Raw genomic sequence first — 119156 nt, 5'->3', positions numbered from 1 at the left:
CGAAAGTGACCTACTCAGAAAGTGATCAACTCAGAAAGTGATATACTCAGAAAGTGACGTACTCCGAAAGTGACGTTTTCAGAAAGTGACGAACTCCAAAAGTGACCTACTCAGAAAGTGACATACTCAGAAAGTGACTCCGCCCGAACCGAGAAATCTGAGTTTGAAATCAGACGGTCCCCGCCTAGTACGGGCTGGATAATAATGGTTTTACTTTTAACATTCACCCTAAAGACCCCTAAACTAACACAAAATGTCGCTACTTACGTTGAAAAAAGGTATTCTCAAATCTATCTTTCGACTAAAAAGCTTTTAGGATGACAAGTGAGATGACAAAATGACGAATTCATATTAACTTTTAAATTAATATTATTTCTGACTAATATTCCATTGAATAATCTTGCGGCCCATGAAAATTTTAACTAACATTTAAGAAATGTAGACGAAAATTTTTATTCCGCACGTGAAAGTAAGACCTACGACTTAGTGTCGTCAAAGTTATCTAATATCATTATGGCTGGCGTAAAATTTAACAAAGGTATGTTGTGTTATTTTACTTTTATTTTCTGTCACTCCAATTAAATTTGACAACCCGGCCGTCACGCGGTAGCTATTTTACGATAAATAAGTCGAATGAAAGAGATTCTGATGACTATCTTACGATAAATAAGTCGAGTGATTGCAACCGCGTTGCTATCTTACGATAAATAAGTCGAATGAAAGCGATTCTGATGACTATCTTTCAACTATTTGGCTATTCAATGACACTCTTACGATATTCTTTCAACTAAAAAGCTGAAAGAAGTGCGCCCAAATCGCGTCGAGAGAACGTCGTCGGATCCTTCTTTCGACCATTTACACAGCTATCTCTCGACCAAATAGTTGAAAGAGAAACGTAATGGTGCCTTTCTTACGACATAATTTGCTAGTTGGGATCCTTTCTATACCATCTATAGTCCGGCGGACTGATAGTCAGTGGGCCCCTTTAAAAGCGCTTGAGATCTGTGTGAACTACAATATGTTCCTATTACTGGCAATAATTCAGACGCGAACACTTCATCGTAATATAATTACTGTAATTAGAACTGTATCATATTAAACATAACACGTGTCGTGTGCGCGGAAATTATTATACAGGGAATCGGAACCATCAAACTGGTGTAACTTTAGTAGTTACATAGCTACTACGACACGGTATAAAAAATTATATTAAGTTTAACATTTACCTATTATTAAACATTTATTACTGATATTATAAATTTAAAACAATAATGAATAGTCTATTTGCGACATTACACGACAAAGTCTATTACGACAAATTCATAATATTTATATTATATTCTCACATCAGCACATAAATATAAAATTGCTTCTTTCAAAACTTCTAATCATTTCAATATAGATATTTAAAAACTAACATTGTTTTTTTAATTCTAAAATGTCTGAGATTAATTTCCCTCGAGTTTTATTTTATTCCAGAAGCAGTATTCGATTATTTTATTGACGTCTAATATTATGGCGCAAAACTGTGAAAGTTGACGACGTCGACAGCAAACAGTCAAATTTTTTATTCGAAATGCATTTAAATATAACGTTGAAGGCCTGTTGAAGGGAACATCAGTAACATTACCAATAAATGGATATCACTAACTTTGGTATATCATGCATGTGCTGTCAAAACACAACGTCGAATACGGTTCGTGAACTAACTTACATAGCGAAAATGTAGAAATTAGCCGAGTTTAATGTTTCACGTTCAGAGGCCCAGGAGAGGCATCCGGTGAAACGGGCCTGGCCACGGCAGAGGAACTTTGCCTCGCTTATCATATTCACCGTATGTGCATTTCAAAACTTGTTCAAATGTGCACTTTAATGCGTGGCCACGAGGTATATTATCGTTGGTGAATTTAAGAGCACGTAGGGTGGTCATGTTTAGCGCGTCAGCTTTGTTGCATGCATGCAAATATCTCGCTAAATTTATTTTTTACTACTTTCATTGTAAGGTACAGTCCACGTATTGTTTTACAAAAGTTAAAAGTTTAGTTTTTCCCTCATTGAATGATGATGAACGAAAAGAGAGACATCGGAGCCGCTAGATGTAGGTTATAAAATATCGGGTCTCTATTGATTCCCATAAAGTTTTGAGTTGTATTGTTTGTCTGCATTTTCATTAGTCATAATTTGGTTTTTCTCAGAAACGCGTAACTTTTCAGGATTGCCATAAAATAAACCTAACCTATCTATAGGATAACCTTACGAAAATCCGAAAAAGTTAACGGTTTCAGAATTATAATATGACTAATGATAATCTGACAATCATACATTATGACCTTCAATAATTATGTCAAACAAAGGGACCCCTAAAATATCACATTCCCTGCCATGCGAATGCAATAGTGATAACGTGAAACAAATGAGTTACAATGGTTTACTGTCAACAACATGTTAAATGAGCACATTATGACTGCCACGGGCGCAATGAGAACATACAGCTTCCACCCGAACTCTAAAGGCCGGCGTCCACTAGGCTCGCCGAGGCGGATCGCAATAATTTGCCTTCTATACATTTACTATGAAACTGCGTCTATTGTCGAAGAGCCGCGGCGCGTCGAATCGAATTTACCATTCATAAGTAAATGTATAGAAGGCGAATTATTGCGATTCAATTCGATTCGCCTCAACGAGTCTAGTGGACGCCTTAACTCTTCCCGTGTTGTTATCATAGCGTTACCGTTGCAGCTGACTGTACCTTAATAGAAGTAAAATAAGCACAGTGTGACTACCGCGTAATGAGAACAAACAGCCTCCGCCCGGACTCTAACTGATCATTCCTGTGCCATGATCATAGCGTTATTGTTGCGGATGACTGTACCTTAACGGGCAAACGTATGTTAAATGAACACAGTGTGACTACCGCGTAAAGTGAACATCCAGCCTCCGTCCGAACTCTAACTTTAATCATCACCGTGTAATGGTCATAGCAAAGTTGCAGCTGACTGTACTTTAACTGGCAGACATGTTAAATGAGCACAGTGTGATGTGACTACCGCGTAATGTGAACATCCAGCCTCCGCCCGAACTCTAACTTTGATCATTACCGTGTCGTGGTCATAGCGTTATTGTTGCAGCAGTGCAGCTGACTGTACCTTAACGGGCAGACGTATGTTAAATGAGCACAGTGTGACTAACACAGGCGCGTAATGGGAACATATTATAAAGATAACTGGAGAAGATTACTGCTCTCTAAAAATTTTTTTTCCGGGGCTAGCTGCTGTTCCGTCTACCTTTATTACATGCGTTATTCGACTCTATTTCTAACAGCTTACAACGCCGTGACATAGCCACAACATATTTAATGCCATCGACCCGCCAGGCGAGTTCTCTATCCGTAGGCGCTGCATACGGTTTTCCCTGTTATCGGCTACGGTAATAGCGCGTAACTCGCGCTGGCAGCGTGGCAGTGAATGTGTTAAGGAAATATAATAAAGCTGCAGCCTGCATTCGATTTCATTATTCAGCTCATTTTGGCCATATTTTAGTATTCTTCTTCTTCTTTGTCGTAACCTCATGGCTGAGGGACGTGGCAAGTGTGGACACTCTTCACCAGTGCTCTCCAGGCCGCTCTGTCTTGGGCCCAGTGCATGCTAGCCTGCAGTGTGGCATTTGTCACTGATGTTATTCTGTCCGCCCAACGCGTGGCCATACGTCCATCCCTACGCTTCCTTGCCATGCGGCCAGTAATTATGAGCCTTTCCAGGCTATCTGGCCTTGTCCTGCTCAGATGATCGAAGAAACCAAGTACACGTTGGGAGCAAACAGTGTAAAGCCTCGTTGTAATGTTAAGTTCGTCGAGAATAGACGCATTTGTACGGCGTTCAGTCCATGAAATCCGGAGCATTCTTCGCCAGCACCACATCTCGAACGCATCTATCCTGCGACGGGTATCGGTTTTGATGGTCCAGGTTTCGGACTTTCGGATTTTAGTATTGCCTACTAGGAAAGTACGAGTAGTATAGGTAAGAATTTAATTATACTTTTGTTGTTTTTTGGGTTCTGTACCAAAAGGGTAAAAACGGGACCCTATTACTAGACTTCACTGTCCGTCTGTCTGTCACCAGGCTGTATCTCATGAACCGTGATAGCTAAACAGTTGAAATTTTCACAGATGATGTATTTCTGTTGCCACTATAAAATATATATTTAAGTGGGGCTCTTATTCGTGCCCGAGTCTGACTCGCACTTGGCCGGTTTTTTTTTTTCATTGTTATTACCACATTTTTACATAAAATAAAAGTAATGTCCCTTACCGACCCGACGCGACGTGTTAAATTAGCATAGTTTGACCGCAGCGAGCGAGCCAGTAATGAGAACTTACCGCCTCTACGGTTCCGAATACAAACTTCAACTGCGCTAAATTACAATAACATTAATACATAACGTTATTTCAGAAACGACAGGCTAATGTTTGCAAGTGGTGGTTACTGGATACATTTGCCTAAATAATTTATTCTAGAAACTACTTATAGATTATACGTAGAGTCATAGATACCATTATCGTTACATTAGGTAGGTACGTATAGTTTCTAAAACAATTATATATTTAAACAAATGCCTACTACTATTTCTCTGATCATAATCGCTTTTTTTAGGCTACTGATATTTTAGCAGTCAGCAGCGGCATAGTTATTTAGCGAGTTCTGAATTATGCAGTGAAAGACAAATTATCTTAAACAAGTGTGTAAAGCTAAGTACCTAAAGTGCTTTTAGTGCGGCATTTTTTTTCCCAGTCCTGGATACCACCACCCCACGGTAAAAGTTTTTACCTACGTACCTACTTAGTTTCCAAAGTAAAGCAGTCATTTTCAATGATTAATTGTATAAATAGATTAAGACCATATTAATTTGTATGTCACAGTGCGACGAGGTAAATAAATGAACAATTAATTAGGTATGAAAAAGAAAGCCGATCTTTACAAACATCTTGTTTATAGGCGAGCTACCAGCAAAGCAAATTCTTTATAGTATAAATCTCATTGCAGCTAAAACATTCCATCAAATAAAGTGCATTTTATAGGCAATGCACTGCAGTTGACGATAAAATGCATGATCAGCGAAAGCTCGGGTCTGACAAACGTTTACTGTGATGGCCACTCTCGGTCGCTTCTTTTATGACAACCAATTTTATTGTAAAGTAATCGTATAGTCGTTGTAGAAGAAACTTTCCAGATATATAAAAGGTGATCAAGCATCAATTTTACTCACTACGTTAAGCCTTTACGCCTTTACATTCAAATTTGGTAATTAACATAGAGGTACAATAATAAAAATAGGAAATAGCTCCTCCCCCATTTGACCGAACGAGATGCTCTTATGGAACTTTCAATAAGAGTAGCAGAGAAAGCGCTATTATTGTTTGTCCTTGTCATAGCCTCACTTTCCTTTCTGCCTACTTCTAAAAAGTCTAGACGTGTTTTGTTGCCCACCGTTTTTATGGTGGCTAACAATGAACCCGACCAAATTACGTAGGTTGTTTTTGGTATGTTAAAAACGTGGCTTTAATTTTATCGCATTGCGTATGTTATGTCCCTCAGGGGCGCACGCGTATAAATAGCACATCTATGTAATGCTAGGTCTATGGTAATTAAAGTTTCTGGTCTTGCTACGTAAAACATTTACTTATTCCTGCAAGTAACGATATCCAAGATGCGCAAATGATAAAATTTTGAATTAAGCAAAAACGTCCGCATATACCACATTGGTTACAAATACCTTAAGGAAAAGTGAAAATGTCACGGTCTCGGGCGAGACTCGAAGGCCTTCCTAATGCGTATATGAGGAATATGGTGGAAATATTCATTTTCATCGGGTAAGTCTCGGTAGCTCAGTTGGCAGAGCGATGGGTTGGTTTCCCAGAGTTGTGAGTTCGAGTTTCTCCCAAAACAGTGAGTTTTCCACTTTTCCTTTATTTCTAAGCATTGTAGTAAATTATGATTTACCTATTAGTAGGTACATACTTACAGTGTGAAAAAAATGTTTGGGCCCTGGAGGGAAAGTGCCTTAAAACCTTAAGTTAGCTTAAAGGGCTTTTCTTTTACTATTTTATTCCTTTATTTTTAAAATAGAAAAAAACTGCCTTCAAGGATTTTTTTATTCGCTTGTCTCGCCCGGGAATCGAACCGACTAAAAATAAACACGTTATTTTATTCTATTAGTCGATACAGTTAATGTTAATGATAACATTTCTCCAAGAAACATTAGGTCTTACACTGGTCTGTCGTTCAAAATATCCGTAAAATCGAATATTTAGACCTTAAGAATATTAATTTTTAACAAACAAGCAGAAACGTCTGCGATCGATTTAAAAGTGGAAAAATTACTGCCTTGGGTGAGACTTGAACTCACGGCCTCTGGATAGATACTCCAGCGCTCTGCCAACTGAGCCACCAAGACCTCATCCATAGTCAGCAAATCTTCCCACTATATGGGTCTAGGGGACCCTAGCGACATCTACCGTAAGAGCGTTACACTTCTTAAACGGCCACCGGAGTTCCAAGTCATATTGGAAATTCACCAGTTACGATGTGCTACCCATTCTAAATTAATTTTTAACAAACAAGCAGAAACGTCTGCGATCGATGCTATTAAGCTTAGAATAAATTTAAAAGTGGAAAAATTACTGCCTTGGGTGCAGTAATTTTTCCACTTTTAAATTTATTCTAAGCTTAAGAATATTTTTAGTCAAGCGAAATTGGAACAAAAATGAAAAATCTTTGAATGCAGTTTTGTTTTATTTTAAAATGTCTCCTTTCAGTAAAATGAGCTAATTATATTCTTTGGTTTTAAGGCACTTTCTCTCCAGGGCCCATAATTTTTTTCTACTCTGTATACCTTCATATTGTATTGTAATACGAGCAGCCCGAGCAGGTCTTTCGTATCTTTGTCCAAATTAAGTACATACCTACCCACAATTTGATAAAATAAAAATAATTATAAGTAGGTATAAGTCCCAATTTATTGTTATTATGTCAACATTGCGCTTTTCCAAACGTTTTATAAGTTAAAGCATTATAATTAAAAGCCGGCTAACACGAGTCACGTCTCTAGCCTAGTTTATTTAAGACGCCTGTTTTTCGCGAAAATGTCTCCATAAAGACTTTCATGTATGCGCATATTAAATAAATGACGGCATATTCGCGCCTCCACAAAATCTGGGTGACGACATGAGAAATTTATGTTGTTAATATGGGGCGAACATGCCGTAATTGTTGGAAGTTATGTGATCACGGTAACGAACGGATTTTAGGTAGGTATAGTACCTAACCACCCCTATAATGGGATGGTACAGCTACAGACAAATCCTGTAATAGTACATTTCGATGCTAGTGCGGAAAGTATGTCATTACTTCACGAGTACCGAGATCGCTTACGGCTCATGGCAAGACTCCTGATACAAGTGACATTTCCGCACGTGTATCGAACGACGTTTTTTAATACAGTTGCGAAAAAATAATCAAAACAACAAGTAAGGAATAAAAACAATATCGAATGTTGCCGGCAACATAATGTAAGAATACGAAAATTATACATATTTCATATTTTATTACTTACCTCTTCATCATTATAACACGTTTATTTTTTATATTTTTTTATATTGAAAAACCGTTCTTAATAAGTTGTCTGAATGGAACGGAATAGCTGTGGAAGGTAGAGGTAGGAATAGCTGCCTGTCACCACCCCAACTAATACTATTAAAACTACTCTTATGCTAAACACCTCTTAAGAATTTACCCCTAGAATTTGGCCATGTGATCGTCTAGTCTAGCATTAGAACCCCTCTAAGTGAACCGCGGAACCCTAGATTCTTTAATGAGTAACAACTATATTTTGGACCCAGATTTTAAGGAATAAATATTTATGGTACTGAAGATATATTTTATTATGACACTAAGGAATATTTTAACAGTTACAAGGGTAGAAATAGTAGATTGAGTCACAAGGGAGCAAAATGACGCATTTACGGTGAGGCCGCACATCGAATCCAGAACGAAGCAAATGATTCCATAATTGAAAGCTGAGTGTAGCGAAGCATTCTAAAATAGAACCCCGAGCAGTGATGAAATTAATATTACAATTTAGTTAATTTATCTGTGTAATGTAAATGCTGTTAAAGGCTTACTACATATGACGTTATTTAGGTAATTGCAGCATACATGGTTAGTATGAGATTGAAAATGTAGTTGGTAAAATGAGTTTAAAAATGTTTTTGGTGAAGTCCCGCTACGCCTATTAAGCTTTCGGGATAACATACGAAGCAGCACTCCCAGGATAAGCCCATTTACACCCTAACTTTTTAGGGAAAGTTATAATTATACTATCACCTTCTAAACGATGTGTGAGTTCACACGTACTGCTTCGCATGCTCGATGCGGGTCAGAAAGCCTTATCCCAATCCAAAACATCAATCGGGTCACCTATCCTAACATTGTAGCCAGACGGGCTAAGACCAACGCTTCGCAACCTAAGCATTCCTAGAAGATCTGATGAAAGAAGCGCCAAGAATCATCAGTCAATCAAAATTACTTCTTTTTTTATGTTCAAAAGCTAGGGATACTAATCCCTTTTCCCAATTCCCAGAACTGAAAGTATAGACTCTTTCTAGCCTTTCTGATGCACAAACGAAGTGCTACGGTTATTTACTATATTTTTATGAGACAGAAATATCAAGTCGAGCATTATTCCACTCATGACTCCTCCCATTGGACTGCTCTTGCCTGCCAAGGGATCCCTAAAACAAACCATTCTTCTATTCCAGAACGGTATGTATACCTAAACCCAGCTTGATATTTTAGGAATTTATTTTGTATATACCTTGGAAACCAGAATGAAATATTCAGTACCTCGCTCCTACATCAAAACACTAGAAATTTTAGCAAAATAAAACAAATAGTATAAGATTTTATATACAACAATACCTTTTTACGCAGATACATTATAAAATAGGAACATCTAGGCAATTAAACCCTTTGCCTATTACACATACGCTTTTCAGGATAATGAAGAAAAATATATATATCAACCATATATCAGATTTTTAGATCAAGCATTAAAAGAGACCCTAACTCCTAACAAATGGTGAGTGTGAAGCTACCCTACTCCTAATACAATGGCCTATTCTAGTGTAATCAAAGCACAGATCATACTTACCATAGACCTAGTACTTTGAAAAACACGCAAGTGATTTCCCTAATTAGAGAGCTAATCGTTCAACCGGCCAAGTTGATATAACAAAGCTAATCGGCCTGTGTTTTTAATCCCCTCCAAGGCGGGTTGCACAGAGGCAGGGACAGCACTTGGATAGATTAGGTCCCTATTATGTCTATAAATGGCACATATAAATATATTTAAAATACAAGATCTCCAAATACTGTAGGTTTCAAACGAGCAGAGTTTACACTCAATGGCACGCACGTGATGCCCTCGCTTTAGTCTAACAGTTGGGCATTGGAGACCAGGGAGGGAGAGATATATCGCTTTCTATGTTGGTAAAGAGAAAGCGCCAAGTACACCCTCATCTTGGTAAAAAGGAAAGACCTCCTTCCATTTGCTGTTTGTCACCGTTTTGGATAGCAAGTGAAAGGCTAGACTACTGTCTGTCTAGACACTGATCTGGCTTTAAATCATATGAAAAACAAGTAGGAGTTATTTGATATTATTTTCAAACAAATAGTTTTTATTACTTTATAAATTATGTCATATAGACATTATATTTTACATTTAAAACAAACAATCATAACGCAAATATTTAATCAAAACAATTTAATTAGATTATTATTTTATGAAGGCATAAAATGATAATGAAATACTCAGCTCGGATGCATTAAGTCCAAACGATATGAGTTCATAGACCCCATTCGTCCGAAAAATAACACATCTTCTAAACTTAGCCTTGTTGAAGACGTTTGTCCTCAGTAAAACCAAATAATAGATATTGTGGGCAGAGCTTTCACTAGACGTTAAACCTTCATTACAAAACTCCTGTTAAAATTAATAGCAGAAGTGGAAACACACTGCTCGATAGTATCAAAGTTTATCCATTACGAAAACAAACATAGTTTCCGCAAAGCCAAACAAAGACACAATTTCCAAAGGCTAACTTCATTAGGTCAAAGACTAAGTCTTGTCCCAAATAAAGCCAAACACTTAGAAAAATGAACAGAGATTTTCCACCCACCAGTAATTTTTTCAAACACTATTAAACCAGAGTCAATTGCCGGTCCGAAGCACAAAGTAAAACTGAATTCTGATCCTTGCCTACTCCCTTTTATATGATTTCGTCCTGACATAATATTTAAAAAGTCTTAAAACAAAGTACTTCCGTATAGCCATTATGTTTTGCAATTAAAGTTTATTTTTCTGTGCCGAAATTCATCCCTAAGTCGGACAACTAACTCGGACAAAAACACCTGCGCTTCATCATTAACTCGGACACGGTTCTAAGAAAATTTGTCCGAGTTACAAATTCTCAGAATTTTAAGATTGCAAATTTTTCATAAAATAGTCTGTACTTCCTTTAGTTAAGTCTCATTTTTGTTTGATAACATAAGTCGGACAACATGCACCTGCGTGGACATTTGATTTCTCAAAACAAAAAGTCGTAACAACGTGTCTTTCGTGTAATTATCCTGGTCTTATTCCTCGTACATAAGATTTGTTTTTGATTGACCACCTTAATCAGAGCCATCTATGATACCTCTCACGCAACCACTTGAACGTTAAACAGCTCGTTGATAATGTTTCGACGATCAATACTTTTATACGTACGTCGTAATGCACTGAATTTCTCACGCGGCCCACAGATGGCGTTGTTTTCAAAAGTTGATGTTATTTTCTAAGTTTTTGTCTAATAGTTTTTTTATTGTTTTTACTTTAATACAATTGTATTTATATTGTAATGTTTTGTCCAAACCCTAGAAAGAGAGAAAATCAAATAAATCGACATAAAACCATATGAATATTATAAAAAAAAAACTAATTTTATTTTGAATCTAAGGCTTCTTACTATTTATATTTATGGATAGAGCATATGGCTAGTCACAACTCACCCCCAAAATGGATTCAAGTTTTGTAATGGCTCACAATGTGTGCTATGGAAACTTTAATCTATTTTTCTAGACTTGTCGGTGCTTTTCCCCCCCTGTTTAAACGTGTAGTGTGTTTTCCATTACTAAGTGACTGTAAATGACTCAGCTTTGAAACAAGTTCATCAGAATTCTGTCAATGAACCATGATAACTCTTTCCCCAGAATCCTCGCTCCGCTATGAGATACCAGGTTGTGAGTCTGATAAGTTCTAATAACTCATCCTTGCCAGTTCATTCCGGCATCGTCGGGTATTCCTTCCCCCTGTGAGCCGCACACTTCCGTAGAAGAGCATCTAATGAAACAGCAAGAACTCCCCACACGAAACGAAGAGACCTTTAATTCTTATAAGTACGAAGCTTTCAAATTCCATTGCCAAAATTCGAACCAATTTTCACTGCCTTATCACCCTCAGTCACGCTTTCTTGGCGCATGTTTCGTACTTGAATAAAATATACCGACTTAAGTTTGTTTGGGTGTTTTTTTTTTTTATATAAAACAAACTTAAGTTTGACACAAATAAATACCCCATCATGGTATGATAAAAACCTTTTCGTCTAAACTAAAGCATTGCTTAACCAAAATAAATAACATTAAAATTATTTGCTCAATAATATACCTCACTTTCATGAAAACATAATTGTACTTCTTTAACCTCTTGAAAAGAGCCTCGCCCTTTCTAGACGCTCACGGCCCATCAAAATATGTCGAATGTCGGATATATCCCATCCAAGCCAAGGTGTGTAGAGTTTCGTATTGGGCTTATTACCATGTGTAGTTCTGGCTACAAAAATCTACCCTTTAAATGGGTCTAGTCCAATAGACTTTAACCTACTGATAAGATTTTTCCAGCCAGATGTCCCATTTTCCCCCCCGTTTTGTTCCCATTGCAAATACCGACAATTCTAGTTTGATCACACTCAAGCCCTTGTCTATCCGTATTAATCCATTTTTTTCCAATAAAGGTTCATTCGTCCACTTTTCATTCATCATCTCATAATCATACATCCCTCACATAAATCATCACAGGCTCATAACTAAATATAAACACTCAATCACACACACACAATCATTCCTCCTCAGTTACGCTTTCACACGATTTTTACAGACAGCCAAGGCTCCGTTATGTAATCAAAATGAAATAATAGAAATTAAAGTCACAATTACATATTCAGTAGAAAAAAAAATCACCTATCTTGTCCTATCCCAATAAATAACCCATTATTTCTAGCCCTAAATGAAACAAAATCTATTGGCATTCATCCCGAGTATACCCTTTAATCATTTTAATTTTATTTCTTATTTATTCATCATTATCTGTAAATATTTTGACTAAATAATTAATATAATCAATTGACTCATACGAAAGAAAGAAAAATGCACCAATTTAGCCCCCTTTTTTTTTTATCTACTAGGCTTTGTGTTTATTCTAAAATGAACGCTACATTATCAAAACGCAACAATAACAACCCACTACACAGCGAATCAACGTTGGAACTGTACAGAACTGTTGCAGAGAAAAATGACCCACCTTGCATTCCCACAAACGGATGTTGCTAACTGTACATATAAATAATGAAATATATAATCCTGAGTCGCACTCAACTTATTCCACAGTCAAAAACTGTTTTTTTTTTAATTGTTTTTTAAATAAAATAAAAAATAATTTTGTAATCCACACAATATAACGCAAATACCTACACATATACCTATGTACAAATTATTCCGGAATTTCTTGTAAATGCGTTACCTACCGAATTTCAATCAGAAAAATTTGATTATAAAAAAAGAAAGCATGTGATTATAAAATTATTCGAACGCTTCAGAGATCTAAACACCAATTTAGTATTATATTTTATATAATGTGAACAAGTGATAATATATTTTTTATACTAAACACTACCTGGAAATTTTTTTGGACATCAAAAATTGTACTTGCGTGTTATAGGCAAACGTAAAGAGATAAATACAAATACGTGAGTACGTTCTGAACTATACACCTATAAACAAAAGTCACCACAGTTGCTAATCATCTGTCGATGTAGGTAAATGAATAAAGTTAAGAAAGTAAAGCTCTCCGATTTTGATAACTCTGATCGCAATATGTGCATGGGATCTCTAAGAACTTGTTACAAATATGGTTTATGAAAAGTACTGTCGCTACTCCCGAAGGCGCTATATCCACATAAATCCAGCACTAAAGTATGCTTTTAATTCATGGGCCGAATAATCGCTAAAACCAAGTTGGTAATAAATGAAATCCACTGTATATAAATAATTTCATACATATAAATGGTTTATTCCGCAATTCTTTAAAAACAAAGGATGCAAAAGAAGAAAAGAATACATACTAAGTTTTCCAAAGTTCCATGTGTGATGTGAATTTGCCCAAATCACCTTCAGTGCGTACCTAAAAGATTCTTCTCTCTCCGTCCTTGGCTCGTGCAATCACCTGTTTATCTTGACTTTAAACATACTTGCAAAGAGGTTTCCTTGATTGTTTTATTAATCATCCATAGTAGTTATGATGTTGTGAGTGCCAACGATTATCTAAAGAACACCTTGCTCTCTCCTTCTCCATTTAAATCTTGAGCCTTTATTGAAGCAACTGCACATCATTCGTCGTGTTTACTGTCGCGCAGGGAAAACGTGATTGCAGCATTGATCCTATCACGCAGTCTGATCTGATGGGTGTCATTCTGGTAAGGTTTCTTCTTCCTGTGTTCTTGAATATCTCCTGATTGCCTGGTTCAAGTCCAGCAGCTGCGTGAACGCCTTAATCAGCTGTAGCACTAGCACGTCTTTGTGTCACTTTCGGCAATTCCACAGATTCCAATGTTGTTGATGAATAAAGCCTCTGCCATGATTTTGAAAGTCGAGTAAAATTAATTGTAAAATTCACCGATTTTTATCACTCGCGCACAACAATAATCACAAATTATACTCATCTTAACATAATTTGAATCAAATACCACTACACTTTCTTCACTTTTCCACTAAAACAATCATTTATCCGTAAATTCACTTTGTTTATTTTGCAAATTAAATATCAATCTGAACTGTCAAAATTGAAACCGAATAAACTTACCGCCAGGTTTTTTTTTTTTTTTTTTTTATTATTATTAATGGCATCGCGCTCCTGGCGCATTCAGCCAAACGAGTAAAACGGGGAAACGGAATTAAAGGATTACATTATAATACCGCCATGTTATTGCCAAAACCCAAGACTATTAACGACATCTATATTACATGATCAAAATATCAGAAAGAAATAATTTTATTGAAATGATTTTTAATTGGTCATATATTTTTTCTAAAGATCAATCTAATCAGTCTTTTATGAAGAAATAATTAGCAATCGATTCATTAATTACTTTTAATACTGTATGAAAACGACAGTGTAAACTCGCCTTTTTGCATAGACAATATATTTTTCTAGAGGTGCGCAAGCGCCCGTGAGTATAATGTGACGAAATCAAAAACATGCACACTAACATCCTCTCCAACACACCGAACACAACCCACGCAATTTGGTCGGGTACAGTTTGTTTGTCTATGAATGTAATGTGACTTAGTTAAGTAAGTTTCCAATAGATGGCGTAGCAAAATAAATTATTATTTAGGCCTTTAAATTGCACATCATATTATTTTAATGACAAAGATGCAATTATACAATGGGAAAATTTAAATAATCAATTTAATAGTTTAAAAGCCACAAGCTATTCTAGACTGAATTGAAACGTTTAACACCTGCCTCTGCTTAACTTGATTTGTCTATGGCAACCTTCGCTACTGTCAATTGTTTAAATACCTATTTATTTTCTTCTTGAAACGACATTCATTTTTTCTTATTTGTGATTTATTATCAACGTTTTACCTATCCTAGTTACCGGCGTTATACTGTTAAAATACCTAAACATTCGACAACCGCTGAAACAAAACTGAAGACGCCATTTTTGTAATGGAAGTCGTTGCGTCTCTTTACTATGTGATGTTGTTTCGTGAGTGATTACTGATTAGCGACAACAATTGTCCAGATGGACCTAATTGGAAAACCAGAATGCAAAGCAAAGATTGCCTCCGAGAGGGCTCTTATGATTTTCGCAATATAACCTATCATAAAATCTGTAGAAAACAAAATGATGTGGGAACTCAGAAATATTATATGGCCAATGTTCCCTCTTTTCTCGTCAACTTATGGATGAATCTAGCTTTTCACTACGACCCAGTGTACGATCAGTCTATAAAGAATGTTTAACAGGCCTACATATCGTTATTGTGCATGAACTGAGTTTTAAACTTAGAAAGTTTATTGCACAAGCAAGGTAAGGTTCTATTAATATATTTCTTTGTTAGATAAAAATGTTTTTTAGAAGATGAAACCTACTTTAGCACAAAATAATTGATCACAAATTGAACTATCTATCATGAAATCTACTGTCTAATGATTCTTGTCCCTTACTGACTTGCACTAAGGTTTCTTGTTAAATAATAAGTACCTACTGTGCCCGGTTGTTAAAATTCTATATATAATGCTCCCCTCTACTGTTGTATGTTTCAAAACAGAAAACAATCAAAGTTAAGATGAGTATTTAAAACATTTTTTTGTTTGTTTTTAGTTGTCTATCTAATATAATAGAAATAAAGAAAATTAGCTTACAACCTGATCTTTTTTTTTTTTACAGCAAGCCAACAACTCTGCTGATATGATCCCCGGGTACCCGATGAGCATAAACTGTTTACCGGAACTAAATAAATTGGCTCTATATTATGAAGATACTAGTGTATTTTGAAGAAACATTCAACACTCATTGGACCATTTGTTGTCTTGAAAAGAAATAATAATAAATAAATAAATAAAGTAAGTACAACCCCATACTACTAGTTGACAGTTACCCCTAGGTTTGGCCATACTATGTTTAAAAATTAATTGTTTTCAAAGACTGACACTTATTTCAAAACCCTAAGGAATAAGTGGAGAGGTTCCCTAGAAAGAACATTCCTAGCTTTATACATATTATTTTAATTCTATTCACTAACCTAGTTTTAATCCTGTTAATCTGAATCTAACCTATTTGTGTCCTAATTAATAGAAATTTGCCCCGTAAAGCAAAAATATCCTAAATTTCCTTTTTCTTAATTGTGAAGACCCTAAATACTTATAGTAAATATTAAATACTTTAAATGAAGCTTATAAATAGGTTTTCTTAAATATACCCTATTAGCTAACTCTTTTCTTTCTGTTTCCAGCATTTCCTGGAGAACTGACATTCCTCTGCAGCGTCAACATACCCGCCTTCACTGTACATCTACTGACTATTCCCACTTAAGACAGGTATTTTATCTTACTATATAAATACAAAACTTATTTTATGCTTAAAAACTTATGGCTTACATCTGACACAAATATTTCAAAAAACCTAAACTGAGAGTTCCCGATGGATGAGTGAAAAGATGAAAATGTCTTTAGACTTACATATCCTCCCTATTCTAATTCTGTTTACTAACTAAACTTAATCTCTAGCTTATTCGTGATCTAAACTTATGGAAATACAACCTGTAAGACAAAGGTTCTCAAACTTCTCTAAAGTTTGAAGAATAGTTTTGTTCTAGATGAAACTTAATATTTCCTGTGGATGTGTTTAATATTTACCTAGGTTAAAATAGTATTCAAAATGATGCTGCACCCCCTCAAATGGATGATTTAAATGTAACCGATAATGAGTCTCTTTCTTTTTGTTTCAGATACTCCAATGAATATTGTCTATATAAAAAAAATTAAGTTTTATTGTTAATGAATGTAGGTACACAAATGATGTTTGTTTTATTTTTTTAATCCACAAAACCCTCCTTTTTTCTCCATTTCGTCCCTATATTTTACCAACAATTCCTTCATACCACCCTACTTAAATAGCAATAAAATAAAATAAATCGATAGCTTAATTAGTTCTCGAGATATTTAGCAATGTGACAGACAGACTGACAGAGTCGCACCACAAAGGCTTCCTTTGCACCCCCCTGGTACGGAACCCTAAAAAAATCGCATTTGTAAAAATCATCTACCAAGTTAACGAGATAAACTCAACCCATTCACAGAACATACGCAATGATTGCGCTATCCCTGCTACTCCTATCAAAAGACGCAAGACCACCCCGCTCGGTCATCTCCCCTCTCCCTCTAAGTCTCATATCTAGTTATACTAAATTCATACTACCAACGTAACGAGATAAACGCATAAATTTTTGATGTCTTGCTATAATAAAACGAACCTAACTTGTCAATCTTGCGCCTATATTTTTCAAATCAGCCGCCTTCCTCTACTGACAAAGTCGCCGTGTCAGAGTATATCTGTGATATGTACCAATGGTACCATCCATCCGCAAAACGTTTTCTTTCAAAACAAAACATGGACGTTCGCATAAAATGTGAACTGGCGATATGTGATTCCAAGTCAAATAAAACAAATGTTTGGAATGTAACTAATTTCAAAGAACAAGTTAGTATTATACTTTAGCCCTTAAATATTGTTTTGTTCCAGTAATGCCGCATGAACAATCTTGTGAAAATTATGTACGTTGTGTCGAATCTTTCAATGAAAATTCTTATTTACAGATTGAAATATCACTCACATGAATCTACAAAAGGATTTTGCCGCGAATTATGGATTAAATACAACAATAATTATTGGAAAATGCAGTGTTAGAGGTTAAAATGATCATAAAGCAGAAAATCAAGAAAAAAACGCCCGTATTTAAATGTCTGTCTCTAGTATAATTATGAAGAAAGGCTGCTTTTTATACTGGATACAACAAGAAAGATTGCTTTATATGTTGCAGGCCTAACGTCAGGTACCTTAAAGTCTAATTCTACTCGATCATATTGAATATGTACTGTACATTCATAAAATACTGATGGCCATGAAAGTGAAATACCAATAAGTCACCTAACGACAAGGAACCCAATGTGAATGTCTCCCCTGTACCCCTAGCTAATTTCATCTTAACTGCTGTAACCTGCACACTACTAGCTTTCTATTTGTCAAATGTAGTGTCACATTTGCGTTGTTATTAATAGAAAAGTTAGACTTCACCCCCATTCCTTTAGACTACTTGTAATTTTGAAGTGTTTTATACCCCACTGCTCATCATCATCAGTTTAATACACTTCGGTTTTGTGGCTAATGTAATAAGGTTCACCCCCCATTATCTAAACTGAAGTACTCTTACATGACATTGTTATAAGCTATCCTGTCTCATCTCATCTTAAGTGTTAACCTACTAGTAAATTTCCTATTTAATAAGGCAATGTTATTTAACTAATGTGTCTATTTTTATTTCTCAGATACAAGATACACTAGCAGTTACAAAAATGAAGGTTGCTCCTAAAAATTCCTAACATGACTAAGTGATGAAAGAATATAAAAGATGAAAAATGGGTACCTTCCAGGCAGCAGTATCTCTAAGAACATTACCCTGAACCAAGACTGAAAGCTGAAGCAATGTATTTAAAGCCTTAGTTATTAAATAATGAACTCAAAATTTGTCTTTTTATCTCCAAAAGGTCAGTTATTTTCTTTTAAAAGTCCAAAATATAGTGTACACACTCCGTTTCACGCCAACAAAATGTAGCCGACGGCTACTTTTTAGATCCCTTGGTCACGGAACCAAAATGTCACCACCCCAACTAATACTATTAAAACTACTCTTATGCTAAACACCTCTTAAGAATTTACCCCTAGAATTTGGCCATGTGATCGTCTAGTCTAGCATTAGAACCCCTCTAAGTGAACCGCGGAACCCTAGATTCTTTAATGAGTAACAACTATATTTTGGACCCAGATTTTAAGGAATAAATATTTATGGTACTGAAGATATATTTTATTATGACACTAAGGAATATTTTAACAGTTACAAGGGTAGAAATAGTAGATTGAGTCACAAGGGAGCAAAATGACGCATTTACGGTGAGGCCGCACATCGAATCCAGAACGAAGCAAATGATTCCATAATTGAAAGCTGAGTGTAGCGAAGCATTCTAAAATAGAACCCCGAGCAGTGATGAAATTAATATTACAATTTAGTTAATTTATCTGTGTAATGTAAATGCTGTTAAAGGCTTACTACATATGACGTTATTTAGGTAATTGCAGCATACATGGTTAGTATGAGATTGAAAATGTAGTTGGTAAAATGAGTTTAAAAATGTTTTTGGTGAAGTCCCGCTACGCCTATTAAGCTTTCGGGATAACATACGAAGCAGCACTCCCAGGATAAGCCCATTTACACCCTAACTTTTTAGGGAAAGTTATAATTATACTATCACCTTCTAAACGATGTGTGAGTTCACACGTACTGCTTCGCATGCTCGATGCGGGTCAGAAAGCCTTATCCCAATCCAAAACATCAATCGGGTCACCTATCCTAACATTGTAGCCAGACGGGCTAAGACCAACGCTTCGCAACCTAAGCATTCCTAGAAGATCTGATGAAAGAAGCGCCAAGAATCATCAGTCAATCAAAATTACTTCTTTTTTTATGTTCAAAAGCTAGGGATACTAATCCCTTTTCCCAATTCCCAGAACTGAAAGTATACTCTTTCTAGCCTTTCTGATGCACAAACGAAGTGCTACGGTTATTTACTATATTTTTATGAGACAGAAATATCAAGTCGAGCATTATTCCACTCATGACTCCTCCCATTGGACTGCTCTTGCCTGCCAAGGGATCCCTAAAACAAACCATTCTTCTATTCCAGAACGGTATGTATACCTAAACCCAGCTTGATATTTTAGGAATTTATTTTGTATATACCTTGGAAACCAGAATGAAATATTCAGTACCTCGCTCCTACATCAAAACACTAGAAATTTTAGCAAAATAAAACAAATAGTATAAGATTTTATATACAACAATACCTTTTTACGCAGATACATTATAAAATAGGAACATCTAGGCAATTAAACCCTTTGCCTACTACACATACGCTTTTCAGGATAATGAAGAAAAATATATATATCAACCATATATCAGATTTTTAGATCAAGCATTAAAAGAGACCCTAACTCCTAACAAATGGTGAGTGTGAAGCTACCCTACTCCTAATACAATGGCCTATTCTAGTGTAATCAAAGCACAGATCATACTTACCATAGACCTAGTACTTTGAAAAACACGCAAGTGATTTCCCTAATTAGAGAGCTAATCGTTCAACCGGCCAAGTTGATATAACAAAGCTAATCGGCCTGTGTTTTTAATCCCCTCCAAGGCGGGTTGCACAGAGGCAGGGACAGCACTTGGATAGATTAGGTCCCTATTATGTCTATAAATGGCACATATAAATATATTTAAAATACAAGATCTCCAAATACTGTAGGTTTCAAACGAGCAGAGTTTACACTCAATGGCACGCACGTGATGCCCTCGCTTTAGTCTAACAGTTGGGCATTGGAGACCAGGGAGGGAGAGATATATCGCTTTCTATGTTGGTAAAGAGAAAGCGCCAAGTACACCCTCATCTTGGTAAAAAGGAAAGACCTCCTTCCATTTGCTGTTTGTCACCGTTTTGGATAGCAAGTGAAAGGCTAGACTACTGTCTGTCTAGACACTGATCTGGCTTTAAATCATATGAAAAACAAGTAGGAGTTATTTGATATTATTTTCAAACAAATAGTTTTTATTACTTTATAAATTATGTCATATAGACATTATATTTTACATTTAAAACAAACAATCATAACGCAAATATTTAATCAAAACAATTTAATTAGATTATTATTTTATGAAGGCATAAAATGATAATGAAATACTCAGCTCGGATGCATTAAGTCCAAACGATATGAGTTCATAGACCCCATTCGTCCGAAAAATAACACATCTTCTAAACTTAGCCTTGTTGAAGACGTTTGTCCTCAGTAAAACCAAATAATAGATATTGTGGGCAGAGCTTTCACTAGACGTTAAACCTTCATTACAAAACTCCTGTTAAAATTAATAGCAGAAGTGGAAACACACTGCTCGATAGTATCAAAGTTTATCCATTACGAAAACAAACATAGTTTCCGCAAAGCCAAACAAAGACACAATTTCCAAAGGCTAACTTCATTAGGTCAAAGACTAAGTCTTGTCCCAAATAAAGCCAAACACTTAGAAAAATGAACAGAGATTTTCCACCCACCAGTAATTTTTTCAAACACTATTAAACCAGAGTCAATTGCCGGTCCGAAGCACAAAGTAAAACTGAATTCTGATCCTTGCCTACTCCCTTTTATATGATTTCGTCCTGACATAATATTTAAAAAGTCTTAAAACAAAGTACTTCCGTATAGCCATTATGTTTTGCAATTAAAGTTTATTTTTCTGTGCCGAAATTCATCCCTAAGTCGGACAACTAACTCGGACAAAAACACCTGCGCTTCATCATTAACTCGGACACGGTTCTAAGAAAATTTGTCCGAGTTACAAATTCTCAGAATTGAAAGATTGCAAATTTTTCATAAAATAGTCTGTACTTCCTTTAGTTAAGTCTCATTTTTGTTTGATAACATAAGTCGGACAACATGCACCTGCGTGGACATTTGATTTCTCAAAACAAAAAGTCGTAACAACGTGTCTTTCGTGTAATTATCCTGGTCTTATTCCTCGTACATAAGATTTGTTTTTGATTGACCACCTTAATCAGAGCCATCTATGATACCTCTCACGCAACCACTTGAACGTTAAACAGCTCGTTGATAATGTTTCGACGATCAATACTTTTATACGTACGTCGTAATGCACTGAATTTCTCACGCGGCCCACAGATGGCGTTGTTTTCAAAAGTTGATGTTATTTTCTAAGTTTTTGTCTAATAGTTTTTTTATTGTTTTTACTTTAATACAATTGTATTTATATTGTAATGTTTTGTCCAAACCCTAGAAAGAGAGAAAATCAAATAAATCGACATAAAACCATATGAATATTATAAAAAAAAAACTAATTTTATTTTGAATCTAAGGCTTCTTACTATTTATATTTATGGATAGAGCATATGGCTAGTCACATGCCGAAACGCCTGTCAAAGAAGAGGTTTTTTCTATGCGCTCGCGTTCGCTGATTAGCGAACTAGGCTCCACACTCGCGTTCGCGGCTTCGCGCCGTGATTCTCGCATGAGTGTGGAGGGCCCTTAATGGTCGTACCTCACCATCGCACCGCACCAAGGTCATTGTGCGACGCACCCATATTTAAGTAAGAGCTTTCTCGCTCTTACTTATGGATGCATCGCACAATGACCTTGGTGCGGCGCGTCGGTGTGTTATGCCTTAAACAAAACAGTTCCACAGATAAAATATAAATATCACGCAATTTTCGAACAGTTTAAACGTAGTGTTGCTAACCCGCAATTTTTCAAATTTGCCGCCTTTTTCTACTGACAAGATTCGCTTGACCAAGTATATTTATCATCAGATTTTAAATGCTGGCAAGATTGTGCCATAAACAAGAGCCATAGAGATGCTTAAGTTTTATTTTTCATCATAGATCTAGTATATTTCTATAGATGCGGCCTACCGCGTGCGCCCGTAAGGGATAGACATAGATGACGTCATAAACGTGGGGATACCATATTGATAAAAATTACCCCAATATTTGGTGTCGGTAACAAATAAAAAATACAAAATTTTCTCTTATGCACCCAGAAGTAAGAGCGCGAAAGCGATATTTCTTTCTCGCTCTTACTTATGGGTGCGTCACACATGCAACGCTTTTTAAGCTCTCGTGCGAATGGGGCCTAAATGTTCCATGATTGGTGCCGTTACTATATATATGTTTTTATTCAGGGTGGATTTTTTAAATGGGACACTGAGCGCACGTACCTTTCAGATCCTGTGCAGCGGCAACAAGAAAATGGTCTTAGAAAACCTTCCCTAACTTTTTAATTAAGGATCTTGGAAATAGTCAGCAACAGCCGATATTAACAAAAAAACCGGCCAAGAGCATTTCTTGGAGCAAGACCTTTTTATATCGATTACGAGTGAAAAGATTTTTTCATGCCCTTTTTGTACGCTAATCATTTAACAATTGGGTACAGGTGGGAAAAAAATCCCACTTGTATGGTAACATCGTGGTGCGTAAAGCTGGGAATAACCTGAAATCTGTTAATCTGTTCAAAGTTAATCTGAAAAAGCTTTGGCTTTCCCACGAACTGTGATTTGGTTGAGTGCTAATATATATATTTTATTTATATGTTATATATATATATATTTATTTATTTATTTAGTACTATATATTTATATATGCTAGTACATATTTATTTTATTGCATAATGCTATTGATGTATTTTAGTTATTCGTAGACGTTAATATTGTAGTTTTCCTTTTTAAATATTATTGTACGTTCTGTAAGTTTGTCTATCTATCTAATTCGAATTTTCCACTCATTTACTCTAAGGTTAGCTGGAAGAAATCCCTTATAGGGATAAGCTCGCCTTTGTACCTAAATTTATATGAATTTCATGTTAACAATTTTTGTTTTGTACAATAAAGTGATTTACTACTACTACTACTAAATCTGGTGTAAGTATTAACGTAATAAGGCGTGATTGACGTGGAAAAAAAGCATTGGCATATCAACAATATCATGCTTCAATTTCTGGCTTTTCTAGTGCCCTGACCTAGGCTGGTCTTGACTATAAGTCGTTGTGACTTATCCCCCCTTAGATATACTTAAAGATTGAGCTCAACGTTTTCGGCGTAACCTTCAAGACGAACTTAAACTCCACTGTCTCTGAATGTCTATGAAGCTGATACATTATGTATGCCTGTATATCAATGCAGCAAAATACTACGATATGCGCATACATTTAGAGTATCGTGAGATGCCGCATTACCCTCTGCGGGTAACGACGCGCGAAGAGTGGCGTCTAATAGCCCAGTTCGAGGTTGAATTCTGCCTAGGGGTTATTTTGGTTCCTTGGAGATTAGCCACCTTATACCTACTTGTGCAGTATATTTTAAAAGCAAAAATGTAAGACGAAACACAACATAAGGGTTCTTCAAAAATGTATGCAGGTGTTTTTAAAAGGTTGCCATTTCAGCAAAGTATCGAGAGTGACATAGTAAATAGGGTACTTAGGGTAGACTGGGTAGGCACGGTTGAAACAGTTCGAATATTTACTAAACTATCTATAGGCACAGATTAATAAATAGTTACTACGTAACAGATACATCATTCCCATACTAAAGCGAAAATACCTACGCTATAATAGCCTACAAAATCTTAATAATAATACCTGCTGCTCAGGACGAGAAGAAATGTACCATAAGTACGCGCACAAAGAGTCGAGACTGCCTTGCTCGCCGTGAGAGTCACGTGCCAACGCGTCATCGTAAAGAATGCGCTAGGGTTGTACTGTTACTTATGTTATTATTGTAATAAAACGAATGTTGCGAATCGACCATATTTTTTATTAGTCAATCAAATATAAAAACAACCTGACTCAAAAAACTCCTTAATTTACGATTTACCTACTTATGTTCAAAGAAATAAATGGTGAAAAAATTCATAAAGATAGATTTAAAACACTACTCACCTTTCTTCGTCTCTCGGAAATGAAAAGACGACAAATTTTCCTTTGTTTTTTGACTTTTACACCCATCTACTGCACAATAATTACGTGGTTTCGGCATTTCGAAGCGTAGGCGCGGGAAACATGCGATGCGAGCGCTCAGGCGGGCGTTCGGCGGCCCTCTGTCGGTTGTATCATCGACGATACGCCGAGCGGTAGGCATATAGCGCGTGGCCTTGAGCGAGTGAAGGAGGCCTGCTATAGGAGAGTGCAGGTTTTAAGGTGAAAAAGAAGCGGTGCGTAACCACAAACATGATTCTCGATGATGCTGCCAATTTTCTGCGATGGAAAGCCACATATAACCACTACGTTCATGCTGCGCCCTCCAGTACAATACAAGCGTACATACACTTAATATTAGAAGGGCTAGGTAGTTTTTTTTTACATTTAATCATAATAAAGGTGTATAATTTTTGAATACTTATTGCATGAATTAATTGGTTAAAAAAAGATTGGTTTGAGACTGTCGCCTGTCGGATAAACTGAGGTAACTACCCTGTGGTCAGCACCCCACCATTGTTAGGCACCTTCGACTAAGGCAATACCTAGTACTGACTTATATGAAGACCGCGTGACTGTAACCGCATGATGCTTTTCGGTGCCAATCATGAAGTAGTTTACTCTATCTAAAGCAGTTTCGTTTTAGCTTGTCTAATAATTTAAACATTTTACCACCTGAGAGATTAATTTATGTTTGCCAAGGCGCGGCCAAAACTCATCAACGAGCAATCTAAAGCTAATCCATCACAAAATACCTACTGCTTAAAAACTTCGACGCAAACACTCGAATTGCGACTCGAGGAGAAGTTGACAAAATGTATTTTAGCAAGCGCGTTAAATTTGGGATTTATTGCAAAACTTGGAGTTTGTATAAATTGAGCATTTTCTCTGCGTCAGTGGATGTATCGGATAAATTATAATTGATATTATATGTACGTGCAAATATTGTTGGTTGATACATAGGTAACGAGCAGTTTAATGAAAAATTAAAATGAAAAATTGTTTTTTCGGTTTCACAGCATCAGCAATTACACATAAATTCTTTTAAGAGTAAAATAATAATATACTTGTGCCCCGCCCTTCGGTAACTGATATGTACTCAAGTGGATTTATAAACCTCATTTTATTAGAAAAAAAAACTTCCGCTCTGTAGGCCGAGCACATGATTGGCGCGACAGTATCTCGCCGCGAGATAGACTACCCGTCTTTTACTAACTGTATGAATTAAAGAAGGACGGGTAGTCTATGTCGCGGCGAGATACTCTCGCGCTAATCATGTGCTAGCCCGGCTGTAACTTCTATAATATCTTTTTTTTTATAGATGCCAACCATGTGTATCATTATATCTCGCATCAAACGGGTCAGGCCACCTGCCCTGCCTCCCACTCAAGTTGCGCGAGTTAGCATCTTCCATCTCTTTCGCACAATACTAATAAGAAAAACCTAATCGCGCGAACGATTGTGCTAAGGATAAGTACTTGTTAAAAAAAGATACGTACTAGACTTAGCGAGAACAGTAGAAATTATTGTACTATTACTGATATTATAAACTAGCTTTTGCCCGCGACTTCGTCTGCGTGGAATCAGTAACAGCAGCTAGAGTAAGTTTAGCGCCTGGATAAAGTGTAATAGCAATCATTCAATTTGAGCATAAGCTTAATTGCTTGACATCAATTATCAGGCAATTCATTAAATGTAATCTCTCAATTTCACCCCCTATTCACTCTCTTTAGGGATGATTTCTGACATAAAAAACTATCTCTATGGCAAATTTCAACTAAATCGGTTCAGCGGTTTCAGGGGTTTAAGCGTAAAGAGGTAACACACAGACAGACACACTTTCGCATATATAATATTAGTATGGAAGTATGGATTATAAATCCTATAATCTGTATACATGTAATGTTTAATTCATTCAAAGAGGATATAATAGGACAGAGCGGTACTGTCATAGTAAATTTTGTAGCCGCAGTGAATTCACTGCCATCTATCCACGCACGATTAAAACTAAAAATATCAAAAAATGTATTTATATATAGATAAACGATTTTTTTTATTTGCATTAATTATTTTTATATTATTTTGACCTCTTGTTCTTTCACTGATATGCGTTAAAATTGTTTAATAACAAACGAAACCGTCAACGCCATCTATGCGAGAGTAGGCCAAAAGTAGTGGCGCCATCTGATCGAGAATCAACTTTTCTTGATTTTCGAGGCACGTTTTTTCCTTAGACTGTATCAATCTATTACGAAGTTATATCTACAGTACCGCCGGCCAATAATATATCACCATGTTTTTAGGGTATAACTTTTTTTAAATATTTGTGAGTGACTTCCACCTCACTTCTTTAGGTAGTCTAGTAGTATTACTACAAAGTAATACCCCGCCCGTACAAACCGGGCGATGAGAAAAATTGGTCCATGTAATGGTTTTTTCATAGGTTTTTTTTAAATGTATTGTTAACTTCATTTTTTTACTAGAGGTTTTTTAGTAATATGCTGAGTATCCTATTGTAATTCACAGTATTTCATTGCAATATTCATCATATATTTGTATAAAATGACTAGTAAAATATGCAATCTACAAACTAACCTATATTGTTTACTCTATACAAGCTCATACAAAAGCACTCAAAGGTGATATACATATTAATGGCCGGTACTGTATGTTTGATACATGTATTTGAATGTTAACCTTAAGATAAACAATACATAGTCGGCTTTAAATCATGCCGCCCTATCGTATGATGCTTATTGCTCATTATCATTAGTCTCATTACATAATTATGTTGTTAAACTTTTAGAATAAATAAGGTAAACAATCAAATGTATGAAAACTGTCAATCACAAACTAGTGTTATCTACATGTTATCTATGGATAAAGGTAATTAAAACGAACACATTCATAATTTTCAATTTATTGTATAGATATACACATTCGCATATAAAATTGTCTAGTAAGACTATCTAATAAATTAGACCTAAGCAATTTCATACATAGTACTATCTGGTGGATTTGTAAATATAGATAAATATAACGTACCCTCAAATGTACACAATATCTATTCAATATCGTAACACCTTAATTGTATGAAAGAGTTCACAAACTATATGAATGTTAGAATCAACAATAAAATGTATACATAATTCATATTTAAAAATTGCAAAATTCATTAATTAATGACATGAAATCAGTACTTACCATTACTTATTGTACAGTTGAGAATGGTCTTCGGGAATTTTAAAAGGAAATTCATTATATGCAGTCTAAAATAAGTTTCAGAATAATAAGTCAGAGTGCAAATAAATTCGTAAGTATTTTAAAAGACTTGTTGTAAATAACTTCATAATTTTATTGTTGAGAAATCAAATTTCATAGGTACACTTAATAACACGTAAGTCTGTTCTCATCATACAAATTGAAAATAACAGACATAATAAAACACATACCTTTGTATGGACAGATCAAAGGTAAGTTTAAAAATGGCCAGATTCAATAACGTAGGCAGGCGGGTCATACACAGTTCTTTTCCACAGTTTAAGAACGTTATTGATACAAATGACTGCAATTTTCGAAAACAAAAAAAAATTCGGGTACAGGACGAACAAATGTAGCAGTAACACCAAATATAGTTATTTCAGTTATTTGAGACAAAAGTGCTGAAAGCAAAAATTATTAAGTGACAGTGATTGAAACCACGAACGGAGAGTATTTATGTTGACAAGGTTTGTGTTACAAAGTGTTCCACAATGCATTAGACTTTTGCACTCTCAGCGCCACTTGCACCATCCCAATAACCCGGGGTTAAGCGGTTAAACCCACCCAGTGTCAAATTGTACTGGTAACCATGGTAAATCCATATTTAACCGGTAAACCCCGGGTTAGTGGGATGGTGCAAGTGGCGCTTATTATCAAAGAAACAAAAAAATACACCATTTTCAGGAATTTCAGAAACAAAGTAATGCTCAATTATTCCAGATGTCCTGAATGTTGACATAGACCTGACGACACAATTCCACAATACAATAGACGTATAAAACTAATAGTGCGACATAAAATAGTAGAAATTAAATAAAATGGAACTAAAACACTTCCATACCAAATTGTTGCCATGTGTAAGCATTTTACGTCAAAAATGTCACAGTTACGTAGGAAGTGGCGCCCCTAATAATTTTCTACACTTGCTGGCAAAACATATCGTAGAATGTATTATGGATGCAAAGACCTCACGGAATCTTAAGACATATCAGCAGATTGCAAAAGCTTATTTATTGGTCACTCGCTTGAGATTGGCAGTGCCTGTTACACAATTGATTATTTTATATATCAGTAGCAAAAAGGCAATGTGCAAAAGGACTTATGTCCATGAAATAATATTTCAAACATTACTTTTATATTTTTGCCAACTGTACTGAATTGCTACCGACATCGAAACGGAATATCTATAAGCACAACAAATATTGAGGATGTGGGTTATATAAATCTAAATTATTGCTTTTATTCCTGTTATATCGTGGTAAATTCACATGGAAGTACAATGGAAATAGGAAATTTATACATCAAAAAACTTGACTGGAACTATAGCTACGGCAGTCTCACAGAATCAAACCGGGTCAATAAATATAACGTATATTATGCATGATAAGTATCATTAGACAATTCCTTACGTCACATTAGGGAGTCAACACACTTTTCGACGACGAATCAGATTTGTCGGATGTTTTATAAACGCAATTGAAGCCGTTCGGATTTAATGCAGTGCACTTTACCCACGCAGCTTTATGTATTACGGAATAAAACAGCAATATTTTTATTTTATTTAATTAAACAGTTTACTGTTTCCCCACTACTTGCGTAAAAATTTACGAGCGACTTGCGACCAACCATTTTCTAATATGTATGTTTCAAAACTTTCAAACGTATTATCTAAAGATGTACATAATCTAGATCCCTTGTAAATAAAAAGTTGTATACAATAATCGTCGATTTATTTCACACTGCCAGCGAGGTTTACTAAAAGTAGAAGCCCTCGCCCGTAAAGAAAACATGCTCATCGGCGCTGGTGCGACGGCTCATCAAAACACATCAGTTTGGTGGGCTGTGTCAAGTCGACGATTGTGGTGACTCCCTTAGCGGAAGCTCATGGGCTATTTTACTTCTTTCCGATTTCAAGGGGCATAATCGCGTTTATCGCAATTACAAAGACAAGGTAGAGCATTTTCTTTTTCAATAAGGATGCATACTTTATGTTGTCTTCATAACACAATTCATGCAATCGTCATAGGACTGCAGGAAACCAAGATTGAAAGGTGCCAAGTTTGATATTATGAGCATATATAATTTCAAAAGATGTTAGTTATGTGACCTACTTGGGAGTTTGCTTGTCTACCTGTGAACAAAAAAAAAAGAGGTAATGAGGTCAAATTTTTAGGGGTAATGACATGGCTAGAAGTAATGAGTTAAGTAATTAAAAAATATTGCAAGGTTCTGAGGAACGGATTGCATTAAAAGATTTGAAAAAATGTTATCTATTCTGTAATGGATTTTTTGCATTGAACCTCTTCTTTTTTTATCGGCTCTGTAGTTTTGAAGACATGGTGGAAAATATAACCTACATATAATAAAAGCTTTTGAAGTCATAACATTCATAATCTTTCTTTTTTTTAAAGCAAAAGCTCTAGTTAGGTCAAAACAAAAATATACTTAGAACAAGCGTGAGATGCTTTTCTAAATCAGTGGACCATTAGGGCTAATATTACTTGACTTAAATGCAGGCCAATACCTAGGTAGGATGCCTAGGGCCTACATGCTCCACATAAAGGGTGTTTTTTTTAACCTTATCTGTCAGACCCATAGTAAAATTATATGTAAGACCCATAGTACCATGTGGAGGACGAAACGGGTTGAAAAACACGCTATATGTTTATACTTTGTTTATACTATGTAAAATAGAGGGAGATGATTAGTGGGATGGTGTTACCTCTTCTTGGGCCCCTCGTCCTTGGCCTTCTTGTCGGCCTCGCGCTTCTTGGCGGCCTCCTCGCGCTGCTGGCGGATGATGGCGAGGCGCGCCAGGTCGGCGCGCGCCTGCTCGGTCTTGCCCTCCGCGTGCGCCTTCTGGTACGCCGCCGCCGCGCGCGCGCGCTCGATCTCCTCGCGCTCGCGTCTGTGTAGTGTACACACATACACACGTTCATTATGTTAACTGATAATGGAAACCCTAGTCGTGGACGATAAAGTACGGTTTGACCTTTTACCGTAAGGCGGGAACAAAAAAAACCGACGGGCCGCTTTCCCACCCGCGTTCCTCAGAACGAGATTTGACTGTCGCTAACGTTTAAGCCTTACGAGTCACCTCCGAACCTGTCGCACTTTAATGTATTAAGTTTTTAAATCATCATCATCATCATTTAAGCTTTGGCGGAAAAATGTTTCCTTGGACTCCCATCATCATATTGCACACACAATTTCATACAAAATATATGCAAAATAAAAAATGAGAGCTTTTTCATATTTCAAAATAAATAAGAAAATTGACAATTATTTAGAACTGTTTTCATTTTATAGATAGACACGTAATTATAGCATAAAATTCAGCATCCCTATCCACAGAAGACACTTTTGTTAGAATCAAGTTCCCCAAACAATGATCTTTAAACAATAAAAAAAAAATCATCATACTCACCTAGACAACTGAGGTTTCTCTCCTTCTCCTAATGAGGTATTCAAGTTGGCCAATTTCTTGTTCTTCTTTACCACTCTATTGGGATTTTCTACTTCAATTAAACCGGAGACTCCCTTTGCTTTTGTTGGATGCTGAAAAAACACAATTGAAGGGATGAATTTTCATGAAAAATGTATGTTTGCCAAAATAAGTCCTATTATGTCTATCATACATTTAGCTAATTTAAGTGTCCTGTCTCTTTTAATCTCATCAAGTTTACATTTCTAGAACATATAGGGCTACTAAGGGAGAGTATCGATTCAATCACTACTACTTGCACCATTAAGCCCCACTTGCACCATCCCACTAACCCAGGGTTACCTGGTTAAACCTGGAGTTACCATGGTTACCAGGAAAAATTGACACTGGGTTAACGGTTTAAGGGGTCATCCATTAATTACATCACACGTTTAGGGGGGGGTCCAGAAATGTGACATGTTGTGACAAGGGGAGTCACAAACTTTGTGACGTCACTAACTTATTTAAATTATTTTATTTACTATACAGTTAAATAGCAAGTTTTTGTAACGGTAATCGTTTTTAAGTGTTTAATTTTATTTCCTAATCTGTGTTGGGTTATAATATAAAATCACTAATATTTCTTTTGTAAAAAATATTTTCATAAAATATTTATAATACTTAATTTGATTTGCCGATTTTATTGAAAAAATGTGACGTCACACCAGTGGGGGAGGGGTTTGACAAATGTGACCATGTGTGACAAGGAGGGGGGGAGGGGTCAAAAAACCTCGAAATTTGTGTGACGTAATTAATGGATGAACCCTAACTGGTTAACCCCGGGTCAGTGGGATGGTGCAAGTGGCACTAAGATGAACAAACCCAAAATCAGCTAAATATGTGTGGATGCTAGATGTGATCGACGACAATTTATTTTCTGATCAAATTGGTCAATTTGATCCGCCCATCTGGACTGGCCTTAAAGGACAAAAAACGAAAGACTTCGCCTTTTATACACAGCAGATATTATTCTAGCACAAGGTGTAACAATATTAAAGAGACTTACATCTTCATCTGAGTCACTTTCGTCACTGCTGCCTGAGCCAGATTTGTTATCTGCCGATTCTTCCTCGCTGCTCTCGTCATCTCCACCATGCTCCTTTCTCCACCTGTAATTCAAAACGAGACATGTTAAAATGACTATCAATGTTCTCCTTATTGATTTCCAATTGATGCTTGATTATATGGGAAATTGGCATCATTTATATAGATAAATTTAAAAAAAATCCTATGAGATGCTATAACCAGTCCACTAACAGTAGTTAGTTAAAGGAGTACCTTTGGAAACCAACGGCCACGGCCACCGAAACGGTGTAAATATTTTAACAGATATTAGACAATAAATTCCAGAAAGCACACTATCATAGGTACATAAGGTAAAGTATCTTCATACTATTTTGTACATTTCTGCACATGTATACAAAATGCCTCCATTCATACAAAATATGTTTTCGCAATGATGATGAAATTCTATGCAAATTACTCAGATATCAATTTCTCATTGTTTAGCATCTTTATGCGTTATACATGCGGCATTTGAAAGGATTGAACTGCAGGCTGTAAGCATCATCAGTATTTTGCAATTTTATGCGAGGTAATATAGGTTATAATAGCTTGTTTATTGAGTTATAACAGAAGAACGCTAGCTATTTTGGCATTAACGCGAAGTACTGCCACTGAACTAAGACGCAGAATATACTTGCTTTTGTTTCAACTCCTCCTGCTTTCGTTGTTCTTCCAACTCCTCGGGGCTCGTGAACTTGCGGTTGCGGCCCTTATGATTGGTGTATTTACCTGGAAAACAAAAAATATATGACGTGAAAACAACAAGAAAGCACATTTTCTAGTAACATTGGATCGACATTGAAAAAACACAGGAACTTATTAAGCATACTTACCACGTGGCATGTTGATTTAACACCAAACTACTTAAGATAATTAATATTAAAACAATAATATTAGGTCGTTGAGTGTGCTAGAAGATTTTAGTCAGCAAATTTTATTTCGTACAAATTTAGAGTTGACGTTCTTGCCGGAATTGAAGCACAGATAAGCCAAAATATTAAATTGAAAACGTCAACAGCTTAACATAGACAATCAAACATGGCTAAGTAAAAATGAATATGCCAACATTACAGACAACAACCAAAAAAAACTTACATTATTGAACCCTTTAAAATCTATAATTATATTTAAAGAAAATTATTATGTAAAGAAAATTTGCATTACATTATTATAATTTCCATTATTATAATTTCATTAGCGTTTTATTATGATAAAATAATATGCTGTTATGTAAATAAGTTTAGTCCTATAGTTTGTCAAAGGACTGTCTTATTTCAAACATAGACAGAGAATCATACTATCTTTATCTTACACTAGTACTAGCACCAGAAAGAAAAGGATGAGCATAGTTTTCTTGGTTCTTATTTACTGCCAGTTTGGTTTGACCAACTATAGAAGTTTTTTCCTATGGTTGGTCAATAGCACATTACGAGTCAAAAGTAATACCTTTTTGCTTTTATTACACAATCTGTGGATACCTTTTACCGGAAAAAAGGCGCTGGCTCAAATTACATAAATTAATATCTGGCAAATAAGAACAAAAAGAAAACTATAGTTGGTCAACCAAATTTTGTCAGTAGAAAACGGAGCAAAACTCAAATTTTCTATGGGCCGATATCCCTCCGCGCCTACATTTTTTAAATTTGCCGCCTTTTTCTACTGACAAGATTTGCTTGACCAACTATAGAAGTTAAACTAATGTACATAACACACCGTCGCACCGCACCAAGGTCATTTAGTGACGCACCCATAAGTAAGAGCGAGAAAGATATCGCTTTCTCGCTCTTACTTATGGATGCGTCGCACAATGACCTTGGTGTGGTGCGACGGTGTGTTACCACCTTAAGAAAAGTCTGCAACGATTTCGATAGCATACGCAGTGCACTTTTCTTGGTCTAACTCTAGGTAAGTATTTAAATAGACAAATAGTCTTCAACGTTTTTAATGTAAACGGCCTTATTCATCTTGGATATAAACAAGTCATGGTTTCTGGATATCGTACAAAAGGACAAAAAATATCCAAGGGGTAAATGTCCTGGTCGGCGTCCTAATAGCATCCCTACGCATCTGTCTATTTTTATGCCTGAGATCAGGTTCTATAGTATCGCGCAGGTACTTATTTCTCGACCGACAGGCGTTGCGTAAAACAAAATGTAATCGAAACCCGGTCTACGTGTAATGAGAATGAACATAATCGATTTTTTACTGTACTGGACGACCAATAAACAATTAACCACAATAGAATTGGTACGAGATTATCAAATAAACATTGAATTAATAGTACCTACTTTCTTTAACACAACGATGGCGGAAGACAATCCCGAAACCGTAGCCTATGGTATATGGACCCTTGCAAATTCAATAGCATAGAAAATCGTTGCTCACCTTCCAAAAGTCCAACAATCATAACTGCTTTATTTACGTCTAGTGTTATTGTAATGAGGGCTACCGTCTTTGTGCTCACCCTCACCAGTTGGCGCCACTGTAGATGTAGGTCCAGAAAAACAGTCAAAATTCTTCTATGCTTATTTTTATAAAATCAAAACGTTAAAAATTAAAACAAAGTATTTTAACGTCTAAATGTGGCATTTTTTTCAACTTGTTTAATTTTGCACATATTTTAGTTGGCACTTTTTTTAAACCACTAAAATTTATGGAGCTATATATCTATTGTTTTCCATAATTAATCAAAGATACTAAAGATAGACAAAGATTTACCACAATTATGAATAAGGAGTGAAAATTCCCGATAAAAAAGCTTGAAACCCCCAAAACTTCTAATGCATTTGACATTTTGAAAGACCTCTATCTACACTAGCGCCCCCAGCGGCGAAATTAAACGGTCTTTCGGTTGGAGGTCTTTCAAAATGTCAAATGCATAGAAGTTTGTGGGTTTTGGGGGGGTTTCAAGCTTTTTTATCGGGAATTTTCACTCCTTATTCATAATTGTGGTAAATCTTTGTCCACCTTTGATTAATCATGGTAAACAATAGATATAGGTATATATATATATAGCTCAATAAATTATAGTGGTTTAAAAAAAGGTGCCAACTAAAATATATGCAAAATTAAACAGGTTGAAAAATGACACATTTAGATGTTAAAATACCTTTGTGTATAAACGTATTGATTTTATAAAAATAAGCATAGAATGCATAGAAGAATTTTGAGATCTGTTTTTCTGGGCGTACATCTTCAGTGGCGCTAACTGGTGAGCACAATATATATTGTGTACATATTTGTATTGGGCCCAAAAACATACAGAAGGCAAACATGTTACCTAAAGGATGACTCACGTTAGACCGGGCCGGGTCCGGGTCGGAGCTTCCTGCGCTTACTTTTCTATGACAGATGACCGGTGATCACGTCATGCATTTCATAGAAAACGAAGCGCCGGAAGTTCCGGCCCCGATCCGGCCCGGTCTAACTTGAGTCATCCTTTACCAAGATTCTCTAATCTGTAATGAAAGATTTTTATATTACCTACCTTCATTACATTTGTTTCTGGAGATATGCGAAATTCTTCTATGTCCGAATTATGGACCGCTTGGCGCCATCATTCAACTTGATTCTCGCGTAGCATATTATTTGGTATACCTAATTTGAAACTTTCCTGTCCAGCAACTGTCATCGTTGTTCCACTCCCTTTCAGTTCGGTCTGCTTATTGCACGCTTATTGTGGAAGACACAATCTACATCTACATCTCAACCTTCAGATATTGTGTCCTAATTAAAAATAGTCACTTCTTTACGATGTGTAGTGATTTACTCACTTGACCTTAATTTTATGCCCAACAAATACTGAGAATACCGTCAGCACGGTCCAAGGAATGCCTTTATTAAAAGTTTATCCTGTTACAGAAACCGCCTAAAACTATACGATTGCTTACCTCGATAAAATTGCTATTCCCATCTTCATCTATAGATACGCGTTCGCCTCAATGACCAGTATAAAATGTCATTAACGAACAGTAGTTTTGACCCCGCGTTCTAAGTTATATTGGTCTGTAAGGGAAGCGTTCCTTTACTCTTGAAGCTATGTTAATAAAGAGCCAGAAGTGGTTATTGACTAAGTGAAGGTTGATCACCAACTTACTATGTACCGTGCGTACATGACATCGAAACCTAATGTTTGACAATTGTTTTGAAGTAGATACCTAAACAATGCAGAATAGCAATGGGCAATGCAGAATTGGAAGAAAGTGAGGAGAAAAAACAAGGCACTAGTAACCTAGTGTACTAGAACAGCTATCGCAACGGGCCATTTTATGGCGTTGGGCTATTAAAATTTATACGTTCTACACGCGGGTAAAAAGGTACCTAATAAAAATAAATAGGTCATATACCCCCGCGCCTTCTTCATAGGTCACTTAATATCCACAGGATAGTAGTAGGTAATATTAAAACAGTACATTACTACAGAGGCCGGGAAATTAGGAATAGGCAGCCACCGTAGTAACGCGTATTAGGAAAACGATGCTGAAAATCGCTTTTCTCACCAAAGTTGTGTAAGTAAGTAATAAGTACGCAGTGTATTTTTTTTTTAAATACCCTACTGTAACGATTTTGTGCCATTTATATGTATGTTGTAAATATATATGTTGTTGTTAAGATGAGATGGCTCTAACTATAAGTAAGCATTGTTAGAAGTAAATCAATTAGATTTCCTTTAATTAGGTACAACTATTGGCATTCAGAAAACTTTATGTAAAATTGAAGCCATTTTGCAATTCCTCTACGAGTGTTTAAAATTGAAAACCACCAACATCATCCTCCGAATCACGTAAAATTTTACGCTATAAACGTTCCTTATTTTAATGCAGTTCTTGTGTTTTTTCCAAGTTTATTGCGTGTATAACATTAAGCCGTTAAACTGTATCAATCATCCTACACGATTTAATTATTCATTGTAGCGGTATTGCTGACATTATCATACGGGGCATTGGTATTTATTGGGCACTTTTGCAGAATTGTGTTTCGGCCTAAAATAACACTTTTTAAGGTGATAACGCGAAAGCTTTCCAAATTTTACTTTATGAAAATATATGATATATATATATATATATGCAATTCTAGTATCTACCTAACTAGAGGAAAAGTTACAAGAGGTTTGAAAACATCCAGTTAAGTTTCCCACAAGTTTTTATTTGTTCTATCTAGCCTAGTATATCCTAGGGGTTAAACATTTAGAAGGATTTGCTTATGATCAATTGCAGAAGCATGAACTGCATTAAAATAAGGAACGTTTATAGCGTCAAATTTTACGACCCGATACGCTTACCACCAGCATGGTATAAAAATACTTATCCTTTTATTTCATATATGACAAAGCGCTTTGTAACAATTGTAACCTTACAGGGCAAATTCCATTGAACAATCACTCACTTCAACGACTACATCCAGTTATCTGGCACTTATTGCATGTTTTGTATGAGATAAATGCCCTCAAGTGTTCACCATAACGGTTTGTTTGGGACACATTAATCAGTTGTCGGAACGGTATTCGAATCATTACCTTTTTTTTTAATATCGAAAGGTTTTAAAGTCCTGATAGTGTGTTCCCATTTGTCTCCGTGCGCCCAGGTGTCCAATGTCTGACCTCAAGACCCATAATCAAAAATACCTGAATTAAGAGCGCCTTTATACTGGCTTGCGTGGCGTGTTAGGACAGCTTGCGCACAGAGAGCAATTGGAATAAAACCCTGATAGCTCTTAATGAAAGAGATAACTCGAAAAACGGGTACGAGCTGGTTCATGTTCATATCAGCCATTAAAGGTGTAGGAAACAGTTCGTTAAAGTCTGATTTTTAGGGTTCCGTACCTTAAAAGGAGAAAACGGAACCCTTATAGGATCACTCGTGCATCTGTCTGTCTATCATAGCCTATTTTCTCCGAACTACTGGACCAATCAGGTTGAAATTTGGTACACATATGTAAGTTTGTGTTGATCTAGTAAAGGAAAAACTCAACGTCGTGTCGTATCAGGCTGTCAAGGAGAAGGCAGAGGACCGACACACATGGAAATCGCTCCACCGACAAGAATCTAACTTAAATATATGATAATGATGATGTAAGTTTGTGACCCAGAGATGGACATGTAACGTAAACAAATGAATGGGAACACTTTTGGGGGTAAATGATAAAATTAAAAAACTAAAGTTTTTCAAACTATATCGTGTTACATATTAAATAAAAGAGCTTATTGTGAGTAACTCAAATATAGTTTTTATTTATTTATTTTAGAATAAATAGTTTAGAAGTTATTCAAGAAAATAGACAAAAATGACCATTCTCCCCCTTTATCTCCGAAACTACTGGGTCTAAAATTTTGAAAAAAATACACAAAATAGTTCTTTACCTATAATAGATGACAGAAAAACCTATTAGAAAAGTGCAGTATTTGACGTATTTTAATCATAGCTACCCGACCGTTTGATTTTTTTATTTTATTTTCTCATTTACCCCCCAAAAGTGGCCCCCATGTTTAAAATTCATTTGTTTAAATCGTTGCTGACTTATCTTGGTCTTACCCTATTAATATATTAAGATGATTATAATCAATACCCTTAAATTTGCATGACCGAACACGCACGGTTTTTTTTTTCATGTAGGTATATTATATTTAATTTATAAATATGTACTTAACATTAGTTTTGAATGAGGTACAGTTGATGGTGTTCCATACTTCGGATCGGATCGGTAAAAGTAGGTTGCCATTTTTTGCGAGCTTTTGTACAACATACTTATATTAATAAAAAATAATTCCGAAAGATGTATTATTGATAAATGATAACAATATTTTTATCACTTCTGCATGGGTGTCCAAATCCAAGAGGCACCGGTGCTCATAAATGAGTAATTGTGTTGTCACATACTGTTATTCGGATATAAATGGCCGTATTAAAACCAGTTAAATGTTTGTTATTAGGAGCACAAAACCTTATAACTTACAGAAAAGAAATTGATGCACGCGAAATAGTAGATTGTTAACCAAGGCATGAAAGGCACTCCCTTCTGCCGAGGTAGTATGGCGCTCGAACGCAGTGAGAGCGCTAATAGTCCGAAGCTGAAATGATGCCTTTGATGAGGAAAGTAAAATGTATTAGGATAGTAATTGAATGAATATATGGAGAGAGAGACGCTTTGTCTACCCTTTTGATTCCCGGCACTAACGTTTTCAGAACCAGAGTTTGAGATTCTATAGGTCGCCAATTACGGCTCGGGAGGTAAATGGAGTTGTCTAGACGGGGACACTTTTCACGTAACTTGATTAGTATGGCCTCATTCGAGCATAAGGATCGCACGATTCTCAGGGACTGGTGCTGAAAATGAAAACGAGAGCAGGTAAGACCAACTTTCAATACCGTTTGTGCGTAAACACTGCCTGCGTAACAATTGCCTATTATGTCACATAGTTTACCAGCGATAGCGAATACTGTATACTGTATCCAATGAAATCATAACGTTGTAAACTGTTTGGTCTTGCTATTTAGAAAGAGGTAAATGGAACGAATTACATATTTGAATAAATAAAATGGTAATTAAGAATTATGAATTTTAAATGGTACTTATGTTTCTCTGTGTGTGTGTGTAATCGACCTCTTCTTGCAATGTTTTATATTTTCAACCTATTTCATAGTTTAAGGAAAGAAAAAAGATTATCAAGTGCAATTGTATATAAAATTTTAACTAGCAGGGCCCGCGTCTCTGCCCACGTGGAGTTAGGTCTGTATCATTTTTTCATTTTCCAGGGATTGTTTTTCATAATGTTCCTAACCCAAGTACCCATTTTCAAGATTTATGCTTCAGAGAAATTCGATACGCTAAGTTTCCTAAAAATCGGTAGGTACAGTACTTTAGCCGTATACAGTATATAAGAGAACAGAAAAATAGAGCTACTTTCACATGTTTTATAATATTAGTATGGATACTATGGATGAAGCGTCATTCCGGTACAGTCATTTGTCATCTGCAATAAAATTTCGCACAAAAAAAGCATGCTAAAATATTTGTTAGGTACAACTTTATTTGAAGGGCAATATAAGAGTGTGTCAGATAATTTTGCGCGCGTCGTTGTGTAAGATATTATTGCAGGTGACTATACTGCAACTAAACTATCAAGCTCCGAGAAAAATAGCTGTAGTTAATTTTATTAATCTTAAATAGGGAATGCAAATAGGTTATAACCGTAACCGAAATAAATCGGTTATATTTTGACAAAATTTTATAACCGATTTTTGGAAACTCGAATAACCGGTTACGGTTATTTTCGGTTATTTATTTATGTCTTAAATTCTATGAATTGATCTTCTATATAGTGACCTGCCTTTTTGGCTGTGACGCCTGTGGCTATAATTTTTGTCATTCGTATATATATTTTAATAACGAAAATATACCAAATTTACTTCCCTTATTAATGAAATATTTTGATCGAATATTGTATCACGTCCAAGGTCATATTTTAACTTTTACTGTATTTTGTGCGTTTTATTAAAAAACGAAGAATTACCTATACTACATACCCCAATACGTATCTTTTATTTTCATAATTTTTTAATTACTTGATTGTAAATTTATAATTTTTGTCGAAAATAACCGTAACCAATTATCGGTTTTTTTTTCGGTCATAACCGTAACCGAAACCGGTAATAAGGTTTGGCCGGTTATTGCATTCCCTAATCTTAAAGTATAAGAAAGATTTTCCTTTCTTTTGTAATGCAAAGCCAGATCTTGCTTAGGTACCTACTATTTTATATCATACAATTAAAGCCTAGTTATTTCACATTTCTTTTTTCCAATTAATTAAATATGTTAATAAGCAGCATACGTACATACATAAAGAATTCAAATGAGTTAATGAGCTCGATCTATTTTTTCGCGATCCTGGCGAGGAGTCATTTTGTCGTCGTACGTATAAGAGGCGAAGGAACCACGGCGCGCATCCACATACAGCCTCGCCGAGACCTTGTGCGCTACGCAAGGACGCTCGCAGCCCCCACGAAAAACGCCCACAACCGAACCAACGCGCCCGCGGGAAAGTCCACTTTGAATTTAGAACTTGGTTTTCTTTAAAAAAAAAGGATTTTTTTTGTTTTGTTTCTAAAAGTTGCCAGTATTTTTTGTTTTTCATAAAATTTCGTAGTTTAGAAACTTATTGAACTGTAGGAGTGACAGTGAGTTCAGTGCTTGGGGTGATCAAGGTAAGAATATTTTGATAACATTTATTTATATTTACGAATCTTATAACTAAGTTTGAAGCGCGCGTTGAACTCTTATTAACGCGTATCGTATCGTTTTTTTATATTGTGTTCCATATCCTCACTCCATTAACAAATACTTAAGTAAATATTAATTTAAAAGTAGTTTAGTAGTATTTATTTAAAGGGGACCTCGAGAATAATAAAAAAAAATGCCTTTCATTCATACTAACGGCGTGATGCCCGCGTGATTACAATATACAATAGGTCCAATTTTGAACTCTTTCTGACAATGCGTACAAACTTTCTTTACGATGCGATGGGACCAAACCTAAAAAGTACATGGCCCTATATATATATTTCTTGAGGCACATTTTGTATGAAAATCTGGGCTCTCAGTGGTTTTGTATGGCGGGTGTGGGGTATCTATTTAGATTCATATTTTCTGAACTATACCTACATGTAGTTTTTTTTTACTTGACTCATTTGGATTAATACAAGTAATAATGCAAGTAATGTACGCAAGTTTGTTGAAACTTTTTATCCCTGAGCACTGCGATTTTAGTTTAGAGCGGCGCTGTTGAGAGACGTAATTTTCGATTAATACGCTGTAAAATAAATACGAGTGACAAAAATTATAACATCTACTAAAAACAGTCCTATGAGAAGTTGGGCTTCATTACCTATATGATACTCGAAGGCTGATATAACTTTGTTGTCGAATGAGGGCACACTGACAGTTGTATAAAATTCTAACACGAAAAATTTCTCGAGTTAAGATTACAAAATGCTCGATATACAAGTTTCGAACTGCTAGCATTCCTTAAATTCACACCATTCCAAATAAATTGTAGTAGGTAGGTACCTCAAATAATAAATAGTTATTTTTTATACAATATAAGTTTCAAACAAAGTGGCTCAGTTTAAAGTATTACCGATATAAAATCGCAAAAAACTTTTTATCTCGTTTTGCTTGGATATGTTACAAAAGTAAAAAAAAAAAATTCTCACTTAAAGTAAGACTTAACACAAATAACAAATAATTTAAACCAAACGAAAAATTTCTAAATCGCACCCTATATAATACGAAGAAAATTAGTATTATTTTTTAACCGACTTCCAAATCTCAAAAGGTTGTATGTTTTTTTTAATGTTTGTTACTAAATATCTTCGTCATTTCTGGACCAATTTTGAATTTTTTTTTTTTATTGTAAGTATATACATACAGATTGGTCCCGTTATGGTCAAAACGTAGTTCTGATGATGGGATCCATTAGGAATCGAGGGAACTCCTCAAATGTTAAAGGCATACATATAGTGATTTTAGTATTTTCATCAACAAATCAAGCATTTAGATTTAAAAAAGTGACATTTGATGAAGTGGAACTGCAGATGATGATCAGAATGAAACTCTTCAACGACGTAAGTTCACGTTTGGCGATGTGTTTGTTATGTTTGTTAAGCAGGGATGGATGTATTATAAATTCAATATACGCGATATAATCCGTTTTCATAGTTTTATTTCATGAGTAACCGAAGACAATATTTTGTTAAGCAAGTTAAGTTTTTAAGACACTTTTTTGTCAAGCTCGAATTCTGATGGATCCATGAGGAATCGACGGAACTCCTCAAATCTTAAAGGCATACGTATTTTTTACGATTTAGATTTTTTTTTTACTTTGAGTGTACATACCTACTTCACTTTTTGTACAGGTAAATAAAAGTTATTTGATCCCTCATTATCCAACCATTTTTTTTAAATAGTTTATTCATTCTGTCTTCCAATCCGTCCTACGATTAGGATCGCCAGTGAATACATTTGGCGAGTCACCGAGCGCGCAGTTGTTTGCGATGAACTCGTGGTGTCTCATTATACTCGTACTATCGTGACATTCGTGACAGACGGATTCCGAGACCGCAAACTTGAATATGATATGATAAAATTTTGTGACTATACTGGTAGAATTTCACAGGTCGTCATTTTATAAGATTCTAGCCCGATAGGTATTATCTAATTTAAAAAAATTAAATTGAATTTCAGTTCTTACGAAAATAAGAATAGTAGGTATTTCCTGGAACTACTCCAAAAAGTTACTAGCGGTTGAACCTCTTAAGAAGAACCCACTACCAAATTAGACCTTTCCGAGAAGGGTATAATGTACAATCGAGGAATTAAAATTAAAAAAAATATTTAGTATGTAACTACTACGAGTACTTACAAATTTCTTAGTACCTCGGTTCTTACTTATACAAGTTTACACGAGGGTTGTTTGACAAGTAACTTGGTTTGATATGAAAAATAATAATATTGCAAATGTATTTATTTTATTTCTCTACGTAATCCCCCCGAAGTTCTACGCACTTGTCCCAACGAATCTGCAACTTCTCTATACCTTCACGGACGTACGTCTCTTCAAGGGCCTCGAAATACGCATTGACCTCCCATATAACCTCCTCATTGGACTTAAATTTTCGCCCTGAGATAAATGTTTTGAGTTTCGGGAAGAGGTGATAGTACGACGGAGCCAAATCTGGTGAATAATCAGGGTGTGGAAGAAGTTCAAATCGTAACTCCGACAATTTTTGTGCAGCGACACGACTTGAATGCACCGGAGCGTTGTTATGGCAGTCATGGTGAAATATCATTTTCTTTTATGCCGTTTTTCAGCTATTGCCGCCTGTAACTGATCCAAAAGTGATGCATAGTATGCTCCAGTTAAAGTTTTCCGATTGGCAAGGTAGTCATTAAAAGTATTCCCTTTACGTCCCAAAACACAGACGCCATCACCTTTCCAGCACTTCCAGCAGACGAAATGCATCTGGCTTTTTCTTTGGAGCTGGCTTACCATGACCAACCCATTTTTTTAATGTGATAGTCAGCAAACGAGCAGACGAGCCGCCTGATGGGAAGCAGTCATCGTCACCCATGGACAATCATCTGTCCTCAACATCACAGGAGCCACTTAAGCATTGCCGACCCTTGAGAACCCTAAATACCCAAAATTTAATACTAAAATTGTTTTGACTGTTGTTTCGTCTCCGGGATGTAGTGATGGATCCAGGTTTCCTCCATAGTGACAAAACGGCAAATAAAATCTGTTGGATTTTTTTTAAACACATACACATTTTCATCAGATATACCTACGCATGCGAATACGCATTTGGTCATCGCGGCACCCACCTTGCACAAAGCTTTTTCATGTGGGATTCGTTGTGTAAAATAAAATGCACCCGCTCAGAAGAGATGTTTGTGGCTTCAGCTAATTCGCGTATTTTCAATCTTCGGTAGGCTAAAAATAAATCATGGATTTTATCGATGACTTCCTGCCTCGCTTAAACGCAAAGTCGAACCGTTTCGTAGGAAGGACGCGAACTCCCCAACGTAGCTGAAATCCTTTCATGGATTTGTTTCGCAGTTTTGCCTTCCATAAAAAGAACTGAATAACTCTACGAATTCCAATTTTCTCCATTTTGCCGCTGAACTCAAACCACTTTTGTTTGAACTATTGTCAAATGTCAAATTCCCGCCAAAAATGACATGACGCCACAGATTAAATATTTTTAATTACTAAACTAAATCAATACATACAGAGTTGACGCCGACGCCATCTATACGTAGGCGCAACAAGTTACTTTTTCAAACCCCCCTCGTAGGTAAGCTGTTCAAAGATATTGTAACTCGTTTAATCCATGTTTATTCCATTCATTCATTGCCTAGTTTTGAATGTAGTACGGGGATCTAGGTAAATTACGATGAAAATTCTAGGTAACTAATTAACTATGTTCACTCGATCTTACAAATTAGTATATCTGATGTGAAACTTCAAAAATAATTGTACAAATAGGATGTTAGAAAATATACTAATAAACACATACCCTAAGGGCCTAAGTCATCCTTTTAATATTTTCTTGTACTGGACATTCAAATATCGAAGACCAGTGTACTTCATGTATCGAAATAAAATAAAATGAGCTTCTTGACGAAAAATAAGCTCAGTCACATAGTTGTAAAGGCATTCTTGAATCTAGATCATTCCTCACACTGCACTACAATTGGATTTAAAGCCTTTTTCTCCATTCGCCCATACATTGTTAGTTGGTAAGGCTGTGTCCTGTAATTGCTTAAGCGGAGCGATTGGCTTGTTACGAAAACAAAGTATATGATATGATACAGATTACAGTCATCGTTGACAATCTTAAAGAGTACTGGGTAAGCATATGAAACATGAATACATAATAATAAATATGTCCCTTTTAAATCTTAGATCAAAGAAAATCTGAAAAAAAGAAGATAAAAAAGAAAATTTTCGGAAGTAAAGAGTTTATAAAACGTCTAATTTATTTATTAGATAAGACTTTTATTTGTTTAAAAATTGCAAAGTTAACTCCTTCATAGACATAGATATAGAGATAAATCGAAACCTACCGTTGGTGCCCTAGAACGTAAATAAGTTTGGCCACTGAAGAATAAAACGATATAATATACGTACACAATACTTGTATGAAACTTCAACAAAAAATGACGTATGACAGTTAGCTCAATGAAATTAAAATTAAATTATCATTTATTTCAGGCCTAATACACCCATATGTGTTAGTAACTTACATAGCTAATAAAAATAACGTTAGTGTAATTACAAAACAAATTAACATGCAAACTAACTAATGACTAGGAGCTAACTTACGGCTAGGACACACCGGATGAGCCTCAAACAAATTATCATCATTTTTGACTAGAAATTGCAACAATAAAGTAATAAATATGTACAAAAGTTATCAAAACTTTGTCTAAGCATTCAAAAAATCGTAACGTTAACGCAAAGCTCGTCATTAGCCGCTAGTCGTTAATAGTTAAGTGAGTTTAAAAACAAAACCCCGCTCACTCAATGGTTTCAGCCTCCGGCGATGCGGCGATAGGGCGCTCACGGCTCATGTTAATTCAATCGATGGCCAGCGTTCCCGGCAGATAGCTTTGCACGGCAGGAATACAGGATTTTTTACGATCAACACTTTACAGCACTTTTATTTAATGTCATTGGGAATTACGGCGAAACATTTGTGGCCGCACCTGTCCTGATAAACATAATTAGCCTATGAATGTTGTTACTTTTAAGTGTCTAAGATAGGTAAGTACTTACAGCGAGTTTTATTTCAATTGCTTACTAAGTACGGATGAGTCGAAGGCGATAAGTGCGTGCTGCGTTTATGCATAGAGCAAGTAGGGACACAGCGGAATGTTTTCTGACTTATACGGAGGTATATTACAGCTGCGCTGGAGCTACAAATGCTGCTGCAGTGTCCGATTACCATCAATTGCTTTTAGGATTATTAACCATTTTTTTAAAGATATTTAGCATATTTATTGAGTAGATAAACGGCTATTCTATATATTATATTATAGCCAAGTTACCTATATTATGATCGCGTCGCGTATCATTGTTACATACCGACCTTGCGAAAGATTACAACCATACGATCAGAATATTCTTAAGGATAGGGGGATAACTAGGTAAGATTATGTTCAAATTAGAATCAAGCTTATTCGTATCGATTTAGGGCCAAAACCCTTGAAGGCCTCTGCTCTCAATCAATCAGACTTCCGGCATCGCGAATACATAATTTTGGGCATTCGTAAAAAATACAACAATAAAAAGTAAGGACGATACGATTCTAGCAATTGGAGCGATCCATCGTATAATGATATGTTGCCTGCGTAATATTTTTTTACCCATAGCATTAAACGCGAGATTGGCGCGGTAATTATATTTAATGTATGGTTTTTCGATCGTTTACCACATCGATGTAGGTACCTACCTACAAATTAAAATGACCACAGGCTTCGCTTAACGGATTTTTGGCTATCGCACTTAATAGACGTAAATTGGTTTTAATATGCAACGTTGTCATTTCGAGTTGATAAATTCATTCAATTTTTTTATAAAAATTTACAAACAAAAAGGTTACATTGAATAATTAATTATTGTTAAAAAACAATTAGGATAAAAAAGTTTTATCCAAGACGAAGCCTTTTTTGTGACTAACTCTTTAATTGCTTTAATATAAACATTTCATGTTATTATAAACTAGACGTTAAAATGCAAGAACATGAACGAACACAAGACAACTATCTTATTACCTATCATTTAATGGTGTATCCTTTAATAGTGCCTCAGAGTGCCATTAAAAACGCGTGTATTCCTACCGGATCGCATAAAACAAGCCCTAAGCTTATTATCTGTACGTCAACAGGGTTATATTACTCTCACCTCTGCGCTTGGGAAGGGAAGCAAACGTCTCAGGCAAACCAGTAAAAAAGACCGCTCGAAATCCTAACATCCACTTGTAAATCGAAGACACTTGTAATGGTTATTCTGATACCAATGTTCTTACGATTGGTAATCAATAGGGATTGCAAAGCCAGTGCATATTCAGATCCAGAAAACCGGTTCGCATCCCGTCTATGCATTGTAAATTATCGGGAGGAAATGATAATGTCACACGCAAAACGATAGCGATAAAAACAGTGGATGGTATAATTTTTCAACTCCCTTATATTTTCATTCCAGTCAATGAAAGTGTTGTACGCACTTAGAACCTTGGTAAGATACTTTGAAATATAATAAATAGTTGATAATTACGTCCTCTCTTTAAATAAATAAATAAATAAAATTTTATTTATTTAGGTATCAACCCATTACATTAAATTTATACATGCTAATCTATATAAAATTTAACTATTCTAAAACTAAACTAAAATTAAATAATCTAACAAAAACTTAAAGCGAACTTTTCTTCTTCTTCTTCTTCTTCTTCTTCGTGTTAGGGGCTATTAAAGGCTCCAAAGCCCATGTATCATTGCGACCATCCCTGATCTATTGTGATCGATCGAAAGTCAACTTTAATTTAAAGACACATTAAAGTTTACTATGTAGACTAGGCCTCCGACACCAAAGACCGCCATGCTACTCTCTCCAAAGTCGTTTCTGTCCAGTCGACGGCGCCGAGTTCGCTGAGGTCTTTCTGCACTTCGTCTCTCCAGCGGTACCTAGGGCGTCCAGACGGTCTTCGGCCACTTGGTACTCCAGAGTACGCCCTCCAGACTGCGCGATCTTCCCCCATCCGAACTACGTGCCCGAGCCATCGGAGCCTGGCGGCTTTCGTTTCTCCAATGATGTTCGGCCAAGATCCACTTCGGGTCGTCGCGCCACAGCAGTAAGTAAGTAAGTAAGTATGTAGATTAGGGCGAGGCTAAAAGGTCCGCGGACAGGAAGAAAAACTCCCACTTGCAAAAAACTACAATAAGCGCCACTTCCACCATCCCACTAACCCTGGGTTAACCCGTTAAACCGTCAAATTGTTCCTACTGGTAACCATGATACGCATGACGCAAGTGGCGCTTAGTTGAATAAAATTAGTATTCTAAGACAATAAGATTATGTAGTCTTAAATTTATTTAGTGTTATTTTTAGGGCGTGTCGTACACACGTAACTAGTCCTATCGTATAGGACTTTTTATGAGCCCGAAAATACATAATAGCAACCGTTATCGAAAGGTAGTTGACATGTGGAAATTTGAGAATTTAACACATTATCAAGTAAAGAGACGCAAATTTGATGACATAGGTGCAAAAAGCTAACATGCTAAGTAGCTAAGCAACAAGAATGCTTACTTTTTGCTTACCTAGCAGTTATACGGCATTTTATATCAGTTACAATTAGGTCAACAGGCCATATTTTGCTCTTGTAATTTTTGAAATTCTTAATCAAATAGTAATTTTTAAAATACTCGTTTTCGTTATTTTAGACTAGACTTAGACTAGTAGGTAAGTAAGAGTAAATGGGTATTGGTTCATCGGATTTTCGGGACCACTTTGTTACGGAACCGAAATTTGGTGAATTATATTACATAGGTAATATAAAATAAAAAAGTTAAAAATATAAAGTGACTAATAAGCATCTTATAAAAAAATGCAAAATATGAAGTTTTTTATAAAATATCGTAACCTTCTTTGGCCATATCACACATAGTGATAAAAACTTAATTAGTAGTTCGATAACGATCACTATTTATTGTCAATACGCCATTGTGTATTGTCAATATTTAAACCTTCACAACTTAATCTGAACGCACCATAATACCGTCAGGGCAATTAGACACGTCCCTCCTTCCGATCAGGTTCAAAGAGTAATCTCGCGGTAAAAAATATACATTCGTTTAGTTGTTATCTCGAACCACGATTCAATGTTTTTGCAGCCAGTATATGCAAATTGAGTTGCTATTCTTCTGCTACGATCTAAATTATGGCCGTTATCAACGATCGGTCATCGTGGCCCATTCGTGGGTGTTGCCCTCTTATAACTTAGGTGTAGGGTACACAAAGCGTGTGAAGCACGTTAGGCGTGTCGCGAGAATTTCATAGTCATTATTTAGGGCCCTTTCCGGTCCTGTCAGTAGAGTATCAATACAGTATTTCTGCCTGTTGGCATACCAGTAGGTATTAATTTTGCTTCGATTCTTGACCGTCAAGTCAAAGTTCAACATGCTCCGTGCGTCGAGGGCACAAGCGGAATGCGCTATGGATGGGCTGAACTGAACATGTCAAAATCAAATCAAAAAATATTCGACGTAAGAAATTGAAACAGAAGGTAAAAGTACTTAGTAGTACTTTTGTGAAAGCTCGGTTTTGCAATCGCTGCTCAACGCAAAACTAAGCATTAATATGTTACCCAATGACAAACGCCAAACCATCCTAGTGTCATGTCTGTGTATATTTCACTAAAGGGGCCCGAGAGAGTTGCCCTCTGATCCTTGCTTCCAGTGGCAGCATGGAGATCCAAAAACAATCGTACGACGTACGACACCGCATTCTCGCCATCGAGAAACGTCAGTGTGTACAGGCTCTTACAGTGGGTACATAGTTGAGGAAATGGCATAATTCAGTGTGTGTTGATACAATCGCAAGTCGCAGGACACGGGCGTGTGGGTGGTGTTGTCATAATGTTGTAGGATTCGCACTATGTGTTTAGCTTGAGTGTGCATTGAACCTTACGGTATATTTTCAAGATATCTCTATCTCAAATAGCATGAAAAGGAATATAGTAGAATATTTAAGCGTCTCACTTAGGTTTACTCATCTCAACAAATGTGAATTTTCATCGTAACTTGGAGTGGTTTACCCTTTACACAACCGCCACCCGCATGAAGCCCGACAAACAGTGTAGGTACTCTCTCTCTCTCAATCATACTCTTCTGAGAAATATGGTTTTATTTTATTTTATTTGCAACGTTTGTTGGGTAGGTACATAGTTTTTTTTACTAATAGGGGATATTACTGCAATGTTCTGCCCATAGATGATCTATTATTTTATGAACTCAATGAGAAGTCGTAGGCTGTGCAATTTGTCCAAAGAAAGGTACAGCCGGCCAGCCGGCAGAAACATTTTGAATCCTAAAATGGATGAAAAAATACAGAAACTTACTTTGACGACCGGTCTGGCCGAGTGACTATAGTGACCCTGCCTGTGAAGCCGATGGTCCTGGGTTCGAATCCCGGTAAGGGCATTTATTTGTGTGATGAGCACATACATTTGTTCCTGAGTCATGGGTGTTTTCTATGTATTTCAGTATTGATATATTATATATATATCGTTGTCTGAGTACCCATAACACAGGCCTCCTTGGGCTTACCGTGGGACTGGGAATTCTCCATTGGCATAATTTTGGACTTTAATGCCCTAAATGAAAGTGTTTGAAAGTTTACCGTAACACCCGGTAAACCACAATTGAAGGAATGCGGCACATTTGGCGACGACGCCAAGTAGGTTCAATGGGCAGATGCGTTGCCAAGAATTCGACATTTCTCCCCCAATTCCGATCGCATGTTGCACTACTTCCATAACTTAGCCTTGACTTTGAACTTTTTATGCGGAAAAGCTTATGTTACAAAAAAATGTAGCATACCATACACCGTGGAACAATAATCCGACAAACTTTGATGGGAAGTTGGTTAACTTACGTACTATTAGTAAATACTCAGTCTTTTAAAGTTCAAAGTTCAAAATATACTTTATACATGTAGGCCTAGCAACATGCACTTATGAATCGCAATTAGGTACTACATATAATTATATTATCTTAAGCTAATTATCATAACAATTTATTAACTAAACGTAAACTACAGTAGTAACAATAGACAACTGATAGGTGATAGCGAATGCTGAGGTAACTATATCGTTCGTTTTATTAGAATTAGGTCAAACACATTTTAGCAAAAGGTCACTTCTGTGGACAATATTATCAAAGTTAACAACTCTGGTACATATGTATCCCGTTTTTTCTTATTTGAGTCTCAAGTACTGAAAAAATGTATCCCGCCTGCAAGGGTGTAGCGTAAAAATTAGCTTTATATTATCTTAACTTTGCGATGTCTACAGAAAAGACGCGAACGAGTTAACCATACTATAAAATGTGTATGACCTAATTACATTATCCTAGAGATTTTCAGACTGGTTAATTTTGGAAAATAACCGTGTTTCTCTCCAGGCATCAGAATAAAAAAAGTACACTCACAAACACAAAGTAGTACAAAGTACTTTCTACAAAGTAAGAACCAGAAACGAATTTAAGAAAAAAATAAGACTACAGTACAGATGTAGTGCATAATTATTTTCCATCGTATTTTCACGGAAACGTACGAATACGAACGTGTCTTGCTATTTCAGTCAGTCTCGCTACAAAAAGTACTGAGGTTTTTTTTAAAAATATTTATTAACTAAGAGTTTACAATTCCTGAAACATTAACTTTGGTACCCGCACTAGGCGCGCCTGTATCGCGGGGAACAATAACGGGGTTGACTGAAGTAGCATGACAAATACGAAAGTTTCCGAGAAAATACGATGGAAAACAATTATGCACTACATCTGTAAGATAGCTAAGATAAAACGGTACCCAAGTAAGTAAGTAAGTAAATATTCTTTATTGCACCAAAATTATACATTTTACATACATGTAAAACTACAAAGAAATATTTAAAGAAAAATAGAACCAGGTAACAACAGGCGGTCTTATCGCTAAAAAGCGATCTCAAGGTAAGTAAGGTAAGGTAACGGTAAGTACCTAAGCTTTATATCAGAATGGACACAATGGGTGTGAATTTTAGCTCCGGCTACCTCAAGTAACGCGAGTCGTCACGATGTGTCATCAATCCTTACCGTTCGAAAAAACGTAGATTTGAAAACAATATCTTATTTGCAAATTCAAACAATGATACGATGTTTTCTGTAAAGGATAAGTGGGTGATTTTTATGAATGAAGTAACGAAGGCTAAGGAGCTTTAAAAATTTAAATACTTAATCTATCTATACATATAATAAAGCGGAAGAGGGTCGAAAGTCTGTACATGGAAGATATTCGAAAAAAAATTGGCTGGGGATACTTAGAATCGATAACAGAACACATTCCAACAGTTTTTAGAATTTTTGTCTGTTTATCTGTTTGTCTGTTTGTCTGTTTATCTGTTTGTCTGTTTATTTGACCGCGCTACAAATGAAAACGGCTGAACGGATTTTGATGCAAACTTTACTAATCTGTCGAAAAAATCCACGGCCAGGTTATAGGCTATAAAAATTTGAGAAATTTTACCAGTAAGGGGGTTAAAAAGGGGATGAAAGTTTGTATGGAGTTCAAGATTTATTTTAAGCTAGCAATTTGAAACTTCGTAAGAAGATATATTATTGAAATACAAGAAAACTAATTTCAGCGTTTTTGAAAATTCATCCCCTAAGGAGGTGAAATAGAGGTTGAGTTTGGTATGGAGTTCAATTTTTTTTGAGTGCATTACTTGAAACTTTGTATAATGGGCATATTATTATAATACAGGAAAAGTGATTTTAGCGTTTTCAAGAATTCGTCCCCTAACAGGGTTAAAACGGGGTTGAAAGTTTGAATCCATTACAAATGCTTTGAAACTTCTTAGAAAGGTATGATAGACGATTACAAAAAAACTAATTTTGACGTTTTTGGAAATTTAACCCCTCAGGAGTTTGAAAAGGGGATGAAAGTTTGTCTTGGGGTGCAAATTTTATTTTAAGCCAGGAACTTAAAACTTTGCAAAACGTTAATTATATTAAAAAGCAAGAAAAAAAATTTCAGCGTTTTTAAAAATTCATCCCCTATGGTGGTGAAAAAGGGGTTAAAAACTTTATCTTGATAACTATATAATTTTAGCTACTAGGCCAAGTTAGGTATCGTTTTTGTATAAATCGGGTATGCCGAATTCATTTATGATATCAAAATGACACCATTCCCTAGTGAAAACACAAAAAATATAAAAAAAACTTTATTAATTTCTCTTTACGCTTAAACCGCTAAACCGATTTAGATAAAATTTGGTATAGAGATAGTTTGAGTCCCGTGGAAGAACATAGGGTAGTTTTTATCCAAAAAATGGAGACTGCGTTTGCATGGAGAAGCGGCCGTGCCCTTTCCTCTTAATAATGGTCACGAAGGTGGGTACTTTAAAAAAAACATTTTTCAGTAAATGTCAAACGATTTGGGACTTATACGCGTTACCATGCCTTCCCGAAAAAAATCGAATCTTTCGCGAAAGTCTCGCAATGCATTGCGGCCACAAGGGGCACGGTCTCAGGAGTCTGAGAAAAACCACGATGAGAGACTCAGTGGCGGTCAGGTCGCTTCGCTTTTGGCTGAAACGGCAAGCCAGCGCGAGTCTCGATTGTGATCCCAAATACATCGTACGCAATATATATGTAGGCGCAGATCCTGACGGAGTGTGGCGCCGGAGAAGCCGTGTTCATCCTGCGTATCCCCCTCATTCCGAGCAACTTCCCGTTCCGCTTCAAGCGCCTACAGGTCCCCGTGAGCGTCTGCTTCGCTATGACCATCAACAAGTCGTAGGGGCAGACGCTACGCAGTTGAATTTCCCACTCCGAAAACAAAAAAAAAGGGGCAGACGCTGCCCGCCGCCGGCGTCATGCTTAGACTGATTTGACTGGAGGACCGATTTGGATGACATGATTTGGATGGGAACACCCAAATATTCCGAAATACGTTTTTCCGATTTTTATAACCACGACTTTCATAATCCCGATTTATAAGTCCGAAATATCAAAATTACGATTTTTAAAAACACGATGGAATAAAATCACGAATGTGCTATTTCCGAAAACTTTAAATCCAATTGTCACTTGACAGAAAGCTTAAAGTTCCGATTTTACACTTTTCCGAAAATATTTTTTTTCCGAATTCCTAAATTCCGAAAAATCATTGTCCGATCGGAAATAAAATAATTCGGTATTCAGAAATTCGGTTTTTTACAAGATCGGAAAATGAAGTCCGTGATATTCAAATGAAGACTCACGTTTTAGTAATTATTACGGGTACCTGTTGTGCCGCGTCATGTTAAATTCGGCATAAAATATTTTTGGCATAAAAATTCGGCATAAATAAATAGACAGAACTGCGAACCCGAACTGTTGCTAGAAGTGGGTTAGGTTAGGTTAGAACTGCGACCCCCAAGAAAACGAACTGTTGCCAGAAGTGGGTTAGGTTAGGTTAGAATTGCGACCCCCAAGAAAACGAACTGTTGCCAGAAAAGTGGGTTAGGTTAGGTTAGAACTGCGACCCCCAAGAAAACGAACTGTTGCCAAAAAAGTGGAAATTTAAAAATTGGGATATTTAAAATAGGAATCACGTTAATTCGGAATAAGAGCAATTCCGAATTCGTGATTTTGAAAATCGTAAATGTTAAATTCGGTGTTTGCCACCATCGGAATTGTTATAGTCGGAATTATGTAGTTCGGAATTTACAAAATTCGGCTTTTTGGGTTTTCGGAAATATAAATCTTCGTGATTTTCATAATTCGGAATTATGACAGTCGGAATTTTGATGGGTCAAGCATTTAAAAATCGGAATGATAAAATTCGACATTCTAAAATTCGGAATAAAAATTTTCGGAAATATGTAGTGTACCCGATTTGGATAGATACAGTCAAGGACGTAAAAATACAAAAATGGTACTGTATCGTTCGATATACACCTACTACTCTATGCCGTTTAAATCACGTCAAAAATTTGAATAAGGGCAAAAAAACATTTTGGAGTGTAATTTTATTTAGTGGTAGCAAAGAGGATATAATATTATAGAGCGGTACTGACATAGTAAATTTTGTAACCACAGTAAATTCACTGCCATCTATCGACACACTTTAAAACTAAAAATGAAGATTTATAAAAATACGATAAAATGTATTTAAATATGGATAAATGATTTTTTTTATTTGCATTAATTATTTTTATTATTTTGACCCATGTTCTTTCACTGATATGCGTTAAAATTGTTAAATAATAACAAACGAAACCGTTAACGCCCTCTATACGAGAGTAGGCAAAAGGTAGTAGCGACATCCGATCGAGAATCAAATTTTCGTGATTTTCGAGGCACGTTTTTTCCTTAGACTGTATCCATCTATTACGGAGTTATATCTATCTTTGGTGGTAGGTACATAATTGTAAAATATTTTACCTGGACTACAGTCCTCTAGCGTATCCATCTGTCAACTTTACTTTAAGTTCCGTTTCCAGGGGACAGGGAGATAAATTAGGGGTGAATTAGCCGCTTACTGACACAGACCGAATTCCACGCAGGCGAAGCCGCGGGCACAGCTAGTAACAAATAATTTGAAAACAAACGTGTGTAAAATGTACATCTTTAAAATTATTTGGGCTTGGATGATATTATCAGAGGTCATTTATTTACTTTACTATTTACGACTATGTAACTGGATAAATCTGCATAAAAAAGACATATATCGGCATATTTGTCACTAAATCAATTTGACTTAATACCTAATCAATTCAAAATTACTTCTGGCGCATTTACTGCTTGCGAGCACCATAGTATTTTTTGAGGGGGACAAACTGAGTAAAATAAACTTATTTTGTATTTTTATTTTGTAAAGTAATCTTTGTTTCCGTAGTTACCCCGTAATCCCCGCATACGTTTTTTAGAATATTGTGCAGATAAATTACCACTATGTAAATGTTGTCAGACAGGATGGTTCCCTTTCATGAATCAGCACATTTTTGCAAGTTTAAAGGCTGTATCAGTGTATTGTTCAATCTCTGAATAGTCTGAATTAATTAAAGGATCTCTTATGGTTGGAGAGCCGGCAGTAAAGTTTCGAACCAACGTGATACCGCGATGAGATGCACAATGGTTTCCCATAAAAGTGATGCTAAGTCCGAATTTGATAGTCTGCCACGGCGGAACTGGCCGAAAGTACAAAAAAGATAGCCACTTCCGGTGCGAAAAAGGGGGGGTCATTTAACCCATCTGATACTGCAATAATAGCTATGGCATCAGTTAGAAATTTACTGGTAGATACAGAAAAGCGAAATCTGCCAGTATGATTCCTGCCGGAAGTGCTTGGCATACGCTCTCAAAGGTGACCATCGGGACCCCTAAATTAACCCATCTGATACCAGCATGAAACCAATTCCAGTCGGTAGATATGAACCTTCTATTCAGGAATATATAAGTCTGCCAGGGCGTTTTCAGCCGAAACACTTTGACATACGAGATTTTGTGGCGCAACATCCGTGGTACCCGTATTTCGGAATTGTACATATTACGGACATTTCAAATACTGCAGGCTTATTAATTTATTACTCTATGCTTATATTTGTATATTATTACGTTATTAATAACATATATTTCAAATTTATTAATATACACAATATAATTTGGGCATTAATTTAATACCTGCTTACGGCTTTGTACTTCTTTGTTTGCCTTATAAAGCTGCTAACAAATTAGCTACCGATATCTTTACAGTTGATAGTACTCTGCTCCTGAAGTATATGTAAGTATGAAACATTATAGGTTTTATGATGTTATTTTGAGAAAATTTGAAAACAAATTTGCTTTGTAAAAAAACTCTGTTAATGAGATAATTAAATGAGACCTCATTGAACAGATTCTAAAACCTCTTTTAAATATAAAACGTAACTGGCCACTTCACGTTGATAAATCAAATGACACGTTGACAATGACATTTAAGACAAACAAGCAGTTAAATACATGATCATTATTTTTTAGATATAATTATAGTTTATTTTGTTCGGTAAATAAAATAAAAATTATGAGAAAATTTCTTAATTTCTGTTAAAAGTTAATTGTTCTAGTGTAAAGTACCATCTCGTAAAATTTCTGTAGCTAATTTGTTAGCACCTTATATATAAATAATAAAATAATCTTAAATTACAATATCCTTTATTTACCAAAATGAACAAAATTATTATTATTACATACTTATTGTAAACGGGTGTGAAAAGACAGGATTTTCAACGTCAAGGACGATTTTTACCAATAATCCAAATATGAGCATTTTACATCATTTTTAGGGTTCCGTACCCAAAGGGTAAAGACGGGACCCTATTACTAAGACTCCGCTGTCCGTCTGTCCGTCCGTTCCGTCTGTCACCAGGCTGTATCTCATGAACCGTGATAGCTAGACAGTTGAAATTTTCACAGATGATGTATTTCTGTTGTTATTTATAAATATTGGGAGTATTATGGGTACTAGGCGAGGATATACATACATACTTATATAGATAAATATATACTTAAATACATAGATAACAACCATGACTCAGGAATAAATATATGTTTTCATCACACAAATATATGCCCTTATCGGAATTCGAACCCAAGACCATCGGCTTTGCAGGCAGTAAGTAGGCCAGACCGGTCGTCAATAGATTAGTTATCTCAATTTGTAGTGTTATAAAACAACACCCTGAATATTAAACTACGTCATTTTTGCGTCAACGTCAAGAAATGTAGGGGAGAGGTGGGAATGACGGTATACTTAATGTTTCAAGTCCAATAAAACTAAAAATGCTATTCTTTTTAAGTTTTTGTTATTTTTATTATTATCTTTGGTAATCAGTCTTTCATAATCAACACTTACTAGGAACTCTCTAGTTAGATAATTAAATTAAAAATAAATTAAAATGGCCAAAAGTGCCTACTCTCCATCTTGCCCCCCAGGTATGGTAAGATGGGGGAACCCCTACCGGACAAGATAAGAATGATTCATAGAAATATTATATTTAGGGCCTAAACAAAACTTCAATTTTTGGATATTGGGTCCATCGTCTAATACCTTCTCACGAACTGTTTTACTTTTATTTCTTAAGTCGTCTGAGAGACAGAAAATGTGTTTACAGCTAACATGTACCCCATCTTCCCTTTATAACAGCATCCACCGCTTTTTTCTTGGCCTCTAACCACTCTCCTATATTTGACTTTATTTTATACTTTTTCACCGTTCTACAAGAGAAGAATCAAATCCGCAATTCTTCATCAGTTTATCACTTTAAAACTACGGCCGTCAACCCTATCTTGCCTCATGTGCCTAATGAAATTCGAAAGTAAAAAAAAACCGTACTTGAAACCAAACAAGTCCTTAGCTGTTGGCGTGATTGCTGGGCCATAGGAATAAATTAACAGTATATACCTATGTGCTGGTGATAATAAGGAAACAAACGCAAACCAAATAAAACACAAAAACCGTACCATAATACCATTACGCAAAAAACGGCAAAAAGTCATGTTTGTTGTATGGGAACCCCACTTAAATATTTATTTTATTATGTTTTTAGAATCATTTATGCATCAATTGTGCATTACAGGTAATGAATGCAGGTGTTATAAACAATTAGTTATAGTTTGTTGTTATAGCGGCAACAGAAATACATCATCTGTGAAAATGTCATCTGTCTAGCTATCACGGTTGATGAGATACAGGCTGGTGACAGACGGACAGACAGACAGACATCGGAGTCTTAGTTATAGTGTCCCGTTTTTACACTTTGGGTACGGAACCCTAGAAATAACAAGGAATATGGCAAAAACAGTTTTGTTGCAAATAAATAATTAACGACACCATTTGTCTAGCCGGTCACTGTGCGAACTGATTGCCATGATGGCGACGCATCGTCATGCACTAACCGGATTCTGATGGTTGGTCTGTCGTGTCGCCATATAAAGCCGCTACCCCGTCTTACTCGTCTTGCTCCTCTCTCCCCTACATAAGATAGTGATTAGACACACCAAATAGGTGAAAAAACGCCTCAAGCGTAAAAGAAACCACCAAAAATCATTTTGTGTCGCATTTCAAGCCTGATTTAGTTATGAATACTAATACCCCCTTATTCGTAAAACTTTACGAGCCTTAATTAGTTAAATTATGTTTTATCCTTTTCTTACAAATACATAAGTCAAAATGACAGACAAAGACAAACGATTCATATAGCTAATTCAATGACTATCAATCATATTAATCACATTATTTAATTTATTTTAACTTAATTTATTATAAACTAGCTGTGCCCGCGGCTTCGCCTGCGTGGAATTCGGTCTGTGTCAGTAAGCGGCTAATTCACCCCTAATTTATCTCCCTGTCCCCTGGAAACGGAACTTAAAGTAAAGTTGACAGATGGATACGCTAGAGGACTGTAGTCCAGGTAAAATATTTTACAATTATGTACCTACCACCAAAGATAGATATAACTCCGTAATAGATGGATACAGTCTAAGGAAAAAACGTGCCTCGAAAATCACGAAAATTTGATTCTCGATCGGATGTCGCTACTACCTTTTGCCTACTCTCGTATAGAGGGCGTTAACGGTTTCGTTTGTTATTATTTAACAATTTTAACGCATATCAGTGAAAGAACACGGGTCAAAATAATAAAAATAATTAATGCGAATAAAAAAAATCATTTATCCATATTTAAATACATTTTATCGTATTTTTATAAATCTTCATTTTTAGTTTTAAAGTGTGTCGATAGATGGCAGTGAATTTACTGTGGTTACAAAATTTACTATGTCAGTACCGCTCTATAATATTATATCCTCTTTGCTACCACTAAATAAAATTACACTCCAAAATGTTTTTTTGCCCTTATTCAAATTTTTGACGTGATTTAAACGGCATAGAGTAGTAGGTGTATATCGAACGATACAGTACCATTTTTGTATTTTTACGTCCTTGACTGTATCTATCCAAATCGGGTACACTACATATTTCCGAAAATTTTTATTCCGAATTTTAGAATGTCGAATTTTATCATTCCGATTTTTAAATGCTTGACCCATCAAAATTCCGACTGTCATAATTCCGAATTATGAAAATCACGAAGATTTATATTTCCGAAAACCCAAAAAGCCGAATTTTGTAAATTCCGAACTACATAATTCCGACTATAACAATTCCGATGGTGGCAAACACCGAATTTAACATTTACGATTTTCAAAATCACGAATTCGGAATTGCTCTTATTCCGAATTAACGTGATTCCTATTTTAAATATCCCAATTTTTAAATTTCCACTTTTTTGGCAACAGTTCGTTTTCTTGGGGGTCGCAGTTCTAACCTAACCTAACCCACTTTTCTGGCAACAGTTCGTTTTCTTGGGGGTCGCAATTCTAACCTAACCTAACCCACTTCTGGCAACAGTTCGTTTTCTTGGGGGTCGCAGTTCTAACCTAACCTAACCCACTTCTAGCAACAGTTCGGGTTCGCAGTTCTGTCTATTTATTTATGCCGAATTTTTATGCCAAAAATATTTTATGCCGAATTTAACATGACGCGGCACAACAGGTACCCGTAATAATTACTAAAACGTGAGTCTTCATTTGAATATCACGGACTTCATTTTCCGATCTTGTAAAAAACCGAATTTCTGAATACCGAATTATTTTATTTCCGATCGGACAATGATTTTTCGGAATTTAGGAATTCGGAAAAAAAATATTTTCGGAAAAGTGTAAAATCGGAACTTTAAGCTTTCTGTCAAGTGACAATTGGATTTAAAGTTTTCGGAAATAGCACATTCGTGATTTTATTCCATCGTGTTTTTAAAAATCGTAATTTTGATATTTCGGACTTATAAATCGGGATTATGAAAGTCGTGGTTATAAAAATCGGAAAAACGTATTTCGGAATATTTGGGTGTTCCCATCAAAATCATGTCATCCAAATCGGTCCTCCAGTCAAATCAGTCTAAGCATGACGCCGGCGGCGGGCAGCGTCTGCCCCTTTTTTTTTGTTTTCGGAGTGGGAAATTCAACTGCGTAGCGTCTGCCCCTACGACTTGTTGATGGTCATAGCGAAGCAGACGCTCACGGGGACCTGTAGGCGCTTGAAGCGGAACGGGAAGTTGCTCGGAATGAGGGGGATACGCAGGATGAACACGGCTTCTCCGGCGCCACACTCCGTCAGGATCTGCGCCTACATATATATTGCGTACGATGTATTTGGGATCACAATCGAGACTCGCGCTGGCTTGCCGTTTCAGCCAAAAGCGAAGCGACCTGACCGCCACTGAGTCTCTCATCGTGGTTTTTCTCAGACTCCTGAGACCGTCCCTTGTGGCCGCAATGCATTGCGAGACTTTCGCGAAAGATTCGATTTTTTTTGGGAAGGCATGGTAACGCGTATAAGTCCCAAATCGTTTGACATTTACTGAAAAATGTTTTTTTTAAAGTACCCACCTTCGTGACCATTATTAAGAGGAAAGGGCACGGCCGCTTCTCCATGCAAACGCAGTCTCCATTTTTTGGATAAAAACTACCCTATGTTCTTCCACGGGACTCAAACTATCTCTATACCAAATTTTATCTAAATCGGTTTAGCGGTTTAAGCGTAAAGAGAAATTAATAAAGTTTTTTTTATATTTTTTGTGTTTTCACTAGGGAATGGTGTCATTTTGATATCATAAATGAATTCGGCATACCCGATTTATACAAAAACGATACCTAACTTGGCCTAGTAGCTAAAATTATATAGTTATCAAGATAAAGTTTTTAACCCCTTTTTCACCACCATAGGGGATGAATTTTTAAAAACGCTGAAAATTTTTTTCTTGCTTTTTAATATAATTAACGTTTTGCAAAGTTTTAAGTTCCTGGCTTAAAATAAAATTTGCACCCTTTGCAAGACAAACTTTCATCCCCTTTTCAAACTCCTGAGGGGTTAAATTTCCAAAAACGTCAAAATTAGTTTTTTTTGTAATCGTCTATCATACCTTTCTAAGAAGTTTCAAAGCATTTGTAATGGATTCAAACTTTCAACCCCGTTTTAACCCTGTTAGGGGACGAATTCTTGAAAACGCTAAAATCACTTTTCCTGTATTATAATAATATGCCCATTATACAAAGTTTCAAGTAATGCACTCAAAAAAAATTGAACTCCATACCAAACTCAACCTCTATTTCACCTCCTTAGGGGATAAATTTTCAAAAACGCTGAAATTAGTTTTCTTGTATTTCAATAATATATCTTCTTACGAAGTTTCAAATTGCTAGCTTAAAATAAATCTTGAACTCCATACAAACTTTCATCCCCTTTTTAACCCCCTTACTGGTAAAATTTCTCAAATTTTTATAGCCTATAACCTGGCCGTGGATTTTTTCGACAGATTAGTAAAGTTTGCATCAAAATCCGTTCAGCCGTTTTCATTTGTAGCGCGGTCAAATAAACAGACAAACAGATAAACAGATAAACAGATAAACAGACAAACAGACAAACAGATAAACAGACAAAAATTCTAAAAACTGTTGGAATGTGTTCTGTTATCGATTCTAAGTATCCCCAGCCAATTTTTTTTCGAATATCTTCCATGTACAGACTTTCGACCCTCTTCCGCTTTATTATATGTATAGATATATGATATTAATAACGTAATAATATACAAATATAAGCATAGAGTAATAAATTAATAAGCCTGCAGTATTTGAAATGTCCGTAATATGTACAATTCCGAAATACGTGTACCACGGATGTTGCGCCACAAAATCTCGTATGTCAAGGTGTTTCGGCTGAAAACGCCCTGGCAGACTTATATATTCCTGAATAGAAGGTTCATATCTACCGACTGGAATTGGTTTCATGCTGGTATCAGATGGGTTAATTTAGGGGTCCCGATGGTCACCTTTGAGAGCGTATGCCAAGCACTTCCGGCAGGAATCATACTGGCAGATTTCGCTTTTCTGTATCTACCAGTAAATTTCTAACTGATGCCGTAGCTATTATTGCAGTATCAGATGGGTTAAATTACCCCCCCTTTTTCGCACCGGAAGTGGCTATCTTTTTTGTACTTTCGGCCAGTTCCGCCGTGGCAGACTATCAAATTCGGACTTAGCATCACTTTTATGGGAAACCATTGTGCATCTCATCGCGGTATCACGTTGGTTCAAAACTTTACCGCCGGCTCTTCTACCATTAGGATATGATGTCATTCTGCTACGAGACAGACCTAGTGACATTTGTTTCAGTAGTTAAGAGTGTGATTTTATTAATGTTATTCCACCCCCTTAGATAAAAGAATTTTTATTATAAGCTGATTGATATATTTAAAAAACTTACTTCTTACTCACTCACATCTATTTAACATTGTGTTTAAATTCAATAAGATCTACAAATTAGTATCAATTTGCACTTAAACAATAGAGTCGTCGCGTCGATATTTTTTTGAAATCAATATGTACTTGCTAATAATCGACCGACCGTTAGTTAGATTTTATCAACCAATACCTTATGTCAAGTGTATTCTTGTTATTATCTGTATAGCTGAAGTGATTGCATATGTCTGAAGTGATATTCGACTTTGCTTTTTAGGAACTTGTGATATCACAAAATAAATGTAGTGATATAACAAAATTTGATATTGGTCTACCTCAACTAGTGCACATCACTAGTGCTGCACTCTGGCGGCAGAACATTGCAGTAATAGAGGCAGAAACCGAACTTTCGATTTTCGTGTTTCGCGGTAGGTGGCCCCTGTGATTGTGCTAGTCTAGTGACGCCCTCCTCGCAAAGTTTTGCGTAATATTCCGTATTGTCTATTACGTATTCGAGTAACTAATTTTTAGTCCGGAGACTATGGAAAGTGGTCATATAGCATGTAACCAGTTGTCATAAGAACGAATGGAATTGACTCTTTATGTTTGGCAAGGTCGCTGAACTTAGGCGTTTATGTTCTTAAGAAATATAATTACTCGAATGTAAGATCGCTATCAGGGTGCTGCGGACGCGGACTGAATAAGGATGTTGTGTTTTATTCGGTAACAATGACTGTTTTTGTTAATGCTCTTAATTAGGCAATAAATGGTATAAAACGACGTGAAGACTTATTACACCGTTGGGCCCGAGCCCGAAGGAAGACCTGTGTAGGTAATGTGTATTTAGTGAATTAACTAATGTCTGAGCCAAATACAAACTATAAATGGAACAATTACGTTTTTACAGTAATACTTATTATTATTTATTTTATAATTTTCTAAAAATACAAACAAAAAGGCGTACTTTTTATGTACTTGTACGTATGTACAGTAAGCTGCAGAGATATCTGACCCATGCCTTCAAACAAGTTTCCATGCAGGGGGGGTCAGTTATTTCTGCAGCTTACTGTACTTACATTGACAATTCATTTGTAGGTTAGTCTATTAATATTTAAAACATTATATGGTTTGCACTTGAACTCACTTGATGACAATAAAATCAAACAAATTCCAAAGTTTAGTCCATATACGTAACCTGAAATATTTCGTCCCAAAACGACCTTTTCACACTTTCCCAGTCCATGGTATCCGAAAATATACCTACATGCGTTTTCAGGCATACGTTTTAATTGTTTTACTTTCGTACTTGAATGAATATATTTTCGATAACAATTATTCGCATTTTTGTTTAGCGTTGTCATACGAGGTATTTTCTATAAAAATTACTACAGATGATTGGCGCTTATACGTCAAATATAATTAACGATGAGGCAATGAAAAAGCTATGCTCCTTTACGTAGTCCATTTTAGAAGAAATGGCATATAAAACTGTAGCTGGTTTCATTCACATACTACATTTCACTGCTACACGAAACGTTTAAAAATAATCAGTTTTTCGTTAATTACTTTTACATTGATGAGTGTTAGGAACCGTTAACAATTCTTTTGATATTGTAAATTCGCATTAGCATCATTAGTAGAGGTAGACACGTTGTTTGGTTTTCGATAGTCGGTGATCATGTAAATATGATGATACAGGTAAAAATGCTCATCGGTGTTAGAGAATGAGGTTTAATCATGGTTCAATAAATGCCGTTTAATTATTTGCCACTGTTACAGGCCACATTTTGTATCTTGTAACTGTAGATAATTAAACTCATAGGAAATAATATTACTTGTTTTAGCCGCTTCATTCTAATATTTATTATTTATTAGCTATAAAGTTATTAAATATTTATCAATAATAAAATTAAGTCATCAAATAAACAGTTATACGTTCCTAATGAAAGAATAAAGAAATACGGCAATTAGAGATAAACAAATCAAGTACAATAATGCTACTATGATTTATACTAGTCCAAGAACCAACATATTATATATTTTTTAAGTTATTTTGCATAGTAATTGGGTTTTGTTACATCCTGAGGCATTAAAGTGGACGGTGAATGATGAACTGATGAATTGTGTATGAACTATGTTTAATTTTGCTTTAACAATAAGATGGAGGTCAAAGATAATTGGTTTGACCTCTTGTCGAATAACTTGTTACAAAAACAGTAACAAAGTGTATGCGGGACGTATATGCGTATGTATCATTCTGTGGATTTTTTTTTTGCATTCTGGGCGTACGCTGGACACGTTTATTAAACGTAATAGAGCAATGCAATAGAAAGAGACAGGTCATTAGTAGTAAATCTAAGCAGTTCTCCAACATTTTTTTAAATCCATTCCATGTGTATGTGTACCTACTCTTACTTAGCTCCCTTTTTAAGGAATGACACAAACAATTTATGTAGCGGGATAACCAATTATTTTACGTGTCATATTCTCCCTAGGCATAACTTTTAAAGCCTAGAATTATGCGTCATAAATTTTATGCTCTGTAAAGAACAATTGGCAGAAAAAACATAAATTACAACACTTCTTTTTATCAATACGATCCTTCGTACACATTTAATACCAAGGCCAAATCCCTGTGCCATTGAACCACATACATCTCTATCCTATATAATTAAGCCAAAACAATAAGAAAGTGAGGATACTGAGGATCTAGCATCGATTGCACAAGAATGGCTACAGAATCGCCGGATGACACGATACGATCGAGCTCCGAGCTCCGTGCCGTGAAGAGTTGCCAAACTAAACGATTTGTGTCGGATTGATTTATTGTGCTTTAACAACTTATAGATTAGCGATAGTTGAGGGAGTGGAACTAATAGCTTAGATAGAAGCATAGGGGGAAAGGTTATGCCTAATTGTCTATACATATAGTAATAAAGTAATTTTTTTTAAGTATCGTATGGTAGAATTGTTATTAACCTCGAAATTTAGAAAGGTGGATAGAGCCAACAAAATAGTACTACTATTGTTGTGTGTAGCATCTTTCTACCTGCAATACCTACATATGTTCATCAATAGTTTTCAGTATCAGTTACCGTTTTGCCCGCTAGCGTCTAAAATTAATGAATTCTAAGGAACTACCCGTCTTCTGATATTTTAATCAAGAGGAGGGCCAGACATACAGGTTGGAAATAATTTATGGGCGCTGGAGGGAAAGTGCCTTATAACCTTAAGTTAGCTCTTTTTACTTAAAGGAAACATTCTTTTATTTTTAAAAATAAACTAAAAATAAAATTTAAATTTTGCATGCCAAAAAATATTCTTGAGTACTAAATATTTGATTCAATGGATATTTTGTACGACAGACAGATTAGACCTAATGGAGAAATGTTATCATTAACATTAACTGTATCGACTAGTAGAATAAAATAGGTGTTTATTTTTTGGAATTTTTAGTCGGTTTGATTCCCGGGCGAGACAAGCGAATTAAAACTCATTGAATGCAGTTTTTTTTTCTTTTTAAACATAAAAGAATGTTTCCTTTAAGCAAAATGAGCTAACTTAAGGTTTTAAGGTACTTTCCCTCCAGGGCCCATAATTTTTTTCCACACTGTATGTATATATAATACGTATTAACCACCTTCATATGAGTAGGCAGTTTGCCTGTTAGTTGTAAGCGATAAATGCGACAACGAGACGCGACAGCGAGCATAACAAAGATAGCTACCACTGTCACTCGTAATATTGTAGCTAATATGTCGTATGTGTCGCTGCCGGGTCGCGCGCTATTTGCTCAGAATTTTTTGACGAAACGTGATGATTATGACTACCTAAGAATTTATACAATACTTAAATGATGAAGTCACCGTTAATGACAGCTCACGTCAGACCTGCATGAAAATCGTGATTGTGAAGGAAAACTTAATCTATTACTTCAATTGCACCTTCCTGACAGACAGGCAGCAGCATCAGTGATTTCTAAAAAGGCGTAAGTAAATTCTAGGAATAGAGCTACATAGGCCGTCTTTATAGTAATAGGAAAGAGTAGGCCAAGGCATGGTGATACCAGCTTGATGGGGTGCGTCATAGCATCATCCGGCAAGAAGTTATACAGGTTTGGTCATGGTAGAGCGTAGGTACACTTCCTCAGATATTACCTATCAATTATTAATTTCAACGAGATTATGAAAACGCGCGTTTTTTTTGGGGTTTAATGTATGACAAAGCTTTGAATGTCAGTTGTTTCTGCACCAACATAGGTATATAGGTCAGGGATTCTTAAGCTTTTTGCAGTCACGGACCATTTTCACACATTAAAACAATTCCAGGGACCCCGGTCAAAAAATATTTTAGGAAAATAATAAAAACCCATATTTATATTTAAAAATTTACTTTTATTATAAGTTTCATTACACTTAAGTAGGTCTCGTCAAACTAGTAAGTAAGTTTCAGTCATGCAGGTAACTGACCTACTGCGGACCCCTTGATAAATATGCTACGGACCCCTAAGGGGTCCGTGGACCCCACTTTAAGAAACCCTATATTATAGGTAGAGTTAGATCAAGATAAGTCTGCAACGATTTTGATAGCACACGCAATGTTATTTTTACGTCATAAATCATAATTTCATAAACGCTTGACGTTTAAAATAACACTTGCACTGCGTGTGCTATCAAAATTGTTGCAGACTTATCTTGGTCTAACTCTAGGTATGCCATGCCACAAATATTGCAATTTTGTAGTAATAAAAAATAAAGCTTTTTCAGCAAGACACAAATTCCCTCACTTACGTCGTCATAATGCGCAGAGCTTATGTAAATAAAACCTGCTTAGAGTGCTTAGCGCCACTTACACCATCCCACTAACCCGGGGTTAACCGGATAAACCGTTAACCCAGTGTCAAATTGTAACTCCAGGTTTAACCTTACAACTTACTTTAGACGACCGGTCTGGCCTAGTGGGTAGTGACCCTGCCTGTGAAGCCGATGGTCCTGGATTCGAATCCCGGTAAGGGCATTTATTTGTGTGATGAACATAGATATTTGTTCCTGAGTCATGGACGTTTTCTATGTATTTAAGTATTTGTATAAGTATTATATATATCGTTGTCTGAGTACCCACAACACAAGCCTTCTTGAGCTTACCGTGGGGCTTAGCCAATTTGTGTAAGAATGTCCCTATAATATAAAAAAAAAACCGGTTAACCCCGGGTTAGTGGGATGGTGCAAGTGGCCCTTACAATTAAAACTAAGTATAAGTCTAGTAATACTATAGAGCAATTCCGCGGGCGCAAATAACCTACATCCGGTGGAATTAAACCAGTTTATTCACTTGTAAATAAACAAAAGATGTATGTCAATACGACTTGGCTTGCACTTAGGTTGTTGAAGCTTAAGTCACTTAGTTGGGACTGAAGTCATAATTAAAAGAAAAAACCGGCCAAGAGCATATGTCGGGCCATGCTCAGTGTAGAGTTCCGTAGTTACCCTTCCGTCACAATAGGCTAAACTGAAGCTTATACTAATGTATAACAACAGAATATTGTTAACAAAGGGATGAAATGAGGCTTGTTGCCTTTCAGGCTTTCACCCGAGTTAAACAATCTACTTTTTTATATCGAATACGAGGAAACCAAAAAGACAAGGCAAATTTGCATCCATCAGTACTTAATTAAAATAATAGACGTATGGCTATGATTTTTTCCTTAGAACTTATTTTCAATCGAAGGCTTATCCATAGCGAAAAATATTAAATTGCTATTGTTACATATTTTAGGTAACTGCAGTAATTTTAAAATTAAGCGGGATCGCCTCTTAATTTTACATTTTTTACTTGTTCGTTCTTAAACTGCCCAATAGTCAACGGCATTACTCATACAGCCAATGCAACTGTTTTACATAAATTAAATATTAAATAACAATTGGATGAGTAAAATATTTAAGCAATTTTTATACATTTTACTTTATTTACAATATTTACATATATAATGCCAAATAACTTTAAAAACCAATTTAATGTCGTAATAACGTTTACCTGTGGCTGTACGTCTTTTTATTATGAAGGGGAGACTTTTTGCGATAACTCAAAAACGGCTAAACTGATCATGTTTGCTATAGTCTTCATTTAATGTCTTTTTTTAGCGCTATTTCTACGATTTTTTTTGGACCCGTGGTTCAAAAGTTAGAGGGTGGGGAACACATTTTTTTTTTCGTTCGGAGCGATTATTTCCCAAAATATTCACTAACAAAAAATTTTTGTTGAAGACCCCTATTCGTTTTGGATAAAACACCTATCCAACGATACCCCACACTGTAGGGTTTAAGCGCAAAAAAACGCGCGATTGAAGTAAAACTTCTTCAATAATGACGATGACGTTTATCGCTATGTTGGCACTTTGACGTGCATTCTATTGTGCGTGTGTCATTACAGAGCGTTACTTCCGTCAGAAAAAGATCTGAGTTACCCTCTAGTCGCGCCTTAAGAAGTTTTACTTCAAAAAAATTACACCCCCCCACTTTACGTGTAGGGGAGGTACCCTAATTTTATTGTACGACTGTCGGATTAATTAATTAATATATCCATGCCAAATTGCAGCTTTCTAGCACTAACGATCACGGAGCAACAGACAGACAGACGGACATGGTGAAACTATAAGGGTTCCTAGTTGAGTACGGAACCCTAAAAGTCACTTAAAACAGGATTTACCTACTCTATTTGAGGTTATCTTATAAATAGGCTAATTTGTTTATCTTTAACTATCCGTGTTTTAGATAAAGACAGAAATAAGGCTATGAGCAGGGCCGGATCTAGGGTAGAGCGAGTGGAGCGGCCGTCAAAATGGCAAATGAGAAAAAAAGTTTTAAAAGACGCGAGTGTAACGCGGGCCCGAAATACGGTTCGTTTTGCTTTTGGGTAAAAAGCTTCAACGAAGGGCGCCAAAACCCGAGTTCGCTCTACCCTGATCAAGGACTCGGGCCGGCACTGGCTATGAGTATGTAATAAACGAAGCTGTGAGTCTGATGTAAACTATAATTTATACGATGAAAGGTACACAAATAAACAAACCATTATTAGGGCCGGTGTGGGTACAATGAAGTAGGAATGACTCTATCATAGGAAAGACGTGGAGAGACGAAAAATCTATCGATGAATACATATATTATCTACGCAGTGCAATAGCAATTTGACCTTGACAAAATGGCAGGCAAATCAGGAATTAAATTAATATCTTTTTGGAATACCTACACGTAAATCAGGGTAAAATTTTTGTAACTGTATTTTTGTGTGTGTGTGTTCAATTTAAATGCGTGAATTAAAACTAGTCTAATGATATAGGTATGTAGAGATTTACAAGATGTTTTTTTCGTTAATTATAACAAGGGTACGAATTAAATACTTAGTACAAAAACGATAATAGCCATCCAGTATTTTTAAAGCTATAATTTCAGTCGAGCCCAGGCGAGTCGTGTCGAGCCTTCACCACTATACAATACAAATTTAACACACCTAGTTGTAGTGCGCTGATTCGAACCAATGAGTTTCAGGAAACGTATGTATGATGATATTATCATTTAATATCTGTTAAGAATAGTTTCACTTTTGTTGAAGAAGGAAATGATCGTGACAAAACCGGACTGGTCTCAATAAAGCCTAGTTCCCCCTACGAGTTGCCATGCGAACCCCAGAAACTAAGTGAGCCGTGACATTATCCCGGGACTACGCTAGGAGGGGGATGATAATGACCAAGGTAGCGGTACCACCTTTCGTTTACATAAAAAATGTAAACTAAGCATCATATCTGCTAACAATATCAATGACGAAAAACACAGTAAAACAACACAAGTTGAATATGCAGTATTCAAATTACGGGTCTCGAGGTCACGATACACTGGTTTGCCTATTATTCGAGTAGCGTGCGCCCACGCAGTCATCGAGAACATGCGCGCATGCGTAGACGGCGTAGCCTCGATCTTGAACTTGCTACGAGTTGTGCAAGTGCAAGCATTACACAAATTACTACCGCCCGCTGTAATGCGTCTGGTCTGCGTAATTTTAGTAAACTACGTAAGTACTAAGTAGGTTGTTTGAAAACGAATGTGGAGGGCTATAAGTATTGTGGTTTTAGGTAAACTATTTTAAGGTTAATGATAATATGAAACAAACATGGTTATTGAGAAAGGAAACAATATCGGCATTGAAGTTATGTAGCTTCAAAGCATTATAACTACAGAAACAAATCAAATGAAATATTTTAGTTGCTCATTTAAAATGTGACTTGGGTGGCCTAGTGGTTATGGCGTCTGCCGTTAATGCAGAAGACGCTGGATCGATTCCAGTCCTTGGCACTGAAGGTCCTGCTCGCTGTTTGTTTTGTATATGACTAGATAAAATAAATAAACGGCGCATATTTCTCCAGATTAATACATTCCTAATTACTAATTAGTTATGCTATTAAATCTAAAATTGTAGCACTACAATCAGAGACTGCGTAATAAGGATTTGCCGGGTGACGAATAGCAAAACGGGCGAACTAAGCGAAAAAATATTGAAATAAAGCCGGTAATGCCTAACTTCCTAGCCTGTATGTAATTATTGTTATTGTTCTTGCCGTCGTCATTTACCCAAAATAAAGAACATAATGATTTAGACCCGTTTTCATGATGCTTGGATATATTAATAACTAGCGACCCGCCCCGGCTTCGCACGGGTAGTTCAACTAATTTACACAAAACCTTTACAAATTATATACATATAAACCTTCCTCTTGAATCACTCTATCTATTAAAAAACCGCATCAAAATTGCGTAGTTTTAAAGATCTAATAAGCATACATAGGTACAGACGGACGGACAGACAGCGGAAAGCGACTGTTTTATACTATGTAGTGATTAGATTTGTTTAGTATAAGCATAAAATTATAAATTGGGTGTACTTCATTCGCCAAGAAACTGTTTCGCAGTTTGGCGAAGTTAATTAGCAATAAATTAAAAAAAAATTATATAGATATACGTAAGTAAGATAAGTAGTAAGGGTGTTCAGTGTTCTAAATTAGTGTTCATCTTCGGCCTTAAAATGTCGATGACTCGATGCAGTGTACCTACATATAAGGAAATAATTAAGCGTATGATTTGTTGCGCGTTTTTACACACGCATCACACATGACAAAAACTAAACGACGGAAAAATGGTCAAATGCCGTAATCGTTTAAGTTTACTAGTAAAAAAGTTAAATCCGGGTCTCTTTATGCAACATCACATTAAATTACTTGATGACATGTCTTGTTATTTTACATGCACATCCAATTCCCTTAATTTTTGTTTTGAAACTTTATAAATTTTTGCTTTTAACTTTAATTGGCGTCAAAAATTAACTTTTGAATAATACAGGTATTGAGCGTAATACCTATAGGAACAGATCACAATTATGAATGGCATATAAAAATGGATTAGGAAGAATAAAATATTGAATGAAAAAAATTGTTGTAATTGGATATGTCAATAAACGCGGGTATCAAAAAAACATGGATTCGTGTTTTTATTTTCAGAAGAAATTGAAATCTTTATGTCAATTTAGTTAATTGCAACGATGCCACAGATGCGATGAAGTATAAAAAAAAAACAAAAAAAAGATACTTTCTACAGTCTATGCTTAATCTACCATTGCAAAACAAGTTCCCGTAGCTCAAGTTGCTCCTAGATACATTATCGACAATCTGGTGGCCACAGGAATGCAGTTCTTGACCACAGCATCTTCACGAACCTGTTCGTTCCATGTGTGGCAGTAATAACTCTGCGATGCTAAAATAAATGCAGTTTTACTCTCGTTGGCATAAAAGTAAAAGGAGACTTTAGTTAGTAATGAGTTGGACGAGACTTGAATCTATTTCAATATCAGTCACACGACTCGATATAGGTATAAGAGATAGATTTATATGGAGACATCCTCTCTGCAGGCAGGCCTATTATGGTTGCATTTTTATCGTGGAGGATAAAACATGCGTGGGTAATGCGTGCGTATGCCTTTAAGTAAGAAGAATGGAAGACCATTTTTAGGTTGCTACGGCGTCGAAATTTTTCGAAATAATACAGCATAAAAAGAGAGACGAAACAATGTCCAGAAATGTGTGTGAATCAAGCTAGATAATAGTTATAAAATTGATTAAAAGAGATTCCTGCTTATAGGGATAAGTTCACCTTTGGATATTGTATCTATTTAGTTTTATTGTGTCTTAACCTGTCATAGGCACAATAAAGTGTTTACGTACATACAAAATTGCTCGCTAAAGACGATTCTGATCAAAACCAGCAAAAATCGTATCAAAATAGAGAAATTCGATGAAAAAAAAACCGTGGATAATAGCGTTGTATAAAACGTAATCGTGATTTTACTGTAGAGGTGTACGAGTTAACCCTCTTGTATCTAATAACTTCACTATATTCATGACTATAACAAGCTTAAAAAATAAAAATAAACTCAGCACTTTTATTAGTAAATGGCTAAATGCAAATGTTATTAGTGTGAATTGCAATTTGCTCATAATAAGTGTAAACGTGGATCTCGTTTAATTGTTTGTAATAGGATCTGATAGCTTATAATAGAAGCAAAGTGATACAATCATCATAGTTCAGCTGCTTACGACGATTCCTATTTCACATAATTGCACTAAATGTACATATCATGTAAATAGGATTCATTCATTCTTGGTCAGTTAGTACCGTTCAGGCAGGTGACTCATATTTTTTAATGCTGGTGTCGATTTCCGATTGGAGATCCTTTCCTTAGAACCGTTTATAATCGGTGGTATCAAACATTTTGCGCATAATGGCGGGCTTACTTTTCTCTGCATATACCCCGGTGTCTACCTAGGTATATCCCGTCTATGTCCCGGTGCATATACATACCTTCTAACCACCGATATATTTTTATGTATACTGATTCCAATTTGGAAAAAGGCTTGGTAATTATTGCTAATAGGTATAGCTCGAGTATAAAGTTTAAATGATAATATAACAAAAGTTCCGTTCCGCGAGACACAGACAAGACATTAAATATTAAATATATGTACCTATTAAAAGGAGTCACTCACGTCATAGTCATAGTCATAGTTTATTCATAAACAGTTTTCACTGTGTATGAAACTAATTTACATATTAATCATATTATATACAAAAAATCTTATAAAATAATTATAACAACATACAAAACGTCAAATTAAAAACACTTTAAGAAATAATATTACATAAACAAAAGAAAAAAAAACAATATAAAATCGAATGTCATGAACAATAAATATGGAAATTAAATTTCATTAAAAGGATAATTAAAATGTAATACATCATTAGAAAACTAATTATAATATTTCATTTATAAAGCCAAAAACTAATATTTATTATTCATGTCAAAAATATAATTTGATAATCTTACAACATCTAGGACGTTTTAAATACGTAGGTAGGTAAGTCGAAAATTGCTCGACATCTCTCGCACCATAACAAGGAGCTTCAACGGGAGCACGCGTTGGCAATATATTCAATAATTCAAGAGTTAATTGTGATTTCGAAAATATTTGGTTTTCAAAGTTCATCATCATCATCATCATCATCATCATATCAGCCAGAGGACGTCCACTGCTGGACATAGGCCTCCCCCAAAGAATTCCAAAATGGCCGGTCTTACGCCAGCTGCATCCAGCGGACTCCCGCGACCATTCCAAAGTTACCCCAATGCTTTTTACGAATTTTGCGCCTCGAATTCCAGAGGATCGGCTCTACTCCATTTATTTATTTATTTAATCATTATTGCACAAAGGAAAAACTTATCGTACAAAAGGCGGACTTAATGCCAAAAGTATTATCTACCAGTAAACCTTAATCACGCGTATCCAATGAAACGTATCCCCATCGTGGACACAATTAAATAACTTGTCAATTGTAAACGAGAGTAAAGCTCTACCAATATTCAATTGTTAGCAAAGAGAATAGATAGATAGTATATAGTATAGAGGGTTAATGTCTTAGTAAATTTTGTAGTCACAGTTAATTTACTACCATCTATCGACACACTATTAAAACTAAAAATGAAAATGTATAAAAATATCAAAAAATAATATATATATATATATATATAAATGGATAAATGATTATTTTATTTATATCTTTATTTATCTTTCTTCTTAAGTTAGGATTTTTATAATATGTATATAAAAGTAAAATATAAAACACTTACAAAACAATAATCCGGTACTACAACACTACTATAATAAATATGACAAAATATTAAAAAAAGCAGTTACGGCCGCCAAAAAAAAAACCGTATATAAATAGAATGAAGAGATCTAATAACATGGTGAAAACAATGTGGAACATAATTAATGAAAAAACCAACAAAAAACAAAACAAGGAAAAATATAATATTCAATTAAAAATTGATAATACTATTACCTCCGATCCAAAACAAGTAGCTAACATTTTCAACCATTTTTTCATATCCATAGGTAAAACAACCGATAACCCACTAAACACAGAACCTCGCCTTGGACGGCCGGTACTTCATACAACTGAAAACACGATGTTTCTCGCACCTGTAAGTTACCAAGAAATGTATAAAATTATTAAAACACTGAAAAATAAAAACAGCTATGGATTAGATGGTATTCCTCCGACACTAATAAGACAATGTGCAGAGGAACTTACATATCTGTTATGTACTCTAAGAAATCAGTCATTCGAAGAAGGAGTTTTTCCCGACCAACTGAAAACTGCTATTGTAAAACCAGTCCATAAAAAGAATACTAAGACAGATCCGAATAACTATCGTCCAATCGCTCTACTATCTACAACATCTAAAATATTTGAAAAAGCAATCTGTACTCGAATATACGCCTTCTGCGAAAAATATAAAATATTTAATAATTCACAAAACGGCTTTCGTAAAAATCGCTCAACTACTTTAGCAGTCTTTAAATACATACAAGCAATCCTCAATATCATAGACTCGAAAGAATACGCAATAGGAATATTACTAGACATGACTAAAGCTTATGATAAAGTTCAGTATCTAATCTTACTAAATAAATTAAACGGCATTAGAATTCGAGGAATAGCCCATAAATGGATTACATTAACAGAAACCAATACGTAGAAATAGAACACTTTGACTCCAAAACAGCAATAATAAAAAAATATCCAATCTGAAATAACTCCTATCACCTCATCAATTCCTCAGGGTAGCGTAATTGGATGCCTATTATTTTTATGCTACATAAATGATCTCCCAAACACCCTACAAGAACAGTATATATTATTTGCCGATGACATTTCAATACTTACCTCATGTCAAGATACAGCAGTCAGCACACATAAACGACAAAATTAATAATATTCTAAACAATGTCTCAGACTGGATGCATGATCACCACCTTGAAATATACTACCAAAAAAACAAAATTAATGACCTTTTACCCCTACCAGAAAAATGCATTAACTATTAACTACAGCCACAATTCTTTACCGTTAGATGTTGTTGATAAATTTTCACTACTCGGAATAGTCATAGATAGTCACATAACATAGAAATCGCACATTAAACACATCCGAAGTAAGCTCTCAACATTTACTTACATGCACTTAGCGAAATAAAGAAAACCACCGACTTCCAAACAGCACTTACAACATATTATGCATACGGTTATTCCTGGCTTTCTTATGGAATAATCCTATGGGGCAACAGTACAGACGCTTCCTCCCTTTTCACTTTACAAAAAAAACTTATCCGCATACTCGTAAACATTAATCAAACTGATAGTTGTAAACCTCATTTTAAAGAACACAAAATTCTTACCGTACCTAGCCTATATATTTTAGAAGTATGCAAATTTGTCCACAAACATTCATCAAACGTGAAGATGTACAGCTAACCTATACACTAAGAAACAAATCAAAGTTAATGCCACCAACCTCCCGATTAAAACTCCATTCGTCTGGCCCATTATCAATGTCCATAAAGATATATCATAAACTACCACACAATATAAAGGAAGAAAAGACAGAACATCTATTTGTAAGAAAATTAAAAGAAACCCTTATTAACAAGAGCTATTACACTGCCGACGAATATTTAAATGATAGGTTTTAAGATGTAATAAGATTACAATTTAACATTTTTATTTGTATTAGGTATAAGTTAGGTTAAGTAATATTGCTATGCCCTTGCAGGGCTCATGTTTGAAACCACTCATTTGTTATTTGATACCCATATGTACGTACAACATGAATGCAAATAAAGAACTTGAACTTGAACAATACAAAATACATACCTATATAAACACATTATAAAAACCTAACTTAGGGTGCCGCCAGCAGCGAGGCAGGGCCCAAGCTGCCGGTGGTCAGGGCTGCAGAGAGAGGAACCGACGGACTATCCGCGCCGTGTCAAAGATCACCGCCTTCTGCATCTGACCCTTGATCCAACCACCTAGCGAGAGTCTCTCAAGGTGTTGGTCGAGACTCTTCGCTATGAGACCGTTCACCGAAACGACTATCGAGACAATGATCGTCGAATCAACATCCCACATGGCGGTTATCTCTTGAGCCAAGTTTAGGTACTTACTGGACTTGTCCTTCTCGGCTTTCCGAGATTCTCATCATGGGGGATGGTGATGTCGACGAGCACGGCCCGGCGTTGCGATCGATCTATTATCACAATGTCAGGCTTATTGGCTACAATAGTCCTGTCAGTGATGATAGATCGATCCCAATAGAGCGTGGCACGACCATTCTCGAGAACTGGCACAGGTAAATACTTGTAGTACGGTACTTCGCGGTCCACAAGGCCGTATAGAAGAGCAAGTTGCTGGTGAATAATCCTGGCTACGAGGTTATGTCTGTGCAAGTACTCGCCGTTAGCAAGATGAGAACAACCGGAAATGATATGCCTGAGTGACTCTCCGGGACGGCGGCATGCCCGACAAATGTCGACCGTACCGTCCTTCAGGATATATTTCCGATAGTTGTTCGTCATCATAACTTCGTCCGCAATTGCACAGGCAAAACCCTCGGTTTCTCCGAAGAGGTCCCCGAATCGTAACCAGTTCACCGACGCGAGCAGGACTACATCGGGTCCCGTGAGGGCCTTGTAGAACCGCCCGTGTAGCACCTTACTCTCCCATACCGCCCTGCGGCCCGCAGAACTTTGTACCACAGGTTTGTGCAATTTCTCGTTTGCCAAGGAGAGCGGCGTGAAGTTTCTGTCCATTGCCACCACATCACGATGCATCCCACACTCGTTGTTAAGGAAATAATTCCTGAGATTGCACACCTCGCGGTTGTGGAGATCTTTGGCGTTAAGGAAGCCTCGACCTCCACACTTCCGTGGGATGTACAATCTCATAACTGACGAGCGTGGGTGTCGCATACGGTGTGTTGTGAGCATTAGACGGACCCTCCGATGCAGGGCGTCCAGCTCGGTAATTATATTATTATTAATTTTAGAACGCCTGACTGACTGACTTTGACCCATGATCTTTCACTGATATGTATTAAAATTGTTTAATATCAAACGGTGTCGCCAACGCCATCTACCCGAGTATAGGCCAAGGTGTGAGGCTATCTATTCGAGTATAACTTTTTTCTTGATATTCCGAGGCACGTTTTTTCCGTAGACTTTAACAGCAAAGATATATGTAACTCCGTATAAGATAAGTAGTCTATCGCGAGCTTTTGCGAGTTAGATAGGAAAAGTGAGCCCAGTTGGCGTGTAGGTGTATTAAAGATTACTCTGTCCTGATAGTACTGATATATAAAAATAATGCCAGACAAACACATAAAACATCCACACTATGCAGAACCCTCGTTATTTTACACTATTTTTCCCGTCCGTAATCATTCGGTAAAGGCACGATGTTTTGTTTTTGCCGCAGTTACCTGGTTATTCACTCGTGACCTTTAGCAAATGCGTGAGGAATTACCCGCTGGGAATGCAAGGGAGATGGCGGTACCAATTTGTTGTTGAATAATCTTACAGCAAGGGTTTAAGATAATTACCTGGCCCTGAATTTCCATCGCACACCGAGCGCCGGCAAACGTTCGTTTGCTCAAAAAACTAGTATAAATGTAATCTTCGGGTAGGTTAGTTAGTTTAAATTTCGAGGTTACAATTATACTGGCTACATTGGACGCAAATGCTCGTTGGCGTTCGGGGAAACACAGTCCAGATAAGAGCCCATTTATGCTTACCTTCGTCTACATGGATTATTTTAAATTTTATTGCTAATAAGATTTATCAGGCGCTACATTTGTTTATGCAAATACGATGGATGAGATAATTCTAGGACGCTCTTCATATTTATAATGTTCTTCTAGTACATAATTATTAACAAGCAATAAAAAAGACCGGCAGTCTCATTACAAAGTTGCGATTCTGATCAATTGTTGTTTATGGTGGTACAAAATACGGTAACAAATAACTATTAGAATATTTTTCTATGCTTACACGATTTTTCGGTTCCATTTGTTTCATACACTGTACCTACAACCGTTTATTTTGACCCACTCTCGCTCCCAAGGTAGCATTTATACGGTTGAAATATCAAATCATACCTATATTAAAATATGTGTTTGGGACATTAGTTACCGGGTAGTAAGTATCTATTGCTACTGAGTGCATACTTTTACAAGTGCTTACTAAATTGGTTCACTGTTTTTGAAGTTGTCGTGTAGGATTACGGACGTGCCATCACGTCTGAATAGGCCACTGTAGCTGTACAAGAGCACGTTCATACAATTTGCATCTTTTGTAGAATGATAAATAATCAATGTACCTATTGATGTCTCATATGGCCAGTAATAAAGTACACCCCAGGTAGCAAAATGACGTCAAATGACGTCAGCGACGTTGTAATGACGTAATAATGCCGTCATTATGACGTCGCTGACGTCATTTTACGTCATTTTGCTACCTGGGACGTACATTCTAAAATGGTTAATTATTTGTCTATCTATTTCGACCGATCAGATGATGATCTTTTCGGAGCCAATTATTACTTGATTTTGGAGTTGGCTCACTAAGGAAAGTTGATACAACCAGCACATTAATCTGGCAGAGTATATACTGCAATGGTGATAAAAATTCTGTATAGCGACAACACATGGAAAATCATTGAAGGGCATATTGCACAAATACAAAAACAACAGAGGCCTTTAGTTAACACTTGGCTCTATGTACTCGATATAAAAAGAATAACTAACCTAATCATGAAAAACTGGTATAGTACTGGTTGTAACCATAAATATAATAGATCAACATGCATGAGATCAACCCATCCCTTGTGTTGAACGAAACTGTATAAAAGCCACAATACAATACTTCGATATTCACTGACACCATCAGATATATCGGAGCAGCAGAGGTGCTCAAATACTAGATTTTCAAGAAAGGGATGAAAGGCACCCATTTTTGTCGAGGTATTTTGGGTCTCGAACGCAGTGAGAGCGCCAATAGTCCGAGACTGAAATGGTGGCTTTCACCTGTGCTTTCACCGGAGTTAAACTCTATTTTTCATTTCGAATACGAGGAAAGTAAAATTCATGTGTATTTAAAAAACCGGACAAGCGCCAGTCGGACTCGCCCACCGAGGGCTCCGTACTTTTTAGTATTTGTTGTTATAGCGGCAACAGAAATACATCATATGTGAATATTTCAACTGACAGACAGACGGACAGACAGACGGACATTTTATTTTTTTACGATAAAGAAATACTGTTGATGTTTATACTTAGTCGTGTTTTTAAAAAAATAAAATAATAACTTATTGGGAAAGCATTTTAGCTCTAGTGCAGAAAATAAACGTATCATTTTCTGCACACTCCTTAGAACAACAACGACCCACTTTTAGAGCATGAGAAATGAAAAATTTATCTTAACAAGCACTCTAACGCCTTGAAAATAGGGGCGTAATTCCTATATTTTTGAGTAAGTGTAAGGTGATGAGATACGAGGTTATTCTTTGAGATGTGGATCGAAAAAAGATTTAGATGCGCGAGAGTTCGCAATTAAACGAACTGAGATAGCGGTGATGAATGTGGACAGGCCCAGGCTATCGCCGGGGGCGTGCGGCCGTACACTTTACATGACTTCGTGAGTTGAGGCTTACGTGTGTTATTTACATTAAATAAAGTAATAAGCTCAGTGCGGACCCTTTATCATTTTGGTACCTATGTCACGAATTCACGATCACTTATGAGATTATATACTAATACAGTGTGGAAAAAATTAATGGGCCCTGGAGGGAAAGTGCCTTAAAACCTTAATTTATAAATAAATTAAATTAAATTAGCTCATTCTTTTATTTTTTTAATAAGCAAGACTGCATTAACTGATTTTTTTTTATTCGCTTGTATCGCCTAGGAATTGAACCGAATAACAATTTTATTCCACTAGCCGATATAGTTCATGCTAATGTTAAAAATGTCTCCAAGAAACATTAGGTCTCACACTCGTCTATCGTATAAAATATTCATAAAATCGAATATTTAGCATCTTCTGAATTTATACATACCCGGACGAGGGAAGCGAATTAAAAAAATCTTTGAATGCAGTTTGAAGCAGAATGTTTCCTTTAAGCAAAGATAGATATAACTCCGTAATAGATGGATACAGTCTAAGGAAAAAACGTGCCTCGAAAATTTGAATTTGATTATCGTTCAGAGGGCGCTACTAGCTTTGGCCTACTGTCGTATAGATGGCGTTGACGGTTTCGTTTGTTATTTAACAATTTTAACGCATATCAGTGAAAGAACATGGGTCAAAATCATAAAAATAATTAATGCAAATAAAAAAAATCATTTATCCATATTTAAATACATTTTATCGTATTTTTATAAATCTTCATTTTTAGTTTTAAAGTGTGTCGACAGATGGCAGTGAATTTACTGGGGTTACAAAATTTACTATGACAGTACCGCTCTAGTATAAGTTACTCTATGCTTTAAGTAAAATGAGCTAACTTAAGGTTTTAAGGTACTTTCCCTCCAGGGCCCCATTATTTTTTTCCACACTGTATAATGGCGTATCATATCCTAGAGTCCGTGTAACTGTAAGCTAACTGCAACGAATTGAACAGAACAAAGTGAGGGAGGTTCATAAATGTCATAATAACCGTCATCATATTTTCATAGAAAATTTACATCAATGATGACATCGACACACTTTGTTCTTGCGAATGCCATGCAGAGGTAGCTTGCTCCGACGACGCTCTATAGACGTTTATTTTTTCAGTAACACATTTGTGAGGGTCGCGGAGCCTCTAAGGGGGTGCGAGATATTCCGAATACTAAACTATAAGGAACCCTAAAACCTAAAAGACACGGGATACAAATAACAGTATTTAGGAGCTTTGGGTGGGTAGGGGTTTATTTTTCATACGATCGTCGCATCATGAATAAGCTTGAAACCACCACCATGGTCACCTTAATTATACCTATATGATCAAGACGCATCCACAACACCTGAACGGACAATTTTAAATAAGGCGAGGTATCCAGAACCATCAACAATTATGAGACGTCCACTGAATACAGTAAACAGTTTAATATCCCAGGTTTCCAGGCGAATCGAAATTTTATATCATTACATCAATTACATGTCATGCAATTTCAGCCTAATGGGCACCTTATTTTAATTATAATGACTTAATGGCCTGTGGTTCATTTGCACTCAGAAGGCGCTCAGTGCCCTGAGGGTTCAATATAATAACGGCTTTCGGGCGTTGTTGAAGCTGCCCCGCTTCTGCAGTGCTTCTAAAATGTTTGCGGAGGCACGCACAGATGGGTTTCACGCTATAGTGCGTAAAAGAACTGCCTCGCTAGTTAGTAGGATGCGGAGCAGCTCTAACGGCATCCTAAAAATGTTTGTAGAAAAGCCTGACTCTCCCATGCACAAACATCTTAACAATTTAATGGTCATGGATAGCTGATTTTGTCAAATTTAAATTTATATTTTTAATTTAATTATTTTAATTCAATGTATTTGTTATTATTTTTTTACAAACAATACATTTACAATAGATTTTAAGTAATTATGTACCTAACCAATGGATCATAGAAATCTGAATAAAGAAATTATATTATTATATTATATTATTATTAATGACTGCATATATACGTGGTGGCTAAAAAATAAGTGCATTCCCGTTGCCAGGGAGGTTTTGGGATTATACTGAGCAACTTTTACTATGGGACTCCCATAGAAAATGGACCAGCCAAAATGTACGAAACAGCCATTGTCTTTTCGCGGTTTCGGGATTGGTCCCGTAGTAAAAGTTGCTCAGTATTATCCCAAAACCCCCCTGGCAACGGGAATGCACTTATTTTTTAGTCACCGTGTACAATAAATGGTGAGTAATCGATTTATTTCTGGGTATTTTGTGCGAAGTGCGGGGTCAATCGAGGACGTTAACATTGGTTCGCGTCCGATCTTGACCTACAGCGCTTGCAACTTTGAACAACGAAGTTATGTAACGTTTATCGAGTTGTGAAATATGAGACAATGAACTGACTTTCAACTGCCTTATAAACTACCTATAATATCGTACATACACAGTCTACGGCGGAACGAGCTAAACGGACGAAGAGTTCAAAATGCACTAGGTAAAGTTTACTAAACTACAACTATGCAATCGACCTACTTAAATATACTTTAGATTAGACTGCAATGAGATTTGCCAGTTTTACTAATTACAATTTACAATTATCGGGATTGACTTATGTCTCATAAACGTCTCATGATGTAAACCTGCCTGTCTGCGTATTATCTTTATCACACTTACTGAACTCACTATATTCTCTAGAAGGCGTCTCCTGCCCTGCTTATATGTAGTACAACTTGTATTCTACACGGCGATTCGGCACGGTTCGTCTGTAAACAGGAAGTAAAAAATGCATATTCAAATATCCCTACTATCAAATAAATATCTTAATTTGATTGAAACTGGAAAAAGAAAAGAATTTTTCGTCAGAACAGAACGGGATCGAGCTAAGTGAGCACTTGAGCAGTTTTGTATTCAACTCATGGGAACTAGAGGATTACCTACTTTCAATGAGATCGGCAACTATTTTTAGTATTGTTCGGATTCGTCCTGAGGGTCGTGAAGTTGGAATCTCGACACAATGTGAATTTTAATTCTTTTGTGGTGAGCGTTCCGACACTTCCGACTGAACATCTAGCGACCTTCACCAAGGAGGAGTTTTGGCCGAAGAGTGTCAAGTTCCGGCGTTTTCGCGACCGGCTCCCTCACACTGCGGGGTTGTGAAATGCATAGCAGCCGTAATTGTGTGGTTTTGGTTTTAAGATATATTTTATAATCATATGTAATAAATAAGTATGCTAGTTTTATGGTTTTAGTAGTATCTATGGGCCAATAGTTGCCTGAAAATAAAGATTTTCATTTAATTTGATTGTTCATCAATAAAAATAAAAATAAAGAATTTGGCACTATTGGGAAACAAGGGGAAAAAATTTACAATGGCGTCATTTTTAAGAAACTTCGACCGGCCAATCCTCTTGTAAATCGCATTCGCATCAAACCAGATCTATATTCTTATCAGTTTCGTCACGATCAGAAGTACAGCTTTGGGTGTGACTGCCAAGATCGTGTCTGCAGTGAACAAGAGTGTCTCGAAATTGAGACGTGATTAAAATAGGGGTCGTATTGTAACATAGTACTTACCTACCTTACTACCTACTAGTAGTACTATTTAAATATTACCTTACTCAAATGCTATCAAACACGGTGCAGAGTTAGCTTATATAATAGACGGACCCTATATATAACTGTATGTTAAGTTAAACAATATCGAGAAAATTGTTTGTGCCTTTTTTTCTTGCTTGACTTGGCGGGGGCACTGCCGTGCCCCCAGATTTTTTAATTTTTTCTTGATGCTTGAGTAAGGTAATATAAATTCGTCGGTATCGTTTTTAATTTTGACTTTTTAGGATTCCGTACCCAAAGGGTTAAAACGGGACCCTATTACTAAGACTCCGCTGTCCGTCTGTCTGTCTGTCACCAGGCTGTATCTCATGAACCGTGATAGACAGTTGAAATTTTTACAGATGATGTCGCTATAACAACAAATACTAAAAAGTACGGAACCCTCGTTGCGCGAGTCCAACTCGCACTTGGCCGGTTTTTTAGAAACTCGTAACTTATTGTTGTCATGCTATTGCCGATTTTGACGAACGACCATGCATAGGTACTCAAAACTTGTATTAGTTAGATACAATGCCGTTTACTTAATACATGTTTGTTTCATTTTAAAACTAACCTCATAAGATTGTCGGTATACTATATGTATAATGTATAGGTATTTCTTTGTGTAACTTTATTGCACAATAAAAATAAGTACAAATAGCGGACTTAAGAGCCAACAGGAGCCGAGACCAAACTCAATTTTGAGATTTGAAAGAGAATATCGTCGTCGCGCTGACGGGGGCGGTACCGCGTACCGAGGGACTATCCCAGTGTGTGTGGTGCACGCACACCGACGCGCACGTTATTTGCGCTCCTCGCCGGCCTCACGCCGCTCGCGTTTTTAGTAACTAAATTCAATATCCTTCTACAACCTGCAATCTAATTAACATTTCGAGTTACAGAATAGTAAAAAAACATAACATAACATGGACATACAAGAAAACATTGTTGTATAAAAACATACAAGATAACGGCTGTTAAATTAATCCAATTAAATATTTTTAAATATGATAAACAAAAATATTAAATTATAGTCGTGAGTATTTTAAAAGTAAAACTCCCTTATACCTTGATTTTAAACAAAGTATTTTACTTATAACTTACTTGGTTCGTATGAATTAGTGACATACCTAATTAAAAAAGAAAGCTATAACTCCCGCGGGAACAATATAGGCCTTTTCCCTTCAGTACACCTGCATGAAATAAGATCTTTTCGAGCAAGCGTCTTGAAAAACAAATTTGCCGCTCTCCGGCTTCGTTGAATAGAAAAAAAGAAAGCCTCAGGTTAGATAAAATTATCATAATAAAGAAACATGTGACAAGTGATATTTCTTACTTTGATGTAATTATACAGTTTTATTGATGGTCCGTTTTTTTATTTATGTGTCAGATTTTGATAAAAATAGGTATAAATTGAAGAGCTCCTAATTCTGATCGGAATAAATATGAAACCCAATAAATAAATAAATAATAATAAATATTAAATCAATATTATAGGACATTCTTACACAGATTGACTAAGTCCCACGGTAAGCCCAAGGAGGCTTGTGTTATGGGTACTCAGACAACGATATACATAATATATAAATACTTAAATACAAATAGAAAACACCCATGACTCAGGAACAAATATCTGTGCTCATCATATCATATCATCGAACCCAGGACCATCGGCTTCACAGGCAGGGTCACTACCTCCTAGGCCAGACGACCGGTCGTCGCCCAATATTTTGGGACAATAGTCTAGTCTACAAAAGGTTCAAGGTGGTGAAAAAAATAGTGTAAGCTGTTCGCATAAAAAAACCGCAAATCGATGTACAAGTTAGCCGTTTGGTACACGTAAGGTATATACTAGTCAAAACAAAAATTTTGACCCGCAGTTCCTAAAAAAAAATCCCTTAGGAGGGGAGTGCTGAAACCTTTTTTTGTATAAAAAAAAAACTTTTTTTTAAACCTATCGTATACTTCTCATCTATCATACGAAAGGGCTTTTTGAAGCGATTCTGAAAATATACCACATCATTGCATTTTAGCCATTTTTAGGGTTCCGTAGCCAAATGGCAAAAAACGGAACCCTTATGGATTCGTCATGTCTGTCTGTCTGTCGTCCGTCCGTATGTCACAGCCACTTCTTTCCGAAACTATAAGAACTGTTGAAACTTGGTAAGTAGATGTATTCTGTGAACCGCATTAAGATTTTCACTCAAAAATAGGAAAAAAAAAATTTTAGGGGTTCCCCATACTTAGAACTGAAACCCAAAAAAATTTTTTTTTCATCAAACCCATACGTGTGTGGTATCTATGGATAGGTCTTCAAAAATGATATTGAGGTTTCTCATATATTTTTTTTCTAAACTGAATAGTTTGCGCGAGACCGAGAGACACTTCCAAAGTGGTAAAATGTGTAACCCCCCCTCTAACTTCTAAAATAAGAGAATGATAAAACTGAAAAAATATATGATGTACATTACCTTGCCAACTTTTACCGAGAACTGGTTTGAACGAGATCTAGTTAGTAGTTTTTTTTTAATACGTTATAAATCGTAAACCGCAATTTACCTTTCACTCACGTTTCACATAAAAATACATTGTTTAAATTGTGTAATGTACGGAACCCTCGGCGCCCGATTCCGATTCGCACTTGGCCGGTTTTTTCTTAAATTGAAAGAAAAAGAATTTTCAAAACATACCAAGTTTGGGCTCCTCCAGATACGATATGGCTGATTTTTTTTGTACAAATGATACGTGATATCCTCATATGTAACCCCAAAAAAGCAATAAAAAATTTATTTAGTTTTTTTTTTTTTTTCAATACAAAGTGACACAGTTCTACTTAACCCTTTAACTTGACCCCAAACTTGGTGTGTTTTGAAAATTCTATTTGTTTTAATTTACAAAAAAATGGCTAAAATGTAATGATATGGTATAATTTTAGAATCGCCTCAAAAAGCCCTTTCGTATGATACCACACACGATAGGTTTTTGGAAAAAAAATATGTTTTTTTTTCATACAAAAAAAATGTTTCAGCATACCCCTCCTAAGGGATTTTTTTTAGAAACTGCGGTTCAAAAATTTTGTTTTGACCTCTTAGTATGCGTGTGCCAAAAGGCTAACCTGTACATCGATTTGCGGTTTTTCTTTGAAATTGGGCTTGTACGGCTGCCACTAATAGAGATACTAACTCCTAAAAATACGTATGATACCTCATTGGATTCAGAATGATGTCTAGAAAAATGTATTCGAAGCGTTTATTCCCACATAAAAAAAGTTCAAAGCTATTAACAAAAAACGGCCAAGTGCGAGTCGGTTCCGTACCATTACGCAAAAAACGGCAAAAAATCCCGTTTGTTGTTTGGGAGCCCCACTTAAAACAATATTTTATTCTGTTTTTAGTATTTGTTGTTATAGCGGCAACAGAAATACATCATCCGTAAATATTGCAACTTTTTAGCTATCACGGTTCACGAGATACAGCCTGGTGACAGACGGACAGGCAGATTGACAGACAGACAGACAGATATTATTTTAAAGGTATTAAATATTCTTTTAAAAATTAGGAAATAATATGGTGTATTTAAAACATATCATGGAATATACTACGGTTATAAATTGATATTATGTAAAGTAATTTTTTCAACAAGTTAGGCAATTATTAAGTAACCACATTTTTTTCGAACTTTCGTCTTTGTTGTAAATTAAAAAAAAAAGAAAATAATTGGCGTAAAAAGTATTTCGCCTCGTGGAGCCCCTTTCATGAGATCACGTCACAAAAGTTTTAATAAAAGTAATACTTTGTTTAAAATAAATTTTTGAATAATAGTGAAAATTGTAAAATATAAAGCAATATAATAATACGTACTTAGAACTGATACTTTTCTAAATAAAGAATGAATAAACTAAATTGTGTAATTAATTTTTAGTGCAAATCACCACAATTTGCTTCTAAAGAGCAAATCTGTGACCAAAAATTATATATAGTTTTAATTTTTCGTTCGTATATTCAGATTTGTGTATGAAAATGTAAAACTATTATTTCTAAAATAAATTATTCGTCCCTAATTTACACAAAATTTATACCAAATTTGATCTCATATCAAGAGATAGGTAGAAATAGAGGCAAACTGGACCGCAGAAGCCGACTTTTCCCCTCCCTTTTTGGGGGGTAGCCACTTAATCTCGTAGCTAGTGCGTCAGCTCAGCTTTGTATGAACCAAGGAATAATAAATAGTGTTAAACGATATCCCCTGAGGCCAAAGTGCATACTCACTTTACTTACTTCGCCTACTAAGAGGCAAATCGCGACTTTGTTATGGTTTATCGATAACTTATCACATCACTAGATTATCGACTTTCAATGTCGACTATTGCCCATCACTTTTGTGTCCGTGTACGTATTTAGAAACTTGACCCCGCCCCTAAAATTAGTGCGATAAGGACAACTGCAGCTTAGGCGAAAAATCCTGCGTAAAAATCTCAAAAATCGAGGTTTCGTACTCGACTGTTTCCTCCTCCAAAACTTAAGCAATCGTAACCAAATTTGGAAATCTAAATGATTATGAAATTGTCTGTGTCGGACTGTTTTGATTTTTTGGCTAATTGATACCAGTTTTGAATACCACGCCTCTCATTGCGGCATAGTCAGTGAGGCCATTTTTGGCCATGTTTGAAGGGCTCTAGCGCCTTAAAAAACAAAAATATCAAAAAAAGCAAAACACACCGACACAGATATTGACAATATTAATCTGTGTTGAAAAAATCATTCCTCTAGCTTCGAAAACCAGGGAGGAAACAGTCGAGTACGTTTGTATGGAGAAATGACCACTCCTGTTGGCTCTTACGCAATCTCTACTAGTCAACTATAGAGCAAAACAGCAACATTATTTTCTAAAGTGGGTGCACCGGGGGAGTGCTGTATCGGTACTGTACCACATTGTACGATAGAGGAAATATAATAAAGCAAGAATGTAAATAACCCTTATTTGAATTATTTATATTTGTTTCAGGTTGACACGTGCGTGTTGGAAACGATGTATTTTTGAGAACTATCATGGAAACAAACCTTGGGATGCATAAGTTCTTACCTTTTCTACTGCTCGGTCTCTTCACCAGAACAACATATACAAACAATGGTAAATCTTCAAATAGGTACCTTCTCCGGGAGAGACTATGAGTACTATGACATTCCATTTTACGACATGATGACATGACATTTCCACACTTCGTCATTGCAAATGTAATGCAGAGTTAGCTTGGTGCGACTTTAGGTACAGATGTAGTGCATAATTCTTTACCACCGTATTTTCACGGAAACACGAACGTGTTATACTATTTCAGTCAGTCTCAGTACAATAAGTTTTTGTCAAAAATTTCATTTTTGGTACAAGCTTTTATCGCTGACTGTACTTTTCTGTCCACAGGCAACTTATTCTCATTCAGTCAATTCTAGAAACCCCAAAGACAATTAGGTTACGTTGTTTTGTCCTGTCGCCATCATCAGATCAGCTTGATGGTACCATAGTATTGCATTGTCACCCGACTTACATAAGTATGCAAATTTTCAGCTTCATCGGAAACCGAGAAGTGGGTCTTTAACTTTCAAGATTTGATTACAGACTACGGGACAGGTGAAACTAAATTTCTAATAAAAGCTTGTAAAAAGTACTGAGGTTGACTGAAGTAGCATGACAAATACGAACATTTCCGAGAAAATACAATGGCAAAGGATTATTCACTACTGTACTACAGGCACAATACACCGTACATTGTTATTTGTAATTAATGACTAATTTATTACCTTAAGTGTAAACTGTTAATTGTATTAAAATGTTTGAATAGGTGCGCAACAAAATAATAATGCTGTTATTTTCAGTTTCGATATCAGAGGACATGCGTCATCCGCGAGTAAGCGGCCGAATAGTCAAGCTATATTCTGGCATTAAACCAGAACCAATCTTGTGTTCTGGTGAAGGCTTCCAAGAGGATCCGGTTGACTGCGCTGTCTTCTACAGATGTGTGATAGGAGCTAACAACAAATACACCGTTTTCAGAGTATGTTTCAAAGTTTTAAAGTAATAGGAAATTTTACATACCAGTATCCTTACCACGAGTTTGACTCTGACATATTCGCTTCCAACTGCGTAAACTAACTTACCTACAATGCTTCTCCCTCATTCGTGCAAACGAGATGCACTGCGTTTGAGTTGACGCAGTCGCTAGCGTTAAAACTCATGGTGAGTGTACTGTTTATTCCCTCGATCTAAAACAATTGACTAAGTACCACCTCGTCTGATACAACCTGTCTAGCATTTAATTACTACCCGTTCGCTTCGTATTGACCGTTATATATTGACGTCACAGTACTAAGCGGGCCTGGGTTGCGGCGTGGTGCGGGGGGAGGTAACGACCAACTTGAAGCGAACGGCTAGTAAGACCAAATACATATGTATATGTCACCGTAAACTTACAACCTCGGTAGTTTAATTATAAACTGACGGTAGGAACGTATATTGTCTAAAAACCTGCCTATATGTACATGTACACGCTAGGTTGCGCTGACACAAGCAATATATATGCGATTATGTCACAGTAAAACAGTGTGGTACTGCTAAACACTGAAGTGGCTAATTGTCATATTACAATTACCAAATAACCTAACCTACGTTAGATTGTAAACTAACGGGTGTATACTCAAGTACTCACTGGCACAGTTCATCTGTCACAAACTCATATAGATGGATCCCACCACTTGGCACAAGATCTTGTACAAAAGGTTTTGGGCCTAGGCCCCATGTTAGCCTTATGCGGGTTTGGGACTACATATACACTTGACCTTGAAATACTGAATTGCCTACCTACAATTACCTATGGTACCTACAATTGAAATACATATTTGAATCGTTTTCACTTCGAAGAGGAGTTTCTTCTCGATAGTAAACATACTATCACTATCTCGGTTAATGAGTACTCCACAAAATTATTAATTTTAAATTATTTTCAGTATCAATGCGGACCGGGCACAGTATATGACCCTGACACAGAGATTTGTAACCACCCTAAAAGCACAAAAAGGATTAATTGCGGCGGTTATGCACCCACTGAACCTGTTAACGAAAATGAAATAGATGGATCACGTGCAGAAATACCATCTCCAATAAGCATGAATCAAGTATACCCTAAACAAGCTATCAAAGCTGACGCTTCGACTATCTCAACCCAAAAAACTTGGTCTTCAGCCGATTACAAAAGTAGACCAAGTGCATCTACAACCACGGTAAAGCAGCATCTTAGAGCAACTAGATCCCCAATGCCTCGTCAGCCGATTTCAGAAAGTGGTGAACCGTGTACATCTGACGGATTTATGGGTGACAGTGAAAATTGCCGAAAATTTTACAGATGCGTTGGAAATGGGCGAGGTGGTTATATCAGATACGAATTTTCTTGCAGTGAGCTAACGATTTGGGATGATGAAACACAAGCATGTAATCACGCATGGGCAGTCAAACAGAGGAGATGTGGGCGAGGCAGTCCAGATGATGAAAATAAAACCATAAAATCTGATTTTACTAATGCTGACAATGAAGTGAATTCAGAACAAAATATTCAATCACAATTACAAGTAGCTTATGGCTCTAAAGTTAATCAAGTACAGACACAAATAAGCAAAGGTTCCGTGATACAGAATCAAACACAAATAAATTATGGTGAACGAATAAAGGAAAAACCTAATAGTTCCTATACAAAACAAAACCAAACTCAAATATCACGTGGTTCAGCTGTAAGTCAGACACAGACACAAATTAATCACGGTAATAAAGGTTCCCAAACCCAATTGCAAATTAATCATTCCAAAGAATCTAGTCAAAGTCAAACACAAATACATGAAACAAACACCGATCAAACTACAGCTTCTTCACATGATGGAGAAACACAGCGGCCAAACGATGAGAAACCTGTCACTGCGAATGAAAATAACGAATGTACTGAAAGTGGCTTCATGGGAGACTCTGACGATTGTAAGAAGTTCTACAGGTGCGTTGACAATGGAAGAGGTGGATATATAAAATACGAATTCACTTGTGGAGAAGGGACTGTATGGGATCATAATGCAGAAGCATGCAACCATGAGTGGGCTGTAAAGGACTGTAAAAATAAATCGCCATCACAAACACAGACCCCAAACAGCAAAACTACCACAACAACAACAAGAAAACCTACCACAATAGAAACTACTCCCGAAGAGGATGAAGATGTTGGGTATGGTGGACAACATCAACAACCGTCTCAAACAACAACGCACCAAGATAAAACGTCAACAACTACGGAAAGTAGTATAGCTACACAAACTACTGAGGGTAACCATATCTCAAGTTCCACTAGTGCACCCGGTGAAAATGTTTGTAGTACCAGTGGATTTATGGGTGACACCCAAGATTGCAATAAATTTTACAGATGTGTTGATAATGGTAATGGTGGTTACACTCGATATGAGTTTACATGTGGCGAGGGTACGGTGTGGGACTCAAATTTGGAAGCATGCAACCACGCTTGGGCAGTTGAAAAGTGTGGTAAAGGAACGCCAGATAAAAATACTCAAGGTACAACCACAACAGCTGACAACATATTGCAAGGCGCAGAAATTGATAACGGTTATCCATCACAGAATGACAATAATGTAGACCAACCAGACCAAAAACCAACAGAAGCCACAATGTCGAGTACAACCAGTACAGTGACATCAGCTTCTTCAACAACATCGTCACCAAATAGCAATACATGCACATCGAGTGGATTTATGGCTGATAAAAATGACTGCAAAAAGTTTTATAGATGTGTTGATGACGGCAAAGGTGGTTATATTCGTTATGAATTTACATGTGGCGAGGGTACTGTTTGGGATCAAAGTATCGACTCATGTAATCATCCATCAACTAATAACAAATGTCTAGGAAGTGAAACATCAATCCAAGAAACTGAAAACGAAGGCACAACTCAATCATCATCTACTGCACAAAGTGACAGTGATACAGAAGAAAATAATCAAGTCACTACTATCGCATCTACTGGAAAACCAGCAAATACACCAACACCTAATAAAGACTCTTGTACTAAAGAAGGATTCTTTGGCGATACAACGAACTGCAAAAAGTTTTACAGATGTGTCGAAAATCAGCAAGGTGGTTTTACTAAATATGATTTCACATGCGGAGAAGGCACAGTATGGGATCCAGAAATTGACGCCTGCAACCATGAAAGCTCTGTTAAAAAAGGATGCAGTGTACTAACCGATGATCAAACACAACAACAACCAGCAAACAGTGAAAATGCTGAGAGTAGTACATCGCAGCCGAGTACATCAGAAACAAACGCTTTTGAGAATCCTCCGTCAGAATCTGGAAGCACCACACAAACCGCAGACTCCAATGATTCAATAACATCTACGACTAAACGCCCTAATAATGAACAATCTAATAACGAAGATCAATGTGAATCGGAAGGTTTTTATGCTAATTCAAATGACTGTAAGAAATTTTACCGATGTGTAAGCAATGATAAGGGAGGGTATACGAAATACGATTTCACTTGTGGAGAAGGTACGATTTGGGTACAAGAAATACAGGCATGTGATCATGATAACGATATGTCTAATTGTAGTTCTCAAAGTTCCGCTTCTACCACATCCAGTTCGCAAAATGGGCAAGATGAACAACCTACCACAAAAGCCTCTACCACTACAACCCAGTCATCTTTCGAGTTGGAAAATAATGAAACATCAAGTGATTGTTCCAATAATTCAAGTTCCAGTTCGAATAATTCCCAGTCAAATGAATGTAAAAATGAAGGATTTTATCCCAATAAAAATTACTGTAAAAAGTTCTACCGATGTATTGATAATGGGCAAGGAGGGTACACCAAATATGACTTTACTTGCGGCGAAGGTACCGCTTGGGATTCGGATATACAAGCTTGTAATCATGAAAATCAAGTGAAAAATTGTCAAGGTTCACAAGGAGAAAACCAATCAGAACAAGGACCTACGGAACAAAATTCTTCTCAAACAACGGAAACAACCAGTACAACTAAAACATCGACAACCGAATCTTCAAATGAAAACAAACCACCCAACAGTAATGATAAATGTGAAAATGAAGGGTACTTTGGCGACAGCAGTGATTGCCAAAAGTTTTACAGATGTGTTGATAACGGTAACGGTGGTTTGACAAAATACGATTTTACATGTGGCGAAGGCACGATTTGGGATCAAGATATACAAACGTGTAATCATCCAGGTGATGTCCAAAATCCATCATGTAATAATAGCACAACTACCACATCTACAACTACTGAAGCCTCAAGTGAAACATCGTCAACCACTACTACGGGATCGCCAACAAGCTCTGAATCGTCATCATCCTCGTCAGCAACTGAAAGCTTATCGGACTGTTCTCAAGGTTCCACGCAAAAACCTCAAAAGTCACAAGTGAATTGCACTAAAGCAGGATTTTACGCTGATCCTGATGACTGTAAGAAATTCTATAGGTGTGTAGACTGGGACAATAATGGTCAAAGGTTTTCGGTTTATCATTTCGAATGTGGAGAGGGTACGATATGGGATCCAGAACTGGAAACATGCAACCATGAAGATTCTGTATACCCTCCTCGGGACTGTTCTGGGGCTCAAAATCAAAATAATGAGGAATCTACGACAACAACAACAACTACTACAACTAAAAAACCCACAACTCAGGAATTAACGACAACTGAAGACTCAACAACGCAACAATCTACAACTGAATCGTCTACTACACAAGAAACATCAACGACTGAAGAAAGTACGACTGAGCAAACTACTACTGAAAAATCCACAACCACAGAAAAAACGACAACCCAACAATCTACTACGGAACAAAGTACTACAGAGAAATCGACAACTACTGAAAAGAGTACTACTGAGAAAAGCACTACTCAGTCTAGTACCACAGAGCAAACTACTGAACAATCGAGTACTACGCAACAGTCCACTACAGAAAGTACCACCACTGATCAGACGAGTACTACAGAGCAATCTACAACGGAACAGTCCAGTACCACACAACAATCAACTACCAGTGAGGAAACGACAACGGAGCAATCCGCTACTGAGGAAACGACTACGGAGCAATCCGCTACTGAGCAATCTCCTACGACAACTGAGCAGTCTACTACGACAACTGAGCAATCTACTACGACAACAGAGCAATCTACTACGACAACTGAACAAAGTATCACTGAGGGAACGACTGAAAGTTCTACAGAAAAATCATCAACTACGGAAGAATCAACCACACAAGAATCAAGTACAACTGAACAGTCAAGTTCTTCTACTACAGAACAAAGTTCTGAGAGCACTACAACACAAGATAATCAGGAATCTACTACTGAAAGCAGTTCCTCAAGCTCAAAAGATTGCCCAGAAACGGAGGATGATCAGTACCTTTACGTATGCCCAACTTCATTTAAGCGGCATCCGAAGTATTGTAATATGTTCTATCAGTGCACTGAAGATAATGATACCCATAACCTTGACATAGCTGTTTTCAAATGTCCTAATGACACAATTTATGATGAAAGTAAAAATCAATGTGTTGAAGAGAAAAATGCTGACAAGAAATGTGACGGGGAGAAAGCTGATAGGCGAAGAGTAAAACGTTTAGGAGCCACCTATAAAGAACCAGTAAGTGTGATAGGGGTTTTCTTTTCAAGTTGTTTTTCTGCAAATATTATACGAATTCTTAAATGTTTCATTATTCATTACCTTACCTGATACCTTTTTTTATTACAGATTGTCGCAAGCAAAGAACCTCTTACTTGTCCATCAACGGGCCACTTCCCATTCGAGAAAGCCGAATGTTCTCCGGCGTTTTTGAAATGTGATAAAACGAAATCTGGCAAATTGCGAGGTTATGTAAACCAATGTCCCGATGGATACGTCTATTGGTCAGTGAGCAGAAGATGTGAAGCGAAGTATAAAGTAAGAGATTGTAAGAAGACCACTAATGACTGGAGCGGACGATGGGATATACCAATAGAAAGAAGTAACGTTGCAACATAAGATAAATAAAAGATAAAAAGAAATGCAACATAAGATAAAAACATGTATAAAATGACGACAATAGCAAATCGATCTACCTTCTCTACTTGCATTTGTGCAATATTCTAATTATCTAGTTAAAAATCTGTATATAAGTAGGTAAACATTTACGGTAGGTATTCTTGTGGGGTCTCTATTGTTTCCCGTAAAGTTTTAAGTCATAATGTATTGTTTGTCCGCATTTTCGTTAGTCACCATTTGGTTTTTCTCAGAAACGCGTAACTTTTCAGGAAGGCCATAAAACAAACCTAACCTAACCTATCTATAGGATAACCTTACGAAAATCCTGAAATCTTAACGGTTTCTGAATTATGATAATCTGACAATCATTACATTATGGCTTTTAAAAATTATGTCAAACAAAGGGATCCGATTCTTGTGCCTTGTGGCCCTTGTGCCTTAGTGGGTACACTGGGTACTAGCGATTTGTTAAGTATTTGCATTCACAGCAAAGACGTTTCGGTAAAATTGTTCGTATTTAAGTATCTAGTCTCGTAAAAGTTAAAGGAAACATTTAGACGTCAATATATTTTGCTGCCATAATTTTAAGTCGAGGATGAACTTGTGGTCAAAATATTGTCACATGTAATGTAACATTATTTTGAGCACGACTTATGTTTATAATAGGATAAATTTAATAGGCTAATAAATGACTACTATGTAAGTGATTTTGATTTTCATTTTATTAACAACTTTATCAAAATACAAACAATATGACTAATAACCTACATAATATAATAAATAGAACAATAAACTCTAACACGAATTATAGTAAAATAACGTCAATACCTTTGCATGTAGATAAAAGCCCGTTACAAAACAAAGACAGCTCTGTGATAATAAATTCTTTCAGCGAATCTTCCTCTGTTCGATGTTTCACATTGCTGAAAACGCTCCCTAAGAACGCGTGGCAAGAGTTTTTTGTAGCCAAAATATTACCTTTCAAATCGATAGTCAAGTTTTCTACATCAATACTTCTCGGAGCATTATCTTCTGTATTAGACTGCCCCTTTTCAAATTGTGTTGGTGCTGAAATAATCATAGGTTGTATTACATTTCCTGTTTTGACATTTCCTTGAGTTTCTTCCGTCGATATGGTTCTTGTACTTCTTTTCATGGAACTGAGATCAGCAGATACTACTTGTGGGGTTCTGTTTGATTTATCATGAAATAAGAAATCCAAAAAATATGGCAATATGTAATTCGACATCTTCGTTTGGTTGTTTTCAATTAAATCATTAAAGATTGTTTGGTTATCGCCCAGCACCGATTTGCTTGTAAGATTGGAACTGTAGCTATTACTTAAAACGACTGTTTCAACTTTAGATGGTGCCATCTCTAAATTAATCAAATCCTGCCTATCTTCAGCTTCGCTTAAAACTTCTGGTTGATTTTGGTGCACAGGAATATCCGTTTCTAAGGCATCTATTATATCACGAATATTATTTACCTTCTTTTTATATTTTCTTTTGTGGTTTTTCAATTCTTTAGGTATTTCTATATCTTCTATCTTACTGTTCATGTTAGTAGTTACATTAGGTTTTTTACGCTCTTCGTACGTTGAAAGAAGGCTATATAAGTTTTCTATATATATGGCATCTGGCGATCTTGGTGTCAAAATAACAGGATTGAAAGCAATACCTCCTTTGTCCCAAATTGATACAGCTCTTAAGAAAAATCCAATCAAGTGGTTTGGCAACTGCTTCCAATATTGCTGTATAGGAGAACCGTCCAAGTAATTTGATAAGCTAGCGTGTTGTATGATAATATTAGATTTTATTTTACTTGGAACTCTATCTGTTAGAAATAAATTATGTTCTGTCCAAAGAGAATTCATAGCATCTTCATTATTTATTTGAGCTTGGTGCATAGCTTTTTCAGTTGCAAGCGTATCATTAATCATATAAATTAGATTGAATTGGTAGTGCAAATATTTGTTAGCAATAATTTCTACATAAGGCAGATATTTGTTTAAGTCTACTTCTTTTTCATTATTAACAATAACATGCATAAAAACTTCAGGTAAAGTATTTTTTCTTAAAGTCACGTAGTGCGGAATTGGTACTGAACCGGTAATAGGGAGCAGAGAGTAAGTTACTACACTACTATATAGTACAAATGTCATTAAGGCAAACATACCTATGCCTATCCACCAGTAAGTTACGGATGAAGACCAATAATCTGTAAAAAAATGAATTTAAGATTGAGATATTTTTATAGTTGTTTTATAATAGAAAAAACATAAAGTGGATATGTATGTAGTACAATACAGCCAGTATGAAATAGAAAGTAACGGCCAAAGTGACCAAATATATCGTAGCAAACCTTTGTTACTATAGAAATAAGGATATGTTCCGATATATTTCGCCACTTTGGCCGTAATTACCTATTTGATATTGACTGTACATGTACATAGTTTAGGTAGAAACTGTTGAAGCAGTAACATATTTTCAACATTCCTCTATTCGAAATGCGCTTCACCAGTAGATAATAGGGTAATAGGTGTTGCTTTGTTAGAGACAATTAAAACTTTTTACTGCTAAAGTGAGTTGGGGAAAACTAGTCAGGCTGCGTAGCCAACATGCCAATCGTTAACGCAAAACGAAACGCAACTGTCACTGTCGCACTAATATGGACGAGTGATAGAGAAAGATGACTACGCTATGCCACGGAGCGTTAACGATTGGCACGTTGGCTAAGCACCCAGATACCTGTATTTCTTTCTCACTTAAGTAGATATCTGGCTTCAAGTTTTACAGGAGAATTGTAAGAATAATGAATAGTTACATTAGACCGTACGTACGAGTAAGTAACTAATTGTGGATCAAACGCAGTAAGTATAGGTCCTCACAGAATTTACAATATGTTAGATGCCTACGCAGTTACATATTAGGGAAGATTAGGCGTAATTCTTAACCAGATAAACATTGTAGTATCTAAAAGTCGTAATAAGTAATACCTACCCAATTAAATACAGTAAAACACCCTAAACAAGGAACAAAAAAGTGCCTACTTTCAGACACAAATCGAGTCATCAAAGTTAAAAGTGTACATATTACCTGGCCAATTTTTGATGACAGCTGCTGCTCCTTTCACAGTGTTCCTTGCTTTGCCTCTGTAGCCCATAGGGCGTCGAGGTAACCTAAACTCCTGCTGTACCTCTTCGTCAGAAATGTCTTCACGTAGGAGCGGTCGGTGCTCCCTCAAGTCACTCATAACTAGCCATTGATGCGTCTGTAACGTTCAAGATAATAAGTTTTTGGCAAAAATGACACTTTTGGTACACAAGCTTTTATCGCTGACTGTACTTTTCTTTCCACAGGTAACAAAAACTCTGACTAACTCAAATTGACTCATCGAGACAATTCTAACAACCCCAAACACAATAATATCCTTTGCGTTGTTTTATCACAGAGTTCCCTTGGACATCTCATGTATTCATCATAAAATCAGCTCCATGTTATCATAATATTGGATTATCATCCGATTTACATATGTATACAAAATTTCAGCTCAATCGGAAATCGAGAAGTGGGTCAAATTTAGCTTCTAAGATATGACCAACACTAACTAACCGGGCAAGTTAAATAAAAGCGTGTTAAAACCATAAAATGATAATTCACCGGCGTTTTTTTCTTCTTAAATCATACGTAATATGAACGTTCCTAAACACGAGACTTGAAGTACGGCAAATACTGAGCCTAGTTACTAGACCCTAGTAAAATAAATGTTATTGCGAATTCATTTCAGCAAGATTAAAGTTGAAAGACTTGAAAGAGAAAAGTTTAAATACAATTTGATATCTCAAAGCCGTGTCACATGATGTAACGTTTTAGCTTCAAGAAAGGAAACATAAACTTTGCTTGACAGCACAAAGACCTGCCTAGACTTTGTCGGCTTATGTGATCGAGTCAAAATAAGAAATAATAGGAATTTCAATCCTATCTAAACTACCTATCAAACGTTGTTGAATGGGTATCAGAAGAGTTTTCTTTGAAAAATCAATAGATACTTAATCGCTTTAGAAGAGAAGCGCTGATGACAACATAATACCTCATTAGGTAGGTATAGTTATTTGATTTGAATGTTAGTGCCAATATTGGTTGCACGATATAGATGCGAAAGTACCTATAATAATATAATTTCTTTATTCAGATTTCTATGACCTATGTTGGTATAGTGTGTATGTTACCTTTCACGGCTAAACTATTGAACCAATTTCGACAAAATTTGGCACATAGAAAACTTAAGCCCTGGTTATAAATATAGGCATTTTTTTTTAATGCAGCCTCTGAATGGAGGCAGGGGAAATGAACCTGACCGTATCAACGTATCAATCACAAGTCCCAATATGACGGGTAATAATGCTCTTAAATATATATTTTATATCGAATAATGAATGAATAATTAACAAAGATAAGTAATTTTAATATGAGCTGATCATATTTTAAGAGACAATAGGTATAGGTAAGAACTTTTGGTGAAGAAAATTGGTAATGAAAAAGACAATATCTCGGACACTGTACAATATCTTGTATTTGCTATAAATGTGTTGTATTGATGTGTTATCTGAATAAATGATTTCTATTCTATTCTATTCTAAAATAGTGTTAGTAAAAAACTAGAATTCATTTGTTTTAATAATAGCTGATTGACTTGGGGTTCAAAACGATACTATACTACCTAATAGTCATAGGTATTCAAACTCCCAACTACCAACCAAAACTACCTCTTAGATAAAACCCAGGAAAAACTGCCTTGATGAGAACAAGATAATATTTTGGCGACAAATACCTACATACAAATCATGTTCATTACTTACCCAGTGAATGAAATCAATAATAATATTGCCTAACTAAATTAAAAAATATTATCCAATAGGAAAATCAAATTAAGTTTTACTATGGCGAGTTTTGTGTCTTATGTCACTAAAATTTAGTTGTCAGATGTCATTATTATAATATAAAAAAGTTTCTTATGCCATTTCATGGAAAGTTGGTCCGCAAGAACAACCTTTTTTGATGACAAGGACCAGGATTTGCCCAGGAATTACGTAAGACGATTTGGGGGGGAGGGGGGTCGAACATGTCTTATTCTTTTCTTACACGGGTGTGGGAGGAGGTTTTCATAGTTCACGTAAGATCACAGATACGAAAATTTTCAAATCTCTATGAAATTCTGACATTTAAAATAATACTTCCACTATAAATATGCTATCAAACACGGTGTAGAGTTAGCTTAGACGGGCTCCAGTACCTTTGTAGGAAAAAATAAACGGTTTTTTATATAGACACTAAAACAAACCAAACTTGTATTCACTTTTTCCTTTAGAGTCTTACGTAATATAGGGGGGAGGGGGTCGTCCTATTCTTATTTGTTCTTACATAGGGGTGGGGGGGTCAAAACAAGCAAAATTCGTCTTACGTAATAAATGAATGGCGCCAATCAGGATATCAATAAAATAAATAACTCGAATAGAAAACATCCATAACTCAAAAACAAATAGATATTTGTGATGATATGAACACACAAATAAATAGGGGATATTACTGCAATGTTCTGCCACCAGAGTGCAGGACTAGCCTTTTTAGTAAACCATAGAGTAACTTATACATAATACTGTACTATGGATGTACAGTACCTTTGTAGGAAAAAATAAACGGTTTTTTATATAGACACTAAAACAAACCAAACTTGTATTCACTTTTTCCTTTAGAGTCTTACGTAATATAGGGGGGAGGGGGTCGTCCTATTCTTATTTGTTCTTACATAGGGGTGGGGGGGTCAAAACAAGCAAAATTCGTCTTACGTAATAAATGAATGGCGCCAATCAGGATATCAATAAAATAAATAACTCGAATAGAAAACATCCATAACTCAAAAACAAATAGATATTTGTGATGATATGAACACACAAATAAATAGGGGATATTACTGCAATGTTCTGCCACCAGAGTGCAGGACTAGCCTTTTTAGTAAACCATAGAGTAACTTATACATAATACTGTACTATGGATGGTATAGAATGTACTGTACTATTACTGTACCATAACTGTACCTTTAACAGGTTTTTGACAAGTTTTCAGAGATAATAAAATATGACATTGATGCAACAAGGCAGTTTGGTTACTGGAGATCTACCGGGAAACGCGAATTCGAAATTTCGATATCTGCCTCTTTATCGCTTGAATATGCAAGAGTGAAAGAGATAACGAAATTTCCATTTTCTTGTTTCGCGATAGACCCTCAGATTGTGGTAGTGGCGCCCTTTCGCCCCCTACGCAGAGTTTCACGTAATATTCCCTATACCAGGCTTTTAAAAACCTTTTTTTTTCGCTCTCGCTCGGTTAGTCTTTTTACCACATCGGGGGCAAACAAGCATTCGGTTCGCATGGTGGATACCTATGGATACCTGTAACTCCAGGGGTGTTACATGCGCGTTGCCGACCCCAAGGTCAGCCCAATATGTTAAAATTATCAGTAATTAAAAAAAATGTACTCGTACCTTATATATTCGAAGATTGTGTCCAAAATCACTTAGTATTAGGTATAACACTAACACACCATCCAATGCATAAATTCAATATGTGTTTCACTTAAACTATTCACCTAATTGAACAGTAGGTCGCTCTTGTAAGGACTGCACATCAGTGACTTTATCCAACGGCACGTTTTTAGTTTCTGCGATAAATTCAGTTTGTTCAACAATGGATTGGTCTCACGTACAGACGTTATAACATTTGTTGTTGAATCAGCATGGAAAATACGGAATTAGCGTGAAGGTGTGTCAAGGTGGCATTAATTGATACAGCTTGTTAACAATATCATGTTATCTGTTGACGAATTAACGGAATCAGCCTCATTTTAGTTCACGTTCCCGGTCGCATCATAAAGAAAAGAAACCCTAGAGCTTTTGGCAACCTCATCCAAATGTTCGGGGAGCCCAAGAGGGGATTTTTGTAGTTACTCGAGCGCGTCAGATTAAGATATGAGTGATATTGCTTACCCTGTGGAGTCTACAGTCTACCTTTACCACTTTTAGCCATATTGAGCCGTTGGTTGGTGGGGAGTTCAACAAATCGTTGAGCAGATTGTGATTTGGTCATTTCTTAGTTCAAATGAATGCTATAATTTAGTGTGCTATTACTAAACCTGACAATTATTTGTACGCATTTCCTTAACAATTTAAAAATCGGGCGTCGACCTTGTGGTTGTCAGATTAAGGAAATGCGTACAAATAAGTGTCATATTAAGTTATAGAAAAATTATAGCATTAACTTGGACCAAAACGACCAAATCCACAATCTACTTAACGATTTTATTAACCTTCACCAACCCCCCGAAATTTAAAAAAATCTGTAGATGCTTTCCTGCTCGCTGGAAAAAATACTTTACATAACCTTTTTTTCGTCTTATCATCAAATCTTTCGATTCCATAGGTCTCTACGACGCTCGAGTAACGAACGTACGGGAGTACTTTTTTTATCATCAGGATTGAATATGCAATGGGTACGGTGCACTAGATTGAAGATGCATCCTCTTTGGTTGTACCTATTGCTATTGAGAAAATACCAAAAAAAACTGCTTACAATTACTGCGTCAAACAATTTTATATTACGAACAACTATAAAATTTTCAGCTAATATTGCGCCCATGTTTTGAAGTGTCTATCTTAAATAAATTGTTACACAAAATATATTAACATTGAGTCAAGGAAATAATTAGTGTGGTAAGTAGTAACATTTTCATGTATTAATTTCAAATTGGAGTGTATCGGGAACCTATTCACAGTTTATCAATAATTTGAATCTGGTATCTTGTCAACTGGAACGACGACGTCCCAAACACTCCAGCATTCAGAAGCTGAAGGAAAAATTTAGTCTACTGTGACTCTTAGTATTATTTTGAAAACCATCAGTTCGCGCCTAAGATATCTTAAGAGGATAGTGGACGTCCGCTTCTCCATACGATACGAACGTAGTCCTCATTTTCCTCCCATGATATTGACATTAAAACAGCGACTGTCCCGACTTGGTGTCAAGACTTGTAAGACTTTCGGTTCCGTTCGTGCCTAAGAACCAGCTCAGGCCGCGATGTCCTAGTGACTGACTGGCTGTTCCTCTTGCGCGTACAGTTTCCTGTAGAAACTCTCCAGTTCTTCGAGCACTCAGGACGATTAACGCGTTCTTGACATCAGCTCCTGACTGCGATGTGTTTGCTAGCAGATGGCTAAATGTGTGTCGTGAAACTCGTGAATGTCTGAAATACTGTGAGATGATGGATGAATGATAGCTTTCTAATTTACCTTGTTGTCTATTGTGTATTGTTTGACATGAAATTGTAAATGTAGTTGCAAAATCACTTGACATAGGTATTTTTAATTAATATTATTTGCATGACTAAATTGTATTACAATAATTATGTACTGTTTTGCTATTTGCATGTATAAATTTGCCAGCGCTTTGGTGAAAACTGTAATGCTGTGTAAATATGTTGTTATAATAATAAATAAATTATAGAAATTATGTTTACACAAGATTATATATTAACCATGGCTACGCCCCTTGGTCTGACTTTTTTGATTATTTGATTATTATAAGAGGAACGAAAAATAAATTCCAAACTTACAAAATGTTCTCCTTATTCTCCTCTTTTAAACTCCTTATTCTAAAAATAATTAATAAAAGCTAAAAAATCAAACGTTTTTGCGTAACAATATCTTCTATAATGTCCAGAGAAGAAAATGGGGACGTGACTTCGTCCCCTTTCGTCTTAACATTATGAATTTGCTCTTAGTAGCTATCTATGATGGAACGGCCACCTGAACCGAAGAAGGACGAACAGTGCCCACTACTGAAGGTGGAGATTGGGATGCCTGAAGCTGTCCGTCAGCCTACTGCGGTGCCACAAAACTGGAGTGTTACTTGCGTGCCGAAGAAATCTTATCTACAGCGATGGCCAGGTACAGAATAGTTTGTCGTCCAAAATACGTGTAAATAACGTAGACTACGTATGTTGTATGTTCCACGCAAGTAAGTCTCTTCATAAAAGTCTAGCCTCCAAAGACCGCTCCAAAAAAGCAGTGCATGTGTTATTTTGTTGTAATTTGTGAATAACATACTTGTGTCGCTTAACTTCAAACTCGGGTAAATCCATTCGGCCCTCAGCAAATATCTACCCTATTACCTTTCACATAATCTGAGAGATGAATTTACACGAGTTTGAAGTTAAGCTACTGACTAGCAAAGATAGATATAACTCCGTAATAGATGGATACAGTTTAAGGAAAAAACGTGCCTCGAAAATCACGAAAATTTGATTCTCGATCAGATGGCGCCACTAGCTTTGGCCTACTCTCGTATAGAGGGCGTTGACGGTTTCGTTTGTTATTTATAATTTTAACGCATATCAGTGAAAGAACATGGGTCAAAATCATATAAAAATAATTAATGCATATAAAAAAAATCATTTATCCATATTTAAATACATTTTAACGTATTTTTATAAATCTTCACTTTTAGTTTTAAAGTATGTCGATAGATGGCAGTGAATTTACAGTGGTTACAAAATTTACTATGACAGTACCGCTCTATCTTATTATATCCTCTTTGTCACTAGGTATTTAGTAAACAATAATTACTTTATTACGTAAATTGGTCGTAATTATTTTTAGTTATTTTACCAAATGTAATTTTTTTCACATCTGCTTTCAGAACTCATATCAGCATCTGGGATGACATTTGTTTTGCTAGGAATGTCGTTTCTGCTATTTAGCGCTTTAGGCATGTCGGCGTACAGAAGGCAACCACTGATACTTAAATATAATGATGGAAAACCTAGCAGCAATGTATTCCTACATCATATCGTCAACAAAGGATGTCGTTTGCCACTGGAACTGTATTCGCAGTATCTCGAATCTATGGCTGTCACCTACCCAAACCTTCGCTTCAATGTGTTTTTCCTAATCGATGATGCTATACGACATCCATATTATATTTCAAGACATGGGAGATCACCTAGCAGATGGTTTGGTTTTCCAAATAAAGATGTGTTCCTTAAGCACTCATGCCTAAAAGAATTTGAAAAGAGGTATCCCAATATTAACATTACTATTATGGCTTTGAACAAGTATATGGCAATGACGCCACTGAGATTCAAGTGGAGAGCTATCCCGGTGTCGTATTTAACATTTTACGCTAGAGTATTTTCTGTTTGGCAGAACGGTGGTATCGGCATGGACTTGACTACCTACAACAATCAATTCAGTAATAATTTCCGCTTCGACCAACGTGTCAATGAAATTTTAAAGAATCACAACGACGGGCTCCCTGTAACAGATTACAATGTACTGCTTCAAGCTATAGATGATGAAGAAGAAAACTCTTTCAAATGCTTGAAACAGATATTAAATGATACCATGTCGATGTTTAATAGCTTTTTCTCGTTTGGGTTTCCATCACAAACGGAGCTGTTGCCTTCTAATGATACACCGATTACGAGAACGCAAAGAGCTAAGAGAAACGCCGTTTATAACTTTTATGATATTGTAACATCTGAAAATACTGCTAGCATGGCCGGAAATGTGCTGACTGACGCAATGCCAAATGCAACTATGGAGACTGTGACTAATAACTTAAAAGAAAACAGCTCTAACGATGACTTATTGAAGAGTGAAGTTTCTCAAACTACTTCAGAATCAGTGAACATAACGTCTACTGAGACCATAATACAAGTAGATCAGGGACCAGAATTACAACTCACTTCAGTTGGACTCAACAAAAGCAATAATATCTCAGAAGGACCGCAAGCTGTTCTGTTTTATGACATTTCCATAATGAGTGATAAGTTAGGTCACTTCCAATTGCGTGAACCAGTATGGCCAGCGTTCATGTTTTCCGGAAGTGACCCAAAAAGTGAAACCGTGGAAGTCATCGCCAAAAATAATACAAAGATCGCAGCGCAGCTTGCCCTAGGCTCAGATGGACTATTCATCGCCGCTACCGACAAGATTCATCCATTTCTAGGAATGCTGATAACCGCTGGCTTCCAGAGAATGCGCCCTGGTTTTGCCATTCAAGACACCCTTATCACCCAATGTTCTGGAGCATACAAAAACCAAGCTTATTGCAGCATTTACAATCTTTGAAAGACGACCCGGGACGTTTATTAATTATTTATTATTTGATTAATTTTATTTTGTTGTTCAATTTGTCATTGTTTATCGTATATGTTTTAGGTAAGCCTTATTATATGTACTCTAACAGGTTTGTATCTGTCTAAATCAAAAAGGGACTTAGGTACTTTATTCAAAAGATTATAGAGCGCTGCTTAGTGCTATTTAAGCGCCCTTTTGATTTGAAGTTTCAATTTAAAATGCTATTGCATAATAGTTGGTTTCACAATAAAACGAAAATTTCCAGTGTTGCCTATTCATTTTGCTCAGTTCACGATCAGGTGTACCCAGTTTCTAAACTTTGTAGGTCCAGATTTTATAGATCAAGGGATTAAAGGGCCACGCGTTTCTATACAGGGTGGGCACAGGGATTCCGACAGACTTTAACCGTGGATTCCTGGCAGTGTTACGAAAGAAAAATGTTATATCAACATGGATCCAAAATTGCCTAATTAATTTACTTAATTTCTGGAACAAAATAAATCAATTAACGATAGTACTAACTTGTGAACGTATCTTTAGTTTGAAAGAGTGAAAAAGACAACATGCGACACCAATATGACACTTGATTGTTATGACTTTAAATGTAAAACTTTGACTCATGTGACAAGGCTACCTATCATTTTTAAGTCATTTCTAGTGACTGAGGCTATGTTTACGGCCAGTATGTTATTACCAGAAAAAGTTTGCACACTACTCGATACTTTGGTAGAAGGTAAGTTGATAATTTTGGAGTACTTCTTGAGATTAGATCATTGCACCAAGGTATGAGAGTTCGTTTAGTCGTATCATGGTTTTTTACACAGCAATCGCCTCGCTTCCAACAATACACATAAAATTAATTTCCCTAAATACCTAAAGCAAACTTTTTGCTGTCTGCTGTTATTGGCAGTCTAGTTTATAGCAGGTGACAGGTAAGTTTACTATTTTTAACACTTCTGCTTTGCATGTGTGATTGTTTGTGTCTTGGTATGTATGATTACGTCACATTATAAGGGCGTGTTAGCCTTGAGTTTTTTTAACTTCGAAATTACTTAAATAATTGAATATCTCGTAAATTAGGCTTTCTATGGCATTGTTATATTACTTTTTTTTATCCAAATAGGCACTAGAATTCATGGTTAAAGTGTGTCGGAATCCCTGTGCCCACCCTGTATATACAGGGTGGCAAAAAAAGAAGTGCATTCTCGTTGCCAAGGTTTTGGGATTATACTGAGCTTTTACTACATTTTGGCTGGTCCATTTTCTATGGGAGGGTAATTTTTTTTTCGCGATTTCGGGGTTGGTCCCATAGCAAAAGTTGCTCAGTATAATCCCAAAACCTCCCTGGCTTGTCTGGCTTGTTGGATGCCATGAGTTGGCCATGAGCATCACCGGTTTCATATATTCAGGTTTATTCTTTATTCTCATACTATCTCAATTTATTATGCTAAAGCTCGTGTAATAAAGAATCAGTAAAATGGAGAAGTATCTTAGGCCCGAAAGATTCGAAGCGGATCCGATGGATAGCCAAAATGCTTCAAAATGGCTCCATTGGAAAAAGACTTTTGAAAATTTTCTTCAAGAATGTAAAGCTGAAACGGACGCAGCAATCAAACGTTAGTCAAGTCTATACAGCAACAATAACCCTAGAAAATCGGACCCATTCTGGCCTAGTCCTTCGAGTATTGAAAAATCTGTGCTGCAATGTTATATTGGGTCGCGACGTACTGAGGCAATATTCTTCAGTAGAATTTGAGTTTGGCGGTCATTTGCCTGCCTTAAAACTGTTCGCCTTAGAAGAAGCGTATATCGACCCCGTCGATTTATTTGCCAATATGTCACCTGAATGTCACCCGGTTGCAGTGAAATCTCGCAGATTTGCGCCTCAAGATCAAAAGTTCATCGAAGATGATATTAAGAAACTTCTAGCTGACGGAATCATTGAAGAGAGTAATTCGCCATGGCGCGCTCAAGTCTTCCTGACAGGCAGCGCGCATCACAAAAAACGTATGTGTAAACTCTACTCGCAAACAGTAAACAAGTATACTTATCTTGATGCATACCCTCTTCCTAACATCGAAGACGTTATTGCGAAAGTTTCAAACTTCAAAGTGTTCAGCAAAATCGACCTAAAATCAGCCTATCACCAAGTTCCTATTATTCCAGAAAATAAGCCCTTAACAGCCTTTGAAGTGGCGGGCAATTTATATCAATTCCGTCGTATCCCGTTCGGGGTGACGAACGGTGTTGCATGTTTCCAAGGACTGTTTTCACACTACTCTAAATGGGTGCCCGACTTTTCAAATAAGTTACACCCACTAACACTAGTAGCCCACCCTATGGACTCCAGACAAGCTGCTGCATTTGAAGAAATTAAACGCATTATATCGAAGTCGACGCTATCCATCCGCCATCGATCCTGATGAAACTTTAACTGTTGAAACAGATGCATCAGACTACTCCATCGCTGCCTCGCTGACACAAAATGGCCTACCTGTGGCATTCTTTTCGAAATCTCTAAGCGACAGTGAGAAGAACTACCCTATCATCGAAAAGGAAGCTTACGCTATAATAGAAAGCCTTAAAAAATGGAGACATTATTTACTCGGACGATCATTTTATCTCGTAACTGACCAAAAATCTGTAGCTTATATGCTACAAGGGCATGCCAGTAAAATAAAGAATGATAAAATTCAGAGATGGAGAATAGAACTTTCAAATTATATATTTGACATCAAATATCGTCCAGGAAGTCAAAACACTGTAGCAGACGCTCTGTCAAGGCAAATTTGCTGCGCAGCGTCAACCGACGACCGTCTAAAGTAATTACATCAGTCACTTTGTTATCCTGGTGTGGCTCGGCTGACACACTGGATTAGGTCTAAAAATTTGCCATTTAGCTGTGATGATGTAAAGAGAGTTGTATCATCATGTCCTACATGTGCGGAAATAAACCCAGATTCAGCAAATCAACCGGGACTTTAATAAAAGCTACCGCTCCTTTCGAAAGATTATCTATGGACTTCAAAGGGCCCATACCATCAACAACGCGAAACAAGTATATTTTGACGATCATAGACGAATACTCCAGATTTCCTTTTGCGTATGCTTGCTCAGATATGAGCACGGAGACAGTCACAAAACACCTGAGTGAACTATTTTCTGTATTTGGATACCCGGCAACTATTCATACAGACCAAGGGACTTCTTTTATGTCTACTGAAATGAAAGATTTTTTACTCTCTAAGGGCGTGTCCACAAGCAGATCCTCACCTTACAATCCTCAAGGAAATGGACAGGTCGAACCCCTGAATGGTACTCTATGGCAAACAATTCGTCTTGCTTTGAAAACCAAAAACTTGGGAGAATGTGATGATACAAGCGTTACATAGCATCCGATCTTTGCTTTGCACCTCGACTAATAAGACACCGCACGAGAGAATGTTCAACCACTGTCGACGATCTTCGTGGGGGCAATCTATGCCACCGTGGCTACAGCCCGGTAAAGTCCTCCTCAAAAAATTCATTCGTGCAAGCAAGTACGACCCTCTGGTAGAAGTTGAACTAATAGAAGCAAATCCGAGCTATAGTTCAGGGAGATTATCAAACGGCAAAGAGATGCTAGTTTCGAATCGACACCTCGCTCCCAGGGGTGCAGTGCCACTAATGGAATCTAACACAAATGATCCTACTCCTACACATAGTGCAGAGAATGAAACAAATCATGATTTTGAATTCCAGAGAATGAAACAAATCATGATTTTGAATTCCATGGAAATGAAGTACTTGCAGATCCCATTGCTGGGCCCTCTGACCCAGCGACTGAAACAACCCCAAATGTAAGAGCTCCAGACGTGACTGCAGAGCCAACTTCTAGCCCTTTTATTCCGAATGAGCCACGTCGTTCGGCTCGAGCTCGACGACCCCCTTCCCATCTATCGGACTACGTTCAGGACTAAGGAGGGAAGAATGTCATGAATTTGACGTTGTCATTTAATTAATTCCTATCGTTTCTTTTAGCATAATAAAGCCTAAGATTCAGGTTTATTCTTTATTCTCATACCATCTCAATGGTCAAACTAAATTATTATTATTATTATTTGTAATGCAGGCAGGCAGTTTAAACAACTGATAATGCCTGTATCCAGAGTCATAAACCGAGTTCTCAGTGTTGAGTAGAATTTACTTTGTGCTTATCTAATTTATTCTCAAAATAAATAAATAATAGTTCTTTAAATTGTCAGTAAATAAGAACAAAAAAAACTATATGTATCCTTTTCTTTTGGGTGCTAGTACTAGTTTGTAAGACAAAGGTAGTATGACTATCTCTGTCTGTTTGAAATGAGACAGTCCTTTGACAAACTATACATATAACAATCATAACAAGGCTTCTGTGGAAGGATAGATAGTTTATAGTTCAAGGATATTGTGTGCAACTGGTGATAAAGAAACCCAAATTGAGTGCGACTTTTGACAAACTGTCAAACAAAAATATCGAGTGATGTCTCCATGATGTGACTATAAATTTAAAGTTTTTTAACGGCAAACATTGCTGAAATGTTTATTAAATAGTTCGGAATCGACTACAATGTAATTAAGTGCATTTTGGGTGATTAGATATGGAAGTTGGAAGTGATGTTTTGCTAAATCAAATTCGTCTAAAACATCAGAATGCTTCAAACGTAAGTACAAACATAGAGTAACTTATACTAGAGCGGTACTGTCATAGTAAATTTTGTAACCCCAGTAAATTCACTGCCATCTGTCGACACACTTTAAAACTAAAATTGAAGATTTGTAAAAATACGATAAAATGTATTTAAATATAGATAAATGATTTTTTTTATTTGCATTAATTATTTTGATGATTTTGACCCATGTTCTTTCACTGATATGCATTAAAATTGTTAAATAACAAACGAAACCATCAACGCCATCTATACGACTGTAGGCCAAAACTAGTAGCGCCCTCTGAACGAGAATCAAATTTTCTTGATTTTCGAGGCACGTTTTTTCCTTAGACTGTATCCATCTATTACGGAGTTATATCTATCTTTGGTACAAAGGATACTATTCTTTTTATAGTCAGGGTATTTTTTCCTTTCGGTTTGTCCCGACTTTAAGTCATACATGAACAGGCTGAATAAACATCATCAATATCACACGAAGCTCTACAGCAGAGATCTCTACTCTGGATTACTCTCGGCAACCCTAATGTAGGCATCCTGGTATCTTTGCAATGGCTAGGGCCAACGTGCCAATCGTTTACGCTCCGTAGCGTAGCGTAGTTATCTCTTTCTCTCTATCACTCTTCCATGTTAGTGCGACAGAGACAGTTGCGTTTCGTTCGCTACGGAGCGTAAACGATTGACACGTTGGCTAGGCATCTAGGTTTTATAAAAGCGTCCATCTCACCTTCGAAACTGGACGGAAAACAAGACCTTGTTGGTATGACACCGGTTAATCCTGACATTTTTCATCACCTAAAAGCAAAAAAAAACCGGCCAAGTGCGAGTCGGACTCACACACGAAGGGTTCCGTACCATTAACTATAAAAACGGTCACCCATCCAAGTACTGACCCCGCCCGACGTTGCTTAACTTCAGTCAAAAATCACGTTTATTGTATGGGAGCCCCACTTAAATCTCTATTTTATTCTGTTTTTAGTATTTGTTGTTATAGCGGCAACCGAAATACATCATCTGTGAAAATTTCAACTGTCTAGCTATCATGGTTCATGAGATACAGCCTGGTGACAGACAGACAGACGGACGGACAGACGGACAGCGGAGTCTTAGTAATAGGGTCCCGTTTTTACCCTTTGGGTACGGAACCCTAAAAACACCAAACACAGCCGGTGCAATACAAATATAAAATTAAAATAGACAGTATCAACTACAGGTTGTTAGTAGTCTAGTGAACCAAAGACACTCATAGGGATCAAGTAAACTGTCTGTCGGCAGTTTATCATATCTTCGCCAGTTGCCCAATATCCCAATATGTCGTACCTAAACAAAAATGATAATTGGGGAACGAATTACTTTACCTACGTAGCGTTTTCATTTAGGTAGGGTACCCCCGGTAAGCTTTTGCACAGATTGACTTCACGGAAATTAACTTAACTTTTAAACCTTGAACAGAATAGTTATGTAACGGAGAGTTCAGAAGGCTTCCGCTTGCGGTTGCGTGCGCTGATCGTGGCGCTGCTCGGTGTCTCGATGTCGGCGTGCGCGCTCGCGGCGCAGCCCGTCGAGCTGGAGCTGGACGATGACGACGTCTTGCAGAAGCTCAACAACGTCAGCTTTGCGAGGCGGTACGTCAGTTAAATGATAGCTATATGAAGAAGAGTTCAGAAGGCTTCCGCTTGCGGTTGCGGGCGCTGATGGTGTCGCTGCTCAGTGTATCGATGTCGGCGTGCGAGCTCGCGGCGCAGCCCATCGAGCTGGAGCTGGACGATGACAACGTCTTGCAGAAGCTCAACAACTTTACTTTTTCAGCTTTGCGAGGCGGTATGAGTTGACAAACATGACAAACCCATCACAACTTATATCCTAAGAAATTCCTAATATCATAAACCAAGTTAACCGTTATCCGTAACCATAAATCCGCATCGGCACACGGCATGCTTTTATTTTTATTTAAGTGCCTACCAACGATTAGGTACTTTATGGAGTTATGAGCATTTATTTGCTATAGACTAAAAATCTTCTCTCGCCTCTCGCTACCTTTCGTATGGTTGTTAATTGTATTAACGAGCTTATTTTTGTTTAGGATCACTAAGCCAACGATACGCCTTGTGTTGGGCTATGGGAGGCTAAGCGCTTTGGTCACCTGCATAAGCTCGCTGTTGTTATTGGTAGCTGTCATGTCAAAGGTTAGTCACAATTTAGTGCAACACATTATTATTCCTATGGTATAAAGCTGTGTTATATGTGTGCTGCTGCGTTGGCCACTAACCCCACTTTGGCTGAAACTATCTATTTGCTGCTGAATGTATAACGCGATTTCTACTGAATCACTAGTAATAAATATTAGGTGCTTATGTATTGATGCAAACGCGCAAAATCTCAGCGTGTCCAACCCTTAAATACCTGGGCAGAGTTTCTTTACATTTGGGCGACCTATCATTTGCTCCTGTAGGGCCTTTATCATCTTTTCTCATTCTTTTTTAGCAATCGTGGTGGCGTCGTGGCGCACGCTGGCTGGCGGCGCCAGCTCTGTTAGTGATCGCGTTGGAGACCGCGTCAGACGCCGGCGATACCATGCTGTCGGCGGCTCTGCGGGGCGCGGCCGAGCCGGCCAAACTGGCTGCTCAGACCCTCGCCGCCACCATACTGATCACCATTGAGATACTCGTCTGGTATGTACATACCGCTTATTTTGACATATACCAATAACGAATAATTCGAAAGGGACTTGTTAAATGATTTGAATGGCGATGAAACCTCTCGTATGCGAACATGGATTCGCGCAGGTTTTGAGTTCTTCGTTCATAGCTATGACACTCGCAGCGCGCATGACATTACAATTTTACCATATCTACGTACTAAATCCTTATATTACCTAATCGATTCTCAGCCTCAGTCCGTGGTGAAATGACGTATGAAAAAAAATTGCGAAATACTTACATGTTGGGTTGTTTGCTCTCATGAACATTGCTTCCAGCTGACTAAATGTCATTCTTTTTTCCAGGTATTTCATCGCGAAATTCTTCGAACACAACCCTCAGGCTGATGTAATGGAACCAGAAAAGGCCCCCGAATTAAAAGCTATCGCGCAATAAGGAGTCCAAAGACAGTGTCCGTTTTACTTGTACATTGTGTGACAATTGGAAGGCAAAATTTCAGCGTATAGACAAAATCTACCTACCTTGACTATATTAGATACTGATATCATTTAAAATCTACCTACCTTGACTGTACCAGACACTGATATCATTTAAAATGTACCTGCCTTGACTGTACTAGACACTGATATCATTTAAAATCTACCTACCTTGACTGTACCAGACACTGATATCATTTAAAATCTACCTACCTTGACTGTACCAGACACTGATATCATTTAAAATCTACCTACTTTGACTGTACCAGACACTGATATCATTTAAAATCTACCTACCTTAACTGTACCAGACACTGATATCATTTAAAATCTACCTACCTTAACTGTACCAGACACTGATATCATTTAAAATCTACCTACCTTAACTGTACCAGACACTGATATCATTTAAAATCTACCTACCTTGACTGTACCAGACACTGATATCAATTAAAAGCGCACAATTTAAATTGTAGGTATGACTTAATAAACCTTGTTCTTGCTTTAATTTATTGCCTTTTGAGCACGTTTTGTTGACCATGCCAAACTAATAAGCTTGCTCGTTTTGCAATAAGATCTATTTTTGCAAGGACTGATATATCTTTAGGCAACATTAGTGGTTTTGTTTAATTACTATTATCAGAAATTAAAATAATCATTTAAAGGGTTTTAAATAAATAAAGGATAATGCTCCCCAATATTATCTATTTATTGATTTCAATAAACAATTTAAAAAGTTACACTGGTAGTATTTCTATATTAACTATGTATAAGGTTCTTTGCACTAAAAGGCACTTATTTATTTTATGCTCTATAAATTAAATTACTCAATTATAACTAGCTAAACATACATCAGGGTTTTCGGTGCGGGAATGATTTGAGTAACAGTACAGATAAACAGATAGGTTAGTCTAAGAAAACATCATATTATGCCTAATGAATAACGACCTCTGGTTTATACACACTAATGATTTATTTTCACCACACAAGCTCGTAAAAACTATCTTTATCTCTCAAAAACAGAAGAGACAGTTGAATTTTATCCACAAGAGTGGCGAAGTAATTTGATGCAAATTTAAGTAAATTTTTGATGTCGGCAAGTAGAATTGACTTTTAAATAATAATTTTGAATGATAGGTATTAACGGCAATAACGTTAATTTGTATTTGATTTGTAATGTTTTACCGTTAGTATTTTCCTAGCGTTGGTGTGGTGAAAAAAAAACTGTTTCACTTTATTGGAAGCAAAGTTTGTTTAAATATGCAAAAATATTATTTATTAATTTAATCATTTGATTAATTAATTATTCATTATTATTATTTATTTATTCTATTTAAAATCTTAAATTAAATCAGACAGAAAAGTGCCGTGAAACCCTATCGGGTTTGTATCGACACTGCATTCGTGAATACATTTTACATTTAACATTGTTGTGGTACATAGGATAAACAAAAATTATATAAAGTTACAAATGAGATTACTTAATTACAAGAAATAAAATTATCGGCGGGTAAAACTAAATAGCTCCCACTCAAGTACACAACCGGCCGTGAATTCCTTACCGCTGGGCTACTTACGTGTCAATTAGGTAGAAACCTACTCTTTGGCTAATGTCAAACATTACCCCCCGCCCTCCATGTTTACCGAAAACCCCGATATCTGATTATAATGCTATCATAAGTTGTAAAAGGGTGTGCAATTTTGAGTACAGAAAGCAAAGGCATACTTGGATGCGTAAAGTAGTGCAATACATTAATGATTAAAGCATGAGTACCTAGTTCATACCTATTCCAGGTAAGTATAGTTTACTATAAGAGTATCTGCCACGACAAGTAGTTGTTGTTAAGATAAACAGAGGAAGCATTGACTACGACACGTTCCAAGATGCATACGAAATATGTGTAGGTATACATATTTTATCACGTTATTCACTTCGGTACTTTTGTTATTCACTATACTTATTTGTATATTTATTTTTTGGATAATTTGGATTTGGTTGGATTTGGATTTTTTAATTCGTCTTGAATATTTTTAATAACGTACCATACAATAACCTCCTCCTTTTTGGAAGTCGGTTAAAAAGAGATGCATGATGCATGTGCAAGAAGTGAATACGGTTGTAAGAT

The 119156-nt window shown here is 36.3% G+C and overlaps 5 protein-coding genes across 7 annotated transcripts; 3 read left to right on the top strand and 2 right to left on the bottom strand.

Annotated features, from left to right (window-relative positions):
* Window positions 1-27640: 27640 nt before the first annotated feature.
* Window positions 27641-33544, bottom strand: LOC134744193 (28 kDa heat- and acid-stable phosphoprotein-like). The gene is made up of 6 exons (XM_063677913.1): window positions 33383-33544; window positions 33188-33278; window positions 32491-32593; window positions 31428-31558; window positions 30723-30908; window positions 27641-30131 (listed from the first exon to the last, which is right to left on the bottom strand). Exons 1-6 carry the CDS (start codon window positions 33390-33392, stop codon window positions 30128-30130), a joined length of 525 nt encoding a protein of 174 aa, XP_063533983.1. The 5' UTR covers window positions 33393-33544; the 3' UTR covers window positions 27641-30127.
* Window positions 33545-41383: 7839 nt separating this feature from the next.
* Window positions 41384-98341, top strand: LOC134744196 (mucin-22-like). Its single transcript, XM_063677916.1, has 5 exons — window positions 41384-41749; window positions 90928-91053; window positions 91794-91972; window positions 92922-97634; window positions 97743-98341. Exons 2-5 carry the CDS (start codon window positions 90972-90974, stop codon window positions 98010-98012), a joined length of 5244 nt encoding a protein of 1747 aa, XP_063533986.1. The 5' UTR covers window positions 41384-41749; window positions 90928-90971; the 3' UTR covers window positions 98013-98341.
* A 369-nt stretch (window positions 98342-98710) lies between these two features.
* On the bottom strand, window positions 98711-104696 carry LOC134744178 (uncharacterized). Of its 3 annotated transcripts, XM_063677894.1 has the most exons (4): window positions 104557-104696; window positions 101111-101285; window positions 100191-100232; window positions 98711-99080 (listed from the first exon to the last, which is right to left on the bottom strand). In XM_063677894.1, exons 2-4 carry the CDS (start codon window positions 101265-101267, stop codon window positions 98818-98820), a joined length of 462 nt encoding a protein of 153 aa, XP_063533964.1. In that variant the 5' UTR covers window positions 101268-101285; window positions 104557-104696; the 3' UTR covers window positions 98711-98817. The 3 variants fall into 3 exon arrangements, with proteins under 3 accessions (XP_063533964.1, XP_063533961.1, XP_063533963.1); XM_063677891.1 differs by having other exon boundaries at window positions 98711-100232; XM_063677893.1 differs by lacking the exon at window positions 104557-104696 and adding an exon at window positions 102874-102893 and having other exon boundaries at window positions 98711-100232.
* A 956-nt stretch (window positions 104697-105652) lies between these two features.
* Window positions 105653-109470, top strand: LOC134744177 (uncharacterized). The gene is made up of 3 exons (XM_063677890.1): window positions 105653-105775; window positions 106848-107013; window positions 107765-109470. The coding sequence occupies exons 2-3, from the start codon at window positions 106857-106859 to the stop codon at window positions 109195-109197; spliced, it is 1590 nt and encodes a 529-aa protein (XP_063533960.1). The 5' UTR covers window positions 105653-105775; window positions 106848-106856; the 3' UTR covers window positions 109198-109470.
* Window positions 109471-113708: 4238 nt separating this feature from the next.
* On the top strand, window positions 113709-117034 carry LOC134743883 (uncharacterized). Its single transcript, XM_063677514.1, has 5 exons — window positions 113709-113888; window positions 115347-115519; window positions 115978-116080; window positions 116379-116566; window positions 116899-117034. Exons 1-5 carry the CDS (start codon window positions 113826-113828, stop codon window positions 116987-116989), a joined length of 618 nt encoding a protein of 205 aa, XP_063533584.1. The 5' UTR covers window positions 113709-113825; the 3' UTR covers window positions 116990-117034.
* The last annotated feature ends 2122 nt before the right edge of the window (window positions 117035-119156 follow it).

Source organism: Cydia strobilella, chromosome 9 (genome assembly GCF_947568885.1).
Source record: "Cydia strobilella chromosome 9, ilCydStro3.1, whole genome shotgun sequence".
In the NCBI taxonomy this organism is placed as follows: domain Eukaryota; kingdom Metazoa; phylum Arthropoda; class Insecta; order Lepidoptera; family Tortricidae; genus Cydia; species Cydia strobilella.
Note: the sequence above shows the minus strand (reverse complement) of the source record. Positions and strands in the feature narration are given on the sequence as shown.

What these genes read in the sequence shown, in the direction of transcription:
- LOC134744196 (XM_063677916.1), top strand. Translation starts at nt 90,972, where the DNA reads ATGGAAACAAACCTTGGGATGCATAAGTTCTTACCTTTTCTACTGCTC. An exon ending in ACAAATACACCGTTTTCAGA is followed by an intron (nt 91,973 to 92,921) that starts GTATGTTTCAAA and finishes AATTATTTTCAG; the next exon opens with TATCAATGCGGACCGGGCAC. An exon ending in GAGCCACCTATAAAGAACCA is followed by an intron (nt 97,635 to 97,742) that starts GTAAGTGTGATA and finishes TTTTTATTACAG; the next exon opens with ATTGTCGCAAGCAAAGAACC.
- LOC134744178 (XM_063677891.1), bottom strand. Translation starts at nt 101,267, where the DNA reads ATGAGTGACTTGAGGGAGCACCGACCGCTCCTACGTGAAGACATTTCT. An exon ending in TGTCATCAAAAATTGGCCAG is followed by an intron (nt 100,233 to 101,110) that starts GTAATATGTACA and finishes ATTTTTTTACAG; the next exon opens with ATTATTGGTCTTCATCCGTA.
- LOC134744193 (XM_063677913.1), bottom strand. An exon ending in AAAGTGACTCAGATGAAGAT is followed by an intron (nt 31,559 to 32,490) that starts GTAAGTCTCTTT and finishes GTGTTTTTTCAG; the next exon opens with CATCCAACAAAAGCAAAGGG. An exon ending in GAGAAACCTCAGTTGTCTAG is followed by an intron (nt 30,909 to 31,427) that starts GTGAGTATGATG and finishes TACACTACACAG; the next exon opens with ACGCGAGCGCGAGGAGATCG.
- LOC134743883 (XM_063677514.1), top strand. Translation starts at nt 113,826, where the DNA reads ATGGAAGTTGGAAGTGATGTTTTGCTAAATCAAATTCGTCTAAAACAT. An exon ending in AACGTCAGCTTTGCGAGGCG is followed by an intron (nt 115,520 to 115,977) that starts GTACGTCAGTTA and finishes ATTTTTGTTTAG; the next exon opens with GATCACTAAGCCAACGATAC. An exon ending in ACCATTGAGATACTCGTCTG is followed by an intron (nt 116,567 to 116,898) that starts GTATGTACATAC and finishes TCTTTTTTCCAG; the next exon opens with GTATTTCATCGCGAAATTCT.
- LOC134744177 (XM_063677890.1), top strand. Translation starts at nt 106,857, where the DNA reads ATGATGGAACGGCCACCTGAACCGAAGAAGGACGAACAGTGCCCACTA. An exon ending in TTATCTACAGCGATGGCCAG is followed by an intron (nt 107,014 to 107,764) that starts GTACAGAATAGT and finishes ATCTGCTTTCAG; the next exon opens with AACTCATATCAGCATCTGGG.